Here is a 104,946-nt window from a genome sequence, read left to right as displayed (position 1 = left end):
TCGACCAAGGGAGCTCGGCCGACATCCTGTATTGGCCAACGTTCCTCAGGTTAGACGTCCCCCACTCTCTCATACAACCTCACACAGAGCCCCTAGTCGGTTTTGCAGGAAGAAGCGTTCACACGCGGGGGTACGTGGACCTACTGACAACTTTCGGAGCACCTCCGGATACAAGACGGATCATGGTTCGATACCTCCTTGTGGAAGCCGACACCTCCTATAACATCATCATCGGGAGGCCAACCTTGAACCAGCTCGGAGCGGTGGTACCCACCCCACACCTCACCATGAAATTCCCAGGGCATGATGGGAAAATTATCTCTGTCAAGGAGAACCAGAAGACGGCACGGCAATGCTACACCGAAAGCCTGGAAATCGCCTCACTCGGTGAACAGTGCAAGAGCGACCCCACCTCCGTGGCTCACGCCAACCATGAAGAAATCATCATCTCGATCCAAGATCCGACTCTCACGACGAACAGCCTAGCCCCGTTGACGAGCTCGATGACCTTCAGATCGGGAAACTCCCCGGGCAATCCACGAAGATCAGCAGACAATTGACCCCAGAGTTACGACAGCAACTCGAAGCGGAAATCCTCAAAAACGCTGACCTCTTCGCCTGGTCCAACGTTGATATGCCGGGCATAGACGCTGATCTCATCTGCCACAAGCTAGCAATACACAAGGAGGAAAAACCAGTCGCCTAGTGGAAGAGGAAGGTAGGCGGCGAGAGGCGGGAGGCCATCGTCGCCGAAACGCAGAAACTGCTGAATGTTGGCTTCATCCGTGAGGTTAGGTACACCACATGGCTGGCGAACGTGGTCCTGGTAAAGAAGAACTCGGGGAAGTGGCGGATGTGCGTCGACTACACCGATTTGAATAAAGCATGCCCCAAGGACTCATACCCCTTGCCGAGCATTGACAGGTTGGTCGATGGAGCCTCCAGACACGCCCTCCTCAGCTTCCTCGATGCCTACTCCGGGTACAACCAGATAATGATGCCCCCACCTGACGAAGTGCATACATCCTTCATCACCGACCACGCCAACTACTGCTACCGGGTGATGCCCTTCGGCCTCAAAAATGCAGGCGCAACCTACCAGCGACTGATGGATAAGGTTTTCCAACAACAGATCGGGAGGAACATGGAAGTCTACGTCGACGACATGGTAGTCAAGACCACCTCAGCAGCAGACCATGCTACCGACCTCGCCGAAGTATTCGCCCAGGTCAGGAAGCACAACATGCGCCTCAACCCGGAGAAATGTGTCTTCGGCGTCTAGGGAGGCAAGTTCCTCGGCTTCATGATCACTAGCAGAGGAATTGAGGCCAATCCCGAGAAGTGTAAAGCAATCATACAAATGCAAAGCCCACAAACGGTGAAAGAGGTCCAACGCCTAGCTGGACGGCTGGTCTCATTATCCCGTTTCATCCCCAAACTCGCGGAAAAGGCAGGGCCCATTTTCACCCTGCTACGAAAACCAAAAGACTTCCAATGGACGGATCGGTGCGAAGAAGCTTTCCGAAGCTTCAAAACCTTCCTCACAACCCCGCCGATCCTACAGAGGCCGGATCACAAAACCGACCTCCTCCTTTACTTGGCCGTAGTAGAAGGCGCTATCAACGTAGTAATAGTACAAGAGCACCAGAAAGTACAGACACCAATCTATTTCATCAGTCGAGTCCTCCAAGATGCGGAGAAGCGATACCAGATGATCGAGAAGCTGGCACTAGCACTCGTCATCGCAGCTCGGCGTCTCCGACCCTACTTCCAGAGTCACCAGGTGGAAGTCAAAACCGACTACCCCATCAAGCAAATTCTGTGAAAGCCCGAGCTCGTCGGACGGATGATTGCGTGGTCAGTAGAATTGTCTGAGTTCGGCATCCAGTATGAAAGTCGCGGGCCCCTGAAAGCCCAGTGCCTGGCCGACTTCGTAGCCGAGCTCACACCTACTACTGCCGAGGAACCTCAGGTGTGGACCTTACATGTGGACGGATCCTCCAACTCTAAGGGTGGTGGTGCAGGCATCATATTGGAGGGACCAAACCAAGTCACTCTGGAACAATCCCTTAAGTTTGGCTTCAAAGTGACCAACAACCAGGCGGAGTACGAGGCACTTCTCGCGGGATTAAGGCTAGCCCGCGACCTCGGAGCCCGAAAGGTGAGTTGCAACAGCGACTCAAAACTCATGGTGGAGCAGCTCAGCGGAACGTACCAAGCAAAAGACACTCTGTTGCAGCAGTACTTTCACACTGCGTCCCACCAGATCTCGTCCTTCGACGAATTCACCATAAAGCATGTGCCGCGAGAACAAAACACCTGAGCTGACCTCTTATCAAAGCTCGCCAGCACCAAAAGGCCTGGACAGCACCGAACCATCATTCAGGAAACCTTGCACTCACCCAGCTTAGACGACAAAGTCATCAACGTCAGTGACAATGAAGACCTGGGATGGATGGCAGGCATCTGGAACTACTTGAAAGAAGGAACCCTGCCCGAGGCCAAAGACGAAGCTCGGAAGATAAGGATGAGATCAGCTAAGTTTATCATCATCAGAGATGAGTTATTCACACGTGGAGTTTCTTCTCCACTACTCAAATGCTTGACCGCGTCTCAGGCAACCTATGTCATCAGGGAAATTCACCAGGGGATATGCGGCATGCACTCCGGGGCGCGCTCAATGGCGACCAGGGTACTCCAAGCTGGGTACTACTGGCCCACTCTGAAGTCGGACTGCCAAAGCTATATTAAAAAATGTAAAGAGTGCCAGCAATTCGGCGACACACACTGGCAACCACCTGAAACTCTCCACCGCATGATGTCGGCATGACCTTTTTCAGTGGGGAATGGACATTCTCGGACCATTCCCCCCTGCGAAAGGTCAACTAAAATTCCTCCTGGTGGCAATCGATTATTTCACCAAGTGGATTGAAGCATGTCCACTCGCCAAAATTACAACTGAGAACGTGCAAAAATTCACATGGAAGAACATCATTTGCAGGTTCGGAATCCCTCACACTCTCGTAACCGATAACGACCGACAGTTCATCGCGCAGGGATTCGAGGACTTCCTCCGAGAGCCAGGTATCAAGCATCTCCCGACCTCGGTGGAACACCCCCAAACCAACGGCCAAACCGAAGCAACCAACAAAGTCATCCTCTGGGAACTCAAGAAACGGCTGGGAAACGCCAAGGGACAGTGGCCCGACGAACTTCCCAGCATCCTCTGGGCGTATCATTGCACCCCCCAATCAACCACGCAAGAAACACCCTACAGGCTAACTTATGGAGTCGATGCAATGATCCCAGTAGAAGTCAGAGAGACATCCCACCGACGGCAGGTTTTCGATACCGAGCAGAACGCTCAAGAGTTGGCAGCTGACCTCGACTTGGTGGACGAGCTTAGAGACAAAGCTCAAATCCACGAAGAAGCATGCAAACTCCGAGCTTACCGAAGATACAACACCCGAGTACGACCTCGTTCTTTCCGGACTGGTGACTTGGTCTGGCGATTGCTAGGCGAAGCTCGAAAGGACACGTCGGATGGAAAGCTTGCACCTACTTGGGGTGACCCATTCCGAGTTACAGAAGACTTGGAAAATGGAGCGTATAGGCTGGAAGAACTCAGCGGGAAGCCCATACCGCGGACATGGAATGCTACGCATCTCAAGTTTTACTTCAGCTGAATTTTGTATGAATGAGCTATGCACTCTTTTCCCACCTCAGTCTTTTATCCCAAAAAACAAGAAAATGGGTTTTGGCTGAGAGGGTTTTTAACGAGACACATATTTCCATCAATAAGATAACTCATTCCCTTTTATTCACACTCTTTTACCTTCATCGTTTTACTACAAAATGCCCTACGTTTAACACACTTATCCGAGGTCGAATCCGAACCTTGATAAAACACATATTACTCTAAATCTGAGGTCGAGTACGAACTACTTATCCGAGGTCGAATTTGAACCTTTATGAAGCACATATTACTCTAATTTTGAGGTCGAGAACGAACCTTCGATACGAACGTCCGAGGTCGAGTCCGAACCTCGGCATGATCCATTCTACACCGACTTAGGGTCGAATACGAACCCCAACATGCTTTACACAAATTCGAGGTCGAGAACGAACCCTAGAAACGCCCGTCCGAAGTCGAGTCTGAACTTTGGCAGGATTCATTTTACTCTGATGTAGGGTCCAATACGAACCCTAACACGCTTTACACAAATTCGAGGTCGAGTGCGAACCCTAAAACGTTAATCCGAGGTCAAGTTCGAACCTCGGTATGATTAAGGTCGAGCCCGAACCTTCCCAACGTGTCACTCAACAAAAATACAAGGCCTAATCCGAACTTTCGTACAACTCAGCTCACTTTAATTCGAGGTCGAATCCGAACCTTAGGTCGGATTCGAACCCCCCGAAAAGATTCATTTATGAAAAACTGAGGTCGAGGTCTAACCCCGGCATGACCACCTCGGATCCATAAAAACACACAACAGACACCAGACGTGTCTCAAAATGCGCAAAACAGAAAAAACCAAGTGCAAATAAACAAAACAAAATACGTATATACAGAGCTATGCCTTCCAAGTTCAATACATGAACTCAAAGGAAAGTAAAGAGAAAACAGGAAAACTAAACTATTACAAAAAACGACCTACACATAGGCATTCTCGCTGGAGCTGTCCTCGACATCATCCTCCTTGACCAGCCTCCCAAAGCGAACGACCTTCTCCACGTGCATGCCAGAGAAGTCAAACCCCAGCGCAAGGAGCCTGGCCTGGCGAGCAGCCTTGAGGAAGCCCCTCTTATGCTCCACCACGATGGAGCGCTCTACCTCCTCAAGTCTCCTCTCTAGCGCCGCCTTCTCGGCCTCCAACGACGAAAGGTCTACTCTATGGGCAACAATCTCCTCCTCTTTGCTACCAATAATGACCTCATCGCGAAGACGCTCCTCGGTCACCGACACCAGTTCGCTCTTCAAAAATGCGACCTCATCTTCCAAAGAGCGAACCTGCTCCCGAGAAGACATCACCTCACCTTGGGACGAGGTAACAAGCCCCCGCAACTCACCCACTCGGGAGACATAGTTTTCATTGGAGCGCAAGGCGATCTCCAATGACTTCTGGGCCTTGGCGAGGCCCCCCTCGCCGCCTGGAGCTCGGCTCCCTGCATCTTTGCTTCGCCAAGGGAGGCAGTCAGAACCCCGTTCTCCTCCCTCAGGACTCTATTTTCATCCTTCAGAGGCTGAATAAGACTCCTCAACTTCGCCATGTCCTCCTGCTACCTCGACCACTTGTGTTTCCAGTAATCCACAATGGTCGTGCCTCTCTGTAGGAAGATCTGGGCGGCATCGAAACTCCCCATCGGCCCGGCCGACTCAATCATCGCCTGATCAGCCGTGCTCAGTGACCCCTTTGGGAAAAACTTCTCCAGAGTCACCGCGGCGCTCCACAGAGAGTCGACCTCGTCCGATGCGCTCAAATGCTCTAACCGCATGGCGCGCCCTCTTGCACATAGCGGTACGCAAGATACGGTCGCTTCGACTTTGGCACTGGACCAGGGGTGGGAAACCCGGAGCTCGGCCCCTCCCTGCGAGCCTCGGCAGAAGTAGACGCAGGTACCCCCTAGGCGACCACGGAGGGATTCCCTTCCGACACCCCTGAACTCGGAGGGCCCGAGACCCCGGTGTCGTTCCTCGCCTGCAAGAAACAAGGACACTCTTCTGAGAATAAAAGGTAAACAGAAGGGTAAAACGACAATGCCACAGAAGGGCCAACCGCTTACGTCGCCAACCGGAGCAGCATGTACAGCACCCCGGATCGCCTCCTCAACAGCCGAGGTGGCCCGCCCGACAACAAGGACCACTTCCTCGACAACATCCCCTGCCTACAGGAAACAACCTCAAGTCAAAATGTAGAAAAACAACATAAAATGAAGAAAATAGAAACAAGACTAAGAAAAGAAAAATACTCACCGCGGCGGCCTGGACAACTCGCTCAGCAGCTTGGGCCAGCACCTCGCCAGGCTGAGCGATAGGCTCAACAGCCGACGCCACCTCTTCGGCGGCCACACGAACGACCCCCTCCGACGGCAGACTTCCAGCAAGGTCCACCACGCCGGCTTCAGCAGCCACGGAGGCAACCTCCCCTATTCCACGAGGGGCAGAGGTCCCCCCGACCTCTCTCCCGCCCCTCTTTCTTTTCCGGTTCACTTTTAGGGGGGAAACCTCCTCCCCTGGAGGCTCGGAGACCTCGAGCTCGGTCACGTTGAAGCAGTGCTTCAGTTCAAGCCACAAATCCTCCCCTATAATGCCTGCAGACAGAAAATAGGGCACATCAGCAAAGAAGAATTACACAAACCTCAACAAGCTACCAAAACATAAGATACTCACCCTCGAGGCCCCTCTCCCTATGCGCCGAGTTCGCCAGCGACAAGATCAACTTGCAGTCCAACGGGCGAGGAAGTGCCAAAAGATTCCCAATGGCGGCAGCCTCCGAGGCCGTCAATTGCGAAGGGTCCACCCCGTGGAACCTAAACGGTTTGGGGCACCAGTAGAAAGGGAACTTCGGCAATCCACCGAAGTAGAAGCCCCCATCCTCTAAAGGGTCAACGTCCACGAGGGCAACCCGGAATAACTCGGTTTTGAAATTTTTATAAGACTGGGAGTAAAGTGTGAATAAACCCCCCTCTTTACTGCCGTTCAAAGAAAGAACGCCATAAGGCGGAACACCCAGCTTCAACTGATAAAAGTGAAGGAAAACGCGAAGGGACAACTCTAACCCTAGGACCGCACATAGGACTTGAAACGCCCTCAAAAAACCCCAGCTATTGGGGTGTAGCTGGCAAGGAGCCGCGTTGATGTAGTTAAAGAAATCACACTCAAACTGAGTGAAAGGAAGACAAACGCCCAGGTCCCTAAAGAAACACTAATAGACATAGAAATGAGGAGTGTCGGTAGACCTCCCCATGTACACACCCTCACCGGCCGGACAGGGCTCGAGTCGAATCATCCGGGAAATGGAAGGGTCGCAAATCCGGTGCGTCTTCCAAACTGCATTGACCTCCAGAGGTGATCTGAACACACTTTGGACCCCCCCATTTCGCGCTTAACCCAGTCGTAGTCAGGAACGCCCGACTCCAGGTCCTTGGGCGGAGGCGGGTCCTTCCTCTCGACGGTGCCCCTCTCGGTAGCCACCGCCTTGTCGCGCGCCTTGCCCCTGGCAGGCGTAGAAGAACCGGCGCCACGTCCACCAACCATCAAGAGGAGTAACAAGACTCGAAGAGGAACTGTGAAAACGGAGATGAAAAACGAACGGAGGCAAGAATGCAAGAAGAGCTATCGTACTCGAGAAGCCGAAAAGCGAAAAAAGGATAAAGTGAAAAGAGGAAGAGGCGCGAGGGAGAGAAAAGGTTTTCCCCAAATTCAAAACGGTTGCGCCACGTGTTAGCCTAGGGACATGTCTGACGACACATTAATGGAAAACCATCATGACAAGCGCAAAACATCAGTACATAACCGTCACCCCCATTAACGCGCCACTTGCACGTTTTCGGGAATGACAGTTACGAAACACGACACCTTGACAGGCCAGCGCATATGCAAGGTCACTTTCCCCAACGAGCTCAGTCTTAACTCCTTGACCTGCGGTCTTCGGAGCTCGGGGGGCTAGTGTACTGTCCGTATTGCGAAGCCGAGCTCCGAGCTCGGGAGCTCGGCACCACAGCGCAAGATGACCTCGGGCACGCGCTACGCGACGTTAGCTCGGCATTTAAGTAGATCATAACTGATCTCAAGGAATCTCGCTCCAGACGAGATCCATCATCTAATCTTATCATATCTTATCTCAGGCCCAAGGCCCAAAGCAACCTTAATTCACACTAAGGTACGTGCATTACTTATACGAGACTGATACTCCCACAAACACTAACTTTAGCATCAGAGTCTCTTTTGCAGGTACCACCCCCATCTTGGAACACAAACGTACCAGTGAAGGAGGCTCACCGATCTTACCTAGCGGATCAGCTCTACAACAGATTTCCGGTAGGAACACCAATAACATATTTGAAAGTGATTAGTTAAGACAGTTATGCAATATCAACTAGATTTAATGTGATATTTTCACTAATAAGGATATTAATAGGTAGTGTACTATCTGTACCGCTATGCCGAGCTCGAGTTCGGCATCTCAGCACGGAGTGACCTCGGACACGCGCTAGGCGACGTTAGCCCGACATCCAAATAGGTCATAAATTGATCTCAGGGCTAAGACCCAACGAAACCCTAATTCACACAAAGGTACGTGCATTACTTATACGAGACTCATACGCCCACAAACACTAACTTTAGCATCGGAGTCTCTTTTGCAGGTATCACCCCGCCTTGGAACAGTAAGCGTACTCAGTGAAAGAGGCTCACCGATCTTACCCAACAGATCGTCCCCTACGACCGATCTCCGGTAAGAACAGGTAGATTTTATATAATAATATTTGATAAATTTTTTAACAAAATTTGAATATAAGAATTAAAATAATTTTTTTTGAAATTATAAAGACTAAAAATATTAGTTTTAAATTTGAGAGACAAAAAAATAGATGTACCTTAAATTTGAATTCTAAAAGCATATTTAAATCTTATTTTAATTAAAAAAATAGTTAAAGATGTGGATGTGTAAAGGGAGGGATAGAATATATATTTAAAAAAAACAATATGGCTGAGTCCAACAATAGAAACGGGCTTGGTGTTGTAGTGCACTTCAAAAGTTGGATCAGGAGCCCAGATGAGAGCCACACATCCGAAACACACGTTTGTTACCGATCGAGGAGCGGTGCGGATCAACCGAGAGAAAAAAAGAAAAAAAGAAAAAAGAAAAAAGAAAGGGAAAGAAAAGAAGGGTGAAATTGATTGGTAGTGTCCTAGTCTTGCCTGGGAGGGTGCTCTCAACTCGCTTCTTCTCATTGCATCAGGAGAGAGGGTCCTGACCTGTCCTGTCATCAGCTTACTATAATCATCATCATCACCACTCCTCAACCGCCTGGATCTGCCTCTTCGTCTCCGATCCGAATCCGCAACTCGGTCAGTCACTCTCTCTCGATCTCGATTTCAACTGCTTCTCCTTCCCCTCCCTCTTTTTCTCGATCTGCCAAAACTCCACCACTCAATTCCAAATCACCTATCACGCTTCATACTATTCTTCTCTTTCGCTCAATTCCAACTTAAACTAATCTCTTGCTCAATTCTCCTTCCTCTTACTGCTTACGCTATTTCCAATCTATTATTCACTAGCAAAGTGATTATTGCAATTGTTCTTGTGTTTGGTTGCTTAACGTTGATTGCATCGAATTGGTTTCTTCGTGTGACAGGCTTGGTGATGGAACTGAGGTTTTAAATTGTAACTGAATATAATAGCCAAGTGATTTGGATTGTTCTGTAAACTATGGGGACTGAAAATCCTGGTCGTCCAACCTTCCCTTCGAGACCTGCTTCGTCGCCTTTTGGTGCTGCACAGCCAGTGACTCCTTTTTCATCAACCGGTCCGGTGGCGGGATCAGAGCCTCCTCCTTACCGGCCTACTCCTCCGGCGCCTCCGCAAGCCGCCACGCCGTTTTCTTCGGCTGGACCCGCTGCAGCTAGACCAGGGGCACCCGGTTTTAGACCTGCACCACCAGGGAGGTTCAGTGATCCATCAATACCTCCTCCTCCGCGAGCATCCAATGCTCCTCCGCCCGGTGGACCGTACCAGCAGTTTCCGGCAGCGCCATTCCCCCCAACCACGCAGCAGCAGCAACGTGCTCCAATGATGGGACAAGCTAGTCAAGCACCGCCTTTTCCCGCGTCTCTTCCAGCACAGCCACAGATGCCTTTTGTTCCAATGGGCTCTCCCCCATCACAAAGTGCTGCTCCTGCGCATTTAGGACCGAATGCTCCTCCGCCTACGTTTCAGCCCACTTTTCCTGGGTACCCGAGTAAGCAGGCTGGTGCTGAAATGCAAGCTCCACCTATGCATTCCAATTTCCCTGCTAATCAAGGAAATTACGGGCCTGCCCCACCTGCAGCGGCTTCACCTTTTTTGTCTCACCAAGGAGGCTACGTTCCATCGCCTCCCATGGCTCCCCCAGTAGGTATGCAGCAGCCAGGCTCTGTGCCCCCTATGGGTTCCGTTCAGGGCTTGGCAGAAGACTTCAATGCGCTCACCATGCAAACTCGTCCTGGAACAATGGATCCATTATTTGACCCTAAGGAGCTTCCAAGGCCATTGGAAGGTGATGTGGAGTCAAAGAATTTGGCTGACATGTATCCCATGAATTGCAGTCCTCGGTATGTTCGTCTCACGACCAGTGCAGTTCCTAGCTCCCAGTCCTTGGCTTCAAGGTGGCACCTTCCTCTTGGAGCAGTTGTATGTCCGCTTGCTGAACCTCCTGGTGGGGTTAGTGCTTCTTTACCCTGCTTGATGAGTAGTAACATTCTTGTCATGCTATTTTCTTTTATTCACTGTTCTTTGTTTTCAGGAAGAGGTGCCTATAGTTAATTTTGCTCCTGCTAGTGTTGTCCGTTGTAGAAGATGCCGCACATATGTGAATCCTTATATGACATTTACGGAAGCTGGAAGGAAGTTCCGCTGCAACGTCTGTACCTTGCTTAATGATGGTACTTTTTATTTTCACAAACTTGTCTTTTGCTTTTGATAATAAAAAAATTCAAAAGAAAATAGATGGAATTTATCAACTACTTCTGGCCAGAGCGTTTTTATCTTGAGTTGAGAAAGTTTTCTCAGTAATATATCATATCATTCATATTTGTCGTGATGTTAATATGCTGAATGTTATGTACAGTTCCTAGTGAATATTATGCACAATTAGATGCGACTGGAAAAAGAGTTGATATCAATCAACGACCTGAGCTTACAAAGGGGACTGTAGAATTTGTTGCCCCTGCTGAGTATATGGTGCGGCCACCTATGCCACCAGTGTATTTCTTCCTCATTGATGTTTCCATATCTGCAGTTAGAAGTGGCATGATTGAGGTAAGTACTTCACTTCTAGCAGTGTGTGTATCTTGTACTGCATTTTAATAGAATTTACATTTGTTTGGAAAAAAATAATAATAAATTGTACCGTTTGGTAATTTATGGCCTTATTTTTGTGTGATGAAAAGATTCAGGATTAGTACCAGATAGATACATGTGTTTGATAAATTTTTATTTCAGCTACCATGAAGAAAAGAGTTATCCTATAATGTATTTTGTCTTAGATTTGTTTATTTAGAGAAGGAAATGGTCTGGTCACCAGAAAACTTATTAATGTGGTTTTCATTTTCGCTAAAATTTATACATCATATCATTTAGATGACTTTAGTCATTCGATTTTATTTCCTTTGAGTTATTTATTGACTACTGAATCTCACAATAATTAGTTGAGTTATTTCTTATGTGTATTTGAGGGTTGCATGTTAGCTTTCACAGATTATGCTTTATTAGCATGTATGAATAATTTGTGCATGACTACTTTTGTACTGAATGAATTCTGAAAGAATTAGTTTTAGAAGATTGAGTTTTATTTTGGGAATATTCACCGAAAGTGAGCTTTTAGAAATGGTTTCTTTTGGATATTGCAAGAAGTAAATTATCCTATTATACATAAAGGGCAAGTGTTGAAAGACAATTTGCCCAGAACCAGAAGTAACGTTTAGTCATTTGCTCCTTCACAAACATTTTTCTTGGCAACTTTGGGTTGTAGGATGTATTGTCTGTTTGAGGTTACTAACAATCAATTCGTCCCAAGTCCCAAGAGGTGTTTAGTGCACTTCATTTTGAGTGTTGATGTTAATGTCCTGAATACAGGTTGTGGCCAATACAATCAAATCATGCTTAGATGAGCTGCCTGGCTTTCCACGTACACAAATAGGGTTTGCAACTTTTGACAGCACGATACATTTTTATAACATGAAGGTTTGCTTGCTGTATTACTATCATTATTATTATTACAGTTTATTATTATTATTATTATTATTATTATTATGATTACAGTTAATATATCTCTGCCTCTCGTCGTCAATTTATACTAATTATTCTGTGTTATGCTTTTGCAGTCTTCCTTGACTCAACCACAAATGTTGGTAGTGTCAGATCTGGATGATATATTTATTCCACTGCCGGATGATCTTCTTGTTAACTTGTCTGAATCAAGAAGTGTGGTAGAAACCTTCCTAGATAGTTTGTCAACCATGTTCCAGGACAATGTTAACTTGGAATCAGCATTTGGTCCCGCTCTTAAGTCTGCATTTATGGTTATGGTATGTTAGTCCCTTTTCAACCTTATATGGTGATTTTTGTTCGTAATATCTGTTGTAAGTTTTTTTTTCCAATAAGTATTGAACTTTATAGTTAATACATTGGTTGGATAAATTTTGATATCACGTGACACAAAGTTACTATTAGAATTTGGATTTAGGTCCTAACTCAATCTTACCCAATTGACTTGTAAAGTGAGAATTGACCAAACTTTATAAACATTACTTAGGCTTGATCACTAGTTGATGTAAAATCATCAACACACCTCTTATGTTGAGAATTGGACATCTTGAGCATGAAATTTGTAGAACTGGATATTTGCAAGTACCTCGATGATGACTTGATAATGAGTGACCAAATGTGTCCAACATCAATCACTAAAATAACCTCCAATATCATCTCTTAAGATTTTGGATTTGGGCCTCACTCAATTCCAAAAGCTAACTTGTGAGATGAAGGTTGTCTCCCACTTATAAATATTACTTAGACTTTATCTTTAGACAATGTGGGATCTCTAATAGTTACGTATAGTTACATGAATTTTAAGAGCTTAATTTTTGAGGTAGAAAATTAGAGGATAGGTGAAATTGAATGTTGCAAATGCAAACCTAATGTTCATTCAACAGTAACAAGAAGAAATATTGGCATGTTCTTTAATTTTTTTGAATGAATATCAATTTGGATCTGTTGCCCCCAGATAATGTAGAATCTATGAAGAATTGTGGTAGGGATTAGGTAAGACCTGTGCTAGTTATTTATCATTCCGTTGGGCTTGTGGTGGGGAGTTCTTAATCTAATTTCAGGGATAAAATAAAAAATAGTCCCGATATTTGGAATTGGAAGTTCTAACTTATGGAATTGTGATACGTGCATGTGGTTTTATTGTGTCAATTATGGGAAGTCTGCCCTAGGTTGCTTTGATTCAAGTTATATCATTTATTTATTTTGTATTTAATAATTAATATGCCCTCGAGCCAATTGGCATCATGTGATCCATTGAAGAAAAACCCTCATCTAGTGGAATAAAGCTTTTGTTGTATTTAATACACCCTATATACACAATTATAGTTTTGTTAAAACTACAAAGTGCAGACCACCCGTATTTGGCATATCTTAAGATTTAATTTCTTGCTCAATTCAAAACTCCAAATGTGGCCTTGGGGCATTGCTGGGCATGCTAAACAATCAGAAGGTCGCGGAAGAAATCAGATGAACTGTAGAGAAGCAAGTTAGATTCCTTGCAGAATGGTGGGCCCTTTGGTTAGCCAAATTAAAGAGAATACTGTCCACTGGGAATTTATTGAATTTTCTGTACATCTTTCGTATGCATTTAACTTTTATCATTTTTCTTACATGCTACTTTGTTTTGGTCTCTTTCTTTGCCTCTCTATGCAGAGTCAACTTGGAGGGAAATTGTTAATATTTCAAAACTCACTCCCATCTCTTGGTGTTGGTCGCTTGAAGTTACGTGGAGATGATTCTCGTGTTTATGGGACAGACAAAGAACATGGACTGAGACTGCCTGAAGATCCATTCTATAAACAAATGGCTGCTGAGTTTTCCAAGTACCAAATCTCAACAAATGTGTATGCATTCAGTGATAAGTACACCGACATTGCCTCCTTAGGTAATTTTCTTACAGTTCCCTCTAAATTATGCAATGCTCTAATTCTGTATAAAAAAGTGCTACACCGATTGGAAGACTTCTGATCGATAAATCTGATTGATAATTCTTTATTGTTACAAAATTGTTTTATGATGTCTTGATCCCAATTTTATGGGCTGTTACGAAGTTTGTTAAAATTTTCTCTGGTCTCATATTCATTTAAAATGCTTTTGGAGTATAGTAGTCTTTCTAAATAACATGACTGAATGTTGTGATTGAATGATTTCCGTATTTTCTCTTGGTGGTGTTGTGATTATTGGTTTGGCGGAATATGAACATGTACTGTCATCCATGGATATCTTTGCCAAAAATATTGGCCTGTTAATGCTTAATTGAAATTATCAAATTATGCATTGGTGAGTATTCTGCAAATAATGCATCCCCCCTAATTTTGTTAGTTTTGATTCTCTCCAAGGCTCTGCGTGGGTTCTTTTAAGCACACATTCTTGGTATAATAATCCTATACTTTACATAGTGAATTATGTCTTTATAATTTACTGGCTGTTTAGGAACTCTGGCAAAGTATACTGCTGGTCAAGTGTATTACTATCCAGCTTTTCAATCAGCCATTCATGGGGAGAAATTGAGACATGAATTAAGGAGAGACCTTACCAGAGAAACTGCATGGGAAGCTGTGATGCGTATTAGATGTGCAAAAGGTCTGTGCATCCATTATGTCTTGAAAATCCTTTCTTTCATTGCCTCCTTTTGTTTATATGCTGTTTCTTGCAACTTGTATATAGTATTGCATGCATAAAATTGCTAATAGTTTCCTGTTTCTAGGTGTACGCTTCACAACTTATCATGGAAATTTCATGCTAAGGTCCACCGATTTGTTAGCACTTCCTGCTGTAGATTGTGATAAAGCCTTTGCCATGCAGTTATCACTTGAAGAGACATTATTGACAACTCAGACAATGTATTTCCAAGTTGCATTGCTGTATCCTTTCTTTGATAATGCTTGAGAAGTTGAGAGGAGTTCTAATGTGTACAAAAGTTTTATTGCTAATCATAATTTTTAATCTGATGTTTTAGTATTATGATACTGGTTGGCTATATTGTAATGTGAGAATAACTATTAAGACTTTTCTTATCTAAAAAGCATTATCATAAATCATATAATTGATATTTGACAAACTTTTTTATGTTGGCTGTTGACTACATAATGCTATCCTCTTTCATTCATTCTTGTACTTTAGCCATTTATGTTACTTGTTGGAGTTTTTGTCTCCCTGGTATATCTAACATTAAGAGATTCATTCACTTTTTATGTATTGAAATATTTTTAAGTTATCCTTTCCCTTGAGAAGTACAAAAAAACTAAATTTAATCTTATTTCTATCCTTTTCATTTTTGTAGGACATTTAGCTCATCTTATCATGCTTTGCTTTTACTATTTCTCCTCCACTGTTAACATTTATCTGAATGTATGTTTTAGAATTCATTTTTTAGTTAGAATATTTAGAATATGAAATTGTTCCTGCAAGTTGCATCCCTAACAACAAAATAGATATACTGCATCTTGTGGTGAAAGGCGAATAAGAGTACACACAATGGCAGTTCCAGTAGTTACAGAATTGGCTGATATCTATCGCCTGGCAGATACTGGTGCAATTGTATCACTGTTAAGTAGGCTAGGTAGGTAAACTGGACTTCTGGATTACTGATACCATGTGTGGATGATAGTTGCTTTTTATCTTAAACAGTTCCTTCATAATTGCAGCAATTGAGAAAACATTGTCCCAAAAACTGGAAGATGCACGGACTGCTGTTCAACTAAGAATTGTGAAAGGCCTTAGGGAATATCGAAATCTCTATGCTGTGCAACATCGCCTGGCCAACAGAATGATATATCCTGAGTCGTTAAAGTTCCTAATGTTGTATGGATTAGCCCTTTGTAGATCAACTGCTCTACGTGGAGGTTATGGTGATGTTCCACTGGATGAACGATGTGCAGCAGGACATATAATTATGACCGTAACAATAAAAAGACTGTTGAAACTTCTTTATCCTAGTTTGATTCGACTTGATGAATATCTTCTGAAGGTATACATTGCATTGCCTGAAACTACCAATAATATGGTTAAACTTTCAGATGCATGAATTATTTCCTTTTGTTCCAGGCATCTGTACCAGCTGATGACTTAAAAAGTGTTGAAAGAAGGTTACCTTTGACTGGAGAGAGCTTAGACTCTAGGGGCCTTTATATATATGATGATGGCTTCCGGTGCATTATATGGTTTGGTAGGGTGATTTCACCTGATATAGCCAAAAATTTACTTGGGGCAGATTTTGCAGCAGAATTATCAAAGGTATTGTATATTTCTGCTATACAAAAATAGCTTCATGATAGGTATTTTTCAAGGCAGAGGAGAGTTATTATAAGTTGTCACCTTGGGCAGCTTCATCTTTTTTCCCCAACTTTTATCTCTGCTGCAAATTGATGTTGGTTGCTTTTTGATTCTTTAATTAAATAAAATCATTATATGCTCTTTCTCTTCCGGTGTCTATACAATTGCCAAATTATAAATTATTGTCATGTTTATCTTGCACGCATGTAGCGGAATGGCCTGGTGTGATTTATGTAAATGATTTCATTTAATAGGACAAGGCTTTTGTTCTTCTTCATCTTGTGTGCCAATCTTTGATATTTTTGTATTAGAATTGAAAAGGCATATTGTACATTACCCTTGAGATTTCAAATAAATATGAAATTCTATGATATGAGCGCCATCTTCATGAAAAAACACTAAATTCAATGCTCGGTTTTTGTGACATAATTGATAGCAGTATAGTGATGTAGCAGCTGTGCAGAATTGGGCCACTACAAATATTGCATTATTTTGCATTTTGGAATTGTGGCTGCAGTTGCAATCACAGTGAAAATAGCTTCTGTTTGTGGTTCTACACGGAGGCATTTTCAAATCCCATTATGCTGTGACGTTTTTGGGGTTTCTTCGGGGCAAAGTTTTTTCCTCCTCCCTTTCCAAAACTTGCCAAAAAAAAAAAAACTAATTGGATGTAATTGCCCATACTTTCTCTCTTCTGTGTAGCATCAATAGTGTGACCAACACCTGTCTACCCTTCTATGGGTTCTGTTTTTGTCTGATCTGAACAACACCAACCGACCTCTGGCAGCATGTCTGCAACATCCATCCACCGTTTTTTTTTTTTTTTTTTCTGTTTCGAACTCTGAAGCATACCACGAACCACATCTGTCCTTTTCTTGGTGCAACAAACATGCCATAAACTCAAGGATGGATTTAAAATAGTGCTGCGTCAGCACTTTCTCAACCCCTTGTACACTGGGGTATCCTACGGATGGAAACATAGACATTCCATGGCAATGGAATTGTTTGAAAAATATAAATGAATGATAGGAAGAGTGACTTGTGACCTTCGAGTTGTGTTTTTTTAATTGAGTTCTGTTTTGTGACACATTCGATTCTATCGTATTTTGTTGTTATTTACTTGTATGTTTTGCTTAAGAATAAACCTCGACTTTTTTTAATGTGACTTATGACTTTTGAGTTGTGTAAAATACAAATATGTCATGAATTTTGAGTTTTTTTTTTTTTTTTTTGAGCATTTATATGTAAATGGTATTACTTAATTTGTTTAAAAAGTTTCAAAATAGAAGCCATCCTCTAAAACATTTTTGAGGGGTGGCTGCTATATCTTGCTATCTAAGATTGATAACTATGATTTATCCTATAATTTTATTCATAAAATTGACTATTAGTTGCATTGATCTTGATGGATCTTATTCTGAACTCGTTGAATAACTTCTTGCATCGCCAATTCATAGCATCAAATCATAGTAGAGTAGGTATGCTTGTGTATTCCTCTTTTATGTATGTAACTGAACAAATCTGGTGCTGTGTATGCTTTATTTCTTTTAACAGACTACACTTGGTGAGCAAGATAATGAAATGTCAAGGAGGCTAATGAGGGTACTTGAGAAGTTGAGAAATACAGATCGTGCATATTACCAGTTGAGCCACCTTGTGAGGCAAGGTGAACAGCCCAAAGAAGGATTCCTCCTTCTTGCTAACCTTGTTGAGGACCAGATGGGTGGTAACAGTGGGTATGCTGAATGGATGCTGCAGATATCTCGGCAAGTACAACAGTCATAATATATAGGTATGACTTATAATCATTCTAAGGAAATTTTAGTTATTCTGGTGGTTCTTCAAGGGTTATCAATGGACATTGAATTTTACGTTATGAATATCTAGTATCTTTGACTATTGTAGTATTATGCTAGAAATTCTGTTTTAGTTCCTGGAAGGCATAGTTTTTATTTTAAATTTCTACGTAGATCTGAACATAATCACTTATCAATTTTATATATTGATTCCCATTTGGCAGCTTTCCTCGCTAAATAAGCAATTTTAGTCAGTTTGTTATTTGACTCACAAGTGAGGACCATTTCTTTCTACATTGAAAATGTAACGAATCTGTCCTTTGGGGGTGCTTGGAGAAGCGTTCTTGACCTGGCTGATTGATCTTGACCTAGGAGAAGGATGCTTTTGAGGGACTGTTGATTCATCCTGTGATGTATCAATTAGGTGAACTCTACCACATATATTGAACTTAAACGTGTTTTCACGTCTTCGATAGAGGGGAAAAAGAAACTTTTTGTTTTTTTGTTGTTGTTATTTTACCTTGTGAGATAAGTTGTCATTTCTGTTTTATATTTCCTTTTGTCGACATCTTATGGTTGATTCTTTCATTGTAGAAAAAGAAAGTAGACAGAACTGAGAAGAGATGGCATGTCAAATCAGTCTTGCGAAATCTTAAATTTTTGTTTGGTGACAATTATTATTTATTCTGATTTTTAATGTTGAAACTTTTTCTTTCAAATTGCATTTTTTTGTTGCATAAAATTTTAAGGAAAGAGGAAGGTGTCTCTGGGTTTAAAGAACACTTACAGACAATTTACATTATCTGCACCCTAAGATGAGGGGAGACTCAAATTTGCAGGTTGTAAGATTGTTCTAAAGAACACTTTAATTTACATTAACTACACCCTAAGTTGAGGGGTGACTCAAACACCACAATTAATTTTTGGGTAAATTGTACTATTTTTATTTTATTTTAATCAATGTGAATCATAAAGGGACAAAAAGGAAAAAAGAAAACTCATCAACCCCTCAAATAGCAATGCCTAGAGCATCAAGTAAGTTTATAGAATTCCAAATCTCTAAAGCATCTGGGAGGAAGCTCCTAGTTTGGCAAGCCATTTGAGTTGCTTTTATGATGTGAGTTGGAAGGTAAGGCCCAAGTATAAGACATTAGACATGTACTCACGGATCGTGCTGATGAGACTCATAGGGATGGAAGGAATGACTCACCCTTTAAAACTAACTCGAGAAACATTTTAGAGTCTGTATCATACAGACATACACAATCTGCCTGATACCTGTCTTCCATGCAATGAGGTTGGTGGTATGATCTGAAGAATCCGAATTACTAGCCAGCCACTGTTCTTGAACGTCTCTAATATCTTCTCCAAAGCCTGATATGTCATCATTGCCTAAAGAACTCTTTGATTACCAAACATTCTCTCAAGTTTGCGGATGATTTATGTACTTTTAGATGAATTATAAGGGGAACCACCTTTAATACCATGTACCACAATTAGCGCATCATCGTCTCTTTCTGCCTTCAACAATCCCTGCTACCCACCACTGAGCTCTGAAATTTTATTTTTCATGAGAAAGTATATTTTCTTGTTTTATTATAACAAAAAAGTTTTATATTTTCAAAAATCAGATTTTCCATAATTTGAAACTGCTGGACTGGATCTGATCCATTTCAGTTTTTTTTTTAAGCAAGATCCTTTTGACTTCAAACCAATAATCTGATATTTGATAATCCAAGAAGAATGGACTCGTTGAAGCTTTAGGCCAATAAGATGGTAATAGTAAAAAAAATTAGATTGAGTATATTTTTAAGATACATATATATTGAATAAGACATGTCCATTTATGTCATGACTTCTCTTCCGAGAGAATAAATAAAAGTCTCCCGCGAGAAAAAGCATCGAGCAAGCTTAAGGACACAGATTTTGACAAAATAAATAAATTTAATGGTGTGTTTGGATGAATAATTTTACAAATTTAAGGAATTTCAAATTCTTGGTATTTGAATTACTTTGATTTCAATTTCTATCATTCTTAAAATATTTTGCTTGGATAAGTCAATTCAATTTCTTAAATTTTAAATTGTTAGGTTGGATATGATAATTTGATTCTATCATGGTAAAATTGATTTTAAAAATATATTTATATGTTGAGATTTTTAAATTAAATTTTATAAACTAAATATTAGCTAATTTTTAAATATTTAATAATTTTAAAAATTAACATTAGATAATATTTAATAATTTTAAAAATATTTTTGAATATTCAATAATTAAAAAATAAAAAGATAAGAGATAAGATAAAATATATATGTGAAATAAAAAAAAATATATGAAGAATTTTAAATTCTTACTGTTTTGGGAGAATTTGAAATTCTATTATTTCAAGAAATTTTACAAATGTTTGAATTTGAATAGTTTAAAAATAATAAATGAAAAATGAAAAATTTTCAAACTCTTAATATTTTGAAGTATTTATATTTTAAATTTGTTGCCGAGTATTTTTAACGGCATTGGCGTTGATGAGTTAAGTTACGTGTTTGTTTGATCTCAACCTTTTATGGAGAAGAAGAAAACACTTGAGAAGCGACTCGGTTCGGTAACGATACTGAAAAAAATAAATGCTCATCATTTTCGGCAATGACACTATGGACTAAAAATCCTTGGAGGACGACGCCACCCACCCTATAATAATTTATTTGTGCCATATTTTCGTATATATTTTTTTGACAATTTCAACTCTTAAAATAAAAATAAAGGTCATAACTTTTTTTTAAATTAATAAAGGTCATAAAAGTTTTTTATTTTGTAAAAATTGTTATCAAGTAATAATATTGTACACTATTCCACTAATATATGTATTCAAGCAGAAGTACAAAGTTTCTATATTTTTTAAAAGTATATGATAAAATTAGTTTTTTTTTATAAATATCTTACACTAGATTTTTATTTATTTATAAAACACGTGCATCTTTTTTAAATGTTTAATATAAAAATTTAGCTCCTTTAAAGTAAAGAAATATATTTTAGAAGATTTTTTTTAATTAGAAGGTAAAATCAACTATTGAGAAGTATGATAAAAATTAAATATATGTATAATAAAATATAAAATTGCTTATAATATTTGTGATTAATTTTTTAATTGATAATTATTATTATATACTCGAGTAAAATCTAAGACTTCAAATTTTTGTTTAAGCTAAAATAACGCTTGATTCACACGTTCAATAAATTTCTATTGTATCTTCAATATGAAATTTAACAGGAAAATGACGTATTATTAATTCTTTGATCGATATCAAATGGCCCATTATATATTACTATTTTTACAATTTATTTATTTATTTTAATCCGCAATTTTAAATTCCAACTTAATACTTACTAGTTTACATGCATAGTATTTTTTTTTTTACAATGACAACAACACAGTCATAATTTAAGATATTAGTGTTAAAGTTAAATATAAGTAATGATTTTTATTGACATTATAAAATTATTTTATACTTTCTATGCATGAACTATTTACTCTAAAATAAAATAGGATTACGAGCATCAATCGCAAATGGCTTTTCTTTAGGTCACAAATGACTTAGTTATAACATGTTTCTCACAAATTTAACAATTAAATATTCCAATAAATTAAGAATAACACTGTTACTTTGGGAAAAAAAAAACATTGTTAAAACAAAGTAAGAGAAGATTATAACAGATCCGCTAAAACGTAAAACACTATTAACTCTAACAAATAAAGTCTTTTAAATCAAATTTGATTAAGCAATACAGTGTAGAATGCGAATTAAAAGTGTTTTTTTTATTCATGAGTATCAAGCACAGTACTTAAATAAACTGACCTGACATAAGAGAGTCATACTAAAAAAAAAACCAATGTTTTAAAACATCATGAAAACCGAGTTTATTTATTTTTAATTTATTTTTAAGAATATCTTAATCAAATATTTGAAAATATAACTAAATTGAATCGGCACCAAACAAAGTTTAATTAAAATGAAAACATCTTAAAAAAATATATATTTAAAAAAAAATTATTTTCTTAAACAAGTTTTTGGATCATGAATAAAAAAACACAAGTTTTTGGATTATTATTTCAGAATCGAGTACACATTAGGATAATATCACCTAACAACATCAGTTTTAAAAATGGATCGTTAATTAAATGTATTTTTTTTTCTCGTAATTTTGTTTACCCCTTTGCTTGTAAGAAAGATTTTGCTTTCAACATATTTTTATCCTTAGAATGAAAAATATTTTTAAATTCTTATCTTTAATAAGAATATTTTTAGAGATTTTTTCCCTAATAAAAACATTTGAAGATTTTATTAACCTCTTATCTCTTTTAATGTATTGTTTTTGTTTTTGTTTTAAATTAAATTTTGATATTTTTAAAAAAATATATCAGCAGTTAAAAACAACATTATATTACAACTTAAATTATTTATTATGAATTTTAAATACAATTTACAAAATTCATTTATTTATTTATTACAATTTTTAATTATAACATAATTTATATATTTAAAACATTTATTTATTATAAATTTAATTATATAAAACACATTTGTTTATGATTTGAAACCAGAAAATACGTATTTATTAAAATAGTTTTTTTTTTACAACCCCTATAAGGATAAAGTAAGAAACATAACAATCGAATTATTTGTATTAACATTTTTTAATTAAAATTCCGGTTTACTTATATTTATATTCTTTAAGAAATATTCGCATGCCTTTAAAACTAGTATTTGTGTTATTTTTTAATTCACAAAATAACTGAACGCGATAATTATCTTCAAAAGTGGGGTCTAATTGAAAGAAATTTTGATTGAATTTTATACCAATCACACTTCTGTAGTTTATATGGTGGGACCTTGCATGGCACATGATGACATGAAGCATAATACTCACAACTATTTCATACATTCGATATTGTGCACCTACCTTTGTTCACGTCCATCTCTATATAAACTCCACTCTACCTCTCTATTTTTCCAAAGACCTCAAAATTCAGTTTCTCAAAACTTTTGCTCTCTTGCCTCTTTGTTATCTTTCTCTAATTTTTGCTTGGTTCCACAAGTTTAATTTCTGTAAAAAAATAACACGAGAGAAAATTTTCTGTGTGTTATTATCTATCATATAATTGATGGGGTTCCAAAACTTTATATTGTTGATTTTTATGATAACATTGGTTATTGGTGAATATGGGAATTGCAGGGTTATTATTCGTGATTCTCATCACCATCATCATCATCACTCACACAAAAACTCAGCTACCAAAATACTTTATGATAGTGATAATAGTTCCGTTCAACGAAGTGGCAACCATTTTGTTCTAAATGGGAAGCCATACTACTTAAACGGATTCAATGCTTATTGGTTAATGAATATGGCATCCGATCCATCTTCAAGTTCTAAGGTCACTACAGCTTTTCAGCAAGCTGCGCAACAAGGTTTGAACGTAGCAAGAACTTGGGCCTTCAACGATGGAGGTGACAAAGCCCTTCAAATTTCTCCAGGTTCTTATAACGAGAATGTCTTCAAGGTATTATATCTTACCTTAATTTAACCTAAATATAAATGTGTGTTTTACCATGTGCAAGTGTACATTTGTGTTGATTTTTTTTTAATGATTGAAAAGAAATCAACTATATTAATTTTCATATCTCAATAAAAGAATGATACTAATTAAATACCACAAAAAAAACAACGGCATGAAAGGTATTCAACGTACGTAAAAATATATTTTTTCCCAATAATGTAATTTTATTAATTTGGTCACCATCATAATTTATTGCCTTACTTTTTTACACTAAACTTCTTTAAAAAAAATTTACAAAAATTATTTATGTATTTATGAAAATTTTCATGTATTCTTATCTTAAAAAGGTCGCGTGAAAATAATGTCAATATTTATATTTGAATTTTAAGATAGAAATAACATTATTGTCAACTTTGACCAGTTGGTCAATGCAAAATTCTGTCTTGACCAAGTGGAATGAGGGTGTTTGAGTTTATTATATGACCAAATTTAAATTATATTAAATTTACCAAATTTTGTGTTTTCTTAAATGGTACTGTAATTAATTTGGTGCTTTTGGTTATGCTTGGTAGGGATTGGATTTTGTGATATCAGAAGCAGGAAAAAATGGGGTACAAGTGATACTAAGCTTGGTAAATAACTGGAACGATTTTGGTGGGAAGAACAAGTATGTTCAATGGGCAAAAGAACGTGGTCAGAATGTTAACAATGACGATGACTTCTTCACACACCCTGTTGTTAAGCAATACTACAAAAATCACATCAAAGTAAGAATATACGACAAGTTAACTAGAGTGATATATTTGTTCAAATAAATATTTAACCTTTCGTAAATTTTGTTATATCATGCAGACTGTGTTGACGAGAAAAAATACTATAACTGGATTAATATATAAAGACGATCCCGCTATTTTTGCATGGGAGCTTATGAATGAGCCTCGTTGCCAGAGTGATAATTCCGGAAAATCATTTCAGGTCTTTTTTTTTATGGTCTTTGTTTGGACGTGTAATTTGTTACAAAGTTTGACGGTTACATAAGTATATCACTCTTGTCATGTCTTTGAGAAATGTACTAAAAAGTTTGTTAACTATTATAGGATTGGGTGGGGGAGATGGGTGCCTATGTGAAGTCCATTGATAACAAACATTTACTCGAAATAGGGCTTGAAGGATTCTATGGTGAATCAATGCCAGAAAAGAAACAGATCAACCCTGGAGGTATCGAAATAGGAACTGATTTTATTTCTAACAATCAAGTTCCTGAAATTGATTTCGCCACCATCCATCTCTACCCTGATCAATGGTACATCCTCTATAATTGTTTTCATTTGTTCACTAGATAAATTCATGTTGAATTGGGTAAACAACATAATTAACAGGCTATCGAACTCTAACGAAACAGCCCAAGATATCTTTGGGCACAAGTGGGTGGAAGCCCACATTGAGGACTCAAATAATGTCTTGAAAAAGCCCATTCTTCTTAGTGAGTTTGGAAAGTCTACAAAGTGTGCAGGATACAGATACAGCGTGGATAAAAGAAATAGTTACTTTGAGAAACAATACAAATTGATATACAATAGTGGTAGCAGGGGAGGATCATGTGTGGGTGGGCTTTTTTGGCAACTAATGGTACCGGGAATGGATGGATATGGTGATGGTTATCAAGTCATCTTTGAAGAGAGTCCTTCAACTGCCCATGTCATCGCTCAACAATCCAAGAGGATGTCAAGTCTTAAATAATTCTATTCTATTGTATGTCATAATCATTCTTCTCATGTAATGCTATCCTAAGATAGATATCAAAATAATGGAATTTCAAAATATATGTACCCTTTGGATATTACAATATTATCATGCTTTATCAGTTCCCTCCTTTATCATCATTGCTTTAGATTAGGAATGAAACACATGGATACAAATTTGTGTTAACCTGAAAATCTCTCTATTATTATTCGTGCCTTGAGTTAGATAAATAAATTTATTTATAATAATAATGATGTTTTTACTTTTAATATAATATCATTTTTTTTTCATTTTTATAAATTATTCAACTACCATAATTAAAAATAATATATTTATTAAAAGGTTTAATATTTTAATAAAATTATATTAAAAAATAATACTTTTAAAATTAGACTGATAATTGAATTGATAAAAACATTGGTTTAAGATTCGATAATTCGATTGAATCGTGATTGTATTGATATTAATAAAATTATTATTATTATTATTAATACAAAATTAATATTAAATAAAGATAATATTACAGTTTTATAATACCAAAAATTTAAAATAAATTGTTATTTATATATTCTTAACATTTAATGTATACATAAAATTTTATATTATATAATATAATATTAAGTTTAACTTTTAACAAAATATAACAATGTTTATTAATAATAACAAGTTTATAAAATATAACAATATTTATTAATAATAACAAGTTTACATCTAGAATAAAAAAATATTAAATTAATATAATATAAATTATAAAAATAAAGATATTAAAAATTACGAATTAACATAGATGATTAAATTATATTTATGAAACAAGTATTAAAAAAATTATTATAATTTTTTATTTTTTATTAAATATATTTTAAATTAAAAATGTTTTTTTAAACTAAATTGGTTCTACCAATTCGATACAGAACGATTCTTAAATCAACTATCAAATCAATTTAAGATATACTCTCTATTGAGTGCGTATTTGAATTCACATTTTTTAATAAATTCACGTTAATTTGACGGAGAAGCAAATAATATTAGCTTCTCATTGGTCCATGTCTTCACATGGGATGCAAAACCAAATATACACTAAATCAGTTTAGTTTTGAAAATTGTGTTAAAAAGTGATGCTTCCTTTGGACATATATATAAACAAAAAAAAATGTTTAAAATTTTGGATAAAAAATAAATAAATTTCAATCAAATCAATCGTATTTAATATTCTTAATCCAAAAATACAATAAATTAGAACACTATCTATCATAAATGTGGTTTAAAATATTTTAAAAAATATAGTGCATATTTTATGTAAAATTACTAAAGTTAAATACATTTAATAAATTTTCTTATTATATGTGAAATTAGTTATTTTTACTTATATATATAAGTTTAAAGAAATACATTATTGTTTTTATTTTGTGTATAAAATATAAACTTTATAACGTAGTCATTATAAAATGAAGAGAGTAATAAAATTGTTGAAATTATGAAATAAATAAAAAAATTGTAATTAAGTCTAAATAAGAAGTATTAGAGTTTGTATAGTGTAGTATAATGCAGTGATGTAAGCGGGTTAGGTCAGGCTGAGTTTGGATAAACCCATTATCCGACCCGATTAAAATTTAACAAGTTGGGTTGGATTTGTGCAATTTTTTAAAACTCAATCCAACTCGACTCAATCACGAACAAGTTGAGTTGGATTAATCGGGTCAACATAATTATATTTATTTATTTAAAAAAAATTTAAAATCGATGTAAATTATTTGATACATTGTTACAAATTCTATATTATCAACATATAAAACAAACAATGATACAAATTAAATTCTAAAATAAATTTATTACTTTTTTACATTATTATCAACTAAAAAATTAACATCAATTAGTACAAAATAAGATTTAAAATAAATATATTATATTGTTATAATGTTATCGACTTAAAACATAAAACTTCATATTAAAAGTGTGTCAGTATTGTCCTGAATAAATGATCATTCAAGCATTGTTATTATTATTATTATTATATATGATCGGGTTAGGTCGAGTTGCTAACAAATAAAAAACACAAAATTCGTTATCTACCCCCATACAATATATAATTTTGAACAAATTGAATTGAGTATGATCGAAAATACAAAAAAATTTAATCTAAATTCATTAAATTGATTTAAGTGAGTTCAAATTTACAGAGTATCTGTATTCGATTACACTCCTAATAATGAATGAAAGCCTAAAATCATGCATTCAAGTTTTAGGAGTGCATATTAGTACATAAAAAAGTAAAATAAAATGGTGCATTCAAGGTGGTTTAGCTGTAATTACTATGAATAAAATAACAGTAAAAGAGTGTTGTTGTTTGACTGGCAAGGGCACCAAAAAGCAGAAACAGTGATTTACTCACACAATTTCCATTTTCATACATTATATTGTATTCATCACACCAAAGGTACTCTTATTCTTCTATTTTCATTTTCCCTCTTTCTGCCCTTCTCTCTCTCTCTGATTTAACTGCTCTTCATTTTCTCCTCACACCCTTCTGTGTCTTTCAATCCACTCTTCCATTTCGCTATATTCATTTACGAGGCTTTTTAGGTCCGTGTCTTTCGGATTTTTTTTTAATTTTTTATTTTTCATTGATGCAACAATGGGTTTTTCCTTGAATTTGTGATGTTGGATAGATGGATCTCTAGCGTTCTTCAGTAATTTCCTCAAATTACTATTTTTAGGCAAAACAAAATAATTAAGGCATTTACATTTTTTTTTTGTTTGAATTGTGTTTTCTGCTACTTTCCTGTTCTGGCTTCAATTTTAGCTCATATATTTCAATTTTATTTTACCCTGCTACTACAACGTCTGATTTTGGTGTGCTATTAATTAATTCCAGGAGGTAAGTGATTAGGTTTTAAGCTTTCAAAATATCAGTGAAGTTTGGTGCAAGATGGCGTCGGTTGGTGTGGCACCAACATCAGGTTTGAGAGAATCCACTGGTGTTGATAGGTTGCCGGAGGAGATGAATGATATGAGAATTAGGGATGATAAAGTATGTCAGACACTGTATTTATTTTTATTTTGGGTTGATATTTTGTTGTTTGGGACCTTGTTGCTTACAGCTTGCTTCATCTTGTAGGAAATCGAAGCCATGGTGGTTGATGGCAACGGAACGGAGGCAGGACATATCATTGTTACTACCATCGGAGGTAGAAATGGTCAACCGAAGCAGGTATACCTTCTCCCTTTTTTCCCCCAATTGTACTGTGCTTTGGAAATTGGAATGTACTTTGAAATAATTTGACTATTGTACTGCTTCATTTGCTCTTCTGACATCTTGGGGCTTGGAAGTTGATAAGAAATTAATGCTTTAGTTTGGAGTTATTAATTGTGTATAAATGTCTTTTTTTTTTCCCTGTCGTTTATAATGCTGCTGTGAATGTGACTGTGAGTATTGACCTCAAAGCCGTTTTTGCACCTCTCAAGATTGGGTATTATGCCAGCTGTAATGCCTGCTAAGTGCTAACTTGAATCTTTATACTGAGAGTCACTCAACTATTTTCTGTTTTAAACATGTTTTTGTTGGGCTTTATCATTGGTATATATACTCACTGATGGAGCTTAATGGGATAAACAATTATCATAAAGTTGAATTTAATCCTCATCTACACATTTCTTTAACCAGATCACAATTCATTTTCTTCCCCTTTATAATATGTTTATTTCTTTATAATAATTGAACCTATATTTTGAATATTTCAGACTATAAGTTATATGGCAGAGCGGATTGTTGGGCATGGGTCATTTGGGGTTGTCTTCCAGGTATGGATTCTTATCCAGTCTACTGGATGAAGTATTAGTTTAGCCTTTCAAACAGAGTGATATATGATGTCTTTTGCTGATTTTTTTTTTTTTTTTTTTTGGTATAATTGTAGGCTAAATGCTTGGAGACTGGTGAAACTGTGGCTATCAAAAAAGTTCTTCAAGACAAAAGGTATAAAAACCGGGAGCTGCAAACAATGCGCCTTCTTGACCACCCAAATGTTGTATCTTTGAAGCATTGCTTCTTTTCAACCACTGAAAAGGATGAACTATACCTTAATTTGGTGCTTGAGTATGTTCCCGAAACAGTTAATCGCGTGATCAAACATTACAACAAGTTGAACCAACGGATGCCACTGATATATGTGAAACTCTATACATACCAGGTATGCTTAATGATGACAGTCTGGTTTTGCAATGATCCTTTTGTCAGTTTTATTTTAGAAAATGGCTGTGTTAATGTTTCCGATTATTTTCTAGCACTCTGAATTATTGCTCAAATTTTGGAGCATCCACTTAAACTGCTAGATAAATCTTAAACCATGCAGTTGTTCAAGTGGTGTTGATTCTCTTTTCTAAGAGTTGTTGCTATGAACTGTTGAGTGACCTTTGGTTTCCAATTCCTTAAAGTTTGATTACTAGTTGTGCATAACAGTATGCACATTTGATCCTATTTTGAGTTGGGTGTGGGTTTCTGTATTTTGATTTTATGTGGCATAGCTGGCTCTGTAAATGTAGAGTAGAGTTATGTGCAGTGTTGTCCTTCTTGGATTCCTTTCTTATCTTGCCAAGGTTGTATCTGTTTTCTTTATATATTGCAGATCTTTAGGGCACTATCTTATATTCATTGTTGCATTGGAGTCTGCCATCGGGATATCAAGCCTCAAAATCTATTAGTATGTATTCTATTTTGCTTATCTGGTCATAAACCACTATTTCAAACTATGGAGATTCATGACTGTTAGTTAGCAACAACTAATTGAGTTTTTCTATGCAGGTTAATCCACATACCCATCAGGTTAAATTATGTGACTTTGGAAGTGCAAAAGTGTTGGTATGTTTTATGTGTGTGTGTGTTTGTTTGTCCATTTTAATTTCAATTTCAACCATTCCTCTTGAAACTTCAGTTGTCTGGGTGGTATTAGGAGTTTATCTTCACCTTGTTTGCTCTGACCTTTGACAGGTAAAAGGCGAACCAAATATATCATACATATGTTCCAGATATTATAGAGCACCTGAGCTTATATTTGGAGCAACTGAATATACTACAGCTATTGACGTTTGGTCAGTTGGTTGTGTATTGGCTGAACTTCTGCTTGGACAGGTAGGTGGTTGTTGATGGGAGCTCTTTTGAATTTGATTCTGTGATTTAGCATATGTAATAATGATATTTTTTTTTCCAGCCTTTGTTCCCTGGTGAGAGTGGAGTTGATCAGCTTGTTGAGATTATCAAGGTAATATTTTATTTGTTATTGCTGCTATGTCTACCTTATCTATCTATCTACCTATATATATATTATCTGTCCAGTTTCAATGTCAAATGTTACAATTCTGACACTATTGGTTTATTGTCCAGTGGCAGTTCTGCCAGTTTAGTTATTTTCTTGAAAAACCAAGGCATTTGTCAATTTTCAATGTAGGATTTTTGTATATTCTTAAAAAATGGATCATTTGAAACAAATTTCATGTTCTTCCATTGCACATGTTAGCGTTCTAGTTTCTATTGAATTCATCTTTCATATTGGTATATTGGAGGGTTCGACTAATTCTATTGTAATTTGTAACACTAACACTATAATCTATAATGCAATGAATGATGAGTTGTTGACTTTTAGGTTGATCCACTAATCAATTTAATGGGCAGGCTTGGTTATTTACACCATGTCAGTAGTATCTTTAACATGTAAATTATCCACTTGTTGTTTTGATAGGTTCTGGGAACGCCAACAAGGGAAGAGATCAAGTGCATGAATCCTAACTATACGGAATTTAAATTCCCACAGATTAAAGCACATCCATGGCACAAGGTATCACAAATAAATTTAATAACATTTTGTATTTTATACTGTATTAGCTCACCATTGTGACCATACTAGCATATATATTGTAATTGGTATTGTTGACCACACCGCGCTGATAAATTTGTTGATTTGCTCCTTCCAGATCTTTCACAAGCGCATGCCTCCAGAAGCAGTTGATTTGGTATCAAGACTACTACAATACTCCCCTAACTTGCGGTGCACAGCTGTGAGTATATTTGACTTCTTAGCAGTCTTTTATAATTCAATCCAGCTAATTTGTAAAATAGTTCTGTACTGCTCTCCTTCATGACGTAGTGGTAGTTCCTCATCCTTTGAAGTTTTATATAATGTGTTTTTCTTTATCCGGTGCAGTTAGATGCCTTGACCCATGCTTTCTTTGATGAACTTCGTGATCCAAACACTCGCTTGCCAAATGGTCGTTTCCTTCCACCATTGTTCAATTTCAAATCTCATGGTATGATAATTTTTTACTAAGCTATTCCGTTTGTATAACTGGTCATTTTTCCATCATTAGATTTTAGTTCTACCTGATGTTGCTGCCTTTTTACCAGAACTGAAGGGAGTCCCGGTTGAGATTTTGCTGAAATTGGTTCCGGTGCATGCGAGGAAGCAGTGTCCATTTCTAGGATTGTGATATAGCTTGTGATATTGTGAAAATGTAACGAAACTGCAAAAGTGTCGTTTCAATATATATAAATGCTCCGTGATCCGTATTTATGAAATGAAAATTTTTCCATTATGTATCCTTGTAGTATTTTGGTGCCTTGTAAAAACTGATTTAGAGATATATGATACTCAATATTACCCAACACTCGATGGGTAATCAGAAGAAAACTGTGTTTCCTGTTAACAGATTGTAACATCTAATAGAAGACAAGTGCCATATGTTAAAAATGGTGTTAGTATTTATGAATACAATGATGAGTGGTTGGCTAATTGAGTTATGCTCTGCATTGGGAAATCAATTTTATCTTTGTGTGGCTAGTCTTTATCGAAATAATGATGAGCCAGTCAAGCTGCACGTCCCTAATCTAAAGGAGATTGCAGTTAACAAGTTTGTCTAAACTAGTTGTACTTGTTGAAAACAGTACTCGTTCAAAGTCTTCTGGTCTTAGTTTTTGATTTTTAGATTGATGGTTGTATATGTAAAAAGGATTTTGATGTCTAGTGGATGTTCGGAGAGTATGTTGTAATCTTGAGAATGAACATATTTTTTAAAGGTGAAATGTAAGTGTATATATAAGAGAAAAAATATTATCGTTGGTTAGCAAGACACTAAAATGGATTTAAGTTTTTTTATTGTTATCTAACGGTTTTTATTTGTTAGACTTAACTACGGAATTAAGTCCTCAGTTAGCGAGGACTCTTTGGATTGAGAGTGATCTCTATTGAGTAGGTTAACTAGTGTTCGGATTTTTTTGGTATGTAACCGAAATATCAATCTTGTGTAATTGTGTTCATAGTCAACATGTCTTTAATGAGAAATAATAAACGAGTCTCTAACATCAAGATTGAATTATAAAAATATAAAAAATGAAATGCTTGATTCCAATTTTTTTAGTTTAGGAACTTGATTAAAAAATTTTAAAAAGTTCAAGAATCAAATAATATATTAAAATTTAATTAAATTATACACGCACACACACGTATCATGTTATAAAATATTTATATATAAAAACTCATATTTATCATTTTGCTTAAGACTCATGAAATGTCATTGAAACAACTCCATCACTTTTATATCACTTGGAGGGAAAATCATTAACATTAAAGCCTCAAGAAGATGTTATTTGGTGTTTGACAAAAAAATATTATACAGAAGGGTAGATACATATGTAATATGATATGACAAGAAAAAAATAGAGAAAAATATGATATGCCAAATAGGTATTTATATTATAAAAGTATCCATATATCATTATTGATTTAAAAAATTAAAATATGTGAGTTATTAATATATATATATATATATATATATATTATTTCTTCTTTTTAAATAAAACCTAGTTTTGGATGTTATATGTTGTTTATTCTTTAAATGAAGTGTGTAACACTTTGTGAAAGGTTTAGTTCTCTTTTTGGAGGTTGGTATATGGGAAGGATGACTTTTGAGTGAGTGTGGTTTTGGAAGCTAAAACTTCTATTATTCTCCTTCTTCTCTTCTTGTAGACTCTTTGATGCATTAAGCTTGGGTGTTGGTGGTTGGTGGTTTCTTCTAGCATTGGACCTCAGTTTTAGTGTGGTGGTATAAAGTTTAAGAGAGTCAAAACTCATAGTTGTTTCTTCTTTCCTCTCTCTCTTTTCTTCATTTGGGTGGTTGAAGTAATAGGTAAAGGAAGTTAGAACATCTATATTTGGAGTAGTTTGATGGATTGCATGTTAGGTTCTAAAATCAAACATGTGTTGATTAGTGAATTTCTCCGAATTTACATTTGGGGTTTTGGGACGATGGGTGTCTTGACTCATGGATGAGGTGTTGAATGATTTCAATTGATTTTGTGCTTGCATGTTGAATTGGACTTGGTTTTGAGTTGTTAACGTTTGGAAAATGTGGTTAGGTGTTATGCATGCTAGGTTTTTTTGTTTTTCAGGTGGATTGAGATGATTTTCAAATGCATTTGCAATATTTTTAAATGACGTTAGACGTGCCATCATAGTGTCAAACATAGTTCCAACCAATGATCTCTGTCTCGATTAGGGCTCAGGATCAGTGGCGTTAAACATGAAGAGAGAAACTCGTCTCGAATTGGGATGACGTCGGGTGTGAGAGCCTTGAAAGGTCTCTAACTTGGTGATGTTGCATCCTAGTTGGGTAGCACCAAGCATGATCAAGGTAGAGGCTCCCTGTTTGGATGACACAGGGTGTCATTGAGGTGACATCGAACGTTAGTCAAAGAGAGGCTTTTTGCCTGATATGAGGTTAGACGTGGGTTTTGTCACGTCAGGTGCAAGGTCTCATAGGGGTCTCCATCTCAGTCATGCCAGACACAACTTGGATGGCATTGAGCGAGGGTGAAGCAAATAGCTCTTTGCCTTGATGGTGTTGGATGCGAGATATGTTGTGTTGAGCTTGGGACGCAGTGTGTTTTGGAATGTTGTATGAAGTATGAGGACTGTAGTTCTATGTATACTGATTAGATATGACATATGTAGATGTTTGTATGATGTTAGATGATAATTAACATATGTATTTTGTATATGTGTGTGATGTTGAACTTTATATGTATTGACTAGATATGATATATATATATATATATATATATATATATATATATATATATATATATATATATATATATATATATATATATATATATGATGTATGGTGAGATGTGGATGCTAAGAATGCAGTATAACATTAGGACATGTTAGCTAACTTAAGACTTGAGGAAAGGGAATTATTTTAAAAATCGAAGATCCCACATAAGAAATCTTGGAATAGTGCTCGAGTAGGCTATTGTTGGAAAACTCTCTGAGTAAATGTGTTGATGTCTCCTTTAGGTCCTTGGTTAGTGGTGGAGTAAGATAGCAGGTCAAGGGTTACAACCCATAATCAAGTACTTGGAAAGATTGTGTGATTCCTTGAGGACAGTCAGTAGACTAATTCCACATGTGACTTGGTAATGCATGTCATGATATGCCTATACCCAACTATATCATTCCTAACGGTAAAAACAAACTTTCCTATTGAAAATTTTAGAAATTGTATAGACTCAAAAACTTATTTATAATTATATACGTTCACGTTATAAGTCACTAAAATATAATACATACTAATTTTGGTAATATATATATATATATATATATATATATATATATATATATATAATAAATACTAATTTCTTGTGAGTAGAGAATATAGTTTTTTAAAACAAAAAATAACAATATCACAGTTTAAACTACTCTTTGAAATAATATTTGACAAGGAGAAATTATGAATTAATTTGATATTCTTAAGGTTGATTCTCGTAGATGTTAAAATAATGTTTAGTCAATAAAAATTATGTTTTATAAATATAAATTAATTATTAATTGTCAATTTTTTTATATTGTGTCATGTCCATTCATTTTAAAGAAAAAAAACTCTTTGAAAAAAGAAAAAGAGTGTAACTAAACATTATTGATTCACATCATCAAACCTCAGCTTTACATTATTTTCTTTCCCTTCTTCACGACTTGCGTTGCATTTCACTGTGTTGACTGTGTAAATTGAGACTAAAATAAATTATTTCCTTGACCTTAGCATTATTTGGTGCTTGAGAGGCCATACGAACCACATAAATAGAAAATATAAAACATGTGGCTGGCTACCTGTGAACGAACTTCGCCATAAGTGTCAATTTTTGTACCACAAGAGTTTGTGTAATTAACTCAAGTAATGGCATTTTATAATGCTTTGGCGTGATACTTCAATTAACTTAATGGGGTTAGACCATCTGGCTCCCATTTTGGACTAATATCACAGGATTTATTTGACCTTAAGTCAAGCAAAAATAGACAAACTTTGAGAAGTCAGCACACTTGATTTTGAAGCAGAAATTTTCTGTCATATGTTGTTTTTTTTCTGATTTTGTTGGTGTTATAATGGAAATTGTAGAGACACACCAGAAGTTTCTGCCTGCCTGTGAATGTATCTATTTATCTCAAGAGTGCTCCACTAAGATCTAGTTTAGCAATAATATCAACCATTAAGAACCCGTTTGACATGCCCCACACTAAATTATTGGAATTTGGATGAGAAGGCTCTCTATATTTCTTGTTTCCTAGAATATTAAACTATTGTTTTAGTGGGAGGAAAATGATGTATGGAGATCTCATGTTATTTTATACCTAGAGTCTAGAGAGAGAAAAAAGGGATAAAATATTTTTTAAAACATGATAAGTAATGTGAAGTGATTTAATAATAAGAAAAAAAATATATAAGAAGCACTATATTGAACAAGTGTCGATAATATGAGTGTATATATATTATTATTATTATTTATAGGAAACTTTTTTTTCTCTATGTAAGTGTATTAAGTGGTGCAAATTATATTATAAGTCATGAATTTGTGGTCCTTAAAGTGTGTTTGAATTGAAGATTTAAATAGTGTAATTTAATTATTTAAAAAAAATTAAATATTTTTAAGTGAAATATTTTGTTTAGATAGAAAATTTATATAAAAAAATTAAATTTTAAGTATTTGTAAAAAAATTTAAAATAGTAAAATTTAAAATTCTTAAAAAAAAAGTAAAAATTTGAAATTTTTCTAATTTTTTTTTATCTCACTTATATATCTTTTATCTCTTTCTCTTATCTCTTATGTTTTCTTTTGTCTTTCTCTTTCTCTTCCATCTCTCATACTCTATTTTATCTCTTCATTCTCTCCTCTCTCTCTTTCTTTCCTTTTACCTTTTTTTTTCTTCTCTCTAATTTTTACTTCTATTCTTTCTCTTATCTCTCTTGGGTCTTCTCTCTCTCTTTCTTTCCTATTTTTTCTCTCTTTATTCTCCCTCTTGCTATTATGTTTTCTCTTCTTTATTTTTTTTCCTCCTATTTCCCTCATGTCTCTTTCAAAGTTAACATAAAAATATCAATAACTTTTTTAATTATTAAATATTCATAAATATTTTTTTTAAATTATTAAATATTATCTAATATTAAATTTTAAAATCATTAAATATTTAAAATTGGCTAGTATTTTTTATATAAAATTTAATCTTAATATTTTAATATATAAAAGAAATTACCATGGTGGAAATCAAATTACCATATACAAACTAGAATTTAAAATTTAAGAAATTTAAACTGACTTATCCAAACAAAATATTTAAAAAATAATAAAAATTGAAATAAAAACAATTCTAATTTCAAAAATTTTAAATTTCTTAAATTTTTCTTTCAAACACACCATTAAAGATGAAAATTTTGACCTCTTAAATAGGAGAAACAAGCTGACGTATCAATAAAATTAAGTTAGAAAACATAAATTATATAATTATCTTATTTAGAGGTAGGTTGATAAATCATTAAATGAAGAGTTAATTAATTTCTCACAATAGGTCATAAAATGGTTGGTTGATTTGTCAATTTTTACAAAATAAAAAAACTAATAATACATGTAGGATTGTTGGAATAAGACCCTCTTTAGTTTTTACAATAGCGGATGAAATCTTAACCTTTTATTTATTTAAATATAATAATTTTAACATATAAAAGATATAAGAAAAAAATGCTATGGATGGTTGGATTTATTTTAACCAAACACTCTTCAGTTTTTATAATTGGAGGGGATCCGTGTTCATGGTTATTAGTGTCTTTCATTATTTTTTTCAAACATTAACTTTGAGAGAATACTACATGATAAGTTTTTTTTCCCCATTCTTCGCGCTTAATTTGCTTGTCTTTTGTTCATCTATAACAAAATAAGACATTTTTTATTTTATTAAATAGAACAAAATAGGTGTTATAGTACTACGATCTACATCTTAAAAAATGAAATGCGTTATATTTTACTCAATTATAATTTATGTGGCACCTGTTTAGTTTTTAATTTTATAAAAAGAAAAGTATAAAAAAAAATGTGTTAGTTTATTAAACACGTTAACCAGTTAGTTCAATTTGTCCGATCCATTCCAACCTACCGAATTGGTTGGTTAGGCAAAACCAATTAAATGAGTTAACAATTGATGCATTCTAAAAGACTTATAATCCCTAAATTAGTGTTTTCTTTGCAAATTCTCTATTTCTTTTCTATTTTTAACGTCATTTTTCTCACCCATAAGATAAATTGAACTACTCATCCCATTACCTTTTTATATAGTCATCATGTAGTAATTAAATGTGTTGAACATTTTGCATTACTCCATTTGACTAATTATATCTTAAGCTATATATTTAGGAAAATTTGAGATTTTTCTATTAAAAAAAAAATAAAACAGAAGCTCTCAACAAAACGCTTTTAAGTATATATTTAAATGTTTTAATTTTTCTCAAGGTGTAAAGATTATGAAATTGAGATTTATTTCTATTAACAGAATCTTCTTTATACGCATAACTAAATGATTGAACTTATGTTAATATACTTAAAACATTTAATTATTTACATAAATATGTTAGATGTTATTAATTGCTTCTAATAAATTTCAATTATAAATAATATGTCTCAATAAAGGTTAATGGATATGCTATTTATGTTATCAATGGAAAATTAAATGTTATTAGATTTTATAAATAATATCTTAGTATATCTAAAAACTAGAAAATTAAAAATCAAATAGAAAAATAATACTTTTAAAAATTGCTAAATGCCTTATTCTACTTCACTTTAGGCATTATTTATGTTGAGATGCCAGTCATTTTTGTCTGAGATAAGAAAAAGAAAAATGAGATAAAATAATTAATGTAACAGAAAGAAATATAAAAAATAATGTTGTAAAAAAATGTATAAAATTATAAATATGTTGTTATTAGAATATTTGCAAAAAAAAATGACATTTTGTGTCTTCGTGTATTTTTTTAAATAATAAAAATAATTTAAGTTAATTTGGGCGGGTGATTAACAATTAAAGGATCTGAAAAGTTTTTAGTTATTAAAAAAGTGTGAAAAAAATTGAAACATAAATTTACATAAAAGTAGAGAAAAAAATAAATGAAAACTAAATAAAAAGAAAAGTATGAGAAAGAGTGTTTTCAAAACTAAAAGGCAAAACCAATAAAATGTGTACAAATAATTTATCGATCATTTTTCTTTAACAATCATCAAATTGATGCGGTCCATCTTTCAGACATTACCCCACCTCTTTCAATTATGTCAATTTTTCTTAGCGTACTTAAAATTTTTTGTTTAATATACAATTGTTTTCAAACATATCTTTCGAATCTGCAAAATTCAACGTCTATAAAAGAATTTATCAGAGGTTTCTTCCTAAATTTTGACAAGTGAGTTCTTGATTGTTCTTTATCTAGAGCATCTGACTGAAAAGACTCGTTATGCAATATTACCTTTGAGTTTTACTGGGACATGCCTCATGCGTAATGGCGATAAACGAAAGGGAACGTACTATAAAGAAAATGAACATTTTATTCACAAGGTAAACATGGAATATGTCAAACAAACTGTCTTCACAACGGGCTTGAACCTTCAATCAGAAACATTTACCAATGAAAGCAAATGTCCCTCTACTACATAGGCCGTTTCCATTTAAATACAATATTTTTATTATTATAAATATCTCTCTCATTCAAGATACATTCATCACTTTCATAAGCATAATCACACCACCAGAACAAATATAGGAGCTCCCACTTTGAGTGTAATGATTCTAAGGTATAGAGGCAAGCACCTCTAACAAGGAAGCAGCGAATTGCATTTGAGTCTCTTCATTTATTGTCACGAAGAGTGGCACGTGCACGAAAAGAGATTTGATCCCATTCAGTTCGGCAAAGCGAAGGGAATGATAGTAAACGTAATTGCACACAAACCTTCCTGCATCATCTGATACCATTACATCAAATCCCTTCTCTGCCAAGGCTTTGGTCATCTCCTCAACAGGAAGTGAAGTCTGCACAAAGTTACGTAGAATTCTCATACAGTAAGCACTAAGCAACAAGCAGAAACAAAAATGTTCTATGAAGTGCTTTTCTCCGCGTTGACTATGCATGCAAATTAGTACTTTCTACCTGTGTATGTCTCCCACCCATGAGAAATTATTACATGGTCTGAGACCATCATGGATCTGACTAAACTCTATATGACATAGTTGGGTTTAATTCATTCTTACTAGTCTCGGACTACATAATAATTTCTCCCCATCAAGGGGAAGGGGCACAACCCCACCAAACTAAATTCCTCATAAACCTGCTTACTTTTGATTTGTGACAAAATGAGGAGCTCAAAAATTTAATTTGCTAATAAGGAGTAAGCAGCAGCTTCAGTGCCATCAAAACGAATAGCACCTTAAAGTACTTGAAATGGTACCCAAAAAATGTTCTTCTATGTTAAAATAGTAATAATTATTTTACTGTGTTAGTACTAAACACCAAAACCAAGAGTACACACTAGTTTAGGAATTAAGTGTATGTGAAATATAAGTGGTCCATTTTACCTCCCTTGTTCGCGAAATTCCACCATCCGAAGGAACAATGGGGACTTTCTGCAACATAAAATTATGCAAATTTTGGTGAACATGCTCTTTGGACATCAGTTCTAAAGGTTTGTAGATGAAAGCAAGTTTGAAATGAATCCACTACTCCAATCTCACCTGGGGCTTCCATCCCATTTCATCGGGGCACCGGAAATTAGCCTCATTGACAGCTTGGTTCTCTATAGCAAACCTTGTTGCACCACTGTTAACTCCAAAATGCAGCTGAATAAACAAAAATCAGAAGCTTCCAGAACTTGCAGGGATAGATAAATGAATATATATTCAAATTAATAATGATATATGAATCTAACCAAGGGAAAATCCCAATCAAATGGTTACTTTCTGACTGTTCTTTCTAAGGCTTCTTATGCCAACAACATAATATACAGATGCTCAAGCTTTCAATGCCATCCCTTTTAGTTCAGCCTTTGAATTAATGTGTAAAAGTAATAAAAATGAAAGTCAAATATAAGTTTCATTCTAGCTCTTTGGTAATTTTTTCTTTTTTTAAGAAACTTGAGTTCAAAGTCCATTGAGCATTAATCAGAAACAAATTGTTAATAATACAATCATCACATCTGAACATGGATGGAGTCACTTTAATTAAGACACTATTAATTGCAAAAAAAAAAAAACAATTAAGGTGTCATACTCTAGGGATTTCTATTCCACTGCATAATAGTATTTAATGAGCAGATTTTGACAGAGTAATACTATAGTAGTCACAAAGAGTCTAACCATGTTAAGGTCAATAACGCCTATTTTAAGTTATTGGAGCAGAGTTAGGTAGTTCCTCTGCAGGTACTACAGACTTTTATTGGTGTATACAGAAACTCACAAGGAATGTAACTAAATGATAATGTTATTCTCCTTCTTGGTCATATTTATCTCTATATGCTACGTTTTTTATTTCTTTTGTCTACTTGTAAGATAAATCAGCTAGGTTAACATAATATATCCAGGTTCAGCAGGAAATTAAATTGAGAAGTACAAATTAGGATATGATTACCTAAATGACCAACATTGAAGAATGATTACACAAAGCTATTTGTCAAGTACAGGAGCAACTCACCCAAATAATTCTATTGGAATTTGAAGATTGAGAGTCCTTGGCAATAATGGCGGATTGTAATCTCTGGTAGAGTGGAACAAGTGCTCCTTGACCAGCCGTCTCAAGAATGCTGCAGCTCCCAATAACTAAACCCTTCGGCAGACCCTTCTTATTCATGTACTCTGTCAAATTGTTGGCAATAGTTTCTGTTGGATTCTCTGAAACTCCATGGAACTTCTTAAATCCTGTCACATGAATTGTTGTTATCGGTGTTGTAGGACCTTCAGACCCCATTTGCTAAAATTAGTAAAGCTGGTAATGATTAGGGCTTCACCTCAAAACTATTTTCCAAATACCTGAATCAATTGAAGAGAAACTTCAAGTAAATGAACAGAAAAATCGAATATTTTTCTACATGGTGAATCATATCCAAAGAAATTACACATCACAGTCCTTAATCATCACCCTTGAAAAATTTATAAGCCCTCGATCATATAGAAAAACATAAGCACAGAGTTCAGATATTGCTATTATTACTAAAAAAATGCATAAGTACCCAAAAAAAGCCTGAGGCAGCGAAAGAAATAACTGCCTCAAACCGGAATCAGAAGAGATAAATGGGTTTTGACATAATTTCATAATTCAGTAACCTAAGATATGAGTAACAAACAACAACAGAGAAATCAGTTTCAAGAGTGACGCAAAGAAGGATAATCGCATAACAAGGCAAAGTTTTTCACTTTTCAGAAAAATAACAGTCCCGGAAGAAGCAAAACACTTTATTCATTGCTAAATTGTAGTATAACACGAAAAACAGCGTAAACCCAAAAACCCCATGAAAATAAAATTAAGAAAAAGATGATGATCATGCAAGGTGCACCCAAATGATCAAAGAGACATAAATTGGAAACATGAACAAAATTGAGGGAAAAAAAAGGAGAACTTTGATTGAGAGAGAGAGAGAGAGGGTCTTACAATAATCTTCAATCTTAGAGATGACACATCCACCAGTCTTATCTACTCAAAGTTGATTAACTGGCGAAGATTCGAATTAGATTTGGAAGAAATAAAAATAGAGAGAAAGAGTAGAAAACATTTATACGAATACCAAAATAATACACGACGGGTGGGTGCGGGTGTCAGTGTCACCTTCAAACAACAAACGCTGCTGTTCAATTTTATTTTATTCTTTTACCTATTTTCGTAGCACTTTTTGCTCAGTTTTAACTGCAACAATTTTTTTTATTTTAATTTTTGTAGTAGAGAATGTGAACTTTGTTTGAGGAATTTATCCAACAATTGTAACAATAAATAAAGCACGTTTAGGAATTAAAATTTTATAATTCATGTTTTTATTGTTTTATATTCTCTCTTTATCTTTTCAATTGTATTATTCATAACTATATATATTAAAAGAATTTTCTTCACTTAATAATACATTTTTTATGTCAAATTTTAAGGATGTAACTCGTGAATTAAAAATTTATAAATTTTAAAAATTATTTATACTTTATTTTTTTTGAATATTATAATTAGTTATTTAATATATAGTCATCATGATGATTCACTTTCTAAAGGTGTGACTAATTTTATTTAAATTCAAAAAGGGAATTTAAAATTTATTAGAATACAACATTTTTTCTAAATCATAAATATAATTAATTCAGGTAAAACTATATGATAATTTTTTTAATATTTAATCTAAAGGTGAAATAATATGAACAGTATTTGATACATACATACACCGATAGTAGAATACATTTAAACTCAAAAAGGCATTTCAAACTTACTGAAGCATAACATATTTTATTTTATTTCATGTAACTTTTTTTTTATTTTAATAATGAATAAAAAGGTAACTTTCTTTAATTTTTTATAAGACTCAATTATCTAATTCATTAAAATTAATAAAATTTATTAATTTAATTGGTAATATTATTTTTGTCTTAAATTATAAATTTCTAAAATTATACTTAACATGAAAGAGACTCTTATCTTACTATACTGACAACTTATCGAATAAAAAATATTAATCAAAGATATTTTATCAAAAATAATTAATAGGAGAGATATTTGATATTTATTTTTACCTAAAAAAAAATATCAAGTCATATTTGGATTTTATAAAAGGGGAAGAGGGTGTAAAACTTATATGAGTGAGGTTAAAAACATTTTACGCTAAATTCACCTAATTAGATTAATCTTAGCTGTGCCGTTAAGGTTAGGTAGGTAACAAAGTTATAATATTTTATTGAAAAAAATGGATTAATAATGTATGACAGCGGCTTTCACCTACTTGAATTCGTATCCGCAGCATTTCCTTTGACTTTAATAAGGAAACTCAAGCGGATAATTATTGTTTTGACTTTAATAACTAGCATAAAATTAAGTTCAATTACTTCTACTAACAACACAATTATAATTTTAATTTAAAAAGAAATGTATAAAAAAAAACAATATTTATTTCTTCATTTTTGTTAATGTTCACACTTAAAATACATGCTCATCCAAAACTAACATGTCAATATAAATAAATAAATGGGAATCTTTATCTAAAAAAAAGTATTTTCAAAAGTTTATATTAAACAATAGCATTTTTTTAGAGTTTTTTTTTGTTTTTTTTTTTATCTATTTTAATTTATATTTATCAATTTTTCATATTTATTTTTAAATTAATTTTTAATGTTTTTAAAATAAATAATTAATAATTAAAAAATAATTTTATATCACAATATAAATTATAATTTTTATGATTAAAATATTTATTTATTATAATTTTAAATATAATGTAATTTATATATATATATATATATATATATATTGCTATATAATAAATATTTAACGTGTACCATATACAAATATTTGTTTGAAATAAATTCAAGAGTTCAATGAACTCTAACACATAATTAATGATTGTGTTCTCTAATTTTTTTATCTTTTTTTTTATTAGTGTGAATAGTGAGTTAGTTATACTTTTGAAAAGAATTAAAATTACTTATATTATACTAATATTTTAAAGTTCACATCTAACAATTTTTTTAAGAAAAAAATAATTATCAATAAAATTAATAGATACTTCATACTAATAATATAATTTTAAAAAATTACTTTAAGCTCTCTAACACTTTGGAATGTAGGATCTCTCTGGTAATTAATGTGTGAGAATTAATTAACCATAATATAAAGACTATTTTAAGAATGAGTTGTGATATTTTATTATGTGATCTACCATATATAAAAAAAATGGGTTAAAAATTTTAACTTGTTTGTTTATTAATAAGTTGGTAAGTTAACCTACTTATTAATTAAAAATAATGTTTTAATTATATTTATATGTAATATTTATTAATATATATATATATATATATATATATATATATATATACTAGTTTTTTAATAAAAGTTTATTCTTACATCCCACTATCACTTGTTTATTGTTAGAATTAGTATACTCTAATTTATTTATATTATTACAAATGAAAACCTATACTACTATGGCTCTAATAACTAAAAATTTATTTAATATTTTGTAATTTAGGGTTTAAAAAAGGTATTTGATTAACTTATCATATAAAAGTTAATTTATTTAAATAATTTTTAATATTTACATTTTAAAAAATTAATGACTCATGGGCATGTCTGTTTTGCCTATGGCTATGAAGGACTCTAACTAGAAAAAAATAAAAATCAATTTACTACAATTCATCTGTCTAACATAACTCGAAAATGTATTGATATGTGATGGATTAGTCCAAATGAGCATAAGTCACATAATTTAACAACTTAACTTAAATTGCTGTTTTTTTTAAAGGAACTTAAATTTTTATTTAAAACATCTAATTTTATACTTCTATAGTTTAATTTATTTTACACATCATCACTATGATTTTTTTTAATAATATGGTCACTTTAATTATTTATACTATTCTTTTAAAAAATATTTTCAAATTATATCACCAACTCATTTTATTTAAAATTTTTTAACCTTTTGTATAAAATAGTTACAAATATTTTAATATCAAAATAAACTATAGAAGTATTATTTTAGGAATGACTTTATATTTATTTTACTCCATTCTTATTAAAGATGTCACCAACTATTAGTCTTAATTTGTTAGAATTAATTAATTATACAATTTTTTTTAATGTATTTAATTGTTAAATTATGTTTTTATATTTTATCCAAACTTATAAAAATATCTACAAATAATTTAAAAAATAGGGAGAGTGTCTCCACTCTGCTGCATCCAGGACCACTAACATCGAGTGCAACCGTCCTCCCTTTCATGACTCACTACCTCGGACACGTTGATGTCCGAATGCGGAAAACACGAACTCGTAGGAATGTCAGCGTGTTTCTCTTCAACCTCGGTTCCGTTCTCGGAATCTTCATTCGCATTTTCAAGACCAGCACCTCTTTGCTCAAATTCAATTACCGTATGTTTTTCCCCCCTCTTTTTTCGTTATAAATTTGTTGCACCAAATGCACTCACTGTTTGTTCTCTCGGTTGTTAATTTTTGCAGGTTTCATCGAATAACTTTCATTCAGTGACAGGTGGTGGTCGTCTTCTACTGAATGTTGGAGGCACAAGTTTGTGTCGGAGGCTTCGTGGTTTCAAACTGTGGATACTTGAGAGACTCAATTTCCAATTCCAAACACCTAAGCAACCTAAGAATAGAAATATCTTCAAAAATAATTTGGAAAATACAGGTTTATCAAATGAAAAGGAATCGGTTTCTGGTTCATCTTCAATTCTTCGTGGGCCTGATGGTGTGTTGAATTTTTTTGACCGTTTTTACTTCTTTTAGTTGTTTAGAATTCCATGTGATTGACTGTCTTAAAACTTGCAACATATTTCTCGTGATATTCCCACAGATAAGGTTATTCCCATGGAGTCTCCATCTTTGCTGCAGACAGGTTTGTCTGGTACTTCCATGGATTTTAGCAGAAAACCCTCACTTTGCATTGTTGTCATAGGAGCCACTGGCGAGCTGGCAAAGAGGAAGATTTTCCCTGCTTTATTTGCTCTCTATTACAGTGGCTTTCTTCCTGAGGTACATTGGCTTTTATTACCCATTTGCCCTTTTTTATTTTCAACTCAGAGAGAAATGATACATGTATAACAAAGAGAGAAATTTAAAATGTAATAAATGAAGTGATAGAGAAATAGACGCAAAAAGAGATGTACAAGTTGTTAGAATTGTTATACTTCTACCATTACTCTTCAACTTAAGAGTTTTGATACATGCATTTCAAAAGCGCTAACCACAAGCGTGTGGTTTAGCGGTAGGGGTTGATCTACGCTTAAGCAAGGTCAGGGGTTCAAATCCTGCCTTGTGTATGCAGCTGCGTTAAATCTTGGAGCCAGCTATCCCACCCTTTGAGGTGCCTCCAACGTAGCGAGGAGATTAGTCACTGCTATTGACCCTGTCTCTCTAGAGACAAACCAACAAAAAAAAAAATGCTAAGCTTTTGGGCCTAACTATATCAGAATTTGGGTTTGGGAGTGACTCAACCTCAAAAAGTAGTTCATGAGTTGAGAATTCTCACGTATATACATTATTTTAACCATATCACTAGTTTTAAACATCAATGAAGGATTTCTAACACTCCCTCCCAGGAGGAGGCATTTGTGGGTGGCTTGATAATAGCCTGATAATAGGTGGCCCAATATGGGTAGTAACAACAACTGGAATCATAATCATGCATAATCTCAAATATTATCAGTTTCGGTACATAGACCAAATGATACAATGTAAGCAAAAGTTTCTTGATTCATGGAGATATAGAACAACATATAAGTTATCATGCTTGCATATCCACCATTTGAGTCAATTCTTGTTGGGATGCAAGCAAAGTCTCACATCGTTCAAACAAGAGGATGGATATGAGTTTATATACACACACTTGTCTCCATTGGTCGAGAGGCCTTTTGGGTGATGTCCAAAAGCAAATCCATGAGGGCTTGGGTCCAAAGCGGATAATATCTCACCAATGTGGAGACATGTGTATATGCGTGAATGTGGAGACATGTGTATATGCGTGGTAGCCCCTTGATAGCTCAATCGTATCACTATCAAACAATTCAGGTTCCTCAACAAATTTTTGTAATATATAGAACTTAACCTAGGTCATCTCTCAAGGACACAAGCACATTGTATTTTGAATTTAATCATGTATGTAAATCAGTTTAGAACTCGGGGGGAAGAAATTTTCAAGCAAACAATTAGAACAAAGTATTAGGAAAGTAGAGAAATCAAATCAACACAAAATTTCAATAGTATAGAAATCCGGTTCAAGGTTTCAATTCCTACGGTATAATCATCATTGTTCACAACAAATACGAATTCTTAATCCATCTAATTCAATCCGAAATTAATCCAAACAGTAATCTAAATCTAGATTGTGAATTTTATTAAAACAGAAACTACAATCGCACGTTCCAAATTTCAACAAAATTCAAGAAAAGTAACCGATTGAATTAGGGATTTAGGTTATTTCTAATCAGAAAATACTTCTTCTCATTTTCATTTAGGATTCAAAACAGAGATTCACTATCATGAAAAACCGAATTTAAAGTAAATAGAAAAGAGGAGAAGAAGAAGAAAGAATTCGTTCGGTAAAAATTAGAAACTCAAATTTACCGTAGTTCTTGAAACCTCAAACCGATTAAGGAATTAGTCTTGCCTCATTATCATGTTGCAACAAATTCCAATTGAGAGAAGAAATTCCGTGAGAGAGAAAAAGATTCATGAAAGAGAAAGTGAGAGAGAAGAAGATGAGAAGTTTCTAAAGAGAGAAGAGAGAATTTGAGAGAAACTTCTTTTAGAAACTTCTTGAGGAAGTTATCCCAAATCTGAAAATCTAAAAAAATGAATTTTCAAAACTCCAACTCCTGAGTCATTACATGCTTTTAAAGACAAAATAATGGGCCTAAAACCAAAGGTCCAGTCCGCTAATTACAATTCAAAAGCCTAATTAACTAAACTAAACAGTTTCATGACAAGCTGAACAATCAAGTGCAGAGCCGCGACTTTAAAGCACGATTTTGGGTCTGAAAATGTCCAAACTGGGTTTTTCGTCCAACATGAGAATTGTAGATCTCTGTCTTATCTTTACAGGGACACCAAGTTTGCCAAATTCCGAGTTGAATAGCTCCAGATATGGCTTGTACAAGAAACTGTGTCAAAACAGGAAGTTCTTACGGAAAATTAGTAAAATTTATAACTAATTCCTAAATGATTCACTAATGCAAATCTAAACTAAAACATGAATATAGGATACTAAAAAGAATCAAATAAGGTAAAAACACATAAAGAAAGATATACTAAAATATAACTATCACCCCCTCGGACCACAACAATTCTAAATTGACAAAATGAGTTATAATTATTAAACATAAGTTTTTGAAATTAGATCAATAATTCAAGTTTTTTGAGTATGAGTAAAGCATCTATGGAGAAAGATATAGACTCTCATACCATCTTAGATTTTGAATCTAACTCATTCTCACAAAACAGGTTTGTGAGTGAGGGATGCCTAAGTTTTATAAACTTTTATCTGATACCATCTCTTGTTAATGTGACTTGGGTTATACCCAATAAAAGCTTCAATTCATATATTGAGACCCAATTCAGATGTACTAAAATTACATTAGACTCATCTAGCAAGCAACAACAGAAGCACACATCATCTGGCAGGAGTTATCCATAGATTTCAACAAGTTTTACGGTGGGTACTGAAGACATAATACATCCCTCCTTCTTTACCTGGGCTGTTTGCACCATAACCGCAGTTCATCCTCCACTTATCGAGTCTTTTATGTAAATTAATTTGTAGCTTTGTTTTTTTTCCTCCGTTGAATTCCTTTGTTGTGAATAATACATGATATATTGGATTTTGGCATGATATTTTTTCCATTTTTTTTTACTATAAAAAAGAAATTGGAACATGTGAAGAGTGTTTGTTTCAAGTGAATCTTACCTTTTCCAATTGTAAGACATTAAATCTACATTGCCATGTCTGCAGAATGTAGGCATTTTTGGGTATTCAAGGAAGGATATAACTGATGAAGACTTGCGATCTATTATAGCTTCAACATTAACATGCCGAGTTGATCATCAGTATGATTTTCTTATTCTTTCTTAAATTATTACCTTCTGTGTCTTTTTTCCTGACCACGGACAAATCTTTAGTTTAGCACTTAACTTTACGCCAAACAACTTGGGAAACTGCTTGCTAGGTCATTGTTTATGAAAACTTGCTCCCAACTAATAGCAGATAAAATCTCCTGAAAGTTTTTTTTCACAAACTTTTACATGTGTCTAATTTCCAAAGTTGTAATGAAATTGGTTAATTTCATTTGAAACAGTTATATGTTTTCCTGGCTTGAGAATAAAAGAATAAGGTCCAGTTGCATTTTTTCCGTTGTGCCAGTATTATACGATATTCTTGCTTGTTGGCTAATATGAAATGCAAAAACTTTCAGAGAGAACTGTGAGGACAAATTAGATGCTTTCCTTAGTAGAACATATTATATTAATGGAGGCCATGACAATAAATCAGGGATGTCCATGCTGAATGCACGAATGGATCAAATTGAGGTAACTTTGAAAAAATCTCACCAGATAATAAGAAAGTTCTTTTTGTCTCCTATGGTATCTGATTCTATTACAGCTTATTATCTACCTCAGGGAGGATCCAAAACTAACAGGATATTCTACCTCTCTGTGCCACAAGAAGCACTTTTGGATGTTGCATCATGTCTTGCAAGCAGTGTTCAGACCCAAAAAGGATGGAACCGCATAATATTTGAGAAACCATTTGGTTTTGATGCACTTTCTTCCCACAGGATGACACAGTATCTTCTTTCAAACTTTCAGGAAAAACAAATATATAGGTATTTATTTATTACTTCCTCTTCCCTTCTCACCTATCAGTTCATGCATCCTAAGACAGATGGAAGAATCACTTGAGTACTCCCTACAATACTGTTACATAAATTGATTATTCATGTCAATCTATTGCTAGGATTGATCATCTTCTAGGAAGGAATCTCATTGAAAATCTCACAGTTTTAAGGTTTTCAAATCTAGTTTTTGAGCCGCTTTGGAGTCGAACTTACATACATAATGTACAGGTCAGCCCCCTTGTTTAATCTGATTATCATGCCTTAATTTCTGGAATTTATGGAAATTTTAATGTCTCTTCTGCAATTTTATGTTTGTCATCAACTTGTTTAATTAAATTGCTGTAGGTAATTTTATCTGAGGACTTGGCCGTGCATCCAGGAAGGTGATCTTGGTGACTGTATTTTCATTTGAGTAAATATAGTGCAATACATCATTCTGTACCGAATCTGTAGAAAGAATTTTTCCTTCACAAGTAGTTGTTTATTATATGATACGAGTTTAGTCCTTTGTTACCCGATACCCATGCAGATATTTCAGTGGCTATGGGATTATCCGTGATATTGTTCACAGTCATGTGCTCCAAACAATTGCATTGCTTGCCATGGAACCACCCATAAGCCTTGATGGAGAAGATATTCGAAATGAAAAGGTACACATGCAAAAACTCTGTAACATACCGTATGACAAGCCTTAACGAGTGTACCAAGTGGAATAAGTAATATAAAGCAAGTAAAGTATTTTTCCGTGAAGATTTATGTAACTGATTACTAATTAATTGTATTATAGCTGCTTGGATAAATGGAAAATGAATTAAAGGGAGTTCTATTGGAATTAAGTGAACATTTGAAAGTAACTATTATTTTGAGGAACTAGTTTTATAACCTGAGTAATGCACAGGAACATACAAAATTTAGTTATAAACATTATAAGTAAATAAAATTTCATTAAAGGTTATATATAAATCATCATTTTTCATTATCTTTTATTATATTAAATAGATCAATTTAAAGATTGATAACCAAATAATATTAGCATATACAATAAAACTAGTTATTAACCTTTTAGCCAATCTTAAGCTAATATTATGCACTAACTATTAATTGTTTCAATAAATAAATCTTAATAGAGTACAATGTAATTATATTAAACAATGTATTTCATAACAATTGCCTGTTAATATTGTGAGACTTTTAAAACATATTCTTTATTATTGGTTGAATTTTATTGGGGATCACAAATTATTGTGAGACTCATTAACTGGGGTATGCAATCCATATGATTTTGTGAGTCCCAATAAATTTCCATCAATTACTAATTGTGCGTTAAAAGTGTGTTAGCATTTTTTTTTCTTGTTTTTTTGAATTAAGTAAAACGAACAGCATGATAAAAACAACAGAATAAGTCCAAGCAATGGAATAGAAAGCTAGAGATTTGATTTCCACATATTTCATCCTTGGATAAACCAAATATAGATTTCATTCGAACTCTTGAATTTTAAAGGATGTTCGAATTCACAATTGTAAGTTAATAACCAATTCTTTAGTATATTTATTATACTCCATTTTTCCAACGATTAGAATCATACCTTACTTTCCAGTGAAATCTGCAATGAAGTAAGAAAACTTACCAAATTGACATGAAGAAAAGGCTAAATTATAAAGGAGTCACTCTAAAACATGTCTATACTCAAACTCAAACAACAAAATTACTTGCAAAACCTTGGGAGAACCACACCATTAAAGGTAGTTGTTGTTGTTCGAGAGCCCAAGACCTTATAAACCCCACACTAGGATCTCATACTTTCAATGTGAGACTCAAGTCCCATAATGCAATTAGATCCAATTAATAGAAGAACCTCATGACTCAAGCCTAACCACAACATAATCACAGAAATATTGCACCAACATCTTATCATCTATTTTTCTGCATTATTCTGTTTTATGAGTTGTAAATACCTAGACCTTTCTAGAATTAGTGTGCTGTACATATAGTACATGTGGTTCAGGAATATGCCACTCTTCTTTTTTCATTCCTTCTTATCATTAGGACTAGGTCATTCTATATAATGTAATGATTTTGACATAGAAATACAAGAAGAAAGTTTTCACCTTTACACATTGTTTGTTTCTGTTTTACCAATACCTTGCAATTGTATAATACTACATTAATGGTGTTTGTTAGGGACAATTTTTTATCTAGATATTAGGATTGTTTATTACAAATGACAAATTAAAAGATGCACCATTTTCTCATTATCACCTAGTAGTGTTTCTCAGGTCAAGGTTTTGAGGTCGATTCGCAAATTGGAGCCTAAGGATGTCATTCTTGGCCAATATAAAGCAAGTGGTGGAGACAAAGTTGATGCATGCTTAAATGGTCTGACACCTACTTATTTTGCTGCTGCATTATACATTGACAATGCACGCTGGGATGGCGTGCCATTTTTGATTAAAACAGGCTTGGGACTCATCAAACACCAGTAAAATCATTATCTTTCGTCAATTTTTTTCAGATATGTATTTTTTACGTTCTAGAATAGATATTTAGTCTTCGAGTATGTCGATCTTGTAACAATTATGAAATTTCCAATTTTGAATAAGTGGTGTGGTAGAAGGGAAAAGGATAGCGGTAGTAAGATGTTTTGTTATTTCAAGGTCAGTCTGAGAAAGGCTGAATAGTACAATGAGTTTCTGCCCCAATGTCTTAAACCTATACACTAAAAAGAAATATTGGAGATGTAAGAGTTGTCTATGGCTATTTTTTAATGCAGCAAAGCAACTCCTTTAAAAGCATAATATGGGCTTATGTTGAATCGGTCTGAAAGTTATTGGTTCAAATGTTATGTTATTTGCTGACCAAGGCTAGAAAATATGTTGTTGCAGAATGGAAATACGGATTCAATTTCGTCGTGTTCCGGGGAACGTGTATCACGAGTGCCTTGGGCATAACATGGACCGCGTGGTAAATGAGCTCATTCTACGCGATGTTCCAGATGAGGCTATTCTGGTGAGAGTTAACAATAAGGTTCCAGGATTAGGCTTACAACTGGACTCTTCAGAATTAAATTTGCTTTACAAGGACAAGTAAGCACTTAAATATTGGACAATTTGTTTGCAATTTGCATCATACTTTGACAAAATGATGCTAACTAAACTAACCATGCCTGCATGTTACCTTAATTATTAATGTTAAAGGTACAACATGGAGGTGCCGGATTCATATGAGCATCTTCTTCTTGATGTCATTGATGGTGACAACCATTTGTTTATGAGAAGTGATGAGCTAGAAGCTGCATGGAACATTCTAACTCCAATTCTGAACGAGATAGACAAGGACCATATATCAGTTGAGCTTTATGAGATGGGGGGTCGCGGTCCTGTTGGGGCATACTACCTATGGGCAAAACATGGTGTCCGTTGGGTAGATGATTAAATGTTCCTCCTTGTTTTTTCTTCTTCACATAGCACGTTACTATGTTTAATTTATACTATATTACCTACCTCATAATGACTACATACCTAGGTTGTGTCAAGTATTTTGGAATAAACTTCAACTGCTGAACAGCCTCGTTTATGTCTTGTTGACACTAGCACATATTCTTGAAAACTGTAGTTTTTGATTGAATTTAGGTGGAGAAAAAAGTTAATGAAATCCTAGAAACATAAAGAGAAGGAAAGCAAAGCAAGCAGAGCAAGTGCGCTACCATATATTTTCAGCACTGAACCGCTTTTGTCAATTATGTTACAAAATGAAATTAAGATTTTATTTTGAATGAAGTTTCGAAGTTGGTAATATGACTGTTTAAAACTTTATTTCAAATTCGAAAATCTCTTTCGTGATAGGATGTTTATTTGAATTATGAAAGATTATATTTTAATATAACATTAATTCATCTCTTACAAGAAGGTAGTGTAATTTTTAAAATTAGGGTTGATGACATTATAGTATGAGTATATCATAGAGGTTTTGGGGTTGATAACATGTTGAATTTTTGTTATGAAAGGATTCGGAAGATTTGATATATATTTGATTATCGACGTCAAAACTACTAAAAGACATAATTGAGGATAATTTAATTAAGGTATTACTAAGAATAACGTTTTACCATTATAAAGAATACCAAGGACTTCTAATTGGAGAATTTTTGCACTCATTTTTTAACAAAAATAATAAGCCTTTTTTAAGAAATGTAAATCTAATTTATCATTTTTTTTAAAAAATTGTTAAAGCACTTTTTTTGTGTTTTAAAATTTATTTATTTTTTATTAGAGAAGTATAGTAGTGAGAAATTTTAATTGCTTGGATAGACGGTTGTTTATTTATCCTAAAAGCTTAAATAGCCAAGCGAAAGTTAAGCTTGATTTTATTTTTGTAATTCTGATATTTTTGTTGATCTGTCCTTCTAAATGAAACATACACCAAGACTAAGACTATGTTTATGTATTAGCCTTCAATTCACCGCAAAAAAACGCACGGCGTTGATTTTTGATGTTTTTATTTGGGATCCATTTATGAAATGCGTTTTCTAAAAGGAAGGCTATCAGCATTTCCCAAACGGAGTTTGATTCGGTATACAAGTTAAATGATTTGTTAACTGTAATCCAAATATATAATAATAATAATAATAATGATAATAATAATGCTTAAATTATTATTATTATTATATATAATTGAGTTAGGTTGGGTTATGGTTAAAAATACAAAACATGTTACCTAATTTGTATTGTACTCAATTTTGATCTGGTAAGATTGAGTATGATCTGAATACTAAAAAATTTGATCCAAATTTATTGATCAGGTTAGTGGGTTACCTGTACCTGCTTACACCTCTATTCATAAGAGACATTTGATTGATGTTAAATTAAAACATGTTTGGATATAAGTTAGAAGAACTTTTTAAAAAAAATTTTTTTTACTAAAAATAAAAAGTATTTTTTAGTAAAGAAATTAGCAACAAAACTCATAAATTTGTATCTAAACATACTCATAATTTAGGTTGAATTAATTGAACTTATTTAACATGTTGGTTAGAGTCAATGGGAGAGAAGAGGAGTAAAATTCCTTGAACTCTCCTCCAATATTGGGAGATTTAGAAGGGAGGAGAGAAATTTTAAAACATTTTTAATATAATATCTAAAATATTATTATTTATGTTATTAAATTTTAAAATTAGAAGAATATAAAAATAAATTGATTTTTAAAATCTCTTTCCTCTCCTTGTAAATCAAACAAGAAAAAATTACCTCCCTTTTACTCTCTTTCTCTCAACTAAACAAAATTTCATACAGTTCTATTTTCATCTTTTTATCTCCCCTCCATTAAAACTCATTCCTCCTATCCCCTCTTTTAAATCAAATAGATTCTAAAAGAAAAATATAAATATAAAATTTAAACATAAAATGTGGGGTCACCCACAATAATTAAGAACATGAGAAGGTGTTGCATGAATCCAACACCTCACATGCTTATCCAAATAAGTTTGAACTAAATTGATTTATGTGATTTACATTTAATTTTATAAAAATAAAATAAAATAAATACTTATCCAAATAAGTTTGTTAAATTTTAAATATCCAAATTATTAGCGCAACTTAATTTGTTTGGTCCATTGGGTCAAATTGGCTTGAATCATTTTAAGCTATCTTTTGTTAAACCTATATCAACTTGTTCCTTCAAACTATACTATTTTTCATAACTCTAATTATTCCAACCTATTAGTCTAAAACATAATGATATATTCTTTGACGCTAATTTTTTAAAGTGTTCTTTATTATTGATTAAAAACTTTTAAAATATAAATTTTACAAATTTCTTAAATTTTATTTAGATATTTATAGGTACTTATAGGATAAGAAAATAAAAAGAAAAAAATTTTCATTTTTGAACGCATAAGTTAATTTTAACTTATGGAGAATTTTTTTTTTCTATTTTCTTCTCCTATAAGTGTTTATGAAGAAATTCATCCAAATAAACCCTTAGTTAATGAGTTTAATAATTTAGCAATTTCAAATAAATTTTAACTAATAATAGAAAATATCCTAGAACAAGTGTGCTAAACAAATGTGTTGTTAACAATTTACAAATTGATACTTTTAGACTAAAAGATCCAACCAGTAATTGCAACGACCCAATTGCAAGAGCGGAACTCTACCAACTGAGCTATATCCCCCGAGCCAAGTGGAGCATGCATGAAGGAGTCAAGTCAGTTTTCTATTCTTTTCCTTGGCGCAGCTGGGCCATCCTGGACTTGAACCAGAGACCTCGCCCGTGAAGTACATCTTATTCAATTGGTTGTATAAGGTATATGAGGAATTGTAAACTTTTTTTTGTACCGAACTTAATAATTATCATGAATAATTATATTTAATGTTTTTAGTTAAACTATTGAGTAGGGTGGGCAACGAGTGGGTTCGAGTGTAAAATGTCCAACCCACTATAAACTGACTTTGGAAAAATGTAATCCATGTTCTACCAACTGAACTTTTAATTTGAGTTGAACTGGATTCAAATTTGAGTGGATGGGTATAATAAGGTTCGAAACTTTTTTTAGGTCAGGTTATCTTGAAGAAGTGAAGATCAAAATGATACAAAAGCATTCTCAAAACAATGTGCAAAAACAGAATGACAGTGATAATAAAAGATGTAGGTAGATCTAGATGAAACACTCATAAAACAAAAAAGTGAAAGCAAAGGATAACAAAATCTACAGTTACATAAAAAGAAATCTAAAGTCAAACAACAAAATCCATAAGAAACCATAATCTCACAAGTTGCAATCAAATGAAGGCAAGAAGGTGGGAAAGAAAGTTAGAAAAAAAAAATAGAAAGGAAACTTTAAAAATGGACTAGTGTGTTAAGAAGTTGAAAGAGAATGAAGATGACAAAAGAAAAGTCTAGGTTTTGAGAGAAAAAAAGTTATAAATTAATATAATATAAACAGATTATATTTGAAATAAAGACTTCTGAATTCGAGTCATTATTGTTTAGTTAAACAAATATAATAAAAACTTGAAATTTATTTTATTTGTAGTCGAGTTCAATTTTTAGTGAATTTAAAAATTTAAAATCAAATCCGTTTATATAATCGGTATAAAGTCAAAATAATTTACTCATAAATTCTATTTGAACCCACTCAAAAATAATATTTTTATTCCCACTCAAAAATAATATTTTTATTAAATATTTTTGGATTCGGTTCAATTCATAGTTTCATGATCACCCCTATTAAGTCTAGTCATCTAAGAGAACCCATTGGAGATCATTTTAATTTGTTTTTCTTTGGAAAAAAAGAACTAGAGACATATGATCATTTTGCTCGCACAAAGAATTTAAATGGTCTACTAACGCTACAAAATAAGGAAGATTTGTTCTATGCTTTTTTCCCCATCTAGAATCCGCAAATTAATAAAACTCAAGTTGCAGACATTGTTAAATAAAGCATCTTACTAACGAGTATATTAATGCCATTTATTAAAAAAAATTAAGTAGAACGTTTTTTTTATAAGCAATTAAGTAAAGTGTTTATTGTTTAAAAACTATGATGGGAGTCTATGATAACATTAATGTTGCACTTCTCTCTATTTTTTCTTCGACTTATTTTATTTAGTACCCTTGACTTGACACTACTGTTAACATTTTTGTTAAATAAAATAAAATTTATGTACACATATTTTATTGCACTTTTAATTTAATTTAGAATTCCACCCTTATAATCAGCGACAATCTTTAATGGTGTTCTTTATATATTATACAAAATTATCGCGAGATATTATACAATTTTTTTAGATAAATTAAAATTTCAATTATTATCAGATATAATTCCAAAAATATTTAAGATATTATACCTAAATTTTACCTAAATAAATATCATATTTAACGTGCATAAGAAATATCCAATTATGAAGAATAAATTTAAATTATCCTGCAAGATCCCCCATACTTGTTAAATAAAGAAAACATTGGATGCTGTTTAATTATGTTTTTAACATATCTTTTTACTTAATTCTTTTTATATTTAGCATTTAAAAGGATTAACTAGTTGGACGATTCTATTATATGAAATATAAAAAGTGATGATTTCAAATCCGACGATGATACTATGTTGTCGGGTCGAGACACGCATCAATAATTGAGGATAAGTATTCCATGAGATGTTTTTATGGGTCCATTTCTATCATCTCTATATATGTTGAAAAATCTAAAGGTCCATCATCTCTATATATGTTGAAAAATTTAAAGGACTCTATAGGGTCCATCATGTGCCTTAAAGCAACCATACTATTATTATTAAGGTGGAAAAACCATGTTATGGAATAACAAAATTAAGAAGTATCTACATGTATAAAACTTAGTAATAAATACTTAGACTTTTGAATAAGGAATATTTGATTCTTAATCATGTATATGTACAAAAACTTTGTAGAAAGAAATAAAACTTATTTTTCATAATTTTTATATTTTGAAAGATATTAATTTTAGACTGTCATTTTAGATTTTAGAAAGAATTAGTCATTAATATTTAATTAAATAATTTTAATATTCTTTTTTATAAATAAATATAACTTTTTTTTTTAATAAAATAACTTTTATAATAGTTGAATATTCAACCTTATATAATAAGATGTTTTTTTTTGTCTATCTCCATATATGTTGAAAGACCTAAAGTACTATATAGGGTCCATCATGTGTGTCTTTAAGAAACCATACTATTATTATTAAGGTAAAAATATTACGTTATGGGATGACGAAATTGAGAAGTATTTACATGTCTTATGAAACTTAGTGATAAATAATTAGACTTTTGGATCATGCTGTGAGGAGTATTTGATTCTTAATCATGTATATGTACAAAACTTTGTAGAAAGAAATAAAACTTATTTTTCATAATTTTTATATTTTAAAAGAAATTAATTTCAAATTACCACTTTAGATTTTAGAAAGAATTGGTCTTTAAAAATAATTTTAATGTTCTTTTTATAAAGAGTTATAACTCTTTTTAATAATATAACTCTTAGAATAATGAATTTGAGTCAAACTCAACTCTACAAAATTGGTTTGTAAGGTGAAGATTGTTCTCTACTTATATATTATTTAATTGTCTAATTTTTAGTCGATATGAGACTTAGCTTTTTTCCAATACATTCTCTCACATCTAATATTATTGGACTTAATTAGTATGTAAATAGTCTTTGAACTAATGATTTTTAGCGACACTATTAATGGTTTAGATAAAATTGTCTTCTCTATCAATAATTACCATCTTACCCTCACTTTGATGACTCATTTTTCAACACCTCGAGGGCATTCTTGTCACTCCAATAAAACATGGGTAGGAAATAACACGCGTTATTGACCTCTTTTGCGAGTCAATTAACACGGTTTCAATTCATTAAACTCACTCACCGAGCAATTCCCATAGTTAATATTTCTTCACTACTGCAAGTTCATGTCAGATTTCAACTTAAAGTGAAGCCTATATTATTATTTTGGGTTCAACCCTTATTCATGGTGTTCTTTCATTTCCACTCTTTCTTCTTCTTTAGGTCATCATCAGCTGCCAATATATGAGATCAAGTTCTCAAACTTTTATTTTATTTTATTTTGTTTTGCTTGTGTATATATAGTGAACTAGCTAGCTAGCACCATATATAATATAGTCTGCTTGTCGATATTAATTCTTGTTTGTTTGTCTCTAAACGACACATATAATAGGAGCCTTTGCGTTAAGGAGCATGGAAGAAGAGAGAAAAAAGAGAAAAATAGAGAATGAAGAAGAAAATGAGGAAGAGAAGATGGAAGAGTTTTTCTCCTTGATAAAGAGGACAAAAGATGTTCGAGATCGTCTCTATAATAAGGAGAAGACAGAAAAGAAAATTGATGGAGAAAGGGAAAAGAGTATTTGGAACCCAACGTTTCAACCAGAAGACTTCATTGAAATGGGAAAGAGTATTCATGCAGGTCCTTCAGAGAAAGAGTTCATAGAAAAGAAACAAGATTCGCAAGAAGCAACACCATTACCACCAACACCCCAAGAGAAAGACAAAGCAAGTGAACATTTAGACTTGAATCTTTCTTTATAAAATAATACTATATTATGTAAGCATAATATTCAACCACATATATATGAGCCTATCACTATGATTTGCTGACCTTCTTTGTAATCCAGTTTTCTTTGCTATTTCATCATCAAGATTTTGACACTATAGACTATAGTTGTTGTACACTGAAAAGAAGCTAACATCCTTCGTAAATTGCAGTCATACATTTCTCATGATCAATTTAATTTGTCGTCTTATGGCGTATGTTTGCGAGGATTAATTAATGAATATATTGAGAAACAACCAACCATAATGCAGTTTTTTTATCTGTCTAATCACCAGAGAGAAAAAATGTTCTTCTTTATTTATCTTTTTAAAACTTTTCTTTAGAGTTAAATGACTACACATTTCAAAAATAGTTTTGACAAGGTGGTAATTATTAGAATCAACAAACTTATATACATGTAATAATACAATGTGGTAATTTTTTTGCAAACTTTTTTAAGTACATCTGTTGGTTTTGTAAATTAATTTCTGAAATATAAAAAAATAACTAAAAATTAATTTCCAAAACCCAAGAGAGATGTGCTTAAAAAAATTGTAAAAATTATTCACTTTGAACTATTGTAATTTACATCCAATTTGATCGCACCATTAGGTTAACAAAAAAGCAAATTATTCAATGATAAGAGTCGGTCTCATTTTTTTGTGGAAAGCATAATATTTTCTATTTGTAAGAAAATAGAATTATATTTACACTATTGATAGGTTATGTGCGTCTTTTTATATATACATTCTATTGATAATTTTTTCTCTTAATTTCTAAAACATTCTTTCTTCCATTATTTTTTATTTAGTTTTTATTCTTCTTTTTAAAATTTTTTTTATAGTAAGTTTATTTTTAAACATATCAAACCCTTCAAATGACTATTCAAAATTGTTCACACACATATACTCTATTTAACACTCAATACATATATAAAATCAAATATTTTTATTTTTTACATAAACTACATAGAAACATGAAGTGTCTTTTTTATGCTATTAAATATTTTTTTTAATATTTATCATTTTCTTATTTAAGATTTTAACTCAAAATCATTAATTAATTTAAAATAATTTCAAGTTAGTTTTTTTTTTGGAAAGAATTTCAAGTTAGTTGATAAAAATAAGAATTTCATTGTTGAGTCTGATTCTTTTAAGTGTTATAAATCTTTTCCAATTGGATTGTGCCTCTTATCATCCATCTTTTAGTTTGGTTCAAAGTATCATCTCCATTATTTTTGAATTGTCTCTTAGTGAGAATTATTTTTTTTTAATGTTGTTATTTTTTTCTTTGATTTGACCACAAAGGTTGGTACAACTTCTATATTTTTTTTATCTTAGTAGTTTTAATTTTTTTTTTTGAGTTTTTTAAACCTCTTTGATTAAAAATAAAAAGGTCTCTTATAAGCCAATTTAAATTTTATGAGAAAAAAATTCTGAATTTATGGGGAAAATAAAGTCACTTGTTATGACAAGTTATAAATAGTAAGATTTTTTTTCCCGCAACAAGTGGATTTTGGAAAGGGAAAAAAAAAGAAAAAAAAAGTTCTGAGGGATATAATCTCAAAGGGTGATTGGAAGTGATAAATTACAAATTACAATAATACATAGTTGGGTCATCCTATGGAATAATGTTGAGTTAAAGAGACCGAAAATTAAGCGGAGATGTAAACACTAAGATTATGATGTATTTTCGGAGGAAAAGATAAAAATGTGTCGGACATCTCTCCATCTACTTCGTCAAAATTAATTTTATTTACGATACTCCATCTGTTGTTAACGTAAGATTTTGTTTTGTCTGTATGTACACAGGATAAGTAAGATACAATAATAATTTAAGTAATTACAAAGTTTAAATTTGTGCTTTATTCTCCTGTTACGATTAATGTATTATTTAATCTATACAATATTTAAAAAAAATTAAAAATTTAATGATGATATATTAACAATGTAAAATAATTTTACACTGTCAATTAAATAAAAATCACAATTTATATGATTTTTAGGATAATTACTATAAAAATTTAACAAATTTATCATCTATGTGAATTGTGATTAGATGATAGTATAAAACTATTTTACACTGTCATAAAACTATAAAACTATATCATCTATATGAATTACTATTAAAACCTTAAAATTTTAATTATTATACTCAAATTTTTCTCTTAATTTTTCTTAATATAAAATCTATAAAATAATTTTTTATTCAAATAATTATAGAGATTAAAGATATATTTAAATTTAAAATTTAAAATTTAAAAAGAAGAGAAGAAAAATAATTACTGATTTTTTAAAATATTTTTTAAGATGATTTTAAGGGTTGAAAAAAGGTGATTGTTTGATAATTTAGATAAAATATGATATTGGATCGGTAAGTTTTAACATGAAAATTAAAAAAAAAATACATATCTTAATATATTTCAGGTTTAACACACTATATCATTTATGTTTTATAATTTTACAAATTTTGCCATTTAACAATTTCATTTGTATATTTTTTACCCAATTTTTAATATTTTGTCACCATGTTGATTGTTTGACATTATTAATATATCGTTGATGTGATAGTGACGTGTTGATAGAAAATGATAATTGCCATATGTATAATATTTAAAAACATATTAGGTATTTATTAAGTATATCTTATGTTAGCCATGTTTACTTAAATAATTGATAAATTAAAAGTAAATAAATTTATACTTAATTAGAGTTACATTGATCACTTAAACAAGTGGCGAGCTCACATATTTTGACGTTGAAAACTCACTTAAACAAGTCATTCTAATCACTTACGCAAGCCACGATAGAAGCACATTATGAAGTTTTTCGAATGTTTGCTTAAGCAAATCATCCTTATTTCTTAAGCAATTAATACTGTTAGGCCCAATAGCAGAGACACATAAAAGGTTCCATTTATATCAATCATTTTATCATTATTGTAAGGCTTATACAAATAAATAAATAAAAATACAATATATTATTATACTACCATATCTAATTTTAAAAACTACAAGATTAAAATTGTGAATTTTGCATAATTGAAAGCAAAAAGGAATTTTAACCAAAAATATAGTAATTAGTAATTACTTATAAATATTATAATATTTGTGATGTGATAGAAAAAGATGAGAAAAAAATGGGAGACGGGAATAAAAGCAAAAGCGATTATATGTTTTTTAGTTATTGTATGAAATGATATATTAAATAATAAGTTGTATAATTTATTTATTTTGCTATATAAATATATTAATTATTCTTTTTAACCTACATTAAATAAGTATTTTAAAATAAAATTTTTATTTTGTTATATATAATAGTGTTTATAGTATGACTCAAATAAGTTAAATGGGTTAAAGAAACGGAAATAAAAAATAATAAAAAAAAGAAGAAAGAAGTGAATGTACATTCATATTTATTCCATGAAAAATATTAAATAATAAATTATATAATTAATTTATCAAAAATTATATTCTGTTATATAGATTTATTATTTTAAAAGTAGATTTAACATTAAATAAATATTTGATTATAAAAAAAACAATTGACCAGTGATTTGAAACTATAGAAAGGAACAAATAAAATAAAAATGATTTTATATATAAAGAAGGTAATAATGTTTATATTATGAAGCAAATAAAATTAAATGACTTAGTAATTTAAGTAATGAAATAAAATGTCAGGAGTTGAAATCTTTCATTTAATGGTGGATTGAACATTGTAGGAAATACTCTTTTCAATAATTATTTTTGTCTTTATTTTTATATAAACTATTACACTTTTTTTTATTCATAAATCTGAATTACTTTTTCTTAACTATTCCCTACATGATTTATTTTATTTTAATTTATTTAAAAAATAGAGACCAAATGGAGAAATTATCATTCCTATTAATAATGAAACGTAAGAATTACTTTACTATAAAACTTTCATAAATAATTGTGACTTAATTATAAGTTTTAATAATTTATATTATATTAATATTTTATCCTATACAATGCACATATTAAATATTATATGTAATTAAAATTTATAATAAATTATATATAAATAAATATTATATTTAAATATATAAATCATATTGAAAATTATATAAATGTAAATTTTGGATAAATAATTTATATTGTAATATGATACTATTTTTATTTATGGATAATTTATTTTAAAAATATTAAAATCTAATTTATAAATAATTTTAATAAGTAAAAATTGAATTAAATTAAAAATTATAAAAATTCTTTTTTCAAAGAAAAATTTCTAAAAGATCTTTCATATAAGATAATAATTCATATTTAATATATAGAAATCAATTAAATAATTACATACTTTTTTGACCAATTTCTCGCAATATAGGCCGGTTACAGCCCCCAACTGCATAAACCCAATTAGAGAGTTTACTGCATGACAAACTCTGTTCTTGGAGAACTACATGACATAGATGGTAAACCAACAATTAATTAACTAACTGTAGATTCACTGTTTTGCACACTGAACGTGCATTTATTCAATGGCGATACGGCGGCAGAAGAAATTAAAAGGTGTCCGTGGAGTGGAGTAAGCCATTGAAAGTACCCCAGAAGCTATCAATGTATTTGCAGCCTCAGTGTAGTGAATTCCATCCCAACTCACATACCGAGACCCTTCATGACAAACCTCATAACCAGTTTGCCCACATGGCACCCTTGCGTCAAAATTGTAAGGAGGCCCTCCGAAGCCACAACATGCCATCAGTGGATTTGAGAAACCTAATCAATAATGCATTTACAAAATTATGATATATTTTGTTGAACCATTTGCAGGTCAAGCTAATAAATATAGTTAACTAAATCTGCCAATTATGTAAACATAGTGAAAGCAGAAGAACTTGATTCAGATTAGTATCATAAGAGTGCTTGCTTGGATAAAAATTTGTATATAATGAAACGAAAGTGCTTGCTTGGATTACCATATTTCGCAGCATTTGTGACGAGATCACTTAATCAACATAGACTAGAGTAGCATCCTTCAGTTCAGTTCTTAGTTTCTGACTCGAACGACGCAGCGCTTCATTAAAAATTGTTGCTGCAGAGTTATAATTAGAAAAACATCCAAATGAATCTAGATCCTTCTTCTGAGCCTGTACGAGTACTTTTGGAAGACAGCCCAACGGCCCAGTATTGTGAATCCAAAACTTTCTGGCACCTTCATTATATAAACTCTGCATACAGATAGAGAAGGCAAATATCACAATTTAAGGAGAAATAAAAAAAAATAAAAAATAAAAAACAATGAAGAAATAATAACACGATCAATGTACACTACCCATGTTTCCATCACTGCACCCAAGATTGTTGTTGCAGCTAATTTCAATAAAGGGTGAGCAAAGAGGAAGCAAAAAGCTAGTTACTTGATCACGATCAAGGGGGTGATTGAGGTTGACCCCAAAGGGTTTTTTTACAGACGTGTGCATTGGTTGGCCTAGTTCCATGCCTAACAAGGGCAGTTTAAAGGATGTTTGATAATTGGAAACTAAGGCACCCCTTACGGATTGGATTTTGGTGCCTAACCTTTGCATGCATTAGAAATGAATAGATGTTAAATTCTAAGACTTGCCTGTGATTCTCGGTGCTTGTTTATGTTGACAAGTTGTTGCACTCCCTCTCAATATGGATATAAAGAGTGTTGGAATTGATTAAAATATAACCATAATGGTATACTCTCTCTTTTTGCAAGATAAGAAGAATGACTTGAAATAAATACTAAAAGTTTCCGCAACATACATTATTAAGTAATATTCTCGTGTACCATACATAAATTTCAGCCTTGTGTACCTTAAAATTCATCCATCAAGAGTATATATATCCATACCATATCTTATCTTTTGTCTAAGATTTACAAATTATTGTTACAAGTTTTACATACATGTTTCTCAAGTCTCTCTTTGACTCTAATCTACCTCTCTGACACTCGCTTTTTACTGTCCGCGATGGTATTTTTTCTCTTAATCCTCGACCAGTTCTGTGCCAGAGCCTGTCTCCAGAGTTGTGTCAAAGTCAATATAGCTTTGCTTCATTGTAAATAGGCTACTAACTCATCTTTCTTGTATATAAATGTAACAAGTCCCACATCGGGGAGGTCTCCTCACCAAGGAGTCCTTATAAGGCGGGAGGTTCTCCAACCTCTTGGGCCGGCTTTTGAGGGATGGTTCCCCTCCTTAGCCTTATGCTCGTTACAATGGTGCTTTCGTTGAGAGCCAGCCAAATCGAGAAGGGCTACCCACGGAGGGTTCTGACCATCGGAGGGTTCTGACCGGACGAGAGTTCCGAGTGAAGTACCGATGAGTTAAGTACCGTGGAGTGCAGCCATCGAGGACGCTGGCTTTCGAAGGGGGTGGTAATGTAATAAGTCCCACATCGGGGAGGTCTCCTTACCAGGGAGGCCTTATAAGGCGGGAGGTTCTCCAACCTCTTGGGCCGGCTTTTGAGGGATGGTTCCCCTCCTTAGCCTTATGCTCGTTACAATGGTGCTCTCGTTGAGAGCCAGCCAAATCGAGAAGGGCTACCCACGGAGGGTTCTGACCATCGGAGGGTTCTGACCGGACGAGAGTTCCGAGTGAAGTACCGATGAGTTAAGTACCGTGGAGTGCAGCCATCGAGGACGCTGGCTTTCGAAGGGGGTGGTAATGTAACAAGTCCCACATCGGGGAGGTCTCCTTACCAGGGAGGCCTTATAAGGCGGGAGGTTCTCCAACCTCTTGGGCCGGCTTTTGAGGGATGGTTCCCCTCCTTAGCCTTATGCTCGTTACAATGAATGTAACAAGTCCCACATCGGGGAGGTCTCCTCACCAAGGAGTCCTTATAAGGCGGGAGGTTCTCCAACCTCTTGGGCCGGCTTTTGAGGGATGGTTCCCCTCCTTAGCCTTATGCTCGTTACAATGGTGCTTTCGTTGAGAGCCAGCCAAATCGAGAAGGGCTACCCACGGAGGGTTCTGACCATCGGAGGGTTCTGACCGGACGAGAGTTCCGAGTGAAGTACCGATGAGTTAAGTACCGTGGAGTGCAGCCATCGAGGACGCTGGCTTTCGAAGGGGGTGGTAATGTAACAAGTCCCACATCGGGGAGGTCTCCTCACCAAGGAGTCCTTATAAGGCGGGAGGTTCTCCAACCTCTTGGGCCGGCTTTTGAGGGATGGTTCCCCTCCTTAGCCTTATGCTCGTTACAATGGTGCTTTCATTGAGAGCCAGCCAAATCGAGAAGGGCTACCCACTCACCAAGGAGTCCTTATAAGGCGGGAGGTTCTCCAACCTCTTGGGCCGGCTTTTGAGGGATGGTTCCCCTCCTTAGCCTTATGCTCGTTACAATGGTGCTTTCGTTGAGAGCCAGCCAAATCGAGAAGGGCTACCCACGGAGGGTTCTGACCATCGGAGGGTTCTGACCGGCAAGGGCCGAGTGAAGTGCCGGTGAGTGAAGTACCGTGGAGTGCAGCCATCGAGGACGCTGGCTTTCGAAGGGGGTGGTAATGTAACAAGTCCCACATCGGGGAGGTCTCCTCACCAAGGAGTCCTTATAAGGCGGGAGGTTCTCCAACCTCTTGGGCCGGCTTTTGAGGGATGGTTCCCCTCCTTAGCCTTATGCTCGTTACAATGGTGCTTTCGTTGAGAGCCAGCCAAATCGAGAAGGGCTACCCACGGAGGGTTCTGACCATCGGAGGGTTCTGACCGGACGAGAGTTCCGAGTGAAGTACCGATGAGTTAAGTACCGTGGAGTGCAGCCATCGAGGACGCTGGCTTTCGAAGGGGGTGGTAATGTAACAAGTCCCACATCGGGGAGGTCTCCTCACCAAGGAGTCCTTATAAGGCGGGAGGTTCTCCAACCTCTTGGGCCGGCTTTTGAGGGATGGTTCCCCTCCTTAGCCTTATGCTCGTTACAAATGTAACAAGTCCCACATCGGGGAGGTCTCCTTACCAGGGAGGCCTTATAAGGCGGGAGGTTCTCCAACCTCTTGGGCCGGCTTTTGAGGAATGGTTCCCCTCCTTAGCCTTATGCTCGTTACAATGGTGCTCTCGTTGAGAGCCAGCCAAATCGAGAAGGGCTACCCACGGAGGGTTCTGACCATCGGAGGGTTCTGACCGGACGAGAGTTCCGAGTGAAGTACCGATGAGTTAAGTACCGTGGAGTGCAGCCATCGAGGACGCTGGCTTTCGAAGGGGGGTGGTAATGTAACAAGTCCCACATCGGGGAGGTCTCCTTACCAGGGAGGCCTTATAAGGCGGGAGGTTCTCCAACCTCTTGGGCCGGCTTTTGAGGGATGGTTCCCCTCCTTAGCCTTATGCTCGTTACATGGCCAGATGAGCAGTATCACCAATTCATAGCCACTCTGCGTGAAATATCAGCAGCATGTGTTCCGATATCAATAACATTTATACGTGTACCACCTCTAAAATTAAATATATCATAAGAGGAATAATAAAAGGGTTAAGTTTTTCATTGTGTAAATTATTAAAAGAAGAAAAAAAAGTGACAATTGATTGGTGCATAATAAATAATGCATGACACATATAACTAATTATTTAATTATAAGATTAATAATTTTTGTTATTTTAAATTTGTGAATTTATGATGATTATGGGATTTATAATATTGATATCTTGATTAATTTATTCATATTTAGGATTTATTTAAGCTTTTAATTATTTCTTTAGATTATATAATTACTCGTTAAATTTTATCTAATTAAATTTTTTTCCATATATAGAAGGAATTAATGTTAGAGACACAATTACTAACATTCTCTTTCAGTCTTTCTAATACTCTTTGTACTATTAACTGAAATTAATTATAAATATATTATAAATTTTGATGAATAGCAATACTAAATGAAAAGAGAGATTGATTAAATAAAACTGATAATGAACACTATATTGATCAGGAAGTACCCTATCAAAATAAGTATTCATGTTACTCATTCTTCATATCATGCATTAATCACAAGAAAATAAAAAGAAATGAAACGGGTGATAATATGTGAAAGTTTAAGCCTCATATAGTATATAGTGAGTATATATATATATAGTTTAGTACACCACTGTAACCACGTAGCAGGACTACAAAGCCATCTTATTCATCTCTAAAACATAACTATTAATTAATTAGTAGAAACCAGTTTGGTCTCAAATCCATATAGCCCCAGCATTCTTGAGCAGTGGTACCAATTCATTTCTGACATGCATGCTCATGATTTTCTTAGAGCCACCAATGAATCTTTGCCCTATGAACACAGCAGGAACACTTGGTTGGCACCCCATTTGAAGCAATGCACTCTCAATCTGCTCCCCATTCGCCATCTCATCCAGCTCATGAACAGTGGGGTTTGCGCCAAAAGAACGTATCAGTGATGTCATGGAGTGGCTCAAACAACATCTGCTCTTGCTGAATATCACCACAGGCTTCTCAGCTACCATGCTTGTGATCGTGTCCATGCTTGAAAAAAGTTGAAATAGATAGTGAAACACAATGCAATACAGAAAGAGAGAGAGAGGTAGAAAGCATATATATATAAGAAGGGTCGTGAGTGACTCGTGAGCTTAATTGGCTATGAGCTTCATTGAAGGGTTATTTATAAGCTATTCAATGAGGTGGGCTATACTGTATTGTCGCCACATATAGAAGAATAAGATCGTAGTAGAGATTATTCGGAGGATTCTTGATAACTGTCCTTTTGAACTGTACTGCATGTTGTAGATAACAAGTTGGCTAGCTAGCTGTTAAGGTCAATCTAATAATGAATATAGAACTTTCTTCATGGAGAATAAGATTCATGGTCGTGCATGAGGCATATTTTTCCTTTTTGTCAAATTAACTCACTGTTTATTGAGGACAATGACGACCATGTAAATTAACTGAGGATATAACCAACAGTCTCAAATTTAAGTCTCGAGTATATGCAACTGTATTAAACTCACAAGGAAAGTTTTGTCATCCAGTTCAAACAAGATTAGCTGAGACACTTGCTATCTATACAAAACAAATTAACTCATTATTTATGACACATGCATGAGAGATTTTATCACCGTATGGTAATAATAACAAAATCTAACCTAAAAACGAAACTCGATTTTCTATTTTAATTTGCACAATGAATTTTTCTGCGTTTCTTGTTGTATGTCTGTTTATTTTGGAGCATCTGCTAAGGTTCAAAGAAGTGGACCTAAAACAATTTCATTATGAGATTCGCAGCCCTTTCAATTCAGAAAACTTGAAAGCTGATAGAAGTGATTAGGAATAGAATTAAATGGTTAAAAGCGCAAGATGCGGAAGCCCTCATTAACGAGAAAATCAGCATCCTACATAGTGGCCATGCAAGACCGTATATAACCTTATATTATAGAAATCACACATCCTTTAACAGTTATATCGCATTCATATTTTAAAAGTGATAGGGCTGCATGTGCTGCAGGCCTAAATTAATTAATGTTTTCAACTCCACATAGATGATAAATATTATTTCTGTAAAGTCTTTGATTACACTGAAAATTTTGGGTATAAACAAAAACATGTGGTCTTTTAGATCATTTCCTGGAATGTGATGAAGATTTTCGCAAACCTATCACTTGGCAAGTGAACCAAGTTTCGAAGTAGTATTTAAAGATCATCCTCAGGGATTTGTGTGTATGATTTAAAAGAGAATGAGTTTAAAAATTCAATGGAGTGAAAACAGATTCAAACAACACAATAAGGCAAATGTAGTAAAGACAATGATTAAGAAACAAGGATTGGCTCAGATGCACTTGCTAACTCATAGATCTTCTTAGCATAAATGCAATTCTAATTTCATTATTTCCACGTTCATTAAATAATCCAACAAGATTCCTCAAGGTTGAATCCTAAAGTCATTAAGCTCAAAACATGATTCCTCAATGTTTTGAGTCTATAACACTTCGCATTAAGAACAATAACTTGAACAATGTGACTAACCAAATCAAGTCTATTCCTAGAACAAGAGGTGATTAGGTGCAAGATTCAGTTCGGGTTTTCGAAAGCGTTTTCCAACTGGATTCAAAAGCCAAAAATCATACAACGGTTGATCAAGCCGATATAAGCGTTAAGCGAAGAATCATTACACAAATAATGAGATCAAAATGCATATATTTAAGAAGAAGAGGAGTTAGTAGTTACATCTAACCAATCCTTAAGAAGTTTAGCCACCCATGGCCATTACAGAATCAAAGAGTGAAAAGAAGAAATTACAAAGCAAAGGATGAAGAAATGGAGTTGATCTTCGTTCCCAAAGGATCCAGCTTCCAAGTCTCTGTTCTTCCTTCGTTCTTCCTTCTTCCCAAGCTTTTCCCCTGTTTTTCTCTGTTAAATTCGTGATCCCTCTTCTTTTCCCCTTTTATATTGGCTTCAAAACAAGGCCAAAAAGTAACTTTTATATCCACGGCTGCAGCTGCAGATCCACGGCTATAGCTGTGGAGAGTCCTTCAGGGTGAAGAAACCTCCAAGGCTGCAGCTGTGGTTTCACAGCTATAGCTGTGGCAACTCCTTCAAACTTAAGGAACCTCCAACGCTCAAGCGGTGAAGCCACAGCTATGGCTGTGGATCTCTGGAGTTGGTGTTGGGTCCTGGGTGCTTCCATGGCTTTAGCTGAGAGTCCACAGCTTTAGCTTCAACTCTCTGGAGCTTCAAGTTTGCATTTCAGATTTCCACAGCTCGAGCTCCAGATCCACAGCTATAGCTTCAAGTCTCTGGAACCAAAAATGAGCATTCCAGATTTCCACAGCTATAGCTGCAGAACCACAGCTATAGCTGCAAGTTTCTGACCTTCACAATTTCTCCCTAGATTTCCACAGCTCGAGCTCCAGATCCACAGCTATGGCTGTGGATCTCTGCCTTCCTAAAAAACCTGCAAAAAATAAGGAAATTCCTGAAGATTTTGCTACTACTCCTCTACTCTTTTAGTATAACTTGATTCTTTAAATAAAGAGGGTAAAATAACATATTTAATATCTACAATTACCAAAAAGAGTATCAAAAAGTTGAGTGCAAATCATGCATAAAAGACACTCAACAGAATGTACCACGGATCCTGCAGTTGACACTCGTATTATGACTCAGAAGTCAGAACAAACAATGCAGCAATGAAGTATATGCTTCTGTGGATTATAGCGCATAACAGTATCATATACACATTTTGGCTACTTGCATTAGCAAACAGCCTGGTATGGTTGATAAAATAAAATGGGACGGAGCCAGGATTTCAATACTGGGGGGCCGAGAATTGGAATGATCAAATGAGGCGCTACATTTTTTTTAAAAAAAAAAAATTCCAAAGTGATACCACATAGCAGGCCGTACCAGAAGTCCAAAAGTTGAATAAAAAAATAAATTTGGGTTATTCATTTAATTATACATATGAGTTTATATTAAAAATAGGGGGTGCCATATAGTAATATATATGTATATAAAAAAAAATTAAAATTGTTGGGGGCCGTGGCACTCGTAGGTCCCCCCTTGGCTCCGTCCTTGAAAATAATCACGCCCTTTAAACATGCAGTCAAGAATTTAATTGTTATATCTGTATATATGGAAGAACATAGAGAGAGGTCAAAAATTCTTATTGTCTTAAAGAATTAAAATCTAATTTTTCATGAAAAAAACTTGCATTAGCAATAATATTACTTTAAAAAACAACCTCTTTAAGGCTCTGCCTTGTTATCATATAATTTGGTTCTTTAAATGGGAGGAATAAACAGACAAAGTGCTTGACAACTTGCGAAATAATGAAGGCAAACATCATATATATATATATATATATATATATATATATATATACCAAGATATATCATCAAATTATTCTGTTGTTCCATTTAATTATGAAACCAGAGAGCCTGCGATGAAGCATTAATTTCTCCATGTACGTTTCTACACAAAGGCGGCATTTTCTAAAGTGGTGATCATCAATCATTTTTTTTTTCATTGGTTCATATAGATGGGTTATTCCCGCAACTAAAACCTGACACCTCTATTCCAATCGTTACCACCTCAACCATATTGTAAGTCTACATCTGTATGGTTTGATAAGACGAATATATGGCAAAAGTTGTTGAGATAGAGACAAAGATATAAAGGGAATAAGAATATATAATAGTTGTGGTGTGGACGAGCGTGACTATTAACTAATGAATACGAAGACGGTTTTCAGCATACAGTGCTGGATTACAGATTAAGGAACTTAGATATTATCTCTCTTCGATAGTTCCGACCACGATATATGCTTCAACTTTAACCCTTTCCTAGATGCAAAGAGCTTATATTCCTTTGATTAACTCTTTGAACATATTAAAAATATGGTCATTTTACATGGCAATCTAAAATTATCTATGATCAGTAAAATCATTTGCATTGATCACAACGGTACAATGTGCATGTCAACTTCACAGGATTCTGTAAGTGGAATCTTTATCTGAGTACAATTTGTTTGTTTTCTTTTTAATTTTTTTCACGTGGTAAACTTTGGGATAGATAATAACCGGTGAATCACCATACGTTAATTTCAGCTATTGCTCTAAAGAATATGCTTCTTCTACACCTCTTGTTTAACAGCATGTCCATTGGTTTAATGGACTAACATGTTTCTCTGGTTGAAAATAATTTGGCTATTAATCGATTAACCAATGCAAAGTGAAATGCTATCAGCATATACAATGTTTTTAGCACCCTATTTTTTGAATAAAACCTCCGAGAAATTTAATAACAAATAAAACCCACATTAGTTAATTTAATAAAACTTACATTTCACCCAGAAATGTAGAATATGTTTAAAATTGTCAACAAAAAAAAGTTTCTAAATACCTCAATACATATTATTAATCAATGATTTAATAAAAAATTCATCATCACAAATTAATACACCTACAGTACACCACCAGTTATTTAATTTCAACGTGGTTAATATCAGTTCGTTGATAATAAACCCACCAAATTTAGCTGCCAATTAGGAGAAATATACCTTAATAAACTCCAGTGTGCTTTGCTTTTTATAAAAGCAACATACATACAATCCTTAACTTGATGAATGGTGACTTCATTCAGCACAGCTACAGTGCCAATTCAACAGGTCATTCAAATCTCATTTCATTTGAAGATTACTAAAGCGCTCCACATTAGGTAGATGCCTCGAGCATTTACATGATCATCACATAATCATCCACAAAATATTAAAGTACAGTAATGAAATGTACAGTTATAGCCATTTCAAAATCACAACTGCGGTTTCAAGAGACCTAAAGCCAAATGCCTGGCTGTAAAAGAAAAATGATACAAGGCAACTTGATAAACAAGCATCCCTGTGATAATATATATGCCCCCAATTTGATCATGCTGGGACCACAGAATTATAATGCTCTCCTAGGCCAAAAGCATGCTTATGATAAGAAAGCATGATACTCAAATTAGACAAGCCAGTGCCACCATCAGATTTATACTCTTTGCCCATCTCCACATCTGGGAAGGATCCTGAAAATATCATAATATGCTTCTTCAGGCAGTGAGTCAAGGCACCAAGCTCTAGTTGTCCTCCCCATGTAGCTGTGGACTCCACATCTTTACAATAATTTTCAAACTTTTGAGCAAGTGATTCATCAGAATCATCATCTTCAATTAAATTCTCTGACAGAAAAAATGGAAGGAAATCAGATGTATTCTTTCTCATGTAAGCAGCCACCATTTCTCGAAGTTCTTGGTATGTATAAGGAGATCTACCCCCAGAGAGGAGGGCCAGCTGATCCTCAACAGCTCTATAGAGGCAGTGCCCATCAGGCTTTATTTCACAAACAGTCAAACCAAGAGGCTTCAACTTCTTTTCCAATTTCTCATTTTCAATCATTCGATTACTCACAATGTCACTCTGCTCTGCTTGGATCCTCTGCTCCCTTTCTGCTTCTTGTTGAGCTCTTTTGTCTCGCCTCTGTTTGGCCTTGCTGACCTTTGTGTGTTCAGGTTGACTAGTAACAGACACACCAGCTATGGCCTTCACCAAAGTGTCCAAATTGCTCTTTTCATTTCCATTACCACTGCTATAGCCTAATGCAGCCAATTCTTTGGCTTGTTTCTCCTTAAGCTTAGCAGAAAGTTGAGAAACCTCTTCCTCTACTTGCTTCTTCTTAGATTTCTGCTCAGCCTTGCTACCTCTAGCTGCAGCCTTTTTCATCTCAACTTCCTTTTTCTGCAGCTGCGATATCTCTTTCCTGAAAATATGTGAGTCATTAGGGAAGAATATGCATTGCATTAAGACACAAATAACACATACCTTAACATTCAAGTTACGATATTGAAATGTAAACCAATAATAAATAGGGATTTAATAAAATAAATAAATAACAAACCAGGTATTTGGAAAACAAAGAGCACTTGAGGCTCGTCATTATTGAGTAGGTGCTGTCAACCATGCAAAACAAATGTAGCTAGCAGTGCCAACGCAAACAGTTTATTCAAATAGGGTATGGCCATGCACATGTTAATTTCAACTATCTTCTCAACTAATAAACCTTAAATTATATAATGCAGGATTGTATGTACTTCATAGCTGTTGCCTTGCCAGTGGAAAGTGGCAATTGGCACAAGTTGTCAAGAAGCCAAATGCTGAAGGTGCTAACTTTAGTGAATGAAGAGATCCTTCAATTTTATTTATTTTCAAAAAATAGAAAGAACAAAAAGTACTTTAAACTATTTGAAAATCTAAAGAACCTAACTAAAACTCTTGATCACCTAGTTTTCTTTGATATATTAGACAACCAATAAACTTTTTTCATTTAAGGTGACATCAATAGGACTTTCTTTCAGCAAGTTCTGTCTTTGTTTGAAAAGAAACACAGGTTAAAAAGAAAGGGAAAAATAAGGTATGTGAGAAATATCCAAGCATTAGCTAAGAAAAATATGGATACTGTACCACAGTAAACTCCAAAATCGACAAAACACACCTTAAAAATTGTTATGGAAACTTTTTTTATTGGTGTTGGAATGGTATTCTAGGATTGAGGATAAGAAATATGCCAAGGGAGGTTTTGATAAAGGGGGAATGCCTTGCAGCAATTTCAGGCACTCTCCTAGGTGGCAACTGGCCTAGATCTATCTAAGCACGTGGCCATTTTCCCACCTTCCTTGAACTTCTGGATGGTAGTAGGGGAAATTGACATTATATCAATGACCAGATAAACCATGAAGCTAATAACAACCATATTAAAAAGTTGAATTAAAAAGAAAAAAATGGAAAAAAGAAAGACTTAATTCAAAATATATTAGATCAACAGAATGAATCCTGAACCAAATATGTTTTTAATTCAATATCACTTGCGTACATGATTATCCAGCCCTCCATCTCCTTTAATCTACAGAAGCCACAAACTAGCAGCTCTTCTAATTGTGTTTGTGATATAACAAAATTGGTTAGGCTATAGTGCTGTAACTGATGTCTGATAATATGAATCTGCCATTAAAATCCTTTTATCTTGCTTAGCAGAACAAAGATAAACTAAGGGAATGACTTAGTACTCCAGATTCCAGAATGGATAAAGCCCATTTGTGTTGAGTTTTAGAATCCATCTCTATGAGCATCTATGTAAGAGTAAATACATTCATAAAAATGGTGAGAGCTTATGTTTTTAATCTTATGAAGAGTGAATCACCTGTGCCGTGAAAGAATTTCATCAAGAGTTTCCTGCCTCTCAGATGTTTTGTCTGAAATCACTTCTTCATGTGTTTGCTCCCCAATTTCTTGGGTATCCTCCATTGGAGCAAACCTAAGATAAAAATAAAATCAATGGGAATATTTTACAGTGATAAGAACTCATAAACAAGCCAATCATCATAGTTGAAAAATAAAATAATGAGGTCATCTAATGGCACCAACAAGATCTTCAAAACCCTAATGCATTATTAAAGTCTAATTATTCAATATCTAACTCATGGAAACATGACTCACATGCAGACGGTTCAGTGCAAATTATAAAGCCATAACAACAAATTCCCAAAACTAGACAGCTAATCATTAATTAACAACTCAAAGTTGATAATGTCAGTAAATATAGTGTTATGTGCAGTTCATCGCCATCTTAAACATGTTTAAATATCAACTACCAATTCAAACTTGTTCATTCATAATTCTAACTATTGCATTTGGGGAACAGATATTTTACAGTGTGAACATGCAATCAGGGTTTCCACCTACAAACGATGTGACCACACTTGCGGAAATCCGCCCTCAATAATAAATAAATTAATTAATTACTGGATTGACGCAAAGCCACAACCGATTCAGGAATCAAATTTCAGAATGAATTTCAAAGTCCATTTTCAACAAAAAAAAAAATGGAAAATGAATTTTCACAATCAAAGCTACTAAGAATTGAATACAAAAAAATACAATTAAACCCAATAGTATTTCAGAAGAGAGGGATGTGAAAATACCAAAACCCTCAAAGCTGAAATATCCGATCACAAAGTCATTACACACGTCAAGATAGCGTATAGCGTAAAAGATTAAAAATTTAATCAATTTTCGAAAAAGGGCAGTTCACGATAGCATTGGCAAAAGTTCCCGCATGAATCTGTTCATTGATATGAGAAAGAAATGGAAAGAAAATGGTGTATATGGCATGAGTTAAGAATAGTGAGAATAAAAAGGAAAAAAAAAAAAAGGAAAGAAAAAAGAGTTATTTAGTGCAGAAGTGGAAGACGAAGAGAGGGTTCTTACCTAGCTAGCCCCTACGGCGGAGACGATGATGATTGTGTCTCGCAAATGACAAACTCGAAACACAAGGAGAAGCCACGGTCGTGGGCTGGGTCCATTTCGCCTCTCTTGGGCTTGGAGTTAACATGGCCCATCAACATTACATTCAGAAAATGAAACCATCATCATATAATATAGTATTTTTTTTTCTTCACAAAGAAAATATAATTGTAATTTTAGTAAAAATTACACTCATCTTCTTTAAGGTCTGTTTAGATTAAACACATATTTTTTCTAGTTTTTAAAATTGTGAGAAAAAGATTAAATAAAAATAAAAAAACTAATTCATATTTTAATATTCATATACATATTTATCTTTCATTTCTGAATTATATATAATGTTACGTTTTTTTATAAACTTTTTTACTATTCTTTAATTATTAAAATAATAATTTTTTAGTGTTATTTGAAATTATTTCTTAAAATTAATATACTTTTTAAACTATAACACATGATATTTAAGAACACATTTCTTTTGATAACCATTTTTTATTTCTACTTTTATATTGATAGCTTTGTTTTTAGTCGATAGTATTTTAGTACGTGTATTTAATTGGTTAAATATTCATTATATATAATTAAAATTTATAATATATATCATATTTGAATGTATATATATATATAAAAATTATTTTTAAAATTAAAATTAGTATAAAATATAAATTATATTTTATATTTAAGATAAATAAATATATTGTTTTAAAATTATTGATAATTTGTTTTAAAATATTAGATTTTATTTTTTAAATAAATATAATAAATAAAAAATTGAATTATATAGAAAGAGAGAAAAAAAATCACTCAAAATGCTATTAATATAAAGGGATATATAGGGGTTGATTGTGAAACTTTCAAATCTTTTTTCAATGTAAATCGCGCTTCTCTTTTCGTTATTTTGTAGATAGTGAATGAAATGTGAATTACTCACATTTTAATTACAAGTTACTATTTTATTATTTTTATTTTTAAATAAATATAATAGAGACATATCTCTAAATGTATATAAAGAGAAAAAAATATTATATTTTATGGTTTCCTAACTCACTTCATCTTTTAATAAAAGAAACTTACTAAGATAAGTATATCATAATAGAATAATTATTCTATTCTACTATATTAGATCTTGAACAAATCCTTGCCAGATTATAGACACCTCTTCTAGAAATTGCAGCTGTTGTGAAACTTTTTTCTTTTTGACAGTCTATGGCTACAATACAAAGGTGCTCCAAGCTATACGTTTGGGTTGTTGTGATGTTGACTTAGTTTTGTGTTCCAACATCTTGAGTCCAATGATGGCATTGATGGAGAACATAACTTTCCCTTGTTTATCTTTCAATCTGTGTAATTCAGCATCATCATTTCTAAGAGGTGATGTGGTCTCATTATACACCCACTATCTCTCACAAAATTCATGACCTCGGAGTATAGAGTTATGACTCTAAGCACGTCCATGACATGTTATAATTTTTGGCTTGACCTATTACTTACACATTTGCTATTTGTATTTTGAATTTTGATCAAATATCCTGTTCAGGTCCTTCTGTCCCACACACTTCCCGGCCGGTGCGAGATTTGTCTAGAAAAGCTTATTGTGTGTGTATATATATATTATGTCACCAAGTTATAGAAAAATTGTTATAAAAAAAAAAGGAAGATAAATAAAATTTATCTTTAAAAACCATGTATCTTAATTAGTTGAGGAAAAAAATATACAAAATGAGCTTGTCAAGTACATAGGTAATATTAAATTAATTAGGAATACATTGCGATCAATCAATTAAAAGTTAAGAATAGATGCTCCTTTTTTGTTAATTTTTGTTTATACAAGCTCACTTTAGTGGAGGCTTATCCCTCATCAAGATACAGCCACCCCTTTGAATTTCTATCAGTATCTTTTGCTTAGTAGATCTAGATCATTTCGGTGCCGAAGTTTCTACGTAAATCTGCAAGAGTCAATGGATGACAATTAACATCATTTTTGTAAGAAAAAATAAATAAATTCAATTACAATGCACTTATAGTATAAAATTTCCTCACCAACATACCATTAATCCGAGTGCAAATTGATCTCAAATTCCTTTAATAATTAATGTATTGGAGAGGAAAATTCAGGAAAAAAAATAAATGACTAATCAAATTTTCAAATAGAAATTAATAATCGCAAAATAGGACATGGTATAATTTGCCAAAAATAGTTATATTAAAAATGTAGAAAAATTAATATAACAGATAATGCATAAATGGAATAATTGAAAACTTTAGTTTTGCATAAGGACTTGTTGAAACAGTTAAAGAATATTGGATAACCGATTTGGTCGGTTTTCTTTAGAGTTGCCTAACCACCCAGCATAAGATATCTAAATACAGTGCAATCTTTAACCCTCTCCACTCTTGGACATCAAATTATACCTTATCCTTCTAGCAAATTCTTGCTTCCAAGTTGACATTCTCTCCTTCCTTCACTTGATACTAAAAGTTGATGTGCAAGAATCTAAAATTCTTTGGATTTGCTTTCATGGATATGTATACAAGCATTCACCCAAAGTAAACATGATTGCTCAGAGCCAAGGAATTTATACCATGCAATAATCGAATCATATGGATGAAATCAAATATTAACCCCATTATGATTTTCATGCCACCCATAATTTGGAGAATCCCTTCCCATAACCAAGGGCCAAATACAATTAGGGTTCATTACCCGATCATAGGATTGAACAATTATTACAGTCTAATTAACACTATTATATGTCCACAATCTCTGCTAATTTCTACGTGACATACAATCGAGTATAAGAAATAGTTAATAAAACTCGATTAGATATCACTACCATAATAATCCTAAACTATGTATTAATTTATCCTAACCAGTTATTGTGGATGTCATGATTCTATTACAGGCACCAAAGTGAAAAAGTGGAAAGGAATCGGATAAACCCTTATCTTTCCCCACATCAGCCTCACAGCCTAACGTCATACAGAGACATAAACACATACAAACATGTTGCAGAAGCTTTTTTATAGGTTTAATAGATCATAAACACCACATCAATAGACAGAGTAATTGGTTAAATAACAAGAAAAGCGAGTTATTAACATAACCATATTTCTTTTTCTTCTTTGCTTACTCACTTCTTATGTTTTATATAATAAATAAATACGGGCAGGATAACCCCGTCCGTACAACACAAGAAATTAATAAATAGTCTGGACCACTAAGTGATTATAGTCTTAATTAATCACTATATAATATATATTTAAATCTACGAAAACATGGCATATGAAAACTAGTTAATATCGTATGATATGGTAGTACCTAATAATTTCTCAGGGCAACACACACAAACATTATAGGCCAAGGTATGGCCTATGGTTACGTAATTGATAGATAACCAATTAACCATGCGGATGACACTTGGAATTCGTTTCCTCTTCTGAGCCCGAGTCTGACTTTGCATATTACTAATTCTATTGGATTCCATGCTTTTGATAGATTTTGTGACAACGCAGCAGTGGTTTTGTGCCATCTGCCTCAGAGAAGTTTGCTCATATTAACATTAGAATAATGTTTTTGATGCTGGAGGCTGGGCGGAAAGAGTTTTTTGGCTTATAAACTATACATTGTTCTTATTCCTGCCTTGATTGCTCGTACGGCCACACTAGATATTTGGATTATCGTTTACAGTTTAATTTGATGCTAAATGCAACTTGTTAATGGTACTGGCTGTGTCAACATCGACCAAATGATCAGGGGGCACCTCCCTTATCCAAACAAATATCTGAAGGAACTTTCTCTCTTTCTCTTTCCTATCTATTTAACTATAATTAATTTGTTTCTATGCTTTTCTAGCTTATACAATTCAATCCACTATCCTCACCAACTAGTATAAATAAGAGGTGATGAAATCTCAAGGTTCACCAGGGCAAAACAAAACCTTTGCTAACAATCAGCTTCCCACACTTGAATATTTTTCAGCTTCATATTCTCCCTAATTCAGCTAAGGGAACTTTGCAGTAATGGATAGAGTTAAGGACTTGGCATCAAAGAAGGCTGCTGTTATATTCACCAAGAGTTCATGCTGCATGTGTCACAGCATCAAACAACTTTTCTATGAGCTTGGAGCAAGCCCAGCAGTTCATGAGCTTGACAATGATTCCTATGGGAGGGAAATGGAGTGGGCCTTAAGGGGTATGGGCTGCAACCCTTCAGTCCCAGCAGTGTTCATAGGTGGAAAATTTGTGGGCTCATCCAAAGATATCATATCCCTCCATGTTGATGGCTCTCTCAAACAACTGCTCATGGATGCAAGGGCCATCTGGTTTTAGTTTTAAAGTCTGTTTAAATACAAGTTTAGAAGAACTTTTTAGAACTTTTCTACAAAAAATAAAGAATTCTTTTTGTAGAGAGATTTTTTAAAGTACTTCTAACATGTATCTAAACAAGTTCTTAGTTACACTAAAGAGTTCCATATACTGAAGTGATATAGAGGAACTCTAATATGCTATTTGCAGACAGTGTTTGATCAATCAGGGACACTCTTGCTTTTTCTTCGGTGTCCTCTTTGAATTGTACCAAAAGAAGTCTGTATAAAAAAATAGTTTTTTTTTGTTTTGGGTATTTTCTAAAAGGTTAACTCTATGTCTACTAAGTTGCATGAAATTTGATCATGCGGGAGAAAGTGGATTATCTATGGTTAATGCAAACTATAAAGTTTCTTGGATTCGCTTTAATCACACACTTCTTCTGATTTAACCTTAAAATGTTCCTCTTGCCTATAGTAGTAAATTAGTAGTCATCAATTCACTCTATTGCAGGCAAATTTGCTGTCGAATAATAAAGTCCGCAACAGTATTCTTTTTAATGAAAAACATAGTATTCCATCAAAGTCTCGTCTGTTTGGTGAAAAAGGAAATACCCCACTTTTTCATGATAGCCAGCTAAGCTAATAGAAATATATCATCGCTATTACTCCAAGGGTTGATACGAAATAATTAATTGTATACAAAAAGATATTGGTAAAAAGGAAAAAAAATAATAGAAAATCGATTAAGGTGATCTGAAAATACAAAGAAGACGTCAAGCGAAGAGTAGATTGTACGATTTTTAGTGCTATGGAAAGGAGGGGAGTCAAAAAATCTAAGAGAAGTTGTCAAGAAGACTCTTGAAGTAAATAACATTTATGAAACTTTGGTCTTTAATTGAGCCGATTGGCTAGTGGGATAAGACACTTGTTGTATTATTCTCTGTTTTGTTTTGTTTTATTTTTTATTTTGCTGAATTGTATTATTCCGAGTGTTAAGGCATAAGTTGGTGTTGATTCCTCACCGCTCAATTTGGGCACCAGGTGCGAGAGACAATAATCTAGTAGACACATCACTTAGCGATATGTTGGTTGTATAGATATTCAAACTCTAGCGAGGAACGTGCATGGCGCGCCTTCATAACCTTGAGACAAAAAGTTTATGCACAATGCACGCACTTTTTATGTCTCCTTCATTATTCCTCCCTATCCACACTCAAAGCAGGATATATTAATTTTCCTGTATGATTTCCATGCTTGTCTAGACTAAATATGCAAAAGCATGATTTAATTTCTAAATAATTTATCTGCAGGAGCACGACGTGATAGTCAAGCAACATGCGCAATGACAATTAATTTATGTCCATATTTATTAGTTACTAACATATATATCTATCAAACCAAAACTCACGTGACTACGATGTGTATTTGTGCTGGTGCCTATGGATATGAAGTTGGATGGTGCAGTTATGATGCATAGGATTCTTTTGTGGGTTGAATGGTTGCCTCTTTTTTTCTGTAGTTATATACGTGTATGATGTATTCCATTCGTGTCCTCATTTATGTAAGTGATACATCTACGTAGTTTCCCTACTCCAAAATTAAACTGGTTTAAGTGTCAGAAGAATCGCACAATTTAGTGGGTGCAACACAGAATCTTGTAGCCACTGAAAAAGTCATCTCAGTCTCTCATTCTTTAGGCACAAGGATTCAAAGCGGTGGATTGTGAGAATCAGATATATATAAATTGACATTCATCACTATTTCGAGTTTCATTTAGAGAGAGCAGCATTTTAACATTCACAAAAGTCTTGCAAGTTTAAGTGTTTAACAAATGGTTAATATGTGACACACGTTTGACACAGGAAATTGCATTAACTTAGTCACAGGAAGATACTGTTTGCATTTGTTAATGTTGTAGAAAATCTTGGTACTATAAGATTTTGGTCTCGTGACCAGTCTTCCAATTGAGGCATATACGTGGAAATATGTCTTCCAACTTGCACAACCGAATAAGATCACACACTAAATTGGGTATCTAAAAAGCACAACCTCTTTTCAATGTGCTTTGCTCTTACTGCAAAGCTGTCCCTATAAATAGACTAGTATATCAGCTCATTTCAAATAACCTCAAGCTTCATATAATTTTCTATTCCCCAAATCTACTCCTTAGACTGCCAACCCAATATAGCCATTGGATCGAATTCGGTTAGGATTCGGTCTGATGGTTTGGGAGTTCTAGTGAGTCTAAGGTGATTTTTCTTAAGACCCCTCTTCTAAATTAGACTTAATTTTTTTTCTTTGCTGTGTTAATTACATTTCTTTTTGGGTTGTGTCAGGAACAGGATTCTGTAAATATATTTAGAACAACAACAGGTGCTTGATCAGTGTATCAGGATGGACAAGGTGACGAGGTTGGCCTCTGAAAAGGGTGTGGTGATTTTCACAAAGAGCTCTTGTTGCCTCTGCTATGCAGTCAACATTCTGTTTCATGAACTTGGGGTGAGGCCTGTGGTTCATGAGATTGACCATGACCCTGAAGGAAGAGAAATGGAGAAAGCACTATTGAGGTTAGGCTGCACTGCTCCAGTCCCAGCTGTGTTCATAGGAGGGAAGCTAATGGGATCCACCAACGAAATCATGTCCCTCCACCTAAGTGGTTCACTCACCCAAATGCTCAAGCCTTACCAGGCCTTATCTTGAAAAAAGAAACACAAAAACAGTTCCTGATACCTGCTGGAAGAATAAGCTGGCTTGAATCAGATGAATAGTGAGCTTAGTATTGATATTCTAGTATTTTATGTGTCAAGTGGTTCCTAGCATTTGATTAGCTATGATGTAATCACATAAATATTCTTAATGAAGTTTGATTTATATACTTGGACTACAGTCTCACTTACCTGATTATGATACTGACAGTCCCATAACATGGCAATTTTTTGGTTAATTAAGGCTGATAATCTCACAAGTATTGTAAAGATCGTACCCTGAAAGTTTCTTCTTCCTTAATGCATCTCAGAAAAGGCTCAGCCACCTTCCTCCCTATTTCTCCAATCTGTTTCAAGCAACTACCAGTAATATTCAAAAGCCTTCAAGTCATCTAGTTAAATGAGAAGTATCAGCAATCACTTGCTTTGAATATGTATCTGTGGTGTGTCCATGCTTCTTTCTGCATCTTGTGAAGAAAATATTCTCTGAAAGATATGTAAGCTGCATGGTAATTGACCAAACACTAACAGCTAGCTAACCCATTATGGTTCTGCTTGTCTCAGTCTGTCCAACCATTATATAGGTCAAAATCAATTTTCCTGCCATATTTTGCCCATCCTTCTCATGTTAACCTCATGTGTTCTATAGTGAAGAGGGGAGGTTTCACTATGGGCAGAAAGTTAGGTAAAATAATAAGAATAAATAATTTATGCAAGGAAAAATTATTTGTATTATTATCCAATTATAAATTATCATGTACATTAAATCTTGCTATGATTATTCACGGTGCATGTCTATTAAACTCGGAAAAAAAATTATTTCGAACTTTGAAAATTGTTTTGAGGGGGGAGAATAGAATATTGAGGAAACATATAGAAAAAGAAAAAATATTTTGCTGGCATTAACTTTTCCATCTCTTGGCGTTGTCCACAAATTTAAAAGTTAACAGGGAAATTCTCGTCTTTTATGATCTAGTGCTATGGATTCTTCAACTTTGTCCCACGATAAAGAAAGGTATTACATTCCTTACCTTTTTTCTATCTCGTGTTTATTTTTATTCTCTTCTTTTCCCCCACAAACATCATTCAGTATCGAATTATGATAAAGCATACTCCATGCTTAGTTAGCAAAAATTGAACCAAGGTTATAGCAAGAGTAGTGCTGTGAAATTAATCCTGCATTTATACAAAATAAAATAATCATTAATGATAGTTTATATGGTCATATCTTGGTGACGAAACTGATGCTTATCAATTCCAACTAAATATATTATGAATGATTTTTAGTTCCACAAATATATAAATATAATACAAATAAGGGAACAGATTCAAAAAAAAATTCTCTATCCTTTTTTTTTTTTTTTTTGCAAAAGTGGGAATCAAATAAACTTTCCTAACCATGTCTTGTAAATACTGAATTTTCAATCATCGTGGAAAATAAAACTGTCCACTGTCAGATTGTGATTGTAGTACTAGTCTATTTAGTCGGGTAGTGAAGTCTAAGTTTGTCGAAGTTGGTTGAAGAACCAATTACTATATGGTGAGGACTGTCAAGAAAGTAGATTATGCACTTAATTCAATTTTACGTACAAAATCAGTTTGTAAAGACTAAATATGTAAAACGTAAAGTTTGCATGAATGAACATATGTGGGTGATCTCATAATTACATGATAAATTCAACAACAAAAATCACTGGTATGAACTTTAATCCTAGCTACCTTAAGAAAATGAATTAAGAATCTAAGTTAATTTTTGAAAACTAATTTATAACATAAAAATTATTGTTTGCTTGTACCTTAACATAATACTAGATGACGTGGAATATCCGACAATAACAAAATACAAGTTATGTAATAATTAGAGACGTAAGTAAGGGCATATATTGTTTGCTTGTACCTTAACATATATTGCAGTTTTATGTGATCTCTATGTTTAGTATCTTTCAGGTTTAGCATATTTATCGTCAAAAACAAAGATTGAGCATATTGCATTTCAGTGTCCTAAAATCAGCTGAGATAATAGAACTCCCTAAAAGAAAATGCTTGTTGTGGGGAAAAAATCAACTGAGACGTTGGGGCAATAATAAAATGCTAAATAGAGATATAAAAGAAATTAAAAATCACGTTTGTTAAGGGCGCATTCTGTATACACCTTAGGAAGAAGAGAGAAGAAATTATTGATATCATTCGTAGGTGATGTAATAAAGAAAAAAAAAAGAAAAAAGATAGTAGAAAGTAAAAGTAGGGTAAATATAAATATAGAAATGCAAAGAAATTAATATTGATAATAAAAGATTATTTTTAAGCTTTTTGTGGAAAGTGTATGTAACTATATACCATAAGAAGGAAGAAAAGAATAAAAAGGGGTTTAAAGAAAAATGATAAACATACTAGGTGTTGTGATAAATAAAAAATAAAATTAAAAATTAAAAAAAAATGCATGGTAAATTAAAAATTGAACTCAACTAATTTGAGATGACAATGTGGATTGAATATACTATTTTTTTTTGTGGGTTGAGTAGAATAAATATTAAATCCACCAACTTAATGGATCTGCCTATAAATTCTTTTTTTGTTTTGTTGTATACTCATAAAGATAAATTTGTAATAGACATATGTTGAGTCAATATTTTTATTTTATAACTTAACTTTTATTTATAGGTAATTATTTTCATTTTATATAAGATAGAAGTATATTATTTTAATCACATGTTTTTATTAATATATTTTTTATGTATAGTACCTTTTTTAATAGAAAATATATTATTTTAGTCTTTTGCATGAAAAATATAACTTTTATAATCAGTTTTATAAATAATAATAAAATTATAGGTCGAAATGATAATGTATACTAAAATATTTTAATGAATGTTTTTAAGAAAAATTGATTGGATTGAAGTTGAGTCAATTTGTCAACACACTTTTTTTAACTCATTAAAGTAAGTCAACCTATAAACCCACTATTAAGTAAGATGGGTTACATTTTTCAATCCATTTTTTTGGTATGCAACTCACTCTATCTCATCCACTTTTTTAGTGTATGGTTTCGTTTGTTCTATTTTATGTGAATTGACTCATTTTGTGATTCCTACCTAAAATTAATCACAATGGAATGAAGAAAAAAAATTCTTTACACCTTTAAGAGATGTCTATATATTCCTAAAAAAATTTGAAATAAAAAATAAATAAATATAACAAGCAATATGATTTAAAATAAAAATAACAAACTACAACATTTTCTAATAAAGATAAATTCTTAATGAAATTGATAAATATTTACTTTTATATGTAGATGTTGCACGCCTATAATAGAATTATCTTAAAACATTATTAAATAAAGAAAGGTGTAAAATAAATATGAAAACTAAAGTGTGAAAAAATATAATTATTAAAATAACTAGAAACTCTTATATATAAAAAGACTTGTTCCGAATTAATTAACTTGCATATTTTATTTCATTCTTATATACAATTTTGAGAAGTTAGATTGTTCGCGCTTTACAATTTTTTGTTAAATACTAATAAAATTATTATCATTCCTTGTATGTGCAAATATATATAACTAAATATAATAATAAACATTATATTTAAATAAATATTATATTTAAATATATAAATTATATTAAAAATATGTAAATCAAGATTTTTAAACATATAAATTATATTTTTAATTTAATATAAATAATTTATATTGTGACATAAGATTATTTTTAATTATCATTTTAAAAATAATAAAATTTAAATTCATTAATAAATATGAAAAATAAAAAAATTTGAATTGGTTAAGAAGATCAAAAAATTCTTTAAAATGTTTATATGAAAAAAAAACTCCTAAAACATTATCGCACAAAATAATTGTCCGTATTTAATATATAAAGGTTGATTGTGTATTTAAAAAAAATAGAAAAAATAATAAAACTTATCACTCATATTATAAAATTCACTGTTATCCCACCCTTTGAGGTGCTTCCAACGTAATAAGGAGATTAGTTACTGTTATCGACCATGGATACTCCATAGACAAAAAAAAAAAGCTCATACTATAAAACAATAAGATAATATAATTAAGCATAAATTGACGAAGGAATTAATATTGTGGAGAATTAATTCAAATTTATGTCTAGATAATTTATAACATAGAAGTTACTTATCTTCTGCATTTTAATTAAAGAAAAGTATCAATTGTCAAAGCAAAGAAAAAGACTTGTATATAATTTGTATTGACTTGAAAGACATATGGGATCAATTGTTAATTAAAGTTTTGTGTAAGACTTTGAAAAAGAATAATACTGATAAGACTTATATTGCGTATATATAAAACTTTTATGAGGGGCTAGCTATCAATATGAAAGCAAAATTTGAAGAATTTCCTATAATAATACTTTCACATTAGATTCTAACAGTTCTTACTCATTTAATTTAATGTAGTTCTAAACGTATTTACTATATACATGTAAAGAATTATTCTTAAATGTGTAATTTGTATAGATGAAATAATTTATACACAAAATATTTTTACTTAGTAAATTTACACGTTCTTAGAAAACTGATATAATATGTGAAACGGTGAAAATTTTGTAATATTAGAATGAATATTCTAGATTGAATGCTACAAAATTTATGTAGAATGTAAATTCTTTTTAGATATTTTTAAAAATTTTGAGCATGATTGAATGGTTAAAGTTTGATTTGTTGGTGACTTGGTCCAGTAAGTCTCGGGTCCATGCATGGGTGGTTCAATAGAATTGAAGTCCATTAACAAAAAACAAAAGGTAAAAACGTCTTTGTGAATTCGTACACTCGTTGGTTAAACAACCGTCGTCTTTTTTATTTTTTATTTTTTATTTTTTATTTTACAGATACAATACCTTAATAGTAATTTTTAACAAGCAATGATACCAACCAACTACTAAGTACTAACTACACCAAACGCTTACGCGAGGGACTTCTTCACTGCTGACGTGGCACAATACTAGTGGCGCACAGCCAATGGGTGTGTGGATCTGGTCGCAGAGAATAAAATAGGTAGGTTTTCTCTCGTGATTCCCCCGGTAACCGCCCAGGTACTGTTAGATCCTCTCTGAATCGGAAGAGACAGATATTTAACCCATCAAAGAAGCAAAGAGAGAGAAAAAAAAAAAAGAAAAAAAAAACGTAGTGAAGAAACGAGCCACGCCACGCTCAGATCTCTCTATATGATACACTATCACATGTCACTGATCTTCCATTGATGGCTTCGTGATCAGGTATAATCAATTCCTTAAAACTCTCTCTCTCTCTTTTAGCGGAATTTCAATTTAGCCGAGCCTTATTTGTCTGAGAAACCCAGGGTATATTGAAATCGAGTCCGGTTCCTTATTCAGATTCGATTCTTCGTTTTCCCTTCTTCTAGGGTTTAGTTTGTGCTAATTACCGTAGAATCGCATTCCGATGGCCCAAATTTTAGGAAATCGAACAATCCAGAGTTTATCGATCGGTCCTGCTTTTCATTTCCACGGTTTAGCTTAGTTTGGATTGAATCAATTCTGATGTGAATTGTGAATCCAGTGTGATCTGTGGGAATCCGATCTCTCTTTCTCTTTTTCTTTCTGGTTTTGAAATTCCCTATCTGGACGCAGAGACATATCTCGTAAACATTGTTTGGAGAAGCAATTGGATCATATGAGGTGTTCACTTGGTTGTATTGGTACTCCAGCTGTCAATTCAGATGTGCAATTTTTGCAAGCTTGCTTTAATAAGGAAATTTCCCTCAGAGTCACACAGGTTAGTTGTGGATAGCGTGCGTGCATGTTAATTTCATTCTTCGTGTTTATGCTTCGGGTTTTTTTTTTTATTTTTTTGGTCACTGAAAACATGCTATACTTGTCATTCTTGCCAAGAGTTTGAATTCTTCAACTCTTCTGTCATTCTTATTACCCTTTAGAAGAACTGAGGTGATAAATAGACACGTTTTGAAATATTTGAGGATTAAATTGTGAGTAAAAATGCATTGGAGTTATGGCCTTATGGTAATGGGAATTCATTTGCAGGTGAACAAGGCGAGACCTAATCCTTTGATCCGAGTAAGCACTGTTTTGCAGTTTCGTAAGCTTCGCAGAGTTGGACACAGGCTATCATGGCTGAAGGAGAGGAGCGTATTGAGCTTAAATTCCGCATATTTGATGGAACTGATATAGCACACAGTACTTATTCTTCATCTACGACAGTTGGTACCATTAAGCAAAAGCTAGTTGCTGAGTGGCCTCAAGGTTTGTCATGTGGGGGTGTGTCTGTATATAAGATTTTGTTAAGACTTTGTTACCATTTTGGTTCACTAACCCTAAACTTGGTAACAATTTGGTCGTTTCAAAATATTTGTGAGATCAAATTAGTTCTAAGACTTAAACTGACATCAAACTGGTTCAATTGATGTCACGGGTAGGACTGATTTGATGTTACAGCTTACAAATCTTTGGATCACCATATAGAATTAAGCATAACTTTAGAGGACAGAAATGCAGATTTTATCCTTTAACACCAATTTTATATCATGTTGATAATTCCCTATTTTATTTTCTCCAAGAACTAATTTAAATTTTAAAAAATACAATAGACTTACGTTTTGGCAATTGGTTGTAATATGTATCCAGCTATTTTATGCTTCATGGTTACAACAAGAATAACAACCATGCCTGGTTCCATTATTTTTAGTAAACCATAAATTACTCAAGTTAAAATTTGGCAGTTCTTTTGTTATTATATTTGTTGTTACAGAAATGCGTGTGTTGTTATGTGTGCTCTTATCATTTAGTTCAATTTGCGAGTCCAGAACCCCAGTCTCATATTTTCCACTAAAAAAATAAAAGAAACTCCAGATGATCGTTCTTGCACATAAATGTCTTGTTTTCCTTTTCTCATGAATACTTTCATTAATATACGTCAGTCTTGTTTATTTTCTCTTTTCTGCAACATGTTTGTCTTACCTTACAGTGGAATCTTTCTGTCTACAGGTAAAACAGTTATACCAAAGTCAGTAAGTGACTTAAAACTTATACACGCCGGTAAAGTTTTGGAAAACAGCAAAACTCTTGCTGATTCCAGAATAACGTTTAGTGACATCCCTGGTGCTGTTACCATGCATGTTGTAGTACAGCCTCCAGTAACAAAAAAGAAAACAGGTTTGCTCAATCTTTTCATCTGCACTCTTGCTCCAGTATATAGGTTGCATGGATATTGGCTTTGCTCAATCTTTTTTCACCTGTGCTTGTGCATGAGCATATAAGTGGCATACCGGCATGGATATCGGTAGGACCGACCATAGGATTACTGTATCAATAGTGGTACAGGTCCCAATACAATTTTTGAAAACAAAGATATGATGAGTATGGGATGATATGTTTTATAAAAATATAAAAAGCATAAATAATAAAGTAATTAATTAAAATCATTAAATAAATACATTTTCATGATGTTTTGATCGTGAGATTTCAACAATATTCTACTAAAGATTTGAAGCGTCATTACAACTTGTGTCATTTAGTAGCAAGCCAATCAATATATTAGCAAAAAAGTTGGTGTTTTGACTGAAATGGCTCGTTGTACTTGAAAGAGATGGTTGAGCAAAGCCAACAATATTTATGTTGCTTGAGCAACACGAACTCGAGGAATTCAATCACAAAATTTAAATAAAAATCCTAAAATTATTGATTATGCTTAATGTGTACCCAACATGTACTTGTATTGGATGCATTTAAGATTTAGACAACGTTTACAAGTACTTATATATCATTAACTTAATTTATTTAAATTTAGCATTTCATTGTGTCATATAATGTGTTGGTTGTCCCTAATCTTCTCAATTTTTGTTTGTATCCTACTTCCTTGATAAGTAAAAGATGTATAATAGAAACTTTTATAATTTCTATCAAGACTGATTTTTTTTCTTCTTCTTTTAACCTTTTACAGTTGCGCAACTCTTACGTGCACTAATTGTTTACAAGCTCGGTATCTTTTGTTATACCATGTTAAAAATTTTAAAAACATCATAGTAAATCTTGAAAATATTCATAAGTGAATAATATATTTAAAAGATCAAAATGTTCTGTTTTTTAGTGACCGATTTTATAGTTGCATTAATCCGTAGATCCATATAGTGACTTATATTTAGTTGCCTTTAAAGACTCAGACCAAAAATATTACCATATTTTTTAATGTGCTTTTCCCTCACCTTGCAGAGAAGAATCAGGAGGACAAGCAAAAGATGAATTCATGCTCATGCACTATCCTTTAGTTTAGGAAGCATACCTTGTGGTTGCCCTTGAAGATAAGGTTGCATTTTTCCTATTTTTAACTCTCGGGATGATGGGTAGGCCTGCGCTATCCAATACCTTGTGGTTACCTTTTCAAGACATGTTTGGCTTTGTAAAATCGTTGTTGCTTGCTTCTTTTAATGTTCGATTCATTTCTAGTCATTGTCTTCGGAGTGAAATCAGATATTAGCATTGTAAAATTCTGACCTCAACAAGTACAATAAGAGTGTTGCAAGGCACAAACCTTGGCTATAAGTCCAAAACAGGCGGCCCCGACATTGGATGAATGCATATTGTTTGAAAGTATATAAGTTGACACCCTCCACATATGACTTATCTGGATTCGCATGGATTAGCTTAGCACCATTTGACATTAAGTGTACCGCATCACTTTTTAATTACACACCTCATCCAAAATTGTAGTACTTGGCAATATTCAATTAACCCTTCATAGATTATGTTTATGCTAACTTTATGTAAAAAAAATTGGTGGTAGCTAATTCAATTAGTAAACCTGTAGAAAAAAAAAATTACACAATTTTTTCGATACGATACTAGATAATTTTTATCCGCATTGGTGTTTAAGAAAAAGATTTGTACTCACAAAGAGTACCAAACCATATCAATCTTTAATAGGTACCTATGCATCAAGATTTTGATTCACTAATATTGTATTAGTTAAATGAAATGTTATTCTCTTAACATTTTTTCTCAACAAAATAACACAATTTTAATGCTAAATTATAGAGAATAACGAAGAAGAAGAAAGCCTGACCGTATAACATCTCAAATAATAATTATGCGTAGAGATGCTTGTAGATTGAATTAAATCTATTTTGAGAATAAAGTTTTCCAATATATATATATATATATATATATATATATATATATATATATATATATATATTATTGTCTACTAAATGACATTATAAAATTAAAGTTAATTCCATTTAAATAAGTTGGATTGGATTTTTTTTTTTTAGTTTGCACTAACGATTTTTTTTAAATGATAGTCAGAAACAATCTCTTTTCATGATATAAAGGTCACCATTGTTTTGTTTCTCTCAATAAATTTGTTTCCATAGATAAAGTCGCTAATCGAAACCTTGATAACATAGTTGAAGAATCTAGCTATTTACTACTTGGGTCCAAAAAACAGAAGGATAAATACAATTTCTAATGCAAGTGAAAATCAATCCATTAGTATGTGGTGCCTTGTAAAGATGAATCATAACCTTAACATGAATTTTGTGATTCAAAATAATAATTTGAAATTAAGAATTATGTATAATAACATAACAATTTGTTGTATCAATCAACTAGTAAACATTAAATGTATCACAAGAGTTCAAAACATATTGATGTTAGAAGTTTGCTAAAAGTCATTGATTTAAGTGATTTAATATTTATATTTTTAATTAAGAATTATGTTTCAATTTTTATCTTTAGAATGAAATTATAATCGAAAATATTATTTTATCCTTATAAAATATAATCTAGTAAAAAAAAGTTATGCATTTTTATCAAACTAAAAAGAAAATCAAAGTTTAAGTTAAGAAGGTAGCATAAACAAACCTATTAATGTATTTATGAATATCCTACATTGAGAAAGATAAGGATATTGGCTTGATTGAATTCTTTGAAGCATAAATCATAATTGTAGGGAATTTGTTTCATATGGTAAAAATTAAAATGTTCTTGGATATAGAGATACCATAGATTTGTGAAACTAGTTAAGAAATTTTAGTTAGTTATTAGTCACAATAAACTTGTATGGTAAATGTCTTTATCAAGAGATTTAGAGATAGTGATAATGTAAACATTAGTAATAAAGAAGACAATCTCATATTAATGCATTTTATCTTATCTTAAGAATGTTTGATAAAATGTTAATGTATATAAGAATAATATACTTATGACTAGTTATTAAAAGTTAAACAACTTTACCTTATTTACTACAAGATTTTTATTAACGGTAAGGAAAGTGAGTAAATTTAATTTATATTTTTCATAAATTTAAATTTTTAATAATATTTGTATTTTCTCTTGCTAAATAAAAAAAAACTTATATTCTCGAGTTATTTTTTTAAGAATGTTAAAACAATTTTTATATCCAACGATATCTTAAAAAATACTTTCAATTTTATAAAAGATAAAAATAATTATGTATAATATTAATTATCATTTGCCATCCAAATAATGAAGTTGATGAGAGAAATAATACATATTGAAAAATAAAAGATGAAATAAAATTAAACGCCTACAAACGACAGAACTGCTTTGTCGCTTTGAACGAACATTTGAAACAAAATCTGGCCCGTCTTTGTGCTTGGCATCATCATCGAAATCCATTTCCCTCCGTTTGGCGCCCGTCTCTAACCCTAATCAATGGATGACAAACACTCTGTTTCTGCAATTGAGAAGAGAGAGGAGTTTGGGAAGTTGCAGTACGGGTAATTTAATCAATCTTCTCTTCTCTCACTGGCCCTTATCACTTTTCACTTTCTCTTCATCTCGTTTATTATACATGTAATAGGTGCGAGCACTATAAGAGACGATGCAAAATTCGAGCACCATGCTGCAATCAGATCTTCCCATGTCGTCACTGCCACAACGACGCCGTGGTATTTTTCTACGCAATTCACCTCTTGCTTCGTTTTTCGTTTATATATATTTTCTTTCAATTAATTTTTTATTGTTTTTGTCATTTAGAACTCATCTAGCAACCCTGCGGATCGTCATGAACTTGTTAGACGCGATGTTAAGCAAGTAAGAAATGTGTATTGTTTCTTTTTCTTACCTTGCATTTTCGTTGACTTAGGTTTCCATGTAAACTCTAATGTGATTGCGAATTTTGATTATTTCAGGTTATATGTTCTGTCTGTGATACTGAACAGGAGGTAGAACCTATAATGTTTCCTTTATCGTTACTTACAGAGAGAGAGAGAGAGAGATGTATAAAAACTTATCGCTTATATTGATAATTCAGGTTGCCAAGGTGTGTTCTAGCTGTGGCGTTAACATGGGAGAATATTATTGCGATATTTGCAAATTCTATGATGATGAGGTTAGGTGTTTAATTCAAATAAGTTATCTACATTGAGTAAATTTTCCGTGTAGGTTGATTATGGATTGTTGGTTTTTAGCATTTTAATTTGATGTCGGGCAATGTTTTTATTGTTTCGGACTTTCCATGTAGGTTGATCATGTGGTGTTGGTTTTTAGTATTTTAATGTGATGTTGTGCAATGTTTTTATTGTTGCAGACTTTCCGTGTAATTTTATTATGTATTGTTGTTTTTTAGCAGTTTAATTTGATGTCGTGCAATGTTTTTATTGTTGCAGACGGATAAAGGACAATTCCACTGTGATGAATGTGGCATTTGCAGGTTAGAATCTTAGATTCATGAGATATGTGATTATAAACCTGATCTAACATGCTATGTATGGATTGGTTAAACCGTTTGGGTTCTTTTCTGAAATATGGAGTTTTCTGTTTTTATTAAATTTTCTTTTTTTAGGGTTGGTGGTCGTGATAAGTTCTTTCACTGTAAGAAATGTGGTATGTTCTCTGACCAATCTTTGTCATTTACTCAAATTTTCTTCAAGCACAAGGGCCATATGTAACAAAGCACATATTTCCTTTCCTTATAGCATTTTGCATTGCACTTTTGCACTTGCTTTGATTCGTTCTTGTTATGACTGTCCTCACAATTTTTTAGTAATGTTGTATGTATACAGGCTCTTGCTATTCAGTGAGCTTGCAAAACAATCACTCATGTGTGGAGAACTCAATGAAGAGTTCCTGCCCTGTCTGTTTTGAGGTTTGTTTTTGGTTATTTTAATTGCTTATTTTTCTCAAAGATGTTACTAAAACTTTCCTGACATTGTTGTTATGTGTTGATAGTACCTATTTGATTCAATAAAAGGCAGCACCATTTTGAAGTGTGGACACACAATGCATATGGAATGCTGTCAAGAGATGACAACTCAAAATCAGTTAACTTACTTCCTAATAATCTTGTCTCTTACATTAGATATTAGATTTCTAATGAGCTTAAATAATTGTGCTCAATTAATAATTTGGGCTTTGTTTCATCAATCAGGTATCGCTGTCCTATCTGCTTGAAGACAATAGTCAATATGTCTCAGAACTGGGAATATTTAGATCGGGAGGTGTGTGGAACTTTTATTAAATTTTTGTTTCAAAATATTCTTTGCTAGTCGATACATGACCATTCTTTTATAGTCTTTTAAGTAATATTCCACATGATTTTCTTGTAGACAAGGAAAATTCATGGGGTAAAGACGAGTAGGAAATGAGCTTTAGGAGGCACTTTTTATTAAACTTTTGCCATGCTAGGTTTGTAGTGGTATTTAATAAGTTGCTGCCATATATAAAGAAAATACGGTAGCACGGAGAGTTGCATATTTGTTATGATATAAAGTTTAAAATTTCTGTGTACAAAGGAAAACATGAGGTAAATGTCCATTTTGAGGGGTGCTTTGGCAGTGTAGCTTTTCACAAATTCAATTTTAAAGCTGAAGGTCCGGGAGAAATCTGTAGTCAATCTTCTATTTGGGATAAATGTTTGTAAGAACTATTTCTTAGTTTTCTGAGCACTTGGTAATTGATGGATACATAGGAGAAAATATAATGACAATACTTCCATGGAGCTTTCGTAATAAATTGTTGTCAAAGTTCCTTTATGCTTAGGTCTTAGAAGCTCTCATGTTTATTGCTTAATAAATTTATCAATTACTATAAGTTTTTTGATGTTGCTAGTACTAGTTATTTTTACTTTGATATTTTATTTTTGATAGTCATTTTTTTTCCTAACCTATGGAATTTGTTTCTTCTATATTGATGTGTTTATACTTTTTCTTGATAGATTGAAGCGGTTTCAATGCCAGAGGAGTACAAGTTTGAGGTAGTTACTTATCTGTTTGATTCTCTCTTAGTTAATCTATTAAGAGTGACATTTATAAGTTTGTCCATTTAGAATTTCATATAGAATGACTTGGCTAGGTTCCCTACAACTTGATGACTAAATGTTGTCAATGCATAATACTACATGATAACTGATTTATAGCATCATTCTACATGGGTTTAGGTTGCTTCTTAGGCATAGACGAGGCTGATGAGCATGCAAGTATATCCATTATAAAAAATTGAATACTATTATATTCCTTTCCGCATGGTTTTGAAAATTTGGGATTCAAATAGATGATGTGACAATGAGCAACATGTTTGGAGGGTGGAGGGGGGAGAATATTGAGACTATCATGTTTTATATAGTCATTGTATGGTTTATATATTATCTTTTGGACGTAATTATCCATTATAAAAAACTGACGACTATTATTCTCCTCTACGCATGGTTTTGAAAATTTGGGATTCAAAATAGATGATATGATAATGAGCAATGTTTGCAGGTGGGGTGAGAATATTGTGAGATTTTCATGTTGTATCAGGCATTGTAGGGTTTATATATCATTTTTTGGACCTAACTATCCATTATTAAAAAAAGAGTTAATCACCTATACACTGTCAGTGTAAAATTTTTTTACACTATAAACCAATTATATCTTTTAATTGTGTCATGTCACTGTTAAAAATAAATGTATCTATAGTGACATGACACAATTAAAAAATATAACTGGTTGCCAGTGTAAAAAAACTTTACACTGGCAGTGTATAGGTGATTAACTCTTAAAAAAAAACTGAAGACTATTATTTTCCTTAACACAAGTTTTGAAATTTGGGATCCAAATAAATGGTATGATCATGTCAAGGGGGTGAAGGAAATAAATTTTGAAATCTTCATGTAGTCATTCTATGTTTACATGGTGGATGCAAATCCAAGATTTCTGCACTACTTTTTCTATAGCAATATCTCAACGAGCTAGGTGGAGCAATTCTATGTTGTGATGTGAGTGCTGTTACACATTTTAGGTGGAAAATCATATACTTTGTTATGGTAATGTTTGTTTCAGAGAGGTTCGTATTTTTATGTATTTATTTTGGACGGTGGGGAGAGGGGTATGAATATGATGAAATTTGTCAGAAAATTCATTTCATTCTCAAATGATTTTGGTTTCTATCCTTGCTGCTGCTCTTAAATACAATGTAATACTGGATTCTTTGGGTATATGACAGGTTTCAATTCTATGCAATGACTGTAACTCTACAAGCACAGTTTCTTTTCACATATTTGGTCACAAGTGCGGACAATGCAGTTCGTATAACACCCGTAGGATTTCGACACCCAGACAACAGTAAAGGTTTGGGTATGAGTGAAACATAATTACATCATCATCCCAAAACTTCGATTTTATTTTTTCCATTGTTTTAATTCTTCACTTTTGATTATTTTCTCCCAAAGTAATATCAAAGGAAATAAAAGGATATCTTGATTTTGCCAATAGTCTTGGTTTAATTTGTGAAAAAATATATTGAGGATAGCTTATATTACGTGCATGTGATCTGTTATCGCGCATTATCTATTCCATTCAAGGATTAGAAAATGAGCATTGCTACAACCTCCGAAAACGGAGGCTAAAAACATTCTGAATGATTAAAAAATTATTATTTTTAATAAATTTATTATAAAATAATTATTTTATAATAAATTTATTATAAAATAATTTTTTAATTATTTGTACAATTTTTCGGCCTCTGTTTTCGGAAGATACAGCATTTTCCTTAGAAAATAGAGAACCCATTGCCATCATTGTACGCACAAAATATCATCATTGTACGCCTTGCAATATCATATATAAGACCCGTGTGATTTTAGGGGAAAATATTTTTAATTAAAGAGTGCATTTTAAGAAAATAGATAAGCTATAAAAAGGTATTGAAGTGAAAGAAAAAGCGGAGCTACGTTGACCTGGACCCTAAATCGTGAACAAGCTGGAATCATGCTTGGTAGTTGCTGAGTCCTAATCCCACAGAAGGAAGACTCTGGTCATCGCCTTACTTTTTTGGTGGGCCGAAGAAAATGCATAAAGGGTTTGGTCCCGTGCTTGTAATTGTATACTTTGAAATATGTACAAACTGTAAAAATGGGCCAAGATTGAGTGAAATGAATAAGCAAAAATTGAATTGTCTTGCCATCTCACATGTAACTTGGGAGTACTATAAGATATCCCGAGTTGGGCCCCTAGGTATTATTGTATCTGTTTCTGTCTACTAGTTGGTACGTGATTCTCGTTAGCTTGAAAAGAGAGAAATAGAACTATAGAAGCATCACTATTCATTTGGTTGGTTAGGTTTTAGTAGTTGGTATGCAAACCTCATCAACTAAAAAGGAGGGAAAATAAATGTATCTCTTGTTCCATTACCGAATCAAAAAGTACGTCTTGCTCAGTAGAATAGTAGGGGAACGGCAGTGGATAAATATACGCATGGAACCTTTTAGTATGTTTGGTAATAAGAACCACATTCATTAATTTGTCACGTCTATCTACATTAATCTCATTCAAATTCTGTGGAGCTCGATGCAGCCTATGAACGCAGGAGAGTGTTAGACTTTTTGATGTTGGCAGTTAATGACTGTAAAGTGCTAACACTTGTCCTGTTGTCCATGCTGATTGCTGCATTGCTGGCGAAAGTATTAAATATAACGCCTTTCCCCTTCTACATAATATTTATTTTTAATTTAACTTTAGATAATTATTTATAAACCTATTTCTAGTATTTGTTAGCATTACAATATTAATAAGAAATAAATTTAAAGTAACATAACAATATAATATAATTATTAATCTTTATTGTACGTGATATTTCTTTTAATTTAATTTACATGTTTTTATATTCAATATTGAAATAAGGATTATAATTATAATAATAAATAAAATTTAATATATGAAAATTAAATTAAAAATGGATACTACGTATAACTATTAATTTATATGAACACTGGGGACACCAAATATTGATGATGATCCAGTTGAGTAGGTTGCTGGATCAGAAGTAACTTGAGTGAGAAGTGTGAAGGACTAAGGAGGGGTCCAGTTTTTGTTTCCAGCATGTTCGTCTGAAAAGGTCCTTCCTAATCTTGGCCCACATGCATAAATATCCCACGCCAGCGATGACTCGTGAAAACTCTAAATAAATAATATTCTATTTTCTACAAATATTTTTAAAATGTTCTAATATTTTATCCCAAAAAAAAAATCAATAAATTAAGTGTAATTAACATTTCAAAATATAAAAGTTAGCAAAAGATGTTGGAGGAAATTTTAGAATTATTTAAAATCTAATCCCTTTTCGTAATTATCTTCGATCTATTTTGGTGGTTGGCTCCATTGAATTTTATTCCCCCATAATTAATGAACTCCAACACTGTATTAAAAGCCACCAAATCTCGTGTACAAATCCTTTTGATTTTTTTTTTTTTCGATTTCTTTTGTTTATTTAGGTATAAGGGATAAACTTCGATCCTATTTTCAAGGATACAATCACAAGATGGAGCACATCTCTTTAAAATGGTCAAAACTTTTACCACAAAAAAGCGGGCAATACATGAGTGACCTCATAAAGTAATTTTCACTTACATAACTAGTTGAGTTGATCAAATATTTCGTTTTTCTTAATAGAACAAATAATTCGTTTTCTTTTTCTGTTGTTAGCATTATTAACTGTTAATAATACCATTGAAACATTGTTTAATATGTTATTATAGGAGTTTGTTTTAAGGTTTAAACTTCGTTGTAGTATATGTAATATTTTATTTTGATATTTGTAAAAAAGAAAAATGTTTTGCACACTCCGGTAACATAATGTATTGTACTTTTTTGGTCCTTATTGGTAAGATTAGTTCATTAACATTAAGTGATTAATTGTTTGAAGAAACTCTGGGTTACACACCAATCCATTTGATAATCATGTGACGCTATGTGGTTACTATTCTTGTATGTTAATCAATTATATTTCTCAACCGAATGTTAGAAACTAATTCTTACTAAGGCATAAAAGTTATTGAAGGTTTTTTTTAATTTATTATACACACAATTAAGAAATCAAACACAAGTCAGCTTTAGAATTTAGTTATTTATTAGTATCCATCATTATAAGTGATCACTAGTAAAAAAAAATCTTTTAAGATTAATTATTTTTATATTTTAGATTTGTTTTGAGTGGGTGAAAAATTAATCGATAAAAATTGGTGATTTTTATATTAACTAGTAATGATAACTGCTGATATCTTTTTTTAAAGTATTATAAATTATTTTACGTAGTTCTTAAAGTATTGAAAAATCTTTTAAATCAGTCTTTTAACGTGGGTAAAACATATCATGATAATTAATTTGATGGATTTTTAATATTTTAAGAACTACTTATATCTTCCTTTAAAAAAAATTACTTATATAATTTTATTATTTTAAGTGCTGTCTTAGAAAGATTGTGATACATCAATCAAGCCCCAAATTACTGGTTTACTCGAGATTGTTTACTCAACATAGTGTACATGAAATATGAGTTTGTACAAATATTGAAATATATTATTTTTGCTTACACTATGAAAGTGGAATGTTCAAAACTCAAAATGACAAGATTCACTATTTAGGACAAAACTCTTATTTATTTTTAGTATATCTTCTGTGGGTAGTGTAGTACTCCCATTCTTATCGGTTCAAATCATGAGACTATATTAAAACAATGATTGAAGTCTGTATTAATTGGATACAGAGAATCTGTGTTGAAAAGTCAAAATTCAAAAAGATCTTTTACTTGGATTTTAATATTAACACTTTTGTTTATTATTAATTTATGATCTATGATCATAAGATATGATGCGTGGTGGGACTATGACTCTATATGAGGTTCGATGAAAAGTTGAAAAAGAAAAAGAAAAATGGTGCACTGCAGTGGAACCCACTGCCTTTTGTATTTGATCGTCCTGTCTGTCCTTCAACCATGTATCAAATCAATCTTTCATTATTAGATTTGCCTCTTTATGTGGGAACTGGGAATTAATTAATAACTTTTTTACATCTAATAAAAATAAAATAAAATCTTTCTTTATCAAGTCTTTCAACTTTGACTTACTAATTTAACATTGTAATATCTTTTTGTATGCAAATCACAAATGTCACTCTAAACATAGAAACTTATGGATACTACTTCGATCTTAATTCTGTAAATTTTATGTAAATATTTATATAAATAAATCATAAATCTATTTTACGTATATGAAATTAAATTTTAACTTGAACTATAATTTTATACTTTTAATTCTTTAACAAGTTAAACATAAAACTTACAATTTTGAATTGATTTCAATTAATGTAAAGTCTCTGTGTATAAAAGTAAGATAGTTTGGAACATTATTTTTAACTCAAACTAAAGGGTAATTTGATTATTTAAAATATTTATTTTTAATTCCTATAAAATAAAATATAAGAGTTTTCATCCTTGAAAAATATTTTTGTTTGATTTTCATTTTTTAAGATTTGAAATCGTTAATGTTGATCTTCAATATTAATTTTTAAAAATAGATAAATAAAAATAATTTTTTGTATCTTAAACTTTTTTTTAAACAAATCACATGGTATAATATATATTATTTAAGATAATCACTTAATATAAGTAATGAATGTCATATAATAATATGTATAAAAGAATATTTTTCAGTTTTATAAGATAAAAATAAATTTTTTTTACATAGACAAAAATAAAAAGTTACTTATTTTGTACAAATTAAAAAAATAATATTTAAAAATTATAATTTCAAATATAAACAATAGTAAAATTCAATGTTACTTAGTAATAATTAATAGAAATAAATTAAAGGACCTAGCATTAATTTTTATTTAAATGTTCATTTATTTTCTAATTACATATTAATAATTTATATTGCGTACTAAATAAGTTAAAATATATGCATGTGTAATACATGGGTAGGTCATCATATTAATTAAAATTAAAATTAAAATTTATATAATAAATTCGATATCATGCCTCAAACTTCCATCATAAGAAACAAAAAAATTATCAATGCATTAATTTTATTTTCTTATGGTAAATGATCATTTTGTCCAAACAAACAAAAAGAAAATACTAAATCCCACTTAATTATCCCAACCTTCCCTTCCACTTCTTCATTGTCAATACTATTGTCTTCTTTTGCTCCTTTAACTTTGACTCATCACCATTGTCAACACCCTCACTTGTGTTTATTTTTGTTCATAATTCTTTTCATTTTCAATCCATCCATGATTGCGGGACCCCAAAAACCAATTCCGACAAAGGAAGTGTAGTCTGTCATCGACCCTCTTCTCCCACCAACTACCCAAGCTGAATTCAAACTCGTAGAAAAGTCAATAACTACCACCAAAGTTGAACTTAAACCTAAAGAGAAACCAGCAAGCATTGAATAAGTAGAGAAGACTCATGAAGACAAGATTTTTGAATCGATTTTCTTCAAGATGGAGACTAATGTGGTTTGCCGACTTCCCTTGCCCCTGCCC

The 104,946-nt window shown here is 32.9% G+C and overlaps 13 protein-coding genes and 1 long non-coding RNA gene across 22 annotated transcripts; 10 read left to right on the top strand and 4 right to left on the bottom strand.

Annotated features, from left to right (window-relative positions):
- Window positions 1-1,846: 1,846 nt before the first annotated feature.
- Window positions 1,847-2,323, top strand: LOC145958783 (uncharacterized). Its single transcript, XM_083076326.1, has one exon. It carries the CDS (start codon window positions 1,847-1,849, stop codon window positions 2,321-2,323), a length of 477 nt encoding a protein of 158 aa, XP_082932452.1.
- A 6,555-nt stretch (window positions 2,324-8,878) lies between these two features.
- ERMO2 (Sec23/Sec24 protein transport family protein) lies at window positions 8,879-18,819 on the top strand. 2 transcript variants are annotated; one of them, XR_014434904.1, is made up of 15 exons: window positions 8,879-9,073; window positions 9,361-10,424; window positions 10,507-10,645; window positions 10,831-11,021; window positions 11,838-11,945; window positions 12,086-12,289; window positions 13,683-13,914; window positions 14,463-14,612; window positions 14,737-14,893; window positions 15,464-15,591; window positions 15,677-15,999; window positions 16,077-16,265; window positions 17,859-18,096; window positions 18,325-18,524; window positions 18,695-18,819. XR_014434904.1 is itself a non-coding variant. In XM_020355321.3 (14 exons), the coding sequence occupies exons 2-13, from the start codon at window positions 9,435-9,437 to the stop codon at window positions 18,087-18,089; spliced, it is 3,042 nt and encodes a 1,013-aa protein (XP_020210910.1). In that variant the 5' UTR covers window positions 8,879-9,073; window positions 9,361-9,434; the 3' UTR covers window positions 18,090-18,096; window positions 18,325-18,819. The 2 variants fall into 2 exon arrangements, 1 of the variants encoding a protein (XP_020210910.1); XM_020355321.3 differs by having other exon boundaries at window positions 18,325-18,819.
- A 4,278-nt stretch (window positions 18,820-23,097) lies between these two features.
- Window positions 23,098-25,531, top strand: LOC109795817 (mannan endo-1,4-beta-mannosidase 4). The gene is made up of 5 exons (XM_020355364.3): window positions 23,098-23,657; window positions 24,227-24,421; window positions 24,507-24,629; window positions 24,752-24,957; window positions 25,034-25,531. Exons 1-5 carry the CDS (start codon window positions 23,259-23,261, stop codon window positions 25,392-25,394), a joined length of 1,284 nt encoding a protein of 427 aa, XP_020210953.1. The 5' UTR covers window positions 23,098-23,258; the 3' UTR covers window positions 25,395-25,531.
- Window positions 25,532-27,807: 2,276 nt separating this feature from the next.
- On the top strand, window positions 27,808-32,173 carry LOC109796670 (glycogen synthase kinase-3 homolog MsK-1). Of its 4 annotated transcripts, none has more exons than XM_083077711.1 (13): window positions 27,808-27,831; window positions 28,270-28,425; window positions 28,513-28,605; window positions 29,136-29,195; window positions 29,309-29,581; window positions 30,017-30,091; window positions 30,193-30,249; window positions 30,379-30,519; window positions 30,599-30,649; window positions 31,127-31,222; window positions 31,359-31,442; window positions 31,589-31,691; window positions 31,789-32,173. In XM_083077711.1, exons 2-13 carry the CDS (start codon window positions 28,324-28,326, stop codon window positions 31,869-31,871), a joined length of 1,218 nt encoding a protein of 405 aa, XP_082933837.1. In that variant the 5' UTR covers window positions 27,808-27,831; window positions 28,270-28,323; the 3' UTR covers window positions 31,872-32,173. The 4 variants fall into 4 exon arrangements, with proteins under 4 accessions (XP_082933837.1, XP_020212004.1, XP_082933838.1 ...); XM_020356415.3 differs by lacking the exon at window positions 27,808-27,831 and adding an exon at window positions 27,838-27,977; XM_020356416.3 differs by lacking the exon at window positions 27,808-27,831 and adding an exon at window positions 27,998-28,084.
- Window positions 32,174-39,282: 7,109 nt separating this feature from the next.
- On the bottom strand, window positions 39,283-42,544 carry LOC109797204 (uncharacterized). The gene is made up of 5 exons (XM_020357160.2): window positions 42,390-42,544; window positions 41,436-41,770; window positions 40,481-40,585; window positions 40,325-40,372; window positions 39,283-39,781 (listed from the first exon to the last, which is right to left on the bottom strand). Exons 2-5 carry the CDS (start codon window positions 41,706-41,708, stop codon window positions 39,542-39,544), a joined length of 666 nt encoding a protein of 221 aa, XP_020212749.1. The 5' UTR covers window positions 41,709-41,770; window positions 42,390-42,544; the 3' UTR covers window positions 39,283-39,541.
- A 3,108-nt stretch (window positions 42,545-45,652) lies between these two features.
- On the top strand, window positions 45,653-53,905 carry G6PD4 (glucose-6-phosphate dehydrogenase 4). The gene is made up of 12 exons (XM_020357013.3): window positions 45,653-45,851; window positions 45,939-46,185; window positions 46,291-46,469; window positions 49,444-49,538; window positions 49,904-50,018; window positions 50,109-50,314; window positions 50,446-50,554; window positions 50,672-50,709; window positions 50,856-50,976; window positions 52,604-52,806; window positions 53,210-53,410; window positions 53,522-53,905. The coding sequence occupies exons 1-12, from the start codon at window positions 45,726-45,728 to the stop codon at window positions 53,757-53,759; spliced, it is 1,878 nt and encodes a 625-aa protein (XP_020212602.1). The 5' UTR covers window positions 45,653-45,725; the 3' UTR covers window positions 53,760-53,905.
- Window positions 53,906-59,700: 5,795 nt separating this feature from the next.
- Window positions 59,701-60,475, top strand: NIMIN-3 (NIM1-interacting 3). 2 transcript variants are annotated; one of them, XM_020358192.3, is made up of 2 exons: window positions 59,701-59,834; window positions 60,039-60,475. In XM_020358192.3, the coding sequence occupies exon 2, from the start codon at window positions 60,059-60,061 to the stop codon at window positions 60,404-60,406; it is 348 nt and encodes a 115-aa protein (XP_020213781.1). In that variant the 5' UTR covers window positions 59,701-59,834; window positions 60,039-60,058; the 3' UTR covers window positions 60,407-60,475. The 2 variants fall into 2 exon arrangements, with proteins under 2 accessions (XP_020213781.1, XP_020213780.1); XM_020358191.3 differs by having other exon boundaries at window positions 59,712-59,869.
- Window positions 60,476-64,694: 4,219 nt separating this feature from the next.
- LOC145959157 (uncharacterized) lies at window positions 64,695-67,682 on the bottom strand. Its single transcript, XR_014434903.1, has 2 exons — window positions 65,355-67,682; window positions 64,695-65,154 (listed from the first exon to the last, which is right to left on the bottom strand). It is a non-coding gene; the product is annotated as an uncharacterized LOC145959157 (long non-coding RNA).
- A 1,723-nt stretch (window positions 67,683-69,405) lies between these two features.
- Window positions 69,406-69,986, bottom strand: LOC109795770 (monothiol glutaredoxin-S6). The gene has a single exon (XM_020355304.3). The coding sequence runs from the start codon at window positions 69,864-69,866 to the stop codon at window positions 69,558-69,560; it is 309 nt and encodes a 102-aa protein (XP_020210893.1). The 5' UTR covers window positions 69,867-69,986; the 3' UTR covers window positions 69,406-69,557.
- A 4,518-nt stretch (window positions 69,987-74,504) lies between these two features.
- On the bottom strand, window positions 74,505-78,277 carry LOC109796604 (Cysteine proteinases superfamily protein). 2 transcript variants are annotated; one of them, XM_020356303.3, is made up of 3 exons: window positions 78,137-78,277; window positions 77,070-77,183; window positions 74,505-75,632 (listed from the first exon to the last, which is right to left on the bottom strand). In XM_020356303.3, exons 2-3 carry the CDS (start codon window positions 77,171-77,173, stop codon window positions 74,762-74,764), a joined length of 975 nt encoding a protein of 324 aa, XP_020211892.1. In that variant the 5' UTR covers window positions 77,174-77,183; window positions 78,137-78,277; the 3' UTR covers window positions 74,505-74,761. The 2 variants fall into 2 exon arrangements, with proteins under 2 accessions (XP_020211892.1, XP_029126944.1); XM_029271111.2 differs by lacking the exon at window positions 78,137-78,277 and adding an exon at window positions 77,851-78,015.
- A 3,497-nt stretch (window positions 78,278-81,774) lies between these two features.
- Window positions 81,775-82,903, top strand: LOC109796605 (Thioredoxin superfamily protein). Its single transcript, XM_020356304.3, has one exon. The coding sequence runs from the start codon at window positions 82,190-82,192 to the stop codon at window positions 82,496-82,498; it is 309 nt and encodes a 102-aa protein (XP_020211893.1). The 5' UTR covers window positions 81,775-82,189; the 3' UTR covers window positions 82,499-82,903.
- Window positions 82,904-84,565: 1,662 nt separating this feature from the next.
- On the top strand, window positions 84,566-85,351 carry LOC109797497 (glutaredoxin-C13). Of its 2 annotated transcripts, none has more exons than XM_020357549.3 (2): window positions 84,566-84,725; window positions 84,813-85,351. In XM_020357549.3, exon 2 carries the CDS (start codon window positions 84,871-84,873, stop codon window positions 85,174-85,176), a length of 306 nt encoding a protein of 101 aa, XP_020213138.1. In that variant the 5' UTR covers window positions 84,566-84,725; window positions 84,813-84,870; the 3' UTR covers window positions 85,177-85,351. The 2 variants fall into 2 exon arrangements, with proteins under 2 accessions (XP_020213138.1, XP_020213140.1); XM_020357551.3 differs by having other exon boundaries at window positions 84,582-84,725; window positions 84,819-85,351.
- A 4,875-nt stretch (window positions 85,352-90,226) lies between these two features.
- LOC109795747 (membrane-anchored ubiquitin-fold protein 3) lies at window positions 90,227-93,780 on the top strand. 2 transcript variants are annotated; one of them, XM_020355279.3, is made up of 5 exons: window positions 90,229-90,427; window positions 90,800-90,944; window positions 91,211-91,429; window positions 92,171-92,338; window positions 93,395-93,780. In XM_020355279.3, the coding sequence occupies exons 3-5, from the start codon at window positions 91,297-91,299 to the stop codon at window positions 93,448-93,450; spliced, it is 357 nt and encodes a 118-aa protein (XP_020210868.1). In that variant the 5' UTR covers window positions 90,229-90,427; window positions 90,800-90,944; window positions 91,211-91,296; the 3' UTR covers window positions 93,451-93,780. The 2 variants fall into 2 exon arrangements, with proteins under 2 accessions (XP_082933835.1, XP_020210868.1); XM_083077709.1 differs by lacking the exon at window positions 90,800-90,944 and having other exon boundaries at window positions 90,227-90,427.
- A 1,954-nt stretch (window positions 93,781-95,734) lies between these two features.
- LOC109796815 (zinc finger (C3HC4-type RING finger) family protein) lies at window positions 95,735-99,894 on the top strand. The gene is made up of 12 exons (XM_020356624.3): window positions 95,735-95,922; window positions 96,006-96,093; window positions 96,182-96,238; window positions 96,337-96,369; window positions 96,459-96,536; window positions 96,814-96,857; window positions 96,990-97,030; window positions 97,210-97,292; window positions 97,376-97,467; window positions 97,575-97,644; window positions 98,361-98,399; window positions 99,629-99,894. Exons 1-12 carry the CDS (start codon window positions 95,858-95,860, stop codon window positions 99,749-99,751), a joined length of 813 nt encoding a protein of 270 aa, XP_020212213.1. The 5' UTR covers window positions 95,735-95,857; the 3' UTR covers window positions 99,752-99,894.
- Window positions 99,895-104,946: the final 5,052 nt, after the last annotated feature.

The sequence above is a fragment of the Cajanus cajan genome, chromosome 6 (assembly GCF_000230855.2).
Source record: "Cajanus cajan strain Asha chromosome 6, NIPB_CcT2T_4, whole genome shotgun sequence".
Classification (NCBI taxonomy): domain Eukaryota; kingdom Viridiplantae; phylum Streptophyta; class Magnoliopsida; order Fabales; family Fabaceae; genus Cajanus; species Cajanus cajan.
Note: the sequence above shows the minus strand (reverse complement) of the source record. Positions and strands in the feature narration are given on the sequence as shown.

Bases quoted from the DNA above. Each gene is read 5' to 3' on its own strand.
- LOC145958783 (XM_083076326.1), top strand. From the start codon at position 1,847: ATGATTGCGTGGTCAGTAGAATTGTCTGAGTTCGGCATCCAGTATGAA.
- ERMO2 (XM_020355321.3), top strand. From the start codon at position 9,435: ATGGGGACTGAAAATCCTGGTCGTCCAACCTTCCCTTCGAGACCTGCT. The intron at 10,425-10,506 runs GTTAGTGCTTCT...CTTTGTTTTCAG, and splicing joins TTGCTGAACCTCCTGGTGGG to GAAGAGGTGCCTATAGTTAA. The intron at 11,022-11,837 runs GTAAGTACTTCA...TCCTGAATACAG, and splicing joins TTAGAAGTGGCATGATTGAG to GTTGTGGCCAATACAATCAA.
- LOC109795817 (XM_020355364.3), top strand. From the start codon at position 23,259: ATGGGGTTCCAAAACTTTATATTGTTGATTTTTATGATAACATTGGTT. The intron at 23,658-24,226 runs GTATTATATCTT...TATGCTTGGTAG, and splicing joins ATAACGAGAATGTCTTCAAG to GGATTGGATTTTGTGATATC. The intron at 24,422-24,506 runs GTAAGAATATAC...TATATCATGCAG, and splicing joins ACTACAAAAATCACATCAAA to ACTGTGTTGACGAGAAAAAA.
- LOC109796670 (XM_083077711.1), top strand. From the start codon at position 28,324: ATGGCGTCGGTTGGTGTGGCACCAACATCAGGTTTGAGAGAATCCACT. The intron at 30,092-30,192 runs GTATGTATTCTA...TTTTCTATGCAG, and splicing joins TCAAGCCTCAAAATCTATTA to GTTAATCCACATACCCATCA. The intron at 31,692-31,788 runs GTATGATAATTT...CCTTTTTACCAG, and splicing joins GTTCAATTTCAAATCTCATG to AACTGAAGGGAGTCCCGGTT.
- LOC109797204 (XM_020357160.2), bottom strand. From the start codon at position 41,708: ATGGGGTCTGAAGGTCCTACAACACCGATAACAACAATTCATGTGACA. The intron at 40,373-40,480 runs GTGAGATTGGAG...TTTATGTTGCAG, and splicing joins AAATGGGATGGAAGCCCCAG to AAAGTCCCCATTGTTCCTTC. The intron at 39,782-40,324 runs GTAAAATGGACC...AACTTTGTGCAG, and splicing joins GAATTTCGCGAACAAGGGAG to ACTTCACTTCCTGTTGAGGA.
- G6PD4 (XM_020357013.3), top strand. From the start codon at position 45,726: ATGTCCGAATGCGGAAAACACGAACTCGTAGGAATGTCAGCGTGTTTC. The intron at 45,852-45,938 runs GTATGTTTTTCC...TAATTTTTGCAG, and splicing joins TTTGCTCAAATTCAATTACC to GTTTCATCGAATAACTTTCA. The intron at 50,555-50,671 runs GTCAGCCCCCTT...AAATTGCTGTAG, and splicing joins CTTACATACATAATGTACAG to GTAATTTTATCTGAGGACTT.
- NIMIN-3 (XM_020358192.3), top strand. From the start codon at position 60,059: ATGGAAGAAGAGAGAAAAAAGAGAAAAATAGAGAATGAAGAAGAAAAT.
- LOC109795770 (XM_020355304.3), bottom strand. From the start codon at position 69,866: ATGGACACGATCACAAGCATGGTAGCTGAGAAGCCTGTGGTGATATTC.
- LOC109796604 (XM_020356303.3), bottom strand. From the start codon at position 77,173: ATGGAGGATACCCAAGAAATTGGGGAGCAAACACATGAAGAAGTGATT. The intron at 75,633-77,069 runs GTGATTCACTCT...ACATATTTTCAG, and splicing joins GAAATTCTTTCACGGCACAG to GAAAGAGATATCGCAGCTGC.
- LOC109796605 (XM_020356304.3), top strand. From the start codon at position 82,190: ATGGATAGAGTTAAGGACTTGGCATCAAAGAAGGCTGCTGTTATATTC.
- LOC109797497 (XM_020357549.3), top strand. From the start codon at position 84,871: ATGGACAAGGTGACGAGGTTGGCCTCTGAAAAGGGTGTGGTGATTTTC.
- LOC109795747 (XM_083077709.1), top strand. From the start codon at position 91,297: ATGGCTGAAGGAGAGGAGCGTATTGAGCTTAAATTCCGCATATTTGAT. The intron at 91,430-92,170 runs GTTTGTCATGTG...TTCTGTCTACAG, and splicing joins AGTTGCTGAGTGGCCTCAAG to GTAAAACAGTTATACCAAAG. The intron at 92,339-93,394 runs GTTTGCTCAATC...CTCACCTTGCAG, and splicing joins AGTAACAAAAAAGAAAACAG to AGAAGAATCAGGAGGACAAG.
- LOC109796815 (XM_020356624.3), top strand. From the start codon at position 95,858: ATGGATGACAAACACTCTGTTTCTGCAATTGAGAAGAGAGAGGAGTTT. The intron at 95,923-96,005 runs GTAATTTAATCA...TACATGTAATAG, and splicing joins TTTGGGAAGTTGCAGTACGG to GTGCGAGCACTATAAGAGAC. The intron at 96,858-96,989 runs GTTAGAATCTTA...TTCTTTTTTTAG, and splicing joins GATGAATGTGGCATTTGCAG to GGTTGGTGGTCGTGATAAGT.